Here is a 121,896-nt window from a genome sequence, read left to right as displayed (position 1 = left end):
GGACCGGTGACAGAACGCGATTCGAACAACTGATAGAGGAAACCAACAGTAGACCCTCCACTATCAAATACACGTACAATATAAGCAGTGAATCGGTGAACTACCTGGACGTTAGGATAACAATCGATGAAGGTACTTTAAGCACCAGCCTGTTTACAAAACCTACAGATAAGAATGTTCTACTAAGGGCCAATAGTCACCATCCTAGACCACTGAAGGAGGGGTTACCTAGGTCTCAGATGATCAGGGCCTCCAGGATCATTAGTGACCGCTCTACTTTGGACCGTGAGCTGGATGCCCTGATTGACAAATTCATCCAACGGGGTTACAATTATCAAAAGCTCCAGGCACAGAAGACCGAGATAATGGCGATACCGAGGGAAGCATTATTAAAACCCACTGAACGCAAGAATCAGGCTGTTATACCGTTCGTGAATCAGTTCAGCACTGCCAGCCCAGTCATTCAGAGGGCGGCCAGAGCACTGTGGCCCATAGTAGCCTCTGATGCGAAACTCCCCACGTTTAAAGAGAGACGCCCGATGTTATGCTTCACCAGAGGCAAAAGCATTAGAGACATCATTGTGCATTCAGACATCACGGGGTTCCAAAGAGAACTACAACGACCTTCCACTTTATTCTTAAAGGCCCCAGGGTGTTATAAGTGCCCTAAATGCACCACTTGCAACAATATGATCACAGGGTCTTCGTTCAAGCATCCGCACAAAGAGAAGTCCTATCAGATCAGACACGTGGTAACATGCACCACGACACATATAGTGTATATTCTCACATGCCCGTGTCACCTAATGTATGTGGGCAAATCCATCAGGACGCTCAGGGAGAGGATGGCCCTCCATAGGTCCGCGATCAAGCAGGCCCTATTAGGCAAACCATCTGAACAACCCGTCGCAAGGCACTTCGCCCTAAAGGGCCACTCCCTGAATGACTTGAGACATCTGATCATAGATCACGTACCCCGAAGCATCAGAGGAGGAGACAGGGATCGGAGACTGTTGCACGTTGAATCCAAATGGATTTTCGAACTGGGCACTATTAGCCCAGGAGGGCTGAATGAAAAATTCTCATGGAACATTTTCATATAACTCAGACCGAGACCCCAGGTCTGCCCAGTGGGTCGGATTCATCCCACATTACGGATATCAACTGACAGCTCCGTTTTAGGGTCATTTCACCCACACATTTGTAGCTGACAGCACCTGGTGGAAGCATTTTTCTATTTAAGGCATCCAAACCCACATCCCTTCTGTGATTGGTATTTTGGGTCAGTACAACAGACAGGAGACATTTGTTGCCATTCTCTACAGTCTGTATTAAATCATAATTGCACGGGCTGACACATATAGAGCATCCCGGCATCCACCAGGTCCTGACAGATTTATCTATCCCTCTGCACCTGATACCCATCGAGCCCCATGGTAGAGTAGTGGTCCCCAGGTAAACAGACAGTACACTATGCGCACTTATAATTTTTCTTCCTTTCTAACAGCACGGTGGGCAAATGAGGCACTGGTCTGAACACCGAGGCACAAGCGTCTTGGTTGTCATAGCAACGCGGCCCTTCACTCACTCACTGCACAGGGATAGCTGTAGCTACTGGCGTCACGGTCACCATAGAAACCGGCACTATACGATTGACGTCACACAGCCGCGACCGGAAGTACGATTGCTCCGTTCTCACACCTGCACCGCGATTAACTCCACGGGGATATAAGGTAAGCTCATCCACACACTCACGTTATACACCTTGACAAAGGGGCATGTAAGCCCCGAAACGTTGGCTACTTGTAATTTCTTTTGAAATATAACTTCATTTACTGCACGAAAAAATCCTCGAGTGCCGCTGTGTCATTTTGGACTTCTATATATATATATATATATATATATTTCTCTAACGTCCTAAGTGGATGCTGGGGACTCCGTAAGGACCATGGGGAATAGCGGCTCCGCAGGAGACTGGGCACATCTAAAGAAAGCTTTAGGACTATCTGGTGTGCACTGGCTCCTCCCCCTATGACCCTCCTCCAAGCCTCAGTTAGATCTCTGTGCCCGAACGAGAAGGGTGCACACTAGGGGCTCTCCTGAGCTGCTTAGTGAAAGTTTTAGTTTAGGTTTTTTATTTTCAGTGAGACCTGCTGGCAACAGGCTCACTGCATCGAGGGACTAAGGGGAGAAGAAGCGAACTCACCTGCGTGCAGAGTGGATTGGGCTTCTTAGGCTACTGGACATTAGCTCCAGAGGGACGATCACAGGCCCAGCCATGGATGGGTCCCAGAGCCGCGCCGCCGGCCCCCTTACAGAGCCAGAAGACAGAAGAGGTCCGGAAAATCGGCGGCAGAAGACATCCTGTCTTCACCAAGGTAGCGCACAGCACTGCAGCTGTGCGCCATTGCTCCTCAGCACACTAAACACTTCGGTCACTGAGGGTGCAGGGCGCTAGGGGGGGGCGCCCTGAGCAGCAATAAAAACACCTTGGCTGGCGAAAATACATCACATATAGCCCCCAGGGCTATATGGATGAATTTTAACCCCTGCCAGAATCCATAAAAAAGCAGGAGAAAAGTCCGCGAAAAAGGGGCGGAGCCTATCTCCTCAGCACACTGGCGCCATTTTCCCTCACAGCTCAGTTGGAGGGAAGCTCCCCTGGCTCTCCCCTGCAGTCACTACACTACAGAAAGGGTTAAAAAAGAGAGGGGGGCACTAATTAGGCGCAGTATTAACAATACAGCAGCTATAAGGGGAAAAACACTTATATAAGGTTATCCCTGTATATATATAGCGCTTTGGTGTGTGCTGGCAAACTCTCCCTCTGTCTCCCCAAAGGGCTAGTGGGGTCCTGTCCTCTATCAGAGCATTCCCTGTGTGTGTGCTGTATGTCGGTACGTTTGTGTCGACATGTATGAGGAGAAAAATGATGTGGAGACGGAGCAGATTGCCTGTAATAGTGATGTCACCCCCTAGGGGGTCGACACCTGAGTGGATGAACTGTTGGAAGGAATTACGTGACAGTGTCAGCTCTGTAAAAAAGACAGTGGTTGACATGAGACAGCCGGCTACTCAGCTTGTGCCTGTCCAGACGTCTCATAGGCCGTCAGGGGCTCTAAAGCGGCCGTTACTTCAGATGGCAGATATAGACGCCGACACGGATACTGACTCCAGTGTCGACGGTGAAGAGACAAATGTGACTTCCAGTAGGGCCACACGTTACATGATTGAGGCAATGAAAAATGTTTTACACATTTCTGATAATACGAGTACCACCAAAAAGGGGTATTATGTTCGGTGAGGAAAAACTACCTGTAGTTTTCCTGAATCTGAGAAATTAAATGAGGTGTGTGATGATGCGTGGTTTTCCCCCGATAACAACTGATCATTTCTAAAATGTTATTGGCATTATATCCTTTCCCGCCAGAGGTTAGGGTGCGTTGGGAAACACCCCCTAGGGTGGATAAAGCGCTCACACGCTTGTAAGGGCTCTACCCTCTCCTGAGATGGCCGCCCTTAAGGATCCTGCTGATAGAAAGCAGGAGGGTATCCTAAAATGTATTTACACACATACTGGTGTTATACTGCGACCAGCAATCGCCTCAGCCTGGATGTGCAGTGCTGGGTTGGCGTGGTCGGATTCCCTGACTGAAAATATTGATACCCTAGATAGGGACAGTATATTTTTGCCTATAGAGCATTTAAAAGATGCATTTCTATATATGCGTGATGCACAGCGGAATATTTGCCGACTGGCATCAAGTCTAAGTGCGTTGTCCATTTCTACCAGTAGAGGGTTATGGACACGTCAGTGGTCAGGTGATGCGTATTCCAAACGGCATTTGGCATAAGGGGAGGAGTTATTTGGGGTCGGTCTTTCAGACCTGGTGGCCACGGCAACAGCTGGGAAATCCACGTTTGTACCCCAGGTCGCCTCTCAACATGAGAAGACGCCGTATTATCAGGCGCAGTCTTTTCGTGGACAAGCGGGCAAAATGTTCCTCATTTCTGCCCCGTGACAGAGGGAGAGGAAAAAGGCTGCAGAAATCAGCCAGTTCCCAGGAACAGAAACCCTCTCCCGCCTCTGCCAAGCCCTCAGTATGACGCTGGGGCTTTACAAGCAGAATCAGGCACGGTGGGGGGCCCGTCTCAATGAATTTCAGCGAGCAGTGGGCTCACTCGCAAGTAGACCCCTGGATCCTTCAGGTGATATCTCAGGGGTACAAATTAGAATTCGAGACGTCTCCCCCTCGCCGTTTTCCTAAAGTCGGCTTTACCGATGTCTCCTTCTGACAGGGAGACAGTTTTGGAAGCCATTCACAAGCTGTATTCCCAGCAGGTGATAATCAAGGTACCCCTCCTGCAACAGGGAACGGGGTATTATTCCACACTGTTGTGGTACCGAAGCCGGACGGCTCGGTGAGACCGATTCTAAATCTAAAATCTTTGAACACTTACATACAGAGGTTCAAATTCAAGATTGAGTCACTCAGAGCAGTGATTGCGAACCTGGAAGAAGGGGACTACATGATGTCTCGGGACATCAAGGATGCTTACCTTCATGTCAAAATTTACCCTTCTCACCAAGGGTACCTCAGGTTTATGGTACAGAACTGTCACTATCAGTTCAGACGCTGCCGTATGGATGGTCCACGGCACCCCGGGTCTTTACCAAGGTAATGGCCGAAATGATGATATTCTTTCGAAGGAAGGGAATTTTAGTTATCCCTTACTTGGACGATTCCCTGATAAGGGTAAGATCCAGGGAACAGTTGGAGGTCGGTGTAGCACTATCTCAGGTAGTGTTGCGGCAGCACGATTGGATTCTCGATATTCCAAAATCGCAGCTGGTTCCGACGACTTGTCTTCTGTTCCTAGGGATGATCCTGGACACAGTCCAGAAAAAGGTGTTTCTCCCGGAGGGGAAAGACAGGGAGTTATCCGAGCTAGTCAGGAACCGCCTAAAACCGAGCCAAGTCTCAGTGCATCAATGCACAAGGGTTCTGGGTAAAATGGTGGCTTCCTACGAAGCAATCACATTCGGCAGATTCCACGCAAGAACTTTCCAGTGGGACCTGCTGGACAAATGGTCCGGGTCGCATCTTCAGATGCATCAGCGGATAACCCTGTCACCAAGGACAAGGGTGTCCCTCCTTTGGTGGTTGCAGAGTGCTCATCTTCTAGAGGGCCGCAGATTCGGCATTCAGGACTGGGTCCTGGTGACCACTGATGCCAGCCTGCGAGGCTGGGGAGCAGTCACACAGGGAAGGAATATCCAGGGCTTATGATCAAGCCTGGAGACATCACTTCACATAAATATCCTGAAGCTAAGGGCCATTTACAATGCTCTAAGCTTAGCAAGACCTCTGCTTCAAGGTCAGCTGGTGTTGATCCAGTCGGACAACATCACGGCAGTCACCCACGTAAACAGACAGGGTGGCACAAGAAGCAGGAGGGCAATGGCAGAAGCTGCAAGGATTCTTCGCTGGGCGGAAAATCATGTGATAGCACTGTCAGCAGTATTCATTCCGGGAGTGGACAACTGGGAAGCAGACTTCCTCAGCACGACCTCCACCCGGGAGAGTGGGGACTTCACCCAGAAGTCTTCCACATGATTATAAACCGTTGGGAAAAACTCGACAGGTATTGCGCCAGGTCCAGGGACCCTCAGGCAATAGCTGTAGACGCTCTGGTAACACCGTGGGTGTACCAGTCAGGGTATGTGTTCCCTCCTCTGCCTCTCATACCCAAGGTACTGAGATTGATAAGATGGAGAGGAGTAAGCACTATATTCGTGGCTCCGGATTGGCCAAGAAGGATTTGGTAACCGGAACTTCAAGAGATGCTCACGGAGGATCCGTGGCCTCTACCTCTAAGAAGGGACCTGCTCCAGCAAGGACCCTGTCTGTTCCAAGACTTACCGCGGCTGCGTTTGACGGCATGGCGGTTGAACGCCGGATCCTGAAGGAAAAAAGGCATTCCGGATGAAGTCATCCCTATCCTGATCAAAGCCAGGAAGGATGTAACCGCAAAAACATTATCACCGCAATTGGCGAAAATATGGTGCGTGGTGCGAGGCCAGTAAGGCCCGACGGTGGAAATTCAACTGGGTCGATTCCTACATTTCCTGCAAACAGGAGTGTCTATGGGCCTGAAATTGGGGTCCATTAAGGTTCAAATTTCGGCCCTGTCAATTTTCTTCCAAAAAGAACTAGCTTCAGTCCCTGAAGTTCAGACGTTTGTAAAAGGGGTACTGCATATACAGCCTCCTTTTGTGCCTCCAGTGGCACTTTGGGATCTCAATGTAGTTTTTTGGGTTCCAAAAGTCACATTGGTTTGAACCACTTAAATCTGTGGAGTTAAAATATCTCACATGGAAAGTGGTCATGCTGTTGGCCCTGGCCTGGGCCAGGCGCGTGTCAGAATTGGCGGCTTTATCCTGTAAAAGCCCTTATCTGATTTTCCATTCGGACAGGGCGGAATTGAGGACTCGTCCTCAGTTTCTCCCTAAGGTGGTTTCAGCGTTTCACCTGAACCAACCTATTGTGGTGCCTGCGGCTACTAGGGACTTGGAGGACTCCAAGTTGCTAGACGTTGTCAGGGCCCTGAAAATATATGTTTCCAGGACGGCTGGAGTCAGAAAATCTGACTCGCTGTTTATCCTGAATGCACCCAACAAGCTGGGTGCTCCTGCTTCTAAGCAGACTATTGCTCGTTGGATTTGTAGTACAATTCAGCTTGCACATTCTGTGGCAGGCCTGCCACAGCCAAAAATCTGTAAATGCCCACTCCACAAGGAAGGTGGGCTCATCTTGGGCGGCTGCCCGAGGGGTCTCGGCTTTACAACTTTGCCGAGCAGCTACTTGGTCAGGAGCAAATACGTTTGTAAAATTCTACAAAATTGATACCCTGGCTGAGGAGGACCTGGAGTTCTCTCAATTGGTGCTGCAGAGTCATCCGCACTCTCCCGCCCGTTTGGGAGCTTTGGTATAATCCCCATGGTCCTTACGGAGTCCCCAGCATCCACTTAGGACGTTAGAGAAAATAAGAATTTACTTACCGATAATTCTATTTCTCGTAGTCCGTAGTGGATGCTGGGCGCCCATCCCAAGTGCGGATTGTCTGCAATACTGGTACATAGTTATTGTTACCAAAAAATCGGGTTATTGCTGTAGTGAGCCATCTTTTCTAGAGGCTCCTCTGTTATCATGCTGTTAACTGGGTTCAGATCACAAGTTGTACAGTGTGATTGGTGTGGCTGGTATGAGTCTTACCCGGGATTCAAAATCCTTCCTTATTGTGTACGCTCGTCCGGGCACAGTATCCTAACTGAGGCTTGGAGGAGGGTCATAGGGGGAGGAGCCAGTGCACACCAGATAGTCCTAAAGCTTTCTTTAGATGTGCCCAGTCTCCTGCGGAGCCGCTATTCCCCATGGTCCTTACGGAGTCCCCAGCATCCACTACGGACTACGAGAAATAGAATTATCGGTAAGTAAATTCTTATTTTATATATATATATATATATATATATATATATATATATATATATATACTGCTCAAAAAAATAAAGGGAACACTTAAACAACACAATGTAACTCCAAGTCAATCACACTTCTGTGAAATCAAACTGTCCACTTAGGAAGCAACACTGATTGACAATCAATTTCACATGCTGTTGTGCAAATGGAATAGACAACAGGTGGAAATTATAGGCAATTAGCAAGACACCCCCAATACAGGCGTTGTTCTGCAGGTGGTGACCACAGACCACTTCTCAGCTCCTATGCTTTCTGGCTGATATTTTGGTCACTTTTGAAAGCTGGCGGTGCTTTCACTCTAGTGGTAGCATGACACAGAGTCTACAACCCACACAAGTGGCTCAGGTAGTACAGCTCATCTAGGATGGCACATCAATGCGAGCTGTGGCAAGAAGGTTTGGTGTGTCTGTCAGCGTAGTGGCCAGAGCATGGAGGCGCTACCAGGAGACAGGCCAGTACATCAGGAGACGTGGAAAAGGCCGTAGGAGGGCAACAACCCAGCAGCAGGACTGCTACCTCCGCCTTTGGGCAAGGAGGAACAGGAGAAGCACTGCCAGAGCCCTGCAAAATGACCTCCAGCAAGCCACAAATGTGCATGTGTCAACTGAAACGATCAGAAACAGACTCCATGAGGGTGGTATGAGGGCCCGACGTCCACAGGTGGAGCTTGTGCTTACAGCCCAATACCGTGCAGGATGTTTGGCATTTGCCAGAGAACACCAAAATTGGCAAATTCGCCACTGGCGCCCTGTGCTCTTCACAGATAAAAGCAGGTTCTCACTGAGCACATGTGACAGACGTGACAGAGTCTGGAGACGCCAAGGAGAACGTTCTTCTGCCTGCAACATCCTCCAGCATGACCGGTTTGGCAGTGGGTCAGTAATGGTGTGGGGTGGCATTTATTTCTCTGACGTCCTAAGTGGATGCTGGGACTCCGTAAGGACCATGGGGATTAGCGGCTCCGCAGAGAATTGGGCACAACTAAAGAAAGCTTTAGGACTACCTGGTGTGCACTGGCTCCTCCCACTAAGACCCTCCTCCAGACCTCAGTTAGATTCTTGTGCCCGGCTGAGCTGGATGCACACTAGGGGCTCTCCTGAGCTCCTAGAAAGAAAGTATATTTAGGTTTTTTATTTTACAGTGAGATCTGCAGGCAACAGACTCACTGCAGCGAGGGACTAAGGGGAGAAGAAGCGAACCTACCTAACAGGTGGTAGTTTGGGCTTCTTAGGCTACTGGACACCATTAGCTCCAGAGGGATCGACCGCAGGACCCGACCTTGGTGTTCGTTCCCGGAGCCGCGCCGCCGTCCCCCTTACAGAGCCAGAAGCATGAAGAGTCCGGAAAATCGGCAGCAGAAGACTTCGGTCTGCAGCTGTGCGCCATTGCTCCTCATGTACACCTCACACTCCGGTCACTGATGGGTGCAGGGCGCTGGGGGGGGCGCCCTGAGGGCAATATATGACACCTTGGCTGGCAAATCTACATCATATATAGTCCTAGAGGCTATATAGATGTAAAATTACCCCTGCCAGTATTCCAGAAAAAGCGGGAGAAAGTCAGTTGGAAAAGGGGCGGGGCTTCTCCCTCAGCACACTGGCGCCATTTTCTCTTCACAGTGCAGCTGGAAGACAGCTCCCCAGGCTCTCCCCTGTAGTTTTCAGGCTCAAAGGGTTAAAAAGAGAGGGGGGGCACTAAATTTAGGCGCAATATATGTATACAAGCAGCTATTTGGGGAAAAATCAATCAGTTATAGTGTTAATCCCTGCATTATATAGCGCTCTGGTGTGTGCTGGCATACTCTCTCTCTGTCTCCCCAAAGGACTTTGTGGGGTCCTGTCCTCAGTCAGAGCATTCCCTGTGTGTGTGCGGTGTGTCGGTACGGCTGTGTCGACATGTTGGATGAAGGTTACGTGGAAGCGGAGCAGAGGCCGATAAATGGGATGTCGCCCCCTGTGGGGCCGACACCAGAGTGGATGGATAGGTGGAAGGTATTAACCGACAGTGTCAACTCCTTACATAAAAGGCTGGATGACGTAACAGCTGTGGGACAGCCGGCTTCTCAGCCCGCGCCTGCCCAGGCGTCTCAAAGGCCATCAGGGGCTCAAAAAACGCCCGTTACCTCAGATGGCAGACACAGATGTCGACACGGAGTCTGACTCCAGTGGCGACGAGGTTGAGACATATACACAATCCACTAGGAACATCCGTTACATGATCTCGGCAATGAAAAATGTGTTACGCATTTTCTGACATGAACCCAAGTACCACATAAAAGGGGTTTTATTTTTGGGGAGAAAAAGCAGCCAGTGTTTTGTTCCCCCATCAGATGAATGAATGAAGTGTGTAAAGAAGCGTGGTTTCCCCCGATAAGAAACTGGTAATTTCTAAAAAGTTACTTATGGCGTACCCTTTCCCGCCAGAGGATAGGTCACGTTGGGAGATATCCCTTAGGGTGGATAAGGCGCTCACACGTTTGTCAAAAGGTGGCACTGCCGTCTTAGGATACGGCCACCTTGAAGGAACCTGCTGATAAAAAGCAGGAGGCGATCCTGAAGTCTGTATTTACACACTCAGGTTATATACTGAGACCTGCAATTGCCTCAGCATAAATAGGGCTGCTGCAGCGTGGTCTGATGCCCTGTCAGATAATATTAATACGCTAAGACAAGGATGATATTTTGCTAACATTGAGCATATTTAAGACGTTGTCTTATATATAAAGGATGCACAGAGGGATATTTGCCGGCTGGCATCCAGAATTAATGCAATGTCCATTCTGCCAGGAGGGTATTAGAAACCCGGCAGTGGACAGGTGATGCTGCCTGTAAAAGGCACATGGAGATTCTGCCTTATAAGGGTGAGGAATTGTTTGGGGATGGTCTCTGGGACCTCGTATCCACAGCAACAGCTGGGAAGAAAATTTTTTACCTCGGGTTTCCTCACAGCCTAAGAAAGCACCGTATTTTCAGGTACAGTCCTTTCGGCTTCAGAAAAGCAAGCGGGTCAAAGGCGCTTCCTTTCTGCACAGAGACAAGGGAAGAAGGAAAAAAGCTGCACCAGCAGCCAGTTCCCAGGATCAAAAATCTTCCCCCGCTTCCTCTGAGTCCACCGCATGACGCTGGGGCTCCACAGGTGGAGACAGGTGCGGTAGGGGCGCGTCTCGGGAACTTCAGGGACCAGTGGGCTTGCCCACAGGTGGATCTCTAGGTTCTGCAAATAGTATCACAGGGATACAGGCTGGAGTTCGAGGCGACTCCCCATCGCCGTTACCTCACATCAGCCTTGCCGGCTGCCCTCGGAGAAAGGTAGTACTGGCGGCAATTCACAAGCTGTACTTCCAGCAGGTGAAAGCAAGGTACCCCTCCTTCAACAAGGCCGGGGTTACTATTCCAAAATGTTGTGGTACCGAAACCAGACGGTTCGGTGAGACCCATTCTAAAATTGAAAGCCTTGAACACTTATATACGAAGGTTCAAGTTCAAAATGGAATCGCTCAGGGCGATTATTGCATGCCTGGAGAATTTCATGGTATCACTGGACATCAAGGATGATTACCTGCATGTCCCTATTTACCCTCTTCACCAGGAGTACCTCAATATTGTGGTACAGGATTGTCATTACTAATTCCAGACGTTGCCGTTGGTCTGTCCCCGGCACCGAGGTATTTACCAAGGTAATGGCCGAAATAATTATCCCGTACTTGGACGATCTCCTTATAAAGGCGAGGTCCAGGGAGCAGTTGTTCGTCGGAGTAGCACTATCTCGGGAAGTGCTACAACAGCACGGCTGGATTCTGAATATTCCAAAGTCGCAGCTGGTTCCTACGACGCGTTTACTGTTCCTGGGTATGGTTCTGGACACAGAACAGGATAAAAAGGGTTTCTCCCGGAGGAGAACTCCAAGGAGTTGTTGTCTCTGGACAGAGACCTCCTAATACGTATACAGGTGTCGGTGCACCAATGCACGCGAGCCCTGGGAAAGATGGTAGCTTCTTACGAAGAAATTCCATTCGCCAGGTCCCATGCAAGGATTTTCCAGTGGGATCTGTTGGACAAGTGGTCCGGGTCGCATCTTCAGATGCATCGGCGGATAACCCTGTCTCCAAGGGTCAGGGTGTCGCTGTTGTGGTGGCTGCAGAGTGCTCATCTTCTAGGGGGCCGCAGATTCGGCATACAGGACTGGGTCCTGGTGACCACGGATGCCAGCCTTCGAGGCTGGGGGGCAGTCACACAGGGAAGGAACTTCCAAGGCTATGGAAAAGTCAGGAGACTTCCCTACACATAAATATTCTGGAACTGAGGGCCATTTACAATGCCCTAAGTCAGGCTAGACCCCTGCTTCAACACCGGCCGGTGCTGATCCAGTCAGACAACATCACGGCGGTCGCTCATGTAAACCCGACAGGGCGGCACAAGAAGCAGGATGGCGATGGCAGAAGCCACAAGGATTCTCCGATGGACGGAAAATCATGTGTTAGCACTGTCAGCAGTGTTCATTCCCGGAGTGGACAACTAAGAAACCTCCACCCGGGAGAGTGGGGACTTCATCCAGAAGTCTTCCAAATGATTGTACACCGTTGGGAAAGGCCACAGGTGGACATGATGGCGTCCCGCCTCAACTAAAAGTTACAAAGATATTGCGCCAGGTCAAGGACTCTCAGGCGATAGCTGTGGACGCTCTGGTAACACCGTGGATGTACCAGTCGGTGTATGTGTTCCCTTCTCTGCCTCTCTTACCCAGGGTAATGAGAATAATAAGAAGGAGAGGAGTAAGAACTATATTCATTGTTCCGGGTTGGCCAAGAAGAGCTTGGTAACCAGAACTCCAAGAAATGATCTCAGAGGACCCATGGCCTCTGCCGCTCAGACAGGACCTGCTGCAGCAGGGGGCCTGTCTGTTCCAAGACGTACCGCGGCTGCGTTGACGGCATGGCGGTTGAACGCCGGATCCTGAAGGAAAAGGGAATTCCGGAGGAAGTTATCCCTACGCTATTTGAAGCTAGGAAAGAAGTGAACGCAAACCATTATCACCGCATATGGCGGAAATATGTTGCGTACTGTGAGGCCAGGAAGGCCCCAAAGGAGAAATTTCAGCTAGGTCGATTTCTGCACTTCCTACAGTCAGATGTGACTATGGGCCTAAAATTGGGTTCCATTAAGGTCCAGATTTCGGCTCTATCGATTTTCTTCCAAAATTGAACTGGCTTCACTGCCTGAAGTTCAGACTTTTGTTAAGGGAGTGCTGCATAGTCAGCCCCCGTTTGTGCCTCCAGTGGCACCGTGGGATCTCAACGTGGTGTTGGATTTCCTGAAGTCGCATTGGGTTGAGCCACTTAAATCCGTGGAGCTATAATACCTCACGTGGAAAGTGGTCATTCTGTGGGCCTTGGCGTCGGCCAGGCGTGTATCAGAATTGGCGGCTTTGTCATACAAAAGCCCTTATCTGTATTTTATATGGATAAGGCGGAATTGAGGACTCGTTCCCAATTCCTTCCTAAGGTGGTATAATTTTTTAATGTGAACCAACCTATTGTGGTGCCTGCGGCTACTTGGGACTTGGAGGATTCCAAGTTACTGGATGTAGTCAGGGCCCTGAAAAGTATATGTTTCCAGGACAGCTGGAGTCAGGAAAACTGACTCGCTATTTCTCCTGTATGCACCCAACAAGCTGTGTGCTCCTGCTTCTAAGCAGACGATTGCTCGCTGGATCTGTAGCACGATTCAACTTGCACATTCTGCGGCTGGACTGCCGCACCCTAATTCTGTAAAAGCCCATTCCACGAGAAAAGTGGGCTCTTCTTGGGCGGCTGCCCGAGGGGTCTCGGCTTTACAACTTTGCCGAGCTGTTACTTGGTCGGGTTAAAACATTTTTGTAAGAGTCTACAAGTTTGATACCCTGGCTGAGGAGGACCTAGAGTTTGCTCATTCGGTGCTGCAGAGTCATCCGCACTCTCCCGCCCGTTTGGGAGCTTTGGTATAATCCCCATGGTCCTTACGGAGTCCCAGCATCCACTTAGGACGTCAAAGAAAATAAGATTTTACTCACCGGTAAATCTATTTCTCGTAGTCCGTAGTGGATGCTGGGCGCCCATCCCAAGTGCGGATTGTCTGCAATACTTGTTTATAGTTATTGCCTAACTAAAGGGTTATTGTTGAGCCATCTGTTGAGAGGCTCAGTTATATTTCATACTGTTAACTGGGTATAGTATCACGAGTTATACGGTGTGATTGGTGTGGCTGGTATGAGTCTTACCCGGGATTCAAAATCCTTCCTTATTGTGTCAGCTCTTCCGGGCACAGTGTCCTAACTGAGGTCTGGAGGAGGGTCTTAGTGGGAGGAGCCAGTGCACACCTGGTAGTCCTAAAGCTTTCTTTAGTTGTGCCCAGTCTCCTGCGGAGCCGCTAATCCCCATGGTCCTTACGGAGTCCCAGCATCCACTACGGACTACGAGAAATAGATTTACCGGTGAGTAAAATCTTATTTTTGGGGGCCGTACAGCCCTCCATGTGCTCGCCAGAGGTAGCCGGACTGCCATTAGGTACCAAGATGAGACCCTCAGACCCCTTGTGAGACCATATGCTGGTGCGGTTGGCACTGGGTTCCTCCTAATGCAAGACAATGCTAGACCTCATGTGGCTGGAATGTGTCAGCAGTTCCTGCAAGACGAAGGCATTGATGCTATGGACTGGCCCGCCCGTTCCCCAGACCTGAATCCAATTGAGCACATCTGGGACATCATGTCTCGCTCCATCCACCACAGATTGTCCAGGATTTGGCGGATGCTTTAGTCCAGGTCTGGGAGGAGATCCCTCAGGAGACCAACCGCCATCAGGAGCATGCCCAGGCATTGTAGGGAGGTCATACAGGCACGTGGAGGCCACACACACTACTGAGCCTCATTTTGACTTGTTTTAAGGACATTACATCAACGTTGGATCAGCCTGTAGTGTGTTTTTCCACTTTAATTTTGAGTGTGACTCCAAATCCAGACCTCCATGGGTTAATAAATTTGATTTCCATTGATTAATTTTTGTGTGATTTTGTTGTCGGCACATTGAACTATGTAAAGAACAAAGTATTTATTTATTTATTATTTTCATTCAGTCATATCTAGGATGTGTTATTTTAGTGTTCTCTTTATTTTTTTGAGCGGTGTGTGTATGTAATATATATATATATATATATATATTTCTCTAACGTCCTAAGTGGATGCTGGGGACTCCGTAAGGACCATGGGGATTAGCGGCTCCGCAGGAGACTGGGCACAACTATAAAGAAAGCTTTTAGACTACTGGTGTGCACTGGCTCCTCCCACTAAGACCCTCCTCCAGACTGCCCGGCTGAGCTGGATGCACACTAGGGGCTCTCCTGAGCACCTAGAAAGAAAGTATATTTAGGTTTTTTATTTTACAGTGAGATCTGCTGGCAACAGACTCACTGCATCGAGGGACTAAGGGGAGAAGAAGCGAACCTACCTAACAGGTGGTAGTTTGGGCTTCTTAGGCTACTGGACACCATTAGCTCCAGAGGGATCGACCGCAGGACCCGACCTTGGTGTTCGTTCCCGGAGCCGCGCCGCCGTCCCCTTTACAGAGCCAGAAGCAACGAAGAGGTCCGGAAAATCGGCGGCAGAAGACTTCGGTCTTCACCAAGGTAGCGCACAGCACTGCAGCTGTGCGCCATTGCTCCTCATGTACACCTCACACTCCGGTCACTGATGGGTGCAGGGCGCTGGGGGGGGGCGCCCTGAGGGCAATATATGACACCTTGGCTGGCAAATATACATCATATATAGTCCTAGAGGCTATATAGATGTAAAATTACCCCTGCCAGTATTCCAGAAAAAGCGGGAGAAAGTCCGCCGAAAAGGGGGCGGGGCTTCTCCCTCAGCACACTGGCGCCATTTTTCCCTCTCAGTTCCGCTGGAAGGAGGCTCCCTGGCTCTCCCCTGCAGTCTGAACACTAAAGAAGGGTAAAAAAGAGAGGGGGGGCACTAAATTTAAGCGCAGTATAGATAATATATATATATGATATATATAAAAAAGCAGCTATAAGGGAAAACACTCATTGATAGTGGGATCCCTGTGTTATATAGCGCTCTGGTGTGTGCTGGCATACTCTCTCTCTGTCTCCCCAAAGGGCTTTGTGGGGTCCTGTCCTCTGTCAGAGCATTCCCTGTGTGTTTGCGGTGTGTCGGTACGGCTGTGTCGACATGTTTGATGAGGAGGCTTATGTGGAGGCGAAGCAAATGCCTGTAAACGTGATGTCACCCCCTGCGGGGTCGACACCTAAGTGGATGGTGCTGTGGAAGGACTTACGCGACAGTGTCGACTCCTTGCATAAAAGGTTTGACGACATACCTATTGTGGGACAGCCGGCTTATCAGCCTGTGTCTGCCCAGGCGTCTCAAAAGCCATCAGGGGCTCTAAAACGCCCGCTACCTCAGATGGCTGACACAGATGTCGACACGGATACTGACTCCAGTGTCGACGACGATGAGACTAATGTAACTTCCAGTAGGGCCACACGTTACATGATTGAGGCAATGAAAAATGTGTTGCACATTTCTGATGTTACCCCCGGTACCACAAAAAAGGGTATAATGTTTGGAGAGAAAAAACTACCAGTAGCTTTTCCTCCATCTGAAGAGTTAAATGAAGTGTGTGAAGAAGCGTGGGCTTCCCCTGATAAAAAGCTGGTAATTTATAAGAGGTTACTAATGGCGTACCCTTTCCCGCCAGAGGATAGGTCACGCTGGGAAACATCCCCTAGGGTGGATAAAGTGCTCACATGCTTGTCAAAGAAGGTGGCACTACCGTCTCCGGATACGGCCGCCCTGAAGGAATCTGCTGATAGAAAGCAGGAGGCTATCCTGAAATCTATATATACACACACAGGTGTTATACTGAGACCGGCTATTGCTTCAGCCTGGATGTGCAGTGCTGCTGCTGCGTGGTTAGATTCCCTGTCAGAAAATATAGATACCCTAGACAGGGACACTATATTGCTAAGCGTAGAGCATATAAAAGACGCACTTTTATACATGAGGGATGCACAGAGGGATATTTGCCGGCTGGCATCCAAAATTAGTGCAATGTCCATTTCTGCCAGGAGAGGGTTATGGACTCGGCAGTGGACAGGAGATGCAGATTCCAAACGACACATGGAAGTTCTGCCTTATAAGGGTGAGGAGTTGTTCGGGGATGGTCTCTCGGACCTCGTTTCCACAGCAACAGCTGGGAAGGCTACATTTTTACCCCATGTTCCCTCACAACCAAAGAAAGCACCGTATTATCAGGTACAGTCCTTTCGGCCCAATAGGGGCAAGCGGGTTAAAGGCGCGTCCTTTCTGCCCAGAGGCAGAGGTAGGAGAAAGAAGCTGCAGCATACAGCCAGTTCCCAGGAGCAAAAGTCCTCCCCCGCTTCCTCTAAGTCCACAGCATGACGCTGGGGCTTCACAGGCGGAGCCAGGTACGGTGGGGGCCCGTCTCAAAAACTTCAGCAATCAGTGGGCTCGCTCACGGGTGGATCCCTGGATCCTTCAAGTAGTATCTCAGGGGTACAAGCTGGAATTCGAGACGTCTCCCCCCCGCCGTTTCCTCAAATCTGCCTTGCCAACCACTCCCTCAGGCAGGGAGGCAGTGTTACAGGCAATTCACAAGCTGTATTCACAACAAGTGATAGTAAAGGTGCCCCTACTTCAACAAGGAAGGGGTTACTATTCCACAATGTTTGTGGTACCGAAACCGGACGGTTCGGTGAGACCCATTTTAAATTTGAAATCCTTGAACACATATATAAAAAAATTCAAGTTCAAGATGGAATCGCTCAGGGCGGTTATTGCAAGCCTGGACGAGGGGGATTACATGGTATCACTGGACATCAAGGATGCTTACCTACATGTCCCCATTTACCATCCTCACCAGGAGTACCTCAGATTTGTGGTACAAGATTGTCATTACCAATTCCAGACGTTGCCGTTCGGTCTATCCACGGCTCCGAGGGTCTTTACCAAGGTAATGGCCGAAATGATGATACTCCTTCGAAAGAAGGGAGTTTTAATTATCCCGTACTTGGACGATCTCCTGATAAAGGCGAGGTCCAGAGAGCAGTTGTTGGTAGGGGTAGCACTATCTCGGGAAGTGCTACAACAGCACGGCTGGATTCTAAACATTCCAAAGTCACAGCTGGTCCCTACGACACGTCTGCTGTTCCTAGGGATGGTTCTGGACACAGAACAGAGAAAAGTGTTTCTCCCGGAGGAGAAGGCCAAGGAGCTGTCATCTCTAGTCAGAGGCCTCCTAAAGCCAAAACAGGTGTCGGTGCATCACTGCACGCGGATCCTGGGAAAAATGGTAGCTTCCTACGAAGCGATTCCATTCGGCAGGTTTCATGCAAGAACCTTTCAGTGGGACCTGTTGGACAAGTGGTCCGGATCGCATCTTCAGATGCATCGTCTGATAACCCTGTCTCCGAGGACAAGGGTGTCTCTGCTGTGGTGGCTGCAGAGTGCTCATCTTCAAGAGGGCCGCAGATTCGGCATACAGGACTGGGTCCTGGTGACCACGGATGCCAGCCTTCGAGGCTGGGGAGCAGTCACACAGGGAAGAAACGTCCAAGGACTATGGTCAAGTCAGGAGACTTCCCTGCACATAAATATTCTGGAACTGAGGGCCATTTACAATGCCCTAAGTCAGGCAAAACCCCTGCTTCAAAACCAGCCGGTACTGATCCAGTCAGACAACATCACGGCGGTCGCCCATGTAAATCGTCAGGGCGGCACGAGAAGCAGGACGGCAATGGCAGAAGCCACAAGGATTCTCCGATGGGCGGAAAATCACGTGTTAGCACTGTCAGCAGTGTTCATTCCGGGAGTGGACAACTGGGAAGCAGACTTCCTCAGCAGGCACGACCTCCACCCGGGAGAGTGGGGTCTTCATCCAGAAGTCTTTCAAATGATTGTAAACCGGTGGAAAAAGCCACAGGTGGACATGATGGCGTCCCACCTAAACAAAAAGCTAGAAAAATATTGCGCCAGGTCGAGAGACCCGCAGGCGATAGCTGTGGACGCTCTAGTAACACCGTGGGTGTACCGATCGGTTTATGTGTTCCCTCCTCTTCCTCTCATACCAAAGGTACTGAGGATAATAAGGAGAAGAGGAGTAAGAACTATACTCATTGTTCCGGATTCGCCAAGAAGAGCTTGGTACCCGGAACTTCAAGAAATGATGTCAGAGGACCCATGGCCTCTACCGCTCAGACAAGACCTGCTGCAGCAGGGGCCCTGTCTGTTCCAAGACTTACCGTGGCTGCGTTTGACGGCATGGCGGTTGAACACCGGATCCTGAAGGAAAAGGGCATTCCGGAGGATGTCATTCCTACGCTGATTAAAGCTAGGAAAGAAGTAACCGCAAACCATTATCACCGCATATGGCGAAAATATGTTGCGTGGTGTGAGGCCAGGAAGGCCCCAACGGAGGAATTTTGGCTGGGCCGTTTCCTGCACTTCCTACAGTCAGGGGTGACTATGGGCCTTAAATTGGGTTCCATTAAGGTCCAGATTTCGGCTCTATCGATTTTCTTCATGAGAGAACTGGCTTCACTACTTGAAGTTCAGACTTTTGTTAAGGGAGTGCTGCATATTCAGCCCCCTTTTGTGCCTCCAGTGGCACCTTGGGATCTCAACGTGGTGTTGGATTTCCTAAAGTCACATTGGTTTGAGCCACTGAAAACCGTGGATTTGAAATATCTCACGTGGAAAGTGGTCATGTTGTTGGCCTTGGCTTCGGCCAGGCGTGTATCAGAATTGGCGGCTTTGTCATGTAAAAGCCCTTATCTGATTTTCCATATGGATAGGGCAGAATTGAGGACTCGTCCCCAGTTTCTCCCCAAAGTGGTATCAGCTTTTCATCTGAACCAACCTATCGTGGTGCCTGCGGCTACAAATGACTTGGAGGCTTCCAAGTTGTTGGATGTAGTCAGGGCCCTAAAAATCTATGTATCCAGGACAGCTGGAGTCAGAAAGACTGACTCGCTCTTTATCCTGTATGCGCCCAACAAGTTGGGTGCACCTGCTTCAAAGCAGACTATTGCTCGCTGGATCTGTAGTACGATTCATCTTGCACATTCTGCGGCTGGACTGCCGCATCCTAAATCAGTAAAAGCCCATTCCACGAGGAAGGTGGGCTCTTCTTGGGCGGCTGCCCGAGGGGTCTCGGCTCTTCAACTTTGCCGAGCAGCTACTTGGTCGGGGTCAAACACGTTTGCTAAATTCTACAAGTTTGATACCCTGGCTGAGGAGGACCTTGAGTTTGCTCATTCGGTGCTGCAGAGTCATCCGCACTCTCCCGCCCGTTTGGGAGCTTTGGTATAATCCCCATGGTCCTTACGGAGTCCCCAGCATCCACTTAGGACGTTAGAGAAAATAAGAATTTACTCACCGGTAATTCTATTTCTCATAGTCCGTAGTGGATGCTGGGCGCCCATCCCAAGTGCGGATTGTCTGCAATACTTGTATATAGTTATTGCTTAACTAAAGGGTTATTGTTGAGCCATCTGTTGAGAGGCTCAGTTGTTATCATACTGTTAACTGGGTATTGTATCACGAGTTATACGGTGTGATTGGTGTGGCTGGTATGAGTCTTACCCGGGATTCAAAATCCTTCCTTATTGTGTCAGCTCTTCCGGGCACAGTATCCTAACTGATGTCTGGAGGAGAGTCTTAGTGGGAGGAGCCAGTGCACACCAGTAGTCTAAAAGCTTTCTTTATAGTTGTGCCCAGTCTCCTGCGGAGCCGCTAATCCCCATGGTCCTTACGGAGTCCCCAGCATCCACTACGGACTATGAGAAATAGAATTACCGGTGAGTAAATTCTTATTATATATATATATATATATATATATATATATATATATATATATATATATATATACATACAGGTTGAGTATCCCATATCCAAATATCCGAAATACGGACTTTTTTGAGCGAGATTGAGATTGTGAAACTTTTGTTTTCTGATGGCTCAATGTACACAAACTTTGTTTAATACACACAGTTATTAAAAATATTGTATTAAATGACCTTCAGACTGTGTATATAAGGTGTATATGAAACATAAATGAATTGTGTGAATGTAGACACACTTTGTTTAATGCACAAAGTTATAAAAATATTGGCTAAAATGACCTTCAGGCTGTGTGTATAAGGTGTATATAAAACATAAATGCATTATGTGCTTAGATTTAGGTCCCATTGCCATGATATCTCATTATGGTATGCAATTATTCCAAAATACGGAAAAATCCGATATCCAAAATACCTCTGGTCCCAAGCATTTTGGATAAGGGATACTCAACCTGTATATAATGTGTTCATGAAATAATCCAATGCAATTTTATTGTCATGAAAATAATTATCTGCATTGCAAACGTGACTGTGTGCCTGTATCTGCTATGTGATTTCACTGCTGTGTATTCCAGATATATATATCACTGTATACTGTACCCTAGGGGTCTAGGTGCGTCTGGGTCAATATATAGTGTGTCACAGTATTTACCTATTACGTGTAATCTATTGTGTACTCAGTCACATAATACTGGATTTATTTGCAGGTGTGTACTGGGTACTCGGTCACATGCTAACGGTTTTATTCGCAGATATTGTACCCTGTCTGGCTTCATTGTACTAAACCGCTCTCTGTTGCATTTGTGTATAATGTTTAACATGTAGGACAGTAAATCTGGGGATGCTCCTGCATCCTGCAGGGCATGCGCAACGGATTTACCCGAGTGGGAAGTTTTGTATGATGGTCTGTGTACTATGTTTCATACATCTCCCAGTCAGTCCGCAGGTCCTGTAATCAATCTGGAGCCAACCTGGGCTGCGTTCCAAACCTACTGGGTACTCTAGTTGAACGCTTTATGCCCCCTATGGGACCACCTGTAACATTACAGTTACTGATGTCCCCATGGTTACTCCGATTTGGGCGGGAAAATTTTACCTCACGGTTTGTAGCGTATGACTCATTCCTTGGTCAGGCAAACCCTGTTCTAGGTCACTCTTGTCTCTGGGTCATTTAAGCGGGCTGCTCCCTCCTCCCTATCCAATAATCTGATATTTTATCTGAAGAGGGGAGGATCATGCTGTCCTGTCTGTCCCTATATTAGGTGTTTCTGACAAGAATTTTTCATTGCTAAATGATACCACGGCCCTTGTGGTTACTGGGAAACAAATCCTACAAATCACTGATAAGAGGATTCCCCTACAGTGGTTAAACAAACTGATATGTTCACACGTCAGAGGGTAATTAAAACTCTGTTACCACAATCTGACCATTAAGTGTACATCAGATGAGACCCCTGGTCTAATCCAGGGAAGACGTTCCCCTGTCTACAACGGGCATTAGCTCGATATCCTCCCCCTGCAGAGTTATATAACAAGTGGGCAATTCACTGCTAGTGAACTTATGTGTCACCCATCGGGTATTGTCCACTCTGCCTCTCACCACTGTCCCCTCACTGTAGGAACCGACAGATAAGTGTATGGAGGGATGCTTGAAGTCTATTACTCCCTTACGGGTGTTGTACATAGACCACGATTGCGTCCTCTTAGGGCTGCAATATAGATTGATGACTGGATCAGGCATGAGAGGAAGAGCTCCCCGAGGATATATCTGACAAAGCCAGACATTCCATGTCTCACAATACCACCACCACCTCTTTCTACACCAGGAGGCGTCCCCTGAGGCTGGTGTGTTTGCTGCCAAAGCGTCGAATACGTCTGTCCTGGCTCGCCGTATTCTGTGGTTGAGGTCATGGAAGGTGGATCTAGACTCCAAAAGTCCTTGGAGGTATTCCAATTTACTGGGGACATCTTATTTGGGGAAGACTTAATTAAAAATTGGGTATGAATTGTCGGCCACTATGACTGTCTTTCTCCCAAATGCTACTCCTTCTGCACAGAAGGCATAAGGTACCACTTTTCTTTTACGTCCTAGAGGATACTGGGGACCATTTAGTACCATGGGGTATAAACGGGTCCACTAGAAGTCATGGGCACTTTAAGAATTTGATAGTGTGGGCTGGCTCTTTCCTCTATGTCCCTCCTACCAGACTCAGTTTAGAAAATGTGCCCGGAGGAGCCGGTCACGCTGAATGAAGCTCCTGACGAGTTTTCTGCATTTATTTTATATGTTTGTTATTTTCAGGCAGGGCTGGATGGCACCAGCCTGCATGCTTCGTGGTACTTAGGGGGGGAAACGGCCCAACCTATTGAAGGGATAATGGTCCCATTCCCCACTGACAGGACACTGAGCTCCTGAGGGACCTATTCGCAAGCCCATCAGGGCGAGCGTACAGTCCCGCAGCATGCTGCCACCCCTAACAGCCAGAAGAATGAAGAGTGGTGAGTACTGAGCCGGCGTCCTGGCTAGCGGAAACGCACAGCTTCTAAATGGGGCGGAATGCGTTTCCGGACACGGTACACAACTGCTTCCCAGTACACTGTACACAGTACCCATACTGGCACAACAGCCTTAGAACAGTTCTCTCCATTTTAAGCACAAAAATTACCTCAGCCAGTATAAAAAAAGCGGGAAGACCGTGTGCCATTGAAGGGGTGGGCCTTCACTATGAGAGGATCCAGCAACTCACCAGCGCCATTTTCCCTCTGCAGTGGACACAGACGTTGACTGACAGGGACGCGCAGCTCCTCCAGTGTGACTCCAGATTACCTCAGCAGTACCAGGGGGTCATAGCGGGGGGGAGCAATTATTAGTGTACTAAGTCCCCTACCAGTGTACTTAGTCTGCGACCCGGCTAACTTGGAATTAGCGATAAGGGCACAGTGGGGTCTGGCTCCAAACATCTCTGTGTCTCCCTGAAGGGTTCTTTGTGGGTTAATTGTGCTTAACCTTTCCACTGTGTGTGTGTGCTGTCACTTACATTATGTCAGGCAAAGAGTATGTTTCTTGTACCGCATAGTGTACCTCTTCACCAGGGGGCTCACTACTGGGTACTCGGGGTTCATAGACTAGCGGGGCTGAACCGGAATGGGTTAATTCTCTTAAGGGAATAATGTCCGCAATGAGAAAGAGACGCAATACTTAAAACAGACTGTGGATGAGTTTATAAACAGAGACTCAGTCCCCAAGACAGCATCTCAATCCCCTCCCATTTGTCCGCAAAAGCGATCTCTGGCCGATATCCTACAGTCTGACGCTGACAGGTCAGACATGGAGGAGGGGGAAGTGGACTCAGCGGACGGGGAATCTGCTCTGTCACAGGGAATAGAGGCTCTTATAGAGGCTATCAGAGATGTTCTGCATATTCCTGATAAGGTGTCAGAGGAGTGTGAGGGACATTATTATACATTTTTTTTTAAAATATTTTTATTTATTCAAGATTTTGTTAGATACATACAGATACAGAAAATACAAAGTGTATCACAGTCAATAAAATATCCATGAACATAAGGGTTACACAGCAAATCCATGTGAGTAGAAGCAAGTACTGTAAAAGCCATTCCGATTTGCTGATATTATCCTGTGTACACAACATTAAACATATCAAACAGGTAAGTATAACAGTTATACTGACATATATTGAAATTAAATAATATATGATTGTGGCTATAAGGGAAGTTTTGGAAGTTACTGAAGCCCCTCCTGTACCTCAGGAGAAAGCCTATTTCTATAAAGAAAATAAATCCTTCCCACAAGCTAAATACTCTCTTTGAAGGGGTGTGGGTGAATCCTGAAAATAAATTTGGCATTCCCAAAAGGATTCAGATGGCTTATCCCTTTCCTTTAGAGGACAGAAAAAAATGTGAGTCACCCCCGGTGTTAGACAGTGCCCTGTCTAGATTGACAAAGAAGGTGATTCTCCCTGCACCTGGGACGGCTTCGCTAAAGGAGCCGGCAGACCGCAAAATGGAGACTACATTAAAATCCATTTATGTTGCCAATGGTACGCTGCTCAGGTCCACAATTGCTTGTGCATGGGTGAGATGTGCTATTGAAAAATGGTCAGACAACTTGTCATCAGAAATTGACACGATTGATAAAGATGAGATACTCCTAAAGTTAGGTAATATCAAAGACGCGGCCGCATACATGCTAGAAGCGATGAAGGATATTGGACTCTTGGGTTCAACAGCCGCTACTATGGCAGTATCGGCTAGGCGGGCAGTGTGGATCCGCCAGTGGAATGCGGATGCAGATTCCAAAAAGAATATGGAGGCTCTCCCATATAAAGGTGAGGCCTTATTTGGTGATGGGCTGTATGCGTTCGTCTCGGCGGCTACCGCAGGTAAGTCGACATTTTTGCCTTATGCTCCTGCACCGGCAAAAAAGACACATCTCTCTCACATGCAGTCCTTTCGGCCCAACAAATACAAAAAGGCCAATGGTTCCCCCTTTTTTGCAGGTAGGGGAAGGGGAAAAGGAAAGAAGTCCGCAGCATCTCCAGGATCCCAGGAGCAGAAGTCAACCCCTTCTGCCAAATCTACCACATGACGCTGGGGCTCCCTTGCGGGAGGCCGCTCGGGTGGGAGCACGTCTGAAATTGTTCAGTCAAGGTTGGATTCAATCTGTCCTGGACCCATGGGTTTTACAAATAGTATCCCAGGGGTACAAGCTGGAGTTTCAAGACGTCCCCCCATGCCGATTTTTTTTAAATTGACCTTGCCAGCTTCTCTTCCAGAAAGAGAGGCAGTAACAACGGCAATTCAAAAGTTATGTCAGGATCAGGTCATAGTCCTGGTACCCTTGTCACAACAAGGAGAGGGGTTTTATTGAAGCCTCTATGTAGTTCCGAAGCCGGACGGCTCGGGCAGACCAATTTTAAAGCTAAAAGATCTGAATCTCTACTTAAAAAGGTTCAAGTTCAAAATGGAATCACTGAGGGCAGTGATTTCCAGTCTGGAGGAAGGGAACTTCATGGTGTCAGTAGACATAAAGGATGCTTACCTGCATGTTCCTATTTATCCTCCTCACCAGGCTTATCTGAGATTAGCGGTTCAGGACTGCCATTATGAGTTCCAGACGTTGCCTTTCGGAAACTCCACGGCGCCGAGGGTATTCACCAAGTTGATGGCGGAGATGATGGTCCTCCTTCGTCAAAAAGTAGTCAATATAATTCCTTATCTGGACGATCTCCTGATAAGGTCAAACAGATACTGAAACCAACCAGTGTGTCGATCCATCAGTGCATTCGGTTGTTGGGGAAGATGGTGGCGGCCTACGAAGCCATACAGTTTGGCAGATTCCGTGCCAGAGTATTCCAATGGGACGTGTTGGACAAGTGGTTCGGATCCCACGTACACATGCATCCGGAAGATAATCCTGTCGTCAAAAACCAGGATTTCGCTCCTGTGGTGGCTACACAGTTCTCACCTATTGGAGGGACGCAGGTTCGGGATTCAGGACTGGGTCCTGGTAACCATGGATGCAAGTCTCAGAAGCTGGGGAGCTGTCACTCAGGGGGAAAGCTTCCAAGGAAAATGGTCAAGTCAGGAAGCCTGCCTTCACATAAACGTTCTGGAATTGAGAGCCATCTACAATGGCCTTCTACAAGCAGTACATCTTCTTCAAGATCTTCCCGTGCAGATCCAGTCGGACAATGTAACAGCAGTCGAGTACATAAACAGGCAAGGCGGAACGAAAAGCAGAGCAGCAATGGAAGAGGTGTCAAGGATTCTCCTCTGGGCAGAAAGATATGTCAGAGCTCTGTCGGTGATTTTCATTCCGGGAGTGGACAACTGGGAAGCAGACTTCCTCAGCAGACACGATCTCCATCCAGGAAAGTGGGGCCAACACCAAGAAGTCTTCGCAGAGGTGACAAGTCTCTTGGGTGTTCCTCAATTAGACATGATGGCATATCATCTCAACAAGAAGCTTCAGAGATATTGTTCCAGGTCGAGAGACCCTCAAGCAATAGCAGTGGATGCACTGGTGGCCCAGTGGATATTCCGGTCGGTGTATTATGTCTTCCCTCCACTTCCACTGATCCCAAAAGTTCTCCGGATAATAAGAAGAACAAGAGTTCGCGCAATCTTCATTGCCCCAGACTGGCCAAGGAGGGCTTGGTACCCAGATCTTCAGGAGTTGCTCATAGAAGATCCTCAGCCTCTTTCTCTTCGCGAGGACCTTCTACAGCAGGGGCCGTGCGTGTATCAAGACTTACCGCGGCTACGTTTGACGGCATGGCTGTTGAGCGCCGGATCCTAGCCCGAAAGGGTATTCCCAAGGAAGTCATTCCCACTCTTATTCAGGCCAGGAAGGGAGTAACGTCTAAACATTACCACCATATTTGGAGAAAATACATTTCTTGGTGTGAATCCAAGAAGGCTCCTACGGAAGAGTTTGAGTTGGGACGTTTTCTCCATTTTCTGCAGGCTGGTGTGGATGCGGGTTAGATTGGGGTCAATCAAGGTCCAGATTTCGTCCTTATCAGTTTTCTTTCAAAGACAATTGGCTTCTCTTCCAGAAGTACAGACCTTCGTGAAAGGGGTTCTACACATCCAACCTCCATTTGTGCCTCCAGTAGCACCATGGGACCTTAATGTGGTGTTGCAGTTCCTTCAATCGAGTTGGTTTTAACCTCTCCAGGAGATAGAGTGGAAGTTTCTCACTTGGAAAGTGGTGATGCTTTTGACCTTAGCATCCGCAAGGCGGGTGTCTGAGTTGGGGGCCTTGTCTCACAAGCGCCCTTACCTGATCTTCCATAAGGATAGGGCGAAGTTGAGAACTCGCCAACATTTTCTTCCAAAGGTGGTTTCATCTTTCCACATAAACCAACCAATTGTGGTGCCAGTGGCTACTGACACGTTCACTGAGTCAAAGTCTCTACATGTGGTTAGGGCTTTGAAGATTTATGTCGCTAGAACAGCTCGGATACGGAAAACAGAGGCTCTGTTTGTCCTGTATGCTCCCAACAAGATTGGGTGTCCTGCTTCCACGCAGACTATTGCGTGCTGGATCAGAGGTACGATTCAGCACGCTCATTCCATGGCTGGATTGCCGTTACCGAAGTCGGTGAAGGCCCATTCTACCAGGAAGGTGGGCTCGTCCTGGGCGGCTGCCCGGGGGGTTTCGGCTTTACAACTTTGCCGAGCAGCTACTTGGTCAGGGTCAAACACTTTTGCTAAATTTTATAAGTTTGACACTTTGGCCGATGAGGACCTAAAGTTTGGTCAATCGGTGCTGCAGGGTCATCCGCACTCTCCCACCCGTACTGGAGCTTTGGTATAAACCCCATGGTCATGAAATGGACCCCAGCATCCTCTAGGACGTATGAGAAAACAGGATTTTAATACATTCCAGTAAATCCTTTTCTCCTAATCCGTAGAGAATGCTGGGCGCCCGACCCAGTGCGTACTTTACCTGCAGTTTTGTTTATTAGAGTTACACAAGTTGTGTTATATTAGTTTTCAGCATGTTGCTGTAATTGGTTCATGCCTGTTGGCGTGTGTTCTGTCGAATGCCATGTTGTGCGGCAGGTCTGGAGGAGGGGCATAGAGGGAGGAGCCAGTTCAAACTCTTTGAAAAGTCTTAAAGTGCCCATGGCTCCTGCGGAACCGTCTATACCCCCATGGTCATGAAGTGGACCCCAGCATCCTCTACGGACTAGGAGAAAAGGATTTACCGGTAGGTATTAAAATCCTGTTTTAGCAGAGAGATTGGTCTATACGAACCCGGTAAAGTTAAATCATGGCCCGGTTTTTGTAACACACTAATGAAAGCATCTGAAAAATACAAGGGAAGGGAACCTTAATTAATAATAGTATTATAACAGTCCATTAACGATTTTTCGATATGTGGGCCCAATAAATTATAAAATTTGTTTGAGAAACCGTCTGGACCCGGTGCTTTAGCTAATTTTAGTTTCCCAATAGCCCAAGACACTTCCTTAATGGAGATAGGTTCAATCAATCGTTGATCTAACGAGTCAGGAAGTTGAGGTAGAGACAGTGAATCCCAATAAGTGTGAGAAGAGATAGTAGAAGAAAGAGGTGAAGAAGTAGAGGTATCATCTCAAATTGACTCATTCTGGACCAACCTCGAAGATGAATAAAGATTTTCAAAGAAATTTCTCATCACATCAACAATTTGAACATCAGATTCAGTCAGCAAACAGTCTGGTTTGAAAAGAGGGTGAACAACCATTTCTGGCCTAGACCCTTGCAATACGGTGGTGAGGAGTCTTCCTATCTAATACCCAAATTTATAAAATTTAGAATGTACATGAAGAGATATTTGTCCCCATTAACCTGAAGAAACTCGTTATAATGCAGTTTGGCATCCTGATACTTAAATTTATTCTCAGAAAAAGGGTGTAATTTAAACAATTGGAAGGCGCTAGACAACCTATTTTGTAATTCCAGGTAAGTATGTTTCTGCTGTTTTCTATTATTTGCAATAAATGCTATTACCTCTCCACGAATTACTGCCTTTGCAGATTGCCAAAAAATAGGGGGATTAGAGAGCCATTTCAGCATTCAAAGAACTATAATCAGTCCATACTGACAAGAGTTTATCACGTAGGCTTTGAGACTGATACAAATGAGACAGAAATTTCCACATGGGTTTGGAAACAGTAGACTTACCAACACTTAATACCATACTAACTAGGCCATGATCAGACAAAAGTGGGGGATCAATCGTAATAGATATAACCTTCGGAAAAATATGCATCGCTATCAATATGTAATCAATCCTTGACCATGTGTTATGTGTTAGCGAAAGACAAATAAAATCCTTTTCTGCGGGGTTAAGAGCCCGCCACGTGTCAACCAGATTAAAGGTTTTACTAAGAAAAGGAACTCCTATCTTCGGTAATGAAAGTAATCTGTTTGGTGGAGGGGATCTATCCAAAAATTGAGAAGACACTAAATTTAGATCACCACATAGTATTAATTTGGATTGATCATAATTGTGCAACTTTGTTATGAGTTCAATAAAAAAAGCTTTTTTATACTGGGTAGGTGCATAAACATTACAAATAGTAAACGCAAGATCAGCCACAGTTATTCCTAAAATAATATATCTACCCTGAGGATCAACATAATGATCCACTAAAACATTCAAAATCTCTTCACTAGGATTGCCACACCACATGATTTAGTATTAAATGATGCAGATCCTAATAGACACCAGGGGGTAAATTTACTAAAGTGGGAGATTTTTAGAACTGGTGATGTTGCCCATAGCAACCAATCAGATTATATCTATTATCTGCTAGAAGCATCTAGATAAATGGTAAGTGGAATCTGATTGGTTGCCATGGGCAACATCACCAATTCTAAAAATCTCCCACCTTAGTAAATTTACCCCCAGTTCAACATTTGTAATTTTTTTCACTTCGTTTGGCATTAAATGTGTTTCCTGTAAACATATAATATTGACTTCTTTTTTTTAAGGTACGTCATTAGTCTTTTACGCTTAGCTGGGGTATGGATGCTCCTTACATTAAGTGAACTTATTTTAAGAGACATCAGTAAAGAACAATAATTGATAAATAATTGAAGACTGACGGAAAAATAAAGAAAAAGGAGGGAAGGGGATAGGCAAAAACATAAGGGGGGGATTAGACAAAAGACAAAAACCCAAAACATAAAAGACGAGCAGAAAATAGAAAAATCAACGAAGACTTCCCGAAAGAACCTGGAATTTGCATCACCAGGACAGCAAATAACAGGCGATATATCAAAACAGTCATGAGCCTGAAAGACGGCATGGCCCCCGGAACCCCTGCCAAGCTCACTAAATTTAGTAACACCAAGAAAAATACAAATAAAATACAACTAGCTAGTTAAGTATAGTATGAAGAAAAATGGTACTTAAAGTAAAGTAGAAAAGTCAGCTATGAACTCTCACTCTAATATACTGATTATTAACTGTAATGCACATCTATGAACAGTTATTACTCAGAACATCTTGCACATAGAAATACTGCAAAAAAGCAAACAATGTAAACAGAAGGCAACAATAGAATATCCTAATTAAAGGATAAACACATGTATATTCAGACCATAGGTGGGTCTGTAGTGTCTCTCGACCCAGTCTCCTCAGCTTCTTCTGTCATATATGCTTCAGCACCTGCAGCATTAGTAAAATCCAGGAATCCCAATTCTGTAAAGATTCTGAGTCGTGCAGGAAACATCATATAAATTTATGGTTTGCTTGAACCAAGGCTGTACACACAGGTGAAAACGACCGACGAGCCCTAGAAAGTTCCACGGAGAAGTCTTGAAACAAACGTAGGGAATTGCCATCCCAGATAAAGGGGTTAACTTTTCGAGATGCAGTCCATAAAGCTTGCTTGTGTATATAGGCCCTCATTCCGAGTTGTTCGCTCGGTATTTTTCATCGCATCGCAGTGAAAATCCGCTTAGTACGCATGCGCAATGTTCGCACTGCGACTGCGCCAAGTAACTTTACTATGAAGAAAGTATTTTTACTCACGGCTTTTTCTTCGCTCCGGCGATCGTAATGTGATTGACAGGAAATGGGTGTTACTGGGCGGAAACACGGCGTTTCAGGGGCGTGTGGCTGAAAACGCTACCGTTTCCGGAAAAAACGCAGGAGTGGCCAGGGAAACGGTGGGAGTGCCTGGGCGAACGCTGGGTGTGTTTGTGACGTCAACCAGGAACGACAAGCACTGAAATGATCGCACAGGCAGAGTAAGTCTGGAGCTACTCAGAAACTGCTAAGTAGTTAGTAATCGCAATATTGCGAATACATCGGTCGCAATTTTAAGAAGCTAAGATTCACTCCCAGTAGGCGGCGGCTTAGCGTGTGTAACTCTGCTAAAATCGCCTTGCGACCGATCAACTCGGAATGAGGGCCATAATTCAACGTTTTGAATATGACCACTCTAGGTTTCTGTGGGGTTTGCTGTTTCAATTCACCAAGTCTGTGGACTCTCTCTATTACCATGACTGCGCAGGCTGAATCAGTATTAAGCAATTTAGGGAGCATGTTACGAATAAAATGCTCTAATTGCTGTCCCTTAACGGATTCAGGCAAGCCAGTGATCCTCAGATTGTTTCGCCTGGTCCTATTTTCAATATTATCTAGCTTCTCAGAAAGGCGTCTGTTATCAAGTTCCAGTGTACGCACCGTTTTCTCCATGTTATGGATATCATCCATGTTTCTCCCTATATGCATCTCAGCTACTGCCATGCGTTCAGTGAGATGGCCAAGTTGTGCAGTAATGTCTGTGACAGCTTTCTGGAGTAAAGGTGCCATAGTAGTTTGTATAGCAGTGACTAAGTCAGAATAAGAGAGAGAAGAAATATCTTTAAGGTCAGCGCTGCTGTTAAGATCACTTTCTGGATCTGAAATCGGTTTCTTTGCCGCTGGCGTCCCCTGGGGGGTGTCCGGGCCTGGCGCCATATCAGGTTTCCCAGTTTCACAAGAGGCAAGTATAGCTTTACAACATGCCATCCAAAAACTGGTACAGACTCATGTCATTGTTCCAGTTCCACCCCATCAGCTAAACAAGGGATACTATTCCAACTTGTTTGGAGTACTGAAACCAGACGGTTTGGTAAGACCAATTTTGAACCTCAAGTCGTTGAACCCGTACTTACAAGTGTTGAAATTCAAGATGGAGTCTCTGAGAGCGGTGATCTCAGGTCTGGAGGAGGGGGAATTCCTAGTGTCTTTGGATATCAAGGATGCGTACCTTCACATTCCAATCTGGCCGTCTCATCAGGCTTACCTATGGTTTGCACTGCAGGACTGACACTACCAGTTCCAGGCCCTGCTATTTGGTCTCTCCACAGCACCAAGGGTGTTCACCAAAGTGATGTCAGAGATTATGTGTCTACTCTGCAAGCAGGGAGTGAACATAATTCCATACCTGGACGATCTCCTGATAAAAGCACTGTCCAGGGAAAGGTTGCAGGACAGCATTGCTATCTCAACCAAACTTCTCCAGGATCATGGGTGGATTCTGAACCTTCCGAAATCTCACCTAGAGCCAACACGGAGGCTCCCATTCCTGGAAATAATACTGGATACGGACTAGCAGAAGGTGTTACTTCCATTGGAAAAGGCATTAGTGATCCAGTCGATGGTTCGGGATGTCCTGAAGCCAACCCGGATATCTGTGCATCTATGCATTCGCCTTCTGGGGAAAATGGTGGCCTCTTACGAGGCTCTTCAATACAGAAGGTTTCACGCAAGACCCTTCCAGCTCGATCTGTTGGACAAATGGTCCGGATCGCATCTTCACATGCACCAGAGGACTCGTCTGTCGCCAAAAACCAGGATCTCCCTTCTGTGGTGGTTACAGACTTCTCACCTCGTCGAGGATCAGAGGTTTGGAATTCAGAATTGGATTCTATTAACCATAGACACAAGCCTCAGAGATTGGGGAGCAGTCACTCGGGGTGCAGTTTCAAGGAAGATGGTCCAGTCAGGAAGTCGTCCTTCCAATCAACATTCCTGAACTCAGGGCCATATACAACGCCCTTCTGCAGGCCTCACATCTTCTTCAAGATCATGCCATTCAGGTCCAGTCGGACAATGTGACTGCAATAACGTACATAAACCGACAGAGCAGAACGAAAAGCAGAGCAGCAATGTCAGAGGTGTCAAGAATTCTCCTCTGGGCAGAGAGAAACGCTGTGGCGTTGTCAGCGGTCTTTATTCCGGGAGTAGAAAACTGGGAAGCAGACTTCCTCAGCGGACACGAACTGCACCTGGGGGAGTGGGGCCTTCACTCGGAAGTGATCAGGTGCTTGACAAATCGATGGGGATATCCACAGATCGACATTATGGCCTCTCGTCTCAACAAGAAGCTCAAGCAGTATTGTTCCAGGTCGAGAGACCCACAGGCAGTGGCGGTAGATGCCCTGATGACTCCATGGGTCTATCAGATGGTGTATGTGTTTCTTCCACTTCCTCTGATCCCAAGAATTCTAAAGAGAAAAAAAAGGGAAAGGTTCAAGCAGTTCTAATTGTTCCAAACTGGCCAAGAAAGGCCTGGTACACGGACCTTCTGGAGATGCTCCTCGAAGATCCATGGCCTCTTCCTCTTCGCAAGGATCTTCTGTAACAGGGCCCGTTCGTCTATGAGGACTTATCGCTGCTACGTTTGATGGCATGGAAGTTGAACAGCTGATTCTAGCCAGGAGAGGGATCCCTAACAAGGTTATCCCGACTATGATCCAAGCCAGGAAGGGGGTAATGTCTAAGCATTACCATCGTATTTGGAAGAAATACGTCTCTTGGTGTGAGAGCAGAAAAATTTCTGCAGTGTAATTCCATCTAGGACGTTTCCTGCTTTTTCTACAAGCAGGAGTGGATGTAGGCCTACGTCTGGACTCTCTAACAGTCCAGATTTCGGCCTTGTCCATTTTCTTTCAGAAACAATTGGTTTCTACCCTGAGTTCCAGACGTTCTTGAAAGGTGTTCTGCACATCCATCCTCCCTTTGTGCCTCCCATAGCTCCTTGGGATCTTGATGTGGTGCTGCATTTCCTCCAATCAGACTGGTTTGAGCCGTTACAGGAGGTGGACGTAAAATATCTTACGTGGAAGACCGTCACACTTCTGGCCTTGGCTTCAGCAAGACGTGTGTCGGAGCTGGGGGCTTTGTCTCACAAAAGTCCCTATTTAATTTTCAATGACAACAGAGCTGAACTCAGAACTCGTCAGCAATTACTTCCTAAGGTGCTGCCTGCGTTTAACATCAACCAACCTATTGAGGTTCCGGTTGTCACCGACACCTCTGCTACTTCAAAGTCTTTGGATGTCGTGAGGGCTTTGAAGGTGTATGTGAAAAGAACAGCTCGTCACAGAAAGACGGACTCGCTGTTTGTTCTTTATGATCCCAATAAGATTGGGTGTCCTGCTTCAAAGCAGACAATTGCATGCTTGATCAGACTTACTATCCAGCATGCTTATTCCACGGCAAGTTTGCCATGTTCAAAATCTGTACAGGCCCACTCTACTAAGTCGGTGGGTTCTTCCTGGGCTAAGGGGTGTCTTGGCTTTACAGCTCTGCCAAGCAGCTACTTGGTCAGGTTCGAACACGTTTGCAAAGTTCTACAAGTTCGATACTTTGACCTCTCAGGACCTTCAGTTTGGGCAATCAGTTCTGCAGGAACCTCAGCACTCTCCCAACCGGTTTGGGAGCTTTGGTACATCCCCATGGTACTAAATGGACCCCAGTATCCTCTAGGACGTAAGATAAAATAGGATTTTAATTACCTACTGGTAAATCCATTTCTCATAGTCCGTAAAGGATACTGGGCGCCCGCCCAGTGATTCGTTCTTCCTGCACTGTTACTTGGTTAAGTAATGATGCTTCAGCTGTTGCTGTTCCTGTTTCAAGTTGGTTAGCTTGGCTTTCCTCTTGTTGTGTGTGCTGGTCCGGAATCTCACCACTATCCTTATCTATCTTCGCAAAGTATGTCCGTCTCCTTGGGCACAGTTTCCTAGAGTCTGGTAGGAGGTGCATAGAGGGAGGAGCCATCCCACACTATCAAATTCTTAAAGTGCCCATGGCTCCTAGTGGACCAGTCTATACCCCATGTTACTAAATGGACCCCAGTATCCTCTACGGACTACGAGAAAAAGATTTACCGGTAGGTAATTAAAACCCTATTTTTCCTGCTTTCGGCCGTAAGGGAAAGCGAAGGTCAGGCATACCAGAGATTCTCTCGTGCTCCAACAACCACTAAGCCCAAGGCCTAACTATCCTGGGCTGCTCATCAGCCTGCTTCTCATGACAAGCCTGCTGCATGATGGGACAGGCCTCCCCCTGGGGGATCCCAGGGTGGGGGGCCAACTTCTACAATTCATCCAGGTCTGGTTAATGACCACTTAAGACGCATGGGTGCAAGAAGTTACCTCTCACGGGTACGCAATCTCTTTCAAGAGACGTCCCCCTCGCCAGTTCTGCACAACGGTTATCCCTTCACATCCGTTAAAGGCGCAAGCTTAACAGATGGTTGTGCATTCCCTCCTGGATACAGGAGTAGTAGTGCCGGTACCTCTGTCCCAGAGTGGCAGAGGATACTACTCGACCCTGTTTCTAGTCCCGAAACCTGATGGGTCTTTCTGGCCTATTCTCAACCTTGAATCACTGAACAAGTTTGTGAGAGTAATATACAATATTAACAGCTGTGCGCACCCTCTTAGATGCGGGAAAGATTAAGAAAAATATACATCACAATGTCCAAAATGTCTGTTTTATATCTGGAGGACCAATTAATTACTTCAAAATTCCTTGTTTAATCCACCACGAAATGGAATCGACATCCATATCCTGCTTTGTTTATTGACCCAATCTCTCGCCTAATGGGATAATAGCTCCGTATTTAACCCAAAATTAAAAGAAAACCTTGTATCACCTTGATAAAGGCTCCCAAGGGAGCAGAAACGCGTTGGTGAGCTGATCGGGGAGACTGTAGCAGACCAGGATACCGAGCGTTTGGACACTGCAGGTCCAGACACAGACACGACACCCAAGGGATTTGGGAGGTATCGGTGTCATATAACTATGCTTGTTTGGGTGGGCATTTATTGACACCCCTGTAAATCTGGTACGCTTCTCTGCCTGATTAATGGTGGATTTCTATATGTATTTTTAACTTTTTCTTGAATAAAACTTGTTCTTCACTATATATACCCTTTTTCTGGGTTAAATACGGAGCTATTATCCCATTAGGCGAGAGATTGGGTCGATAAACAAAGCAGGATACGGATGTCGATTCCATTTTGTTGCGGATGAAACGAGGAATTTGGAACTAATTAATTTGGTCCTTCAGATATAAAACAGAGACATTTTGGACATTGTGACAAATATTTTTCTTAATCTTTCCCGCATCTAAGAGGGTGCGCACAGCTGTTAATATTGTATATTACATTATTGAACTTTAAAGGTGGTGGGGACCATCTTAACATCTGTAGCTGCACTGTTGAGTTGGGGCGCTGGTTTAAACTTGTTGTGTTAAGTTTGTGAGAGTGTCCAAGTTCCGTATGGAAACAATGCACTCAATTGTACTGGCCATGGAACCCGGAAGCTATATGGTATCCTTGGATATACAAGATGCTTACCTGCATATGCCTATTGCCATATTGCATCAGCAATATATGCGGTTTGCTATTAGCAACCTTCACTATCAATTCCAGGCTCAGCCATTTGGACTGGCCACGGTCCCTCGGATCTTCACCAAGGTTATGGTCGGAATGGCGGCTCATCTCCGTCGCCAGGGAGTCAGGATCCTGCTGTATCTGGACGATTTGCTGATTCTGGCAAACTCCCACGATGTCCTCCTCAGTCATCTACAACTGACGGTAAACTTCCTACAAGTCCACGGGTGGCTCATCAACTGGAAGAAGTTCTCACTGGTCCCTGCTCGGAGCATGGTGCACCTGGGGGCACTACCGGACACACACAGTCAATGGCTGTTGCTGTCTCCAGAGAAGGTCCTGAAACTTCAGGACAGAAATAGATACTTCCTTTCTCGCCCAAGAGTATCGATACACTCGGCGATGCAAGTACTAGGCTTCTTGGTGTCGGCTTTCGACATGGTAGAGTACGCTCAATTCCATTCCCGCCCTCTAAAGAGTTTAATCCTTTCCAAGTGGGATGGCCTGCCTCATCGGATCAGGCCTCACATGATCTCCTTGACTCCTGAGATTCGTCTGTCACTGACCTGGTGGCTACAGTACCAGCAGTGGAGCAGGGGCCATCCCTTCTGGATCCCCAGCTGGGTCCTACTGACTACAGACGCCAGTCTGAGGGGTTGGGGCGCGTGTTGGAGCAACACTCTTTCCAGGGTAGATGGACCATGGAAAAATCACTCCTCCCGATAAACATTCTGGAATTGCGGGCAGTATTCAATGCTTTGTCTCTCGCCCTGCCTCTGATACAGAACTAGTGAACAAGTGGGGCCTACCAGATGTAGACCTGAAGGCGTCTCTAAACAATCACAAAGTTCCGGTCTTCGGATCAAGAACCAGGGATCCTCATGCAGCGTTCGTGGATGCACTGGCAATTCCATGTAACTTTCAGCTGCCCTACGTGTTCCCTCCAGTGTCACTCCTGCCCAGGGCACTACGGAAATTCAAACAAGTAGGAGGAATACTACTTCTATTCGCTCCAGTATGGCCCAGACGGCATTGGTTCTCAGACCTGCAAGGTCTATCGATAGGGAGTCCTCTTCTACTTCCTAAATGCCCAGACCTCCTCGTTCAGGGCCCTTGTGTCTATCCAGACCTGGCCAGACTGGCTTTGATTGCATTGCTCTTGAAGCTTCACTCTTGAGGGCCAAAGGATTCTCCGAGGCGGTCATCCAACGTATGCTGAAGGCCCGCAAACTGGCATCTGCGCGGATTTATTATAGGGTCTGGAATTCTTACTTCACATGTTGTGCTGCTAAGAATTATGAGGCTTATGAATTCAGTACTTCCAGACTTCTGGCTTTTCTACAACAAGGCCTGGACTTAGGCCTTCATCTAACCTCCCTCAAGGTTCATATCCCTGCCTTGTTGGTATGGTTTCAGAGAAAAATTGTCTATTCCCAGTAGCTCACGCAGGGGGGGTTTCTGAGTACCCAGAAACCTCCCCTGATCAGTGCTGGCCGGCAGACACTCTATTTGCATTTGTGACCCGAGGACAGCTGTTATGAGCTGGCCGGACGCTGACAAGAGAGCAACAGTATCAGTGTCACTGCCGAGTGCAGTTCTTCCGGGTGCCTCTAGATGCCCCCATCTCCATTTGTGCTGTCCACAGTGCAAGAAGTCATCCCTGAGAGCATAAACTGAATACTGAGCTGACGTCAGGCATGCAGCTCAGAGGCAGGAGCACGAAGCGCGGGGGAGAGACCCGACACAGGGAATTCCAGAGGGCACACTCAGGAGCTTGGATCCTACAGAGGAAGAGTAAGTTTGGCTTTGTGTATGATCTATCTACAGTTTCTCGCTCCATCTCTCTCTCTCTCTCTCTGTCCCCCCCCCCTCTCTCTCTGTCCACCTCTCTCCATCTATCCCCCCCCCCCTCTCTCTCTGTCCATCTCTCTCTCTCGATCTATCCACCCCCCTCTCTCTTGGTTTCTGTCTGTCTATCTATAGTCTCTATCTCTCTCTAGGGGGTTTCTATCTATCTATAGTGTCTCTTTCTTACTCTCTAGGGGATTTTATATATATATATATATATATATATATATATATATATAAAATATGTGTGTGTGTTGGTGTGTATGTATATATATATATATATATATATATATATATCTGCATGTGCCAAATGTATGGTACTTCCTCTTAAAAACCTTCACCTAGCTGGGCGCTGTCACATAGGGTTCATAGTACAAGTCACTCAAATGGTGCTGCAGTACTAGCATACAAACAACATCCACTGCAGTACTGTTGTATAAGTCAGTGTTTCAATGCCATTTATAAAAGGAGTACTGCACCATTTGAGTGACATACGTATACATATATAATACATACATATATATCTATATACTGTATATAGATGTGTCCTGCTATGGTCTTGCCACATTGCGTCATTCATAAAGTGGGACGCATGTTCCTGCTATCCATTAACTGCGAATGAGCGTGGCATACCGTGATGCATAGGTATCGCTGTGTGCTAGTAAATGCTGCTATATGCAGCAACAACATAGCAACACACACACGGAAACCTCCCCTTATAAATCCTGCGTTTGCCCCTGATTCCTGACATACATACTTTCACTCAGGGTCTTTTACGAATTCAACCTTCTTAAATCCCTCCTGTGACTCCATGGGATCTGTCTGTTCTGAATGCCCTGCAAGAGTCTCCATTTGAACCTCTTGAGTCAGTGGACCTTAAATGGCTCACGGTCAAGGTGCTGTTCCTACTGGCTATTGCCTCTGCTAGGAGGGTGTCGGACCGAGGCGCTTTGTCCTGTCGTCCACCCTTTCTGATATTTCACCGTGAATGGGCAGTTCGGTTCCGGCCTTCATCTCTTCTGGTTTGTCCTACAAAGAGCAGTATTTTGATGTTGTACTGGCTCTCCGTATATACGTTGAGAGGACTGCCTCTATCAGGATGTCAGAGTCCCTTTTTGTTCTTTTTGGTTTTTACAAACGTACCTGGCCTGCGACTAAGCAAACCATGGCCAGATGGATTAGAATAGTGATTGCACAAGCTTATGCACAGGCTGGACCTCCAGCTCCTGCTGCTATTAAAGCCCATTCCACTCGGTCTGTTGGACTCTCTTGGGTGGCCAGCCGTGGCACATCCGCAGAACACTTGTGAAAGGCGGCTACGTGGTCCTCAGTGAACACGTTCATTAGGTTCTATGCCTTTGATACTTCTGCCTACCAGGATGCTTCCTTTGGACGCCGGGTTCTCATACCCGCTAAGGAACCACTTTGGGACATCCCCAATGTATTTCCTGTGGAACACAGTGTACTCTGCTGCAGAAAAGGAGATTTATGGTAGCCTTACCATTGTTAAATCTCTTTCTGTAAGGTACACTGGGTTCCACAGGGCACCTGCCCTGACGCACCTAGGTTCTATGGGTTTGTATGGCATTAGTCGCTGGTCCCTTCTCCTGTCGTGAGAATGTGGTTGTACGTGACTAACATCTGCCTTCTCTTTTACCTGCTCCTGCATTGGACTGGTTAACGAAACTGAGCTCACAGTGCCTGGAGGTGGGGGGTTTTAGAGGAGGCCCCAATGCATCTTGGGACAGCTAAAGCTTAAACCTTTTGGTGCCTGGATCAAGATCCATCTCTACACCCCCAATGTATTCCCTGTGGAACCCAGTGTACCTTGCAGAAAGAGATTTAACAATGGTAAGTCTACCGTAAAGCTGCTTTTTTGGATTAAAGAATCACAATTCTGTTTTGGGGTTAAGTGACCACAATAATATAGTGCAGGTTTTATGCACATTTATTTTCTTCAGAATTTACCCTTTTCATGAGAGGTCTTAAATCACCAAACCTAGGTGTCTATTTATTAAGCCTTGGCTGGAGATAAAAGTACCAGCCAGTCAACTCTTAACTGTCATTTTTCAAACTCAGCCTGTGACATGGCATTTAGGAGCTGATTGGCTAGTACCTTATCTCTGTCCACTTTATCAACTTCCAAGGCTTATTAAATAAAATGCCTATATTATTACAGCGGTGTGAGTTCCCTGGGTTCTTTGGGGTCAATAAAATTCAGCAAATTGAATAGCAACGGGAGGAAGCTCCCAGAGTTATTTAAAGACAGCACATTGTGATGTCCGATGAAAGTATTTCTACTCGCACCCCAGAAATCCCACAAAAGTACTGGCACAATGCTGTTTTCTGCCCTTAGCGCGGTGGAAACAGCATTGGGCCGGGCACTTAATTTAGAGAATTACTGTTCTCGCAACTAAACACCCAGTTTAGTCCGCGAGAACCGGCCTTCTCCGTCATAACAGCGCACTGAATTGAATAGCACCGGGAGCTCCTTCCTGGTGCTATTCAAACCGTGCTGAATTGAATGGACCTCATTGTGTGATAATTATTTATTTATTAACAGTTATTTATATAGCGCACACATATTCCGCAGCGCTTTACAGAGAATAATTGTCCATTCACATCAGTCCCTGCCCAAGTGGAGCTTACAATCTATATTCCCTACCACATGTACACGCACACACATTCATGCTAAGGTTAATTTTGTTGGGAGCCAATTAACCTACCAGTATATTTTTGGATTGTGGGAGGAAACTGGAGTACCCGGAGGAAACCCACACAAGTATGGGGAAAATATACAAACTCTACAAAGTTAGGGCCATGGTGGGAATTGAACCCATGACTTCGGTGCTGTGAGTCAGTATTGCTATACCAGCCGTACTGCCATGTGATAATGTGATCCTAGTACATGAGACTTCTGCAGGAGTGGCTTGGATTGTTACACCAATAAACCGATTAGTGAGGGCACTGATTCAGTCTTAAGAGGGCTGTTATTTTACTTTAGCTGATAGCTGGTCTGCAGGTATCCCTATGAATGTAAGTAAGGTCCACACAAAGAGTGTGGCATAAAACCCATCAGCCTTCTTTGTTTAAAAGTGAAATATATTGAATCTGTAATTATATATATATATATATATATATATATATATATATATATATATATATATATAATTAACCAATAGATCCAGGGGCGCACAAGTAACTTTTAGGTGAGCAATATAAGTGCACGTGATTATGTGAAAAGGTGTATATAAAAAAAAAAGGTAAAAATAACACTAATCTAGTTAGTGGATGGCAGCAACCTTAAACAATGTGATATGTGCTTGGATGGCACATATACAAGGTGAAAATAGAAATAGCGGAGATAAGGGCGCCTATTTAGTGTTTAAATATTAATATAAAGTGAATTAAGTGGTAATGTATGGACATCACTTATCTGGTACACACATTGTCTTCGGTCACATGACCAATGTGCATATGTGGAAACAAAAATAGAACAGAAATAACATAGCGCATACAGTTTTTTCAAAACATGTTTCACCATAAATAGTAGTTGTATCTAAAAAACCTTAAGGATAAGCAGATCCTCAAGTAAAAAATCCACCAGCAGGGATTATCTAAAGGTTTTTCACATAATTTAATACAACATATAAGAACAAAATAAAAACAAATGGTGAAAATTCAAGCGTACAGAATAGAACAAAAATTCAAGCTTATCAAGCCGTGTATAGCAACGGACACATCCTGTTTTTGACCGAAGACAATGTGTGTACCAGATAAGTGATGTCCATACATTACCACTTGGTTCACTTTATATTAATATTTAAACACTAAATAGGCGCCCTTATCTCCGCTAGTTCTATATATATATATATATATATATATATATATATATAAAACACACTATTGGGTCTGGCACTCCTCGTTCCCGCAGGGTATCCGCTCCGGTGCCCTCCCTGAGCAAAGTGGCTCTGTATATGGTGAGTAGAAGGCGGCACTCAGGAGGCTTTCACAAACGTAGAAAACGTGCTTTAATGTGCGTCAACGTTTCGGGAGTCACACTCCCTTCCTCAGGACACAGCAAAACAAGTGACAAATAGTGCAAAAACGTTACTTAAATACCTTACCATCCCCTGGCTCGTCCACCTCCGTCACGGCCAGCGGCATCCCGGTCCACGGAGCCCGCACTTCCGGATTCGGCTATGCCCGCCCCTTCTGAGTGACGTCACTCCGTTGCCGGGCGACGCGGCCGCGGGGAGGGCCCACACGAGCAGGAAACACGCGTTGTCATGGGGATATATCACTATAGAAATGAGACATAACAAAATAAACATAAACAAAGGTACCAATACACCCACTAACGTGGATATTCATATAATAAAACATCAGATTCTTAAAACCCATGGTGCCTAAGACACACACTGCTTTCGCCATGTGTGAAATGAATGAAAATACACATCATTAATAAATATACAGATAGAGAAAAACGAAATGTTAAAAACATCAAAACACATGCTGCTGTCATTAGTGTAATCAACTCGCTATTAGGCTAACATATGGAAAAGCAAACCTCAGGCCACCGGTCCTATACCCTTAATGTACGGCCTAAATAGGGGAGAGTCTCTCACGGATACACAGGCCACTGTAAATAGACCCCAAAGGGTACTGTCTAGCAAAGAGATATATTGTAACTTCTCCTACAAAAGATGTTTTAGTGCAGTATTTTGATGTACTGCAAATGACTCGTTACATATTGAAGCTCAGGGAGTACGAGTACTCCCCTTCATCCAGTTTAACACAAATATGTCTCCTGTCTCATAGAAAGCAGCTCAAGTTTAAATATTCATTTAGACCGCGAGGATGTATCGTATCCAACTTATGGATCCATCTCGCCTCCAATTGCAGCAGTTTTTTAGCTCGATTGCCCCCTCGTAATGAATCAGGGACCTGGTCCACTATTTTATAGCCAACAGAGGCAAGACTGTGGCGCATCTGTGCAAAATGGCGCGCCACAGGTTGTTCACTGCTCCCTGATGCCAATGCTGCCCTGATCGCAGACCTGTGTTTAAAGAACGGATGGCCCAACACAGGTCTGCGATCAGGGCAGCATTGGCATCAGGGAGCAGTGAACAACCTGTGGCGCGCCATTTTGCACAGATGCGCCACAGTCTTGCCTCTGTTAGCTATAAAATAGTGGACCAGGTCCCAGATTCATTACAAGGGGGCAATCGAGCTAAAAAACTACTGCAATTGGAGGCGAGATGGATCCATAAGTTGGATACGATCCATCCTCGCGGTCTAAATGAATATTTAAGCTTGAGCTGCTTTCTATGAGACAGGAGACATATTTGTGTTAAACTGGATGAAGGGGAGTACTCGTACTCCCTGAGCTTCAATATGTAATGAGTCATTTGCAGTACATCAAAATACTGCACTAAAACATCTTTTGTAGGAGAAGTTACAATATATCTCTTTGCTCGACAGTACCCTTTGGGGTCTATTTACAGTGGCCTGTGTATCCGTGAGAGACTCTCCCCTATTTAGGCCGTACATTAAGGGTATAGGACCGGTGGCCTGAGGTTTGCTTTTCCATATGTTAGCCTAATAGCGAGTTGATTACACTAATGACAGCAGCATGTGTTTTGATGTTTTTAACATTTCGTTTTTCCCTATCTGTATATTTATTAATGATGTGTATTTTCATTCATTTCACACATGGCGAAAGCAGTGTGTGTCTTAGGCACCATGGGTTTTAAGAATCTGATGTTTTATTATATGAATATCCACGTTCGTGGGTGTATTGGCACTTTTGTTTATGTTTATTTTGTTATGTCTCGTTTCTATAGTGATATATCCCCATGACAACGCGCGTTTCCTGCTCGTGTGTGCCCTCCCCGCTGCCGCGCCGCCCGGCAACGGAGTGACATCACTCGGAAGGGGCGGGCATAGCCGAATCCGGAAGTGCGGGCTCCGTGGACCGGGACGCCGCTGGCCGTGACGGAGGTGGACGAGCCAGGGGATGGTAAGGTATTTAAGTAACGTTTTTGCACTATTTGTCACTTGTTTTGCTGTGTCCTGAGGAAGGGAGTGTGACTCCCGAAACGTTGACGCACATTAAAGCACGTTTTCTACGTTTGTGAAAGCCTCCTGAGTGCCGCCTTCTACTCACCATATATATATATATATATATAAAACACACAGATGTGTCCTCATATATCGTTGCTGCGTACTGCGTAGCTGGCACCATACAATTCGTGCCAGCTCTTTGCGTTATAAGTCCCATTATAAGTTGCATTATAAATGTAACGTCATGTTATAATTGTAATGTGCTTTCTACTTTCTGTCCACCGGATGTTGCTTTTCCTAAACTGTACAGCGCATGCCTCAAATAGCCAACGGACCCTTCCTAGCGCCGCCTGCTGATTGGCTGACATTTCTTGTGACAATAAAGAACCATTAATCACTTCCCTTTATTAAAAAAAAATCCCTTTCTACTAAATACAATGCCACGCTGCCACCCTGTTCACTCAATTAATTTTGTTGTTACATTGTGTACTAAATCCTGGATTTTATAAACAGCATTATTATCTCGGAAAGAATCTGAGGTTTAGTTGCTATCAAACGGTGAGAAATATGTAATGCACTGTGCCACTGGGTCTCTATCTCATTAATTTGACCTCCAGATGGTGTCCATTGCTGTGCCGCCACGCTTGGCAGGTTCAAACCAACATTTTTTTTAAACGCAAATCAGACAAAACACATCACATATACACCAGGGGTGCTTACTGTAACCACGGTTGGCTGTGGCCTAACGAATACAGTGTCTGCCTGCAATGCATGCACCCCCGGGTTCGATACCCAGCAGGGTGCGCAATTATTATTTTTTTATGTACTTATTTATTATTTTTTAATTCAATAAAGTTATTTGGTGTGTCGCTTCTTCCCTTTACATCTGAATTTTTTTTCTCTTCTACAGTATTCTATGTCATGGTATGATGAGGTGCTATTTACACTGTATTGTTCACAGTCTATGCAGCTCCCTACACTACAGTATGCAACTCAATGCAGGCTTATGCACCTCCCCCATTGATCTCTCATTAGTATTCATTCCCGCTGAGGTCACTGTATGCCTGTACCAAAGCACCTCCCCCAGATGTGCTGCCGCCCGTTCACACTAGCTATTCATTTTGTTGTTACATTGTGTACTAAATCCTGGATTTTATTAGCATAAACAGCATTATTATCTCAGAAAGAATCTGAGGTTTAGTTGCTATCAAACGGAGAGAAATATGTAATGCACTGTGCCACTTTGACCCTTTCATGTGTCAATCTGTCATGTGTCATCCATGTTGACCAAGGCATGGTCAGTCAATAGTGGTCTTAACATGGTCGACCATCCAAACGGATACCTGTTGGGAGGTATGCAGTATTTTTTTAACCAATGTCGCTTTCCTGAGGCCCCACTTTTGCTGTTGGATGGAAAACACACTGCAATACCTTTTTATTAAATACACTTTTCTCTTCCGCAGGTTTCTCTGGAATGTTCTTGAATACCTGAACACATCTCCAGCTGAATGTTGCGCTGACTGTCCCCCCTTCTTCCCTGATGGCACACAGATGTGTCCCCCCCTCACTGCGGTATGACCAGGAGTACCCTTCAGGTGAGATGCTGCACCTTAACCCACCAATGTTGTGATACTTATGATTTTTAAATTTACCAATTCTGCGTTCCTGGACCCTTCTTTGGAAAGTGGAATGAAACACACTGTTATACCTTGTCATTAAACATTTTTCTATTCCGTAGGTTTCCGCTGGATGTTCTAGAAGACCCTAAACCCCTCTACAGTGGAAAGTGGCGCTGACTCCCCCCTTCTACCATGATGGCTTACTAGCAATGTGGCCCTCCCCCCCGTGTAGTGCTGTGTCCTAACCCTACTTGTAACACTGTCCACCCCAAAATCAATTTAGTTTTACAATAAAGACACACCATTTTTTTAATTTTTTTTTAAAGTTTATTATTGATAATAGAAATTTTCACAATCTGTTTTGAATTTAATAAAACTTGAAAACTTAATTCTTTTGGTGTGATCCTTGTACTTGATAGACAGTTGTTTGTAATTTTGTAGGATACCTGAAACAAACAAAAAAAACCCTAAGTTCCTTGAATGATAAAATCACGATTCACAAAACATTTCACACCAGCTGTTGTGGAACTACACAGCCCAGCACTCCCTGCCATTTGGTGGCAGAGAATGCTGGAAGGTGAAGTCCTACAAGAGCTTTGAGCAGGGATGGGGATCCTAAGGCCCTCTAACTGCTGTGGAACTACACAGCCCAGCATGCCTTTGCAACAGTTTTGCTTCCTGAACATGGTAAAACTGTTGCTGGGCATGCTGGTATGTGTAATTCCACAACAGCTAGTGGGCTGAGGGTTCCCCTTTCCTAAACTATGCCATGGGATTGTTACCTGCGGCTCTCCTGCTGCTGTGGAATTGCACATCCCAGCATGCCCTGCCACAGTTTTGATATTAAGACACGCGAAAACTGAGGAAGGGCGTGCTGGGATGTGCAGTTCCACAGCAGCAGGAGAGCCGCAGGTAGCAGTCCCATGGCCTAGTGCAGTGGTTCCTCCCCTCAGTCCACAAGTACCCCCAACAGTTCATGTTTTCCAGGTCTCCTCCCAAGTTTGCAAGTAATATATTTTTTTCTTCCCGTGGGTGTTTTACAATGTAGCAGTGCTTAAAGTTTAGACCTGTCCATCTGTTAGGGGACCTGTAAAACATGAAATGTTGGGGATACTTGTGAACTGATGTTGGGAACCACTGGCCTACTGGGACTAGGTTTGTGTGGTTGGGTGTTGTATGAGACATGTTACTCACCATTGTTACCTCTCCACGGTCTTTGATTTCCTGAGGCCGAATTTTGGACCATCCCTTTTGGAAAACACAACAGGTGAATAATCCTCTAACACATCATGGGACAAACTCAAATCATGAAAAAATAAAATAAAAAATAAATGTGGGATCAGAATTTGCTCTCTTTGGCCCATTTGAGTAAACCATAGCCAAAATATAAAGGAGCTGTCATACTTTCACCACATTTATACACGCACGCGCATGTATAACTAGGATCGTACGCCCAACTCCTTTGTAATTTAAAACCTACTCAGGGGAAAATTACAAGTTAAAACATTGCAAAGAAAAAAATAAACTAATGGGAGGGAGAAAAGGGGAACACAAAAATTATACAACAGTGTTTTTAGTCTCCAGTATCCTCTTCTTCATCCGGATCCAGAATTGGTGATGCGTTTGGTGGTGGTGGCCGTCTTCTTGGAGGTCTTGTTGGTGCAGCTGCTCGCGTCTGCCTGTAGATGGGGTACATACCTTGATTCCCTTGGTACTGTTGTGATTGTCCATACCAGGGTGCTGGTGAAGCAAGGACATATGGTGGGGGTCTCTGTGCAGCTGGTGACGGTTGTGGTGGTCTTGGTGTTGGTTGCAGTGCTCCAGGAAGTTTTTCTGAGATGAGCTGCATGGAAGTTGCGATGAGGCTGAGACTTGCTGCAGATTGCTGGTGGCTGGCTGCCATGCTCTCCGGTGCGGTGCTTTGACACACCAAGTTCTCCACCAATTTGCAGACAGCTGTTGTGAGAATCCGGAGACTGTCCAAGATGGTGTGTCGATCCTGTTGCTGTGTCTTCTAAATTTCTTGGAGAGTGTTGGCCATACTCTCCATTGTCCTCCTCATGCCCTCCATTTGGGTGTTGACTGTGTTTCTGAAGGAGTCCAGATGCTGATGCATCTCTGCAGCCAGGGTGTTGACTCTCTTCACTCATGAAGGTGGTTTTCCTCGTTGAAGATCCGCCACCAATGGAATTGGTGAAGCTGAAATTTAAAAACAAAAAATTAGTTACAGCACATATTAGATTTGAAAGGGATTTAGCACAACTTTTTAATGCTAAAAACATTATACATATCTATATACTAATTACTCACCAACAGGCGTGGAAACAGGTGGCTGTGGATCCACATCCTCCTCTTCCGATTCTTCCTGTAGTAAGTCCAGCCTGAAGTATGGTCCAATTTCTGAGGCCATTCTAGAGCTGGTTTGTGGCATGTCTTCTGTTTGAAAAATAGATAAGAAAAATACACCAAAAATTACGTACTTTCAAGTTTAGCATTACCCAAAAAAAAAACAAAGCAAACTAATTTCTACCTTCTTGGGTCTGAGGTCCCGCCGGTCCTGGGACATCCCTGACTCTTCATTCACAGTTCTTCAATATCCGTTTCATCCAGAAAAACCGGCAGTTTACAAGTATCATTCATTCTGCAGTACGCTCAGCCTCTGTATTACATCTGCTGGCCAGTTCCAGCTTTCATCTATTCTACAGCACCGAGGTGTTGGTAAGGACTGTCCATCTCCTAATCTCCCAAGCTAGCCTTGTGCGGATACCACACCTAAGGGAATATTACAACTGCTACTGTTTGTGGAACTATGTACTGTTTTTAATAATTTCTCATATCATACTGTGCAACTGCCGGTGTACCACCAGAACTGTGTTTAATAAACAAACATTCATTTTATCTTTGTTGTCACGGTCACATCTTCGGGCATTGGTGGTAGAAGTCCTCTGTGTCTAAAAGTCCTATTCAGCCACCTAGATTCACCTTTACACCAGCCCCTACAACTGAGGCTGCCTCAAACCAAGACCAACACCAGCCCTCAGTTGTGACAGTAAGCACTGAACTAATGAATCTGACCGGAGACCATGATCAAGCGGCCAGGCCAAAGCAAGAACTCGCAGCCCGACTTGAACATCAGGAGGCTGCACAAGGTCATGTTATCCGCTGTCTTCAGGATCTCTTCTCTCAGCTGGATGGAATCCAAACGACCCTTTGTGGTTCTGGGGCGTCTGGTGTATCGATGGCAGTACCTACAGTGGTAACCCCACCCACCATACCCACTTCTGCTCCACGTCTTCATTTACCTACTCCAGCAAAATTCGATGGGTCCCCAAAAGCCTGCAGGGGATTTCTCAATCAGTGCGAAATTCATTTTGAGTTACAGCCTGTCAGTTTTCCAACTGATCGCACAAAGGTTGCCTACATTATTTCCCTCCTTAGTGGCTCTGCTCTGGATTGGGCATCACCGTTGTGGGAGAGATCTGATACTTTGCTGTCTTCATATACTGATTTTCTGGCAACATTCAGGCGTACCTTCGACGAGCCAGGCCGAGTAACTTCAGCTTCTTCTGAGATTCTCCGTATCCGCCAGGGGACACGAACTGTTGGACAGTATCTAATACAGTTCCAGATATTAGCATCAGAACTGGCATGGAATGATGAAGCTTTACGTGCAGCCTTCTGGCATGGCCTATCTGAGCGTATCATGGACGAATTGGCTACCAGGGATTTGCCTTCAAAGTTGGATGAACTTATATCTCTGTGTACCAAAGTCGATCTATGGTTTCGAGAAAGGGCAATCGAGTGAGGAAGATCATCATTCTCCAAGTCTACTCCTCCTCCTCGTCAGCCATCTCCACCCAAGGACGAACCCATGCAGAGAGGTCATTCTCGTCTATCTCTGGCAGAGCGTAGGAGACGTCTCTCTGAGCATCTCTGTCTCTATTGTGCTGCACTAGCTCACGTTGTTAATGCCTGTCCCAAGCGTCCAGGAAACTCCAAGTCCTAGCCCGCCAAGGAGAGGGTCGGCTAGGAGCAATGCATTCCTCCCCACCTTCTAATGATTGTAATCTCCCAGTTTCGCTCCAAGTGGCTCAGTGTACTATGAACATTATTGCTCTATTAGATTCAGGAGCAGATGGGAATTTTATGACTGAGAAATACGTCAAGCGGTGGTCTCTACTCACGAGAGACTTTCGTCTTCCATATCTTTGACTACTGTGGATGGCAGCAAGATGTCTGATGCAGTCATTTCTTCCAGGACTCTACCAGTTCGTCTGAAAGTAGGAGTTCTTCATTCAGAATTAATTTCCTTTTTGGTGATTCCAAAGGCAACCCATCCGGTGGTTCTGGGCCTTCCATGGCTTCGTTTGCATATCCCTCTGATTGCCTGGAGGACGACCCATATCCTGGCATGGGGTCCGTCCTGTTTCCGGGACTTGTCTTTCCAAAGTACTTCCTGTATGTTCTTCATCCTCCAAGTCTTCTGATGTTTCACCTCCTCAGTACCAAGACTATACAGATGTGTTCAGTATAGCTTCAGCTGACGTCCTGCCCCCACATAGGGAGTGGGATTGTCCTATCGACCTCATCCCAGGGAAGGTTCCACCTCGAGGCCGAACGTATCCATTGTCTGTACCAGAGACTCATTCCATGGAGGAGTACATTAAAGAAAATTTGGCAAAGGGTTTTATCCAACCTTCTTCTCCAGCTGGCGCAGGTTTCTTCTTCGTTAAGAAGAAAGACGGTGGCCTGCGGCCATGCATCGGCTATAGAGGTTTGAACATCACAGTAAAAAAACGGTATCCTCTGCCTCTGATTACCGAACTCTTTGACCGGGTTAGCGGAGCAACCATCTTCACGAAATTAGATTTGAGGGGTGCCTATAACCTCATTCGGATCCGGAAGGGTGACGAGTGGAAGACCGCGTTTAACACCCGTGACGGACATTATGAGTACCTCGTCATGCCTTTTGGACTTAGTAACGCTCCAGCTGTTTTCCAACATTTCGTGAACGAGATCTTTAGAGCTATCCTCTATTGTAATGTCATGGTATACCTTGATGACATCCTCATCTTTGCCAACGATCTGGAGGAACATCGTTTTTGGGTGAAGGAAGTCCTGTCCCGTCTTCGTGTCAATTATCTCTATTGCAAGTTGGAAAATGCGTCTTTGAAGTCAAATCTATTCCGTTTCTAGGCTACATTGTGTCCGGTTCCGGACTAGGGATGGATCCTGAGAAAATCCAAGCTATTCAGGATTAGCCAATACCTACCACCCTCAAGGGTGTCCAGAGATTTTTAGGATTCGCCAACTATTACAGAAAATTTATTCGAGACTTTTCCACCATTGTGGCGCCTATTACCGCCTTTACCAAGAAGGGTGCTAATCCCTCAAAGTGGTCCAAAGAAGCCGTGCAAGCCTTCCATCTGTTAAAGCAAAGATTTACCTCAGCCCCGGTGTTGAAACAGCCAGATACCAACTTGCCGTTCACCCTTGAGGTGGATGCCTCCTCCGTTGGAGTGGGCGCGGTCCTGTCTCAAAGAGCCAAAGATGGTAATTTGCATCCTTGCGGCTTCTTTTCCCGGAAGTTTTCCCCTGCTGAGCACAATTAATGTCAAGAATTGTTGGGTATCAAGCTTGCTCTGGAAGAGTGGAGGTATTTGCTAGAAGGTGCTACCCATACCATCACGATTCTTACAGACCACAAAAATCTCCTGTATTTGAAGAGTGCACAATGTCTCAACCCCCGTCAAGCCAGATGGGCACTTTTTTTTCTAGGTTCAACTTTAAACTCCAGTTCTGTCCAGGGTCACAGAATCGCAAGGCTGATGCCCTTTCCCGCTCCTGGGAGCAAGAAAATGAGTCTGAGTCTACGGACAAGCATCCTATTATCAATCCAGTGGCATTCTCCACGGTAAGGATGGACTCTATGCCTCCATCAGGGAAAAGTTTTGTAAGGCCAGCTCTAAGGAAGAAGCTCATGCATTGGGCACATGCTTCCCGTTTTACCGGACATGCGGGCATCCAGAAAACCCTTGAATTCATCTCCAGATCATACTGGTGGCCGACCCTGAAAAAGATGTCACGGAGTTTATTGCTTCCTGCCCAAAATGTGCCCAACACAAAGTACCTCGCCAGTCACCCGCTGGACAACTGGTTCCTCTAGCTGTTCCTCATCGTCCATGGACCCATCTGTCAATGGACTTCATTACGGATCTTCCTATGTGTAACAAGTTTAATACCATCTGGGTGGTAGTTGACCGGTTCACCAAGATGGCTCATTTCATTCCCCTCACCAGTCTTCTGTCAGCTTCTAAGTTGGCTCAAGTGTTTATTCAAGAGATCTTCAGACTACATGGCCTCCCTGAGGAGATAATTTCTGACAGAGGAGTACAGTTCGTAGCCAAGTTTTGGCGAAGTTTATGTCTGGCCCTCCAAGTCAAATTAAAATTCTCCACAGCGTATCACCCCTAAACTAGTGGTCAAACTGAGAGGGTGAATAAGGACTTGGAGGCCTTCCTCCGAATTTATGTATTCTCATCCCAAGATGACTGGGTTCAACTTCTTCCTTGGGCCGAGTTCTGTCATAACAACCAATATCACTCGTCATCCTCTTCTACGCCATTCTTCACTAACTATGGATTTCACCCTAAAATTCCAGAATTACAACCGCTTCCAGCAACTTCAGTGCCAGCAGCTGATATCACTCTTTGTCAGTTTTCAAATAACTGGAAGAACGTTCGAGCGGCTCTACTCAGGGCATCTTTTAGATATAAGAAGTTTGCAGATAGTAGGCGTAGGGCAATTCCTGCCCTTAAAGTGGGTGATCGTGTTTGGCTATCTATGAAGAATCTGAGGTTAAGAGTTCCAAGCATGAAATTTGCTCCTCAATATATCGGTCCTTTTCGAATTGAACAAGTCATCAATCCAGTAGCCTTCAAACTTCAGCTTCCTCCATTCTTAAAAATTCCCAGGACATTTCATGTTTCCCTTCTGAAACCGCTGATCCTGAATCGGTTCCATTCAGCACTTCCTTCGGCTCCCAAGGTCCAGACTCAACGGGGTGTTGAGTATGAAGTCGCCAAGATTTTGGATTCATGCTTCTGTTATGGTCAACTTCAATACCTGATCGATTGGAAGGGCTATGGCCCTGAGGAACATTCCTGGACCAATGCTTCCGATGTCCATGCTCCTACATTGGTTCGGAATTTCCATTCTAAGTTTCCTCTGAAGCCAAAGAAGTGTCCTGGGGCCACTCCTAAAGGGGGGGGGGGGGGTGCTGTGACGATCCGGACTACTGGACATAATTTTTTACCTTTCAGGTGTCTTCTGAGGCTGGCTCAGCGTTCCAGGGCCGGGTCTCAATCATATGTCCTTACTTCATATTTCCTCCCTACTAGTCTGCAGGTGCTGTCACAAGGAACTCTTAAATTGAATGGCGTTTCTAGCTCATCGCGGCCTCTGCCGCCATTACTGAACTCTCAGCACTTGGACGGCTCTGCATAGCATCTCCTGTCAGTTGCGGCCTCCGCCGCCATTGCTGCGCTTTCAGGATGTGGACGGATCTGTGTGGCGTCTCCTATCAGCTGCGGCCTTTGCCGCGATTACATAGTAAAGCACTGCAGGTCTGTGCGGTGTCTCTCACCCACTGTAGCTTCTGCCGCTGGCGTTGGGAGGCTGCTGTGCAGTTTTGACATTCTCTGGGTCCTGCGCCCACTGCCGCCATTACTGTGAAAACTCCACATAGAATTACAAGCCAGGTTTCCCTCCAAGAATCAGTATGGGCGCAGCCATGTTGGTTCTGATCATGTGATGCTGTTTCCACCAGTCTACAGTCCTGCTGAGCTCAGCCTGATTGCTGATCCAATCCCTGCACTGCTGAGGGTATAAAGGGACTGACTCTAACAATTAACCTCTTGCGCTATAAAATAAGATATGGCTGATATTCAAATAACCAAACTGTGTATTCAGTAAATTTCATACGTTTTAATACATATAAAAAAAATCTAGACCGGTCTATAATATATAACAATATATGATCATAATAAATAATACAAAATGCATATGTATATTAATAAAAAATTCTCAAGGAGGTGGATCCAAGTTATTCTGTGCACAGTCATATACGAACAAACAAAAATCCGTGTCTCAGTCCGTATATTTATATTAATTATAACGTATAGCAGCTTTCATTAGAATCCGTATATATATTGTTGCTCCTTAATGGAATTTAGATGACAAAGTTCCTTATAATATTGCCCATCAGCAAGGACAAAAACGTTACATGGGAAACTTGCTCCCAGCTGGAACCTTACGTGTGGCTTCCGTCATCGATGTTTGACACAAGGGGGAGTCCCAATGGTGAACACAGTGGCCCCGGAATGAGGGATCCTGCGCCTGCACTGGCGTCCGCTTGCAGCGATGATGTCCAGTCACGGGGCTCAACGAGACCGCACCACTTTAGTGTTGCTTGCAAGCACCCAGGTCGCGGTCTCTCTCCTCCCAATCAGTGTCCGGCTTGTCAAAGTCGAAAAATATTGTAATGCATACATCATGTACTAACCACACACACATGCCCGCTGCGCGTGCACTTATTCCGCCGTGCGTGCACATATCCGCAATTTGCGTATGATCGCTCACGCGACCCTGCGCGTGGTATGGGTATTTACGGCGGAGTTTGTGAGCGCATAGAGGGTTATCAGAACATTACATATTTAACCCAAATAGTGCACTTTGTACACATAGCTCCCCTACACCACATCAGCAAGTATCAACAGTTTAAATGATTCCAGGACTAAGGGATTCACCTTTGGATGATAGGAAGGGACAGACACAGGTTATAGGGTGATGTCTAGTATCCAGCTGTAGGGTATTTTAAGGGTAACATTCCGGTGTTGGTTAGAGAAAGATCACATGTTCCTGCGTATAGTTATGTGCAGAAGTAGAATATAGATATGAACTGTATTTACTGTATATTATGTATGCGGCGGGAATCCAGAGGATACCACCCACAAGAGCAGTTGGGGAAAGACATCGCCCACCTTTTCAAATCAACCTATGACCTCTCCTGTAATGTAAAGATGCATCTCTGTGTCCAATGAACAAAGGGATTACAGTAACCATTGTATTGTATATGGAAGTTGTGTATAAAAAGCCTGTTGTTGCCTGGCCGGTCAGAAGACTCTGAACGCTATCTACCTGATGAGCGGAGGACTTGTCCAGGTTGCGCAAGCGAACATTCTCACGTATGTACATTGACTGTAGCCATTATTCTGTTGTAGATTTATCTTGTTAGCCTTGTAGTGTATAACTTGTAACTGTTATTCCCTTTCAAATAATCCACTGTGGCCTTAGAACCCAGCGGTTAACTACATATCGGTGTTGTGTCCTCATTTCCCTGCTAGGGTTTAAAGTGTTTAACTGTATAAGGTTTATGAGTGTATTGATAAGGTGTGTACGCACAGCAAGTACTTTATACCGTCAGCGCTGCGTAAGGTTTAAGGTGTAACATCATTTCAGTGCTTTGCGGCACATGGTTTAGAGTGTAAGAATAACATTGCATTGCATCACTAATAAGGTTTAAAGTTTATCAAGAGTGTGTGCGTGCGCTGTGTGTACTTTGTACACCCAGCGTGGCATGTGTACGCTAAGTACGTACAACGTACGGGACTCTGTACGCAAATAGCGTACAAAGTGCGTAGCGTGTATATGAAGTCTAGCGGCCGCAGCAGCTCCATGGTAAAACTGTGATTAAAGGTATAGCTTTATGGTTTAAGATAATATTGACATTATCAGGCTGATGACAGTACAAATTTCGGTAATGGAGACGGGTTCAGATGACAATATGAGGGTCCAATATCACACTTCTGACGCGTTTCGCTCCTTTAGCATAAGCTTTATCCAAGAATAATCTCCAGAAATTCTAGGACCCTTTTTATAGGACTAATCGCTATCCCTATTGGTGCAAATAATGGTGAATAATGATTACCTGTTGTTGCACCTGCTTGGCTACACCTCATGAAATCAGGCCTCCTTATAATCAGTTGTAGTACATATAAAAAACTTTATATTCCTATTGTTCCTTAACAGATCCTATACATATCTATACACAAAGTAATAAAAAGTATAAATATATAAATAAACAAAAAATATATATACAACATGTATATCCATACACACATAAACAAACCCGCTTGTCCATAAATTGCACTTCTCACTTTAAAAATCCAAAACATATTCCAAACAGATTACCCTTTAAATATATTCCTATATAGTACTATCTTCCTAATTGTGAATCAAACTCATTAACTCATCTCTCGTATACCATTTCTCTACCATCCCTCCATCCTCCGTCCATTATAACCATATGTTCTAACTAATCTTATCTAATTACCAATTGACCCAATGTTAGATTTTATTCCTCCCATCAAAGAGTTATCTAGATCACCATATATACATCACCCTATATTTCATATTATTTCAATGAGATAATCAAGTTAACCCTCATGTAAATCATGATGTTATGACCTCCACTCATAAAATAAAAATAAGCATAAACACTAATAACTAAAATATTATTTCAATTAATGTTAATAAGTGTCTTCCCCCTCCGTGATTCAAACACACAACTTCACACTTCCCAATCCTTTTCTCTACCGTTCCTCCACCACTGAACTCATACCCAGCATATGTTTATATTCTTTAATACATGAACTACGGACCTGATCCCTGATCCTCTCACTCTTTAGAGAAACGTGGCCTTTCGCAGCCCTTGACATGGTATTATTGTGTGGTCATCTGAACTATTAGGAAGAATACACTGTTGTCCTGCATGCAATTTTAATTGCATTATGTTATATATGTTTTGTTACAATATCACTAAGGGACTTCTAGAGTCTAATAAACACAAAAATGGATTAGCATTCTGGTCAATAATATGCATTAATATGTTATGCTGGCTAAATGCATGACATTCAATGCACAAACAGTTTTAGGCAGTAGACCTAAACATGCATGACCTGCTGTAAACTTCACCACAAAAGCAACTCCACTGCACACTTGTATGCTCAAGGTGTGTCACACGCCATAGGCGGCATTCACCGCGCTTACCCCTGCGTGCCTGCTGGTCTGTGTTGCGGCCTCCGCCTTCGATGGTCCACGGGCTCCGGCGTCTGGCTGGCGCGGCTCCCGGCGGTTCCCCGGGGCAGGGGCGCCGCCATGACACCCGGCATCACGTGGGCGGGGAGCGGGTGACGTCATCAGACTGTTCCGCCAATCCAGCGGAGGCAGGAGATTCAAAGGCAGACGCCGGGCAGAGCCTCGGCGCCTGAGTATCGTCTTTTCCCCTGAAGTGGATGCCAGTGCTCTTGTTCCCGGCGAATCTCTCTGCTGTCGTACCCCAGTGTCTCCGGCACTTCCAGGTGCCAGTTGCTGCACAGTTCCAGCATATACAGCGGCTGGAGTGTTCCTCTGCAATCCAGTCACCAGTGCTTCTTGGAGTCAGCGTGGGCTGCGGGCTAAACGCCGCTCTCAAGTTCTACAAGTCATCAGTGTCTTTAAACACCGCTTTCAAGTTCTACAAGTCATCAGTGTCTTTAAACACCGCTCTCAAGTTCTACAAGTCATCAGTGTCTTTAAACACCGCTCTCAAGTTCTACAAGTCATCAGTGTCTTTAAACACCGCTCTCAAGTTCTACAAGTCATCAGTGTCTTTAAACACCGTTCTCAAATTCTACAAGTCATCAGTGTCTTTAACCACCGCTCCCAGGTTTTGCAAGTTACCAGTGTCTTTAACCACCGCTCCCAAGTTTTGCAAGTTACCAGTGTCTTTAACCACCGCTCTCAAGTCATACAAATCATTAGTGACTTTAACCACCGTTCTCAAGTTCTACAGTGTCTTTAATCAACGCTCTCAAGTCATGCAAATCATCAGTGTCTTTAACCACCGCTCTCAAGTTCTATAAATCATCAGTATCTTTGGTCACCGCTCTCAAGTCATACAAATCATTAGTGTCTTTAACCACCGCTCACAAGTATTTCAAATCATCAGAGTCTTTAACCACCATTCACCAGTTCTTCAAATCATCAGTATCTTTAAAAACATCACTCACAAGTTCTTCAGTCACTATTATCTTGTACCAACACTCACAAGTACTTCTTTTCCTGGAATCTTTAACATTGCTTACAAGTTCTCCTATAAGCCTGGACATTCCCCTCATACGTTCCTTCTCTGCTATGTGACATTGTGTTGCTCCCTTCCTGCAATAAAGTTCTTTAATATTTTCACCAGGCTTTACTGTCAGAGTCCTATATGAGGAAGACCTATATCAAGCCATCCCTGTTCCGACCCAACTGTGGTTCCTCTCCCCTACCATCGGGAGAACCCCCGAGTTCACAACACCCCCAACCTAGGTCAGTGACAGTATACTCAGGCCTCATGGACCCGGGCGATCGGAGCCCAGAGGCAAGTACCATCCAGGACTTGATTTCTCAAGTACAAAGTCAGGAAGCAGCACAGGGCCAGGTGATGCATTATCTCCAGGAATTATCTGGCCGGCTGGATCAAATTCAGACTTCTCTGGCTTCAGTAGTACCGGCTCCGGCTCCAGTACCCGCTCCAGTGGTTGTCTCTAGTAATGTTCCATCCTCCTCTGGAACCAGGTCACGCCTTCAGCTCCCTACTCCTTCTCGCTATAATGGGAATCCAAAGAATTGCCGTGGTTTTCTCAATCAGTGCGTGGTAGATTTTGAACTTCTTTCACATAACTTCCCTACTGATCGGTCCAAGGTGGCATACATTATTTCTTTGCTCGAGGGTTCAGCGTTGGACTGGGTGTCTCCGTTATGGGAGCGATCTGATCCATTGGTTTCTAGTTACACCAATTTCATTCCGTCATTCCGTAGGATCTTTGATGAGCCCGGCAGGACGACCGCTGCCTCTGCAGACTTGCTTCGTGTCCGACAAGGCTCTCGTTCAGTGGGACAGTATGTGATTAATTTTCAGACCATAGCCTCAGAACTGCGCTGGAATAATGATGCCCTTCGGGCTGCCTTTTGGAACGGGCTCTCCGATCATCTAAAGGACGAGTTGGTCACTAGAGATTTGCCGGATTCTTTAGAACAGTTGATCTCGCTCTGTGTAAAGGTGGATCTTTGCATGCAGGAACGAGGTGGCGAACGTAGTCGGTCAGATCGATCAAGGGTCCGATCTCTTCCGTCTAAGCAAACGGTTATTCCAAGTCCTGATGAATCCATGCAGATTAATCGATCTCGGCTGTCCCCAGAAGAACATCAGCGTCGTCGTGAGGGTAGACTCTGCTTCTACTGTGGAGCCGCGGATCACTTTCTCAAGTTTTGCAAGTCTCGCCCGGGAAACGGGCAGTCCTAGCTTGTTCCGGAGGAGTCGAGCTAGGGGTTTCTTCTAAACCTTCTTCGCCAGTGGACTGTTTACTCTCCGTGTCTCTGTTCTCCGAGTCAATAGCCAAACCCGTTAAGGCTCTGCTGGACTCAGGGGCTGCAGGGAATTTTATTTCCCTTTCCTGTGCCCAGGATCTGGGTCTTCAGCTACGGTCGGTCGAACGACCTATTACGTTGACTGCTATCAATGGTACCCAAATTTCTAACGGTCTGATTTCAAGTTGTACAGTACCAATCAAATTGCAAGTGGGAGCTCTGCATCAAGAACACCTGGAGTTCCTAGTGATTCGGGAGATGCCCTACGATCTGGTTCTTGGCCTTCCTTGGCTTAAACTTCACAACCCTCACGTCGACTGGAGTTCGACACAAATAACATCTTGGAGTTCTTTTTGTCATTCAAATTGTCTCACCCCTGTCTATCCGCTCCGTGTATCTTCCAAGTCAGATGAAGGGCTCATTCCGGAGGCCTATCGGGAGTTTTCTGACGTGTTCTCGGAGCAAGCGGCCGATCAGCTACCACCGCATAGACCAGGGGTGGGGAACCTCCGGCCCGCGGGCCGTATAAGGCCCGCGAAGCCGTTTGTTCCGGCCCACCCGCTCCTCTCAGTGAGACACGCAGCCGCACAGTCCGGCGGCAGCGTGTGTCTGCTGTCACCACACGGAGGAGAGCGCGGCCATTGTCGGGCGGCGGCAGCGTGTAGGACTTGAAACCAGCCGCCGGTTCGTGAGCCAATCAGAGCTCGTGGACCGGCAGCCAATCAGGTGCCGCGGCTGCCGGTCCGCGAGCTCTGATTGGCTCTCGAACCGGCGGCTGGTTTCAAGTCTTACACGCCGCCGCCCAACATAGCCGCGCTCTCCTCCGTGTCCCTGCCGAAAGGAGCGGTAAGCGGAACGGGGGGGAAGGGGGGGGGGGGGGCATCTGTATACCTGGCACTGTGGGGGTCAACTGTATACCTGGCACTGTTGGGGGCATCTGTATACCTGGCACTCTGGGGGCATCTGTATACCTGGAACTGTGGGGGCATCTGTATACCTGGCACTGTGGGGGCATCTGTATACCTGGCACTGTGGGGGCATCTGTATACCTGGCACTGTGGGGACATCTGTATACCTGGCACTGAGGGGCATTTGTATACCTGGCACTGTGGGGACATCTGTATACCTGGCACTGTGGAGGCATTTGTATACCTGGCACTGTGGGGGCATCTGTATACCTGGCACTGTGGGGGTATCTGTATACCTGGCACTGTGGGGGCATTTGTATACCTGGCACTGTGGGGGCATTTGTATACCTGGCACTGTGGGGGCATCTGAATACCTGGCACTGTGGGGGCATCTGTATAACTGGCACTGTGAGGGGCATTTGTATACCTGGCACTGTGGGGGCATTTGTATGCCTGGCACTGTGGGGGCATCTGTATGCCTGGCACTGTGAGGGGCATTTGTATACCTGGCACTGTGAGGGCATTTGTATACCTGGCACTGTGGGGGCATCTGTATACCTGGCACTGTGAGGGGCACTGTGGGGGCAAAAGTGGATCTGGCACTGCACTATTGGGGGCATATGTGTATCACGTCCCATTTTAACTGGCCACACCCATTTTTTGGGCGCGCGCGGGGGCAAACTTGTATGGCCCCCGAAGGATTTTATAAATATCAAAATGGCCCTCGGTAGAAAAAAGGTTCCCCACCCCTGGCATAGACCCTGGGACTGCCCCATTGAGCTCATTCCAGGGAAAATGCCACCTCGGGGTCGAATTTATCCCTTATCATTGCCCGAGACCCAAGCTATGTCGGACTATATCAAGTTTAATCTGCAGAAAGGATTCATCCGCCCCTCTACCTCCCCGGCGGGGGCGGGTTTCTTTTTTGTAAAGAAGAAGGACGGAGGGCTGAGACCATGTATTGACTATCGTGGTCTAAATGATGTCACCATTAAGAATAAGTATTCTTTGCCGCTCATTACGGAGCTTTTTGATAGAGTTCACAGAGCCCGAGTTTTCACCAAGCTTGATTTAAGGGGAGCTTATAATTTGATACGTATCCGACAGGGGGACGAATGGAAGACGGCCTTCAATACCAGGGACGGGCGTTACGAGTATCTCGTAATGCCGTTTGCCCTCAGCAACGCCCCTGCCGTCTTCCAGGGATTCATTAACGAAGTCTTTCGGGATATGCTATACCTAAGTGTAGTGGTATATTTGGATGACATTCTGATATTTTCTAAAAATCTCACAGACCAGAGAATACAGGTCAAAGAGGTACTTCTTCGATTGTGATAGAATCATCTTTATGGCAAGATTTCCAAATGTACTTTTGAGGTTCCTTCTATTCCATTTCTTGGTTACATCATTTCGGGCACGGAGCTTCGTATGGATCCAGAGAAACTTACTGCCATCCGGGTCTGGACTCAGCCTCTTTCCTTGAAAGCGGTACAACGATTTCTGGGTTTTGCAAATTACTACCGGAAATTTATAAAGAGATTCTCTACCATCGTGGCACCTATTACTGCCCTAACCAAGAAGGGTTCTGACCCAAGTCATTGGTCCTCCGAAGCTGTAGCAGCGTTCGCTCAGTTAAAGGCAGCCTTTATGTCCGCTCCAGTACTTCAACAACCAAATTTTTCAAAACAATTCTTTTTGGAGGTTGATGCTTCCACGGTAGGCATAGGTGCCGTGCTTTCGCAGTACACTCCAGATGGGAAGTTACATTCATGTGGTTTCCATTCTCGCAAATTCTCTCCTGCGGAACAGAATTACACCATTGGAGACAAAGAGCTTTTGGCAATAAAATCTGCCTTGGAGGAATGGAGATATCTTTTGGAAGGTGCTAAACACCTAATTACAATTTTCACTGATCATAAGAATTTGCTGTACCTCAAGACGGCCCAGTGTTTGAATCCCAGTCAAGCTAGATGGGCGCTCTTCTTTACTCGGTTTTCGTTTGTTATTAAGTACCGGGCTGGGACTTTTAACACCAAGGCTGATGCTTTATCCCATTCCTTAACAGCTTTGGATGAGGAGATTTCCATTGAGAAGGCTTTGATTCTCAGTCCAGTTTCTATGTCAGCGGCTCCCACCGCTCTGGGTCCTCCTCCTGGGATAATGTCTGTGCCAGCTAAATTTTGACCAAGGTTGTTGCAGTGGGCTCATATTTCCAAGTTTTCCGGTCATCCTGGAGTTCAAAAGATGTGGGAGTTTCTACGAAGGTCTTACTGGTGGGACACTGTGAAGAAGGATATTCAAGATTATGTCAACTCATGTCCTCAGTGTGCTCAGCACAAAATTCTTCGTTTGCCTCCTGCGGGGTTGTTGCATCCATTGTCCATTCCTCAGAGGCCTTGGACCCATATCTCTATGGACTTTGTCACCGAATTGCCCCTCTCCAAGGGTCACAATACTGTCTGGGTAATTATCGACCTTTTCTCTAAGATGGCACATTTTGTACCTTTGACCGGGTTACCATCAGCTCCCAAGTTGGCTTTGTTATTTATCTGAGAACATTTCCGCCTGCACGGCTTACCTCAGGAAATCGTCTCTGACCGGGGGGTACAATTCACTGCAAGATTCTGGAGAGCTCTCTGTACGGCCTTACAAATAAAACTCAAGTTTTCATCCGCTTACCATCCACAAACCAATGGGCAAACTGAACGCGTCAATCAAGATTTAGAGACTTTTCTCCGTGTTTATCTTTCTCCCTCGCAAGATAATTGGGTGGAACTGTTGCCATGGGCTGAGTTTGCCCATAATCATCTGTACCACTCTTCGACTGGTGAGTCCCCATTTTTCATTAATTATGGGTTCCATCCTCAAGTTCCTGAATTACCCATTTGTCCTCCGGAGGATGTTCCTGCTGCAGCCTCTACTCTTCGGCACTTCAGCCAAATTTGGAGTCGAGTTCATGCTAATCTCAAGAGAGTCTCCGGCCGCTATAAGTTCTTTGCGGATAGGAAGCGACGAGCAGCTCCCCAATACAAGGTTGGTGACAGGGTATGGCTTTCCACCCGCTACCTCCGGTTAAGGGTGCCCACTATGAAGTTTGCCCCAAAGTTTATTGATCCTTACCCCGTGTTACAGGTCCTGAACCCGGTTGTCTGCAAATTGGGGTTGCCTTCCCACGTTGTTTTAAACCGTTTCCATTTAAAGTCCCAGAGGCCAACCTCTGCAGAGTCTGAAGCTGGAATGGACTTTGAAATCAAAGCTATTCTTGACTCTCGTTATCTTCACAAGAATCTACAGTATTTGGTGGAGTGGAAAGGTTTTGGCCCCGAGGAGAGGAGCTGGGTTAAGGCTACTGAAGTTATGGCTCCCAGACTGGTGCGGATTTTCCATTCCAGACATCCAACATAACCTGGAAAGTGTCCTTGGGCCACTCCTGGAGGAGGGGGTACTGTCACATGCCATAGGCGGCGTTCACCGCGCTTACCCCTGCGTGCCTGCTGGTCTGTGTTGCGGCCTCCACCTTCGATGGTCCACGGGCTCCGGCGTCTGGCTGGCGCGGCTCTCGGCGGTTCCCCAGGGCAGGGGCGCCGCCATGACACCTGGCATCACGTGGGCGGGGAGCGGGTGACGTCATCAGACTTTTCCGCCAATCCAGCGGAGGCGGGAGATTCAAAGGCAGACGCCGGGCAGAGCCTCGGCGCCTGAGTATCGTCTTTTCCCCTGAAGTGGATGCCAGTGCTCTTGTTCCCGGCGAATCTCTCTGCAGTCGTACCCCAGTGTCTCCGGCACTTCCAGGTGCCAGTTGCTGCACAGTTCCAGCGTATACAGCGGCTGGAGTGTTCCTCTGCAATCCAGTCACCAGTGCTTCTTGGAGTCAGCGTGGGCTGCGGGCTAAACACCGCTCTCAAGTTCTACAAGTCATCTGTGACTTTAAACACCGCTTTCAAGTTCTACAAGTCATCAGTGTCTTTAAACACCGCTCTCAAGTTCTACAAGTCATCAGTGTCTTTAAACACCGCTCTCAAGTTCTACAAGTCATCAGTGTCTTTAAACACCGCTCTCAAGTTCTACAAGTCATCAGTGTCTTTAAACACCGTTCTCAAATTCTACAAGTCATCAGTGTCTTTAACCACCGCTCCCAAGTTTTGCAAGTTACCAGTGTCTTTAACCACCGCTCCCAAGTTTTGCAAGTTACCAGTGTCTTTAACCACCGCTCTCAAGTCATACAAATCATCAGTGTCTTTAACCACCGTTCTCAAGTTCTACAGTGTCTTTATTCAACGCTCTCAAGTCATGCAAATCATCAGTGTCTTTAACCACCGCTCTCAAGTTCTATAAATCATCAGTATCTTTGGTCACCGCTCTCAAGTCATACAAATCATTAGTGTCTTTAACCACCGCTCACAAGTGTTTCAAATCATCAGAGTCTTTAACCACCGTTCACCAGTTCTTCAAATCATCAGTATCTTTAAAAACATCACTCACAAGTTCTTCAGTCACTATTATCTTGTACCAACACTCACAAGTACTTCTTTTGCTGGAATCTTTAACATTGCTTACAAGTTCTCCTATAAGCCTGGACATTCCCCTCATACGTTCCTTCTCTGCTATGTGACATTGTGTTGCTCCTTTCCTGCAATAAAGTTCTTTAATATTTTCACCAAGCTTTACTGTCAGAGTCCTGTATGAGGAAGACCTATATCAAACCATCCCTGTTCCGACCCAACTGTGGTTCCTCTCCCCTACCATCGGGAGAACCCCCGAGTTCACAACACCCCCAACCTAGGTCAGTGACAAGGTGAAAATACTAGCTATTGATGTGTAATCAAATTTTAAAAGATTGTTTTTTCACTTTAGTTTTAATTATTATTATTATTATTATTATTATTATTATGATTAGACTTGTGTCTTTGTAGATACTACTGTGTGATTGTTACTTTGCTTAACCTGAAGCATACACTCCCATTCCAAATTTGCCTCTGCTCTATAAATAACATCCTTTTAAACATTCGTGATACATAGCAAATGACTGTAACTAGTACCCTATGCGGTTTCAGGTAGATAGAAACTTTCTATGTGCTATTAGGCAATTTACTGTGCAGTGCGCACAGTAAATTGCCTAATAGCACATAGAAAGTTTCCATTGCTTAGTTATTGATGTGAAGTTATTGTTTTGCTTGGTAGCAGCAGGGTTGTCTTCTAATACCATATCTACATAAAAATCCACTATTAAAGACACTGCTTTTTGTAATTTACACAGTAAGCCCATGCTAATAAATGTACCTAAAATGTATTCTGGTAAACCACCCTCCCACGAGTGTAGGTATACTACATATATGCTGTCAGCTGTACGTGTGTGTGTGTGTGTGTGTGTGTGTGTGTGTGTGTGTGTGTGTGTGTGTGTCTAAATATAGAAACAGGATCTCTAGTTTCCTTCATACATTTTGCCTTTTCTAGCACTGAAGCATTCACTAAACTGCATTAAGATAGAGCTAGCATATGCGTAGTTGCAGAGTTGGACTTGCCCACAGGGGCATCCCCCCAGTGGGCCTCACTGCCTGTGGGCCCACCACCTCCTCCCCTAGGGATCAAGATTCCAGACTGTACACTTGAATTGTACATTATACATACAGTATGGTACATTATACTGAACAGGATTATGGTGTATTTTCTACAGTGCATTCTTTTTATTAATCTGGTACATTATCATGCATGCACTAGCAGTATTTACTATATATATTTGTCATGGGCCCAGACCATGCACGAATGGTTAGGCAAACCAATGTGGTGGTTGGCCACACCCCTAAACATGGGCCCCTGCCACTGCATTTCCCCCGATGGACACTTCATGCCCCAGTCCGACATTGCGTAGCTGTACCTGTTACTTGCACTTTCTGCAGCTGATTACATTGGTTTCCACATGGAAACATCAGGGTGTAGAGTGGATCTTGATCCAGAGGCACCAAAAGGATAAAGGTTTAGGCTGTCCCAGGATGCATTGGGGCCTCCTCTATAACCCCGCCTCCAGGCACTGTGAGCTCAGCTTCAGCTGGTGTTTGCAGCAGCAGGTCACTTAACAGGTGGGCTGCACTGGGCAGCCCTGAAAAAGCTTTTTCTGACAGAAAAATTATTCAAAACTGGGCTGTCAGCGCTGTATGTCATGGTGACAATTCAGTACTGCAGCTATATCACCTCCCAAGCGGCGTTGCATACTCCCGTGGCCTGTTCCCGGGTACTTGCAGCAGAGACGCTCTGGATTTAGGCACATGGTCACAGTCGCTCTCCTGGTTCATGTGGCTGCTACGGGGAGCAGGTAAGAGGGTCACCCAGGCGGGACCCGCCATTAAATCTCGTTCCGTCTGTGACCTAGGGAGACCGGTCGCGGCGCTGCCGTGGACACTGTCACCAAGCAGGGACCCCACTAGACCACCAGGTCATAAGAGCACAGGTCGGGTGTACTAACGCCCCATTTAATAAGGCTTACTAGTACCTGGGGTGGAAGTCCAGCATAGGTGGAGCTGGCGCTTGACCTGTAGTTTCTTCAACAGCCCAGGGCGGCATCTACTGCAGATGTTCCCGCCCTGGAGCTGCCTCACACTCTCCTGCACTCCCTGACTGAGACGCTTGGCGCCATCTTATAAGCATCGTTGCGGCTAGTCTCTGGGACTACAGGGCTAGGTCTCCCTTATAAAGCCGCCTGTATACAGTGCTATGAAACACTTGAGTATTATACATGTCTTTATACAGACAGCGTTAGTTAAGAAATAGTGTACCTATTACAGGATATATTGTATGAGTATTCTGATATATACCTCTGGTCTAGGAATGTGCTGTGTTATATATATTTCTCCGGCAGGCTCCACAGGTTATCCACAGGATAACATTGGGATATGATGATGAGACAGCGGATTTGCATCAAAAGGTCAAAGCTTTCAGCCTCCCTGCATGCAACGGGCCCGTCCATATATCCCCGCCTCCTGGCTCAGGCAAATCAGTTTTTTGTTTGGTGTGGCAGGAGCTGGACCATGGTCAAGAGAACTTCTGTTTTTTAGCAGTCATAAGCTTTTTTATTTTATTTTTATAGTCTTACTATTCTTCTTGAGTTATCTTTCTAAAAAGCTTCTTATACGTACCTTAGAAAGAGTCACTCCAACATCTCCCCACCGGGTCGCGACAATGCTTACACATGAGTACAGCGCTGTTTCAGCGGGCATCTGTGTCAGATGTACTAGCAAGTCCAGCAGATGTTACCAGGCTGTGGCCGGAGCATGCGGAGAAGGTAAGGCATCAGTATCGCTTAGAGGGGGAACACGGACAAAGCCGCACTGTTTTGGGAGGAGACTACCAAACAGTCGGAGATGTGGCTGCCACCTAGGGTGCACCAGCACTAGGCCTTAGGGATCATAGGCTCCAGGGGTAGTATGAGGACGCGATCCCTAGGGTTGATGTCAGCAGTGGGGAGTCAGATGCTCCCCTGGTCGCTCCTCCCCCCGATTCATGACCAGTTTCCTCTGAGTCTCCCTCCATGAACTGTTTTCCAACTTCTGTCTGAGACTCTGTGTATCTAAAAGGACCCAGTCACAGCATAGGCGGCTGTGTGGCTGGTGCGTCAGTATTCACTTGGGCCTCTGTGTTCACTGTAGGTTCACGGGGCGATTATGTACACTATTAGCGTCTGGATCCACTCAGCGTTCGATAAAGTACTGATTGGTCCTGGAAGCGGGTTGAGTCTCCCTGTATCCCACTATACTGAGCCTCTATCTACTGTTTGAGTACGAATAGTTGGATAAGTGCCTGATGCATATGAGTCTGATAACTATTGCTGCTGTTTTCTTTTACTGTGCGACTGAATACGTTTCAACTCCTATAAAAGGTAATGCAGTAATATGTTCTCCTACATACTTGGAATGTATTTGTAGTTGATTATGTGCTCATATTGCATATTATACTAATGTATAACCTGTGACTGATTGTTAGTGTGATTGCTGACTTTACTATAATTCTGTCAGTTTTCTGTGTATTCCGATCCTCAATGCTGGTGCAAAGCAGGATAGGGTCAGATTGTATGACACTTTAATAAAATATAAAATGATTACAGTCACAAATTGTGTAGTACACTGTGCAAGTGTGTGTTTATTTATCATGTCTAAGAGCGGCAAGAGTGATGAAAATACACTCACAACAGCACCAACACTCATGTCATGTTTGTCTTGCAAGGCTGGGTTAACCTCTCAGGATCTGGTTCAGAATGTGTTTTTTGTAAATTGTTTTAGCTTTCTTTCACCAAAGTCTCTTGAAAAATCCAAGGCAGACGCAGGCGCAAGTTGAACCCCCATGGCCTATGTTTGCACAGACGTTATCCAGCATAGCTGAGCGGATAATTACAGCTTCTGTACCAGGGAGGCACTATTAACTATTCTGTACCAGGGTTACACTATTAACCCTTACATGCAGCATTCCACCTGGAGTTTATCACATCCAGCAGGGGAAGCAACAGCCTCTCAACAAAAACAGGCTGAAAGGCCAGTGGTAAGTAAATCACATAGACATGAAACAACATCTTCATAGTCTATACATGTTTCAGATGAGGATTCATCTGAGGATGAAGACTCATTACACTCCGGTTCTGCATATGGAGATGAGGAGGAAGGTCTGAGCTCAGTGGACATATCTGAGTTAATTAATGTGATCTGAGTTAATTAATCCTTAGAAGCATCAGCAGAGCCTGTGTTAAACCTAAGACACCTGTGTTTAAATGTCCCAAAACAGTTAGGACTGAGTTTCCTGGGTCAGAACAGCTGATGGAAATTATGCAAGAGGCTTGGATTACGCCCAGTAAGAAGTTTAGAATTCCAAGGAAATGGAATTCCAATTATCCTCTTCCAGCTGGTGACTGTTTAAAGAGGGAGGTGGCTCCCAAAGTAGATAAACATGTCATTCGATTAGTGCGAAAATCTACATTTACTCTGCCTTCAACATGATTAAATGATGTCACGGATAGGAGAGTTGATGGTTTTCTAAAAAAACATCTTTTTCCTTTCTGGGGCAATCATAAGACCAGCCATTGCTTCACCCTGGATGGCAAAAGCAGTGGCTGCCTGGGCTGATGCATTGGAAGGGGATCTTTCAATGCATCTAGAGAGCAAAAATCCCATGTTGCACATATCAAAAAGGCTGCAATGTTTTTGGAAGAAGCAGCAGTAGCCGGTCGCAGAGCAGTTTGACTATGTACATGGAAAGCTGAATAAGAATCCAAAAAGGTTTTGGAGTCTTTACCTTTTACTGGAGATATTCTTTTTGGTAAAGAATTATCCAGTATTTTGGAGTCAGAAGCAGACTACAAGAAAGTGAAATTTCCTTCCACATACAAATTCAAACCTAAATTTCCAACTTTTTCGGCCCTTTTGGTCTCAAGGGAAAGCAAAAGGAAAAGGTGATGGCAAACAGTCCCAATACAATAAGTCTGGTAAGACTAAAAAGCATTGGGCTACCAGAGGACCGGCTTCTAAATCAGAAGATAAGCCATCAGCCTGATGGTGCGGGCCTCCATCTGTGGGATCCCAGGGTGGGAGGCCGACTTCTTCAATTTGCACAGATCTGGCAGCAGTCTACCACAGATGCCTGGGTGCAAGAAGCGGTATCTCTCGGGTATGCATTTGCTTTCAAGAAACACCCTCCTTTATTTTGTACCAGCCTGTCTTCAGTGGAAACGAAGGGGGTCATTCCGAGTTGATCACTAGCTGCATTTGTTCGCAGCGCAGCGATCATGCTAAAAAAACGTCAGTTCTGCGCATGCGTATGTGGCGCAATGCGCTTGCGTGACGTACGGGCATAATGAACGATGTCGTTTTGCACAGGGTCTAGCGATGCATTTCAGTCGCACTGCTTGCCGCAGAGTGATTGACATGAAGTGGGCGTTTCGGGGAGGCAAATGACCGTTTTCAGGGAGTGTGCAGAAAAACACAGGCGTGCCAGGAAAAATGCAGGCGTGGCTGGGCGAACACTGGGCGGGTTTGTGACGTGAAATCCGGAACGGAATAGTCTGAAGTGATCGCAAACGCTGAGTAGGTTATGAACTACTCTGAAACTACACAAAAAAATGTTGTAGCCGCTCTACGATACAACCGTTTGCACTTCTGCTAAGCTAAAATACACTCCCAGTGGGCGGCAACATAGCGTTTGCACGGCTGCTAAAAACTGCTAGCGAGCGAACAACTCAGAATGACCCCCGAAGGCCATGGCAAGACGCAGTTCAGAAATTGCTTCAGTCAGGAGTAATCATTCCAGTTCCTCCTGCACAACGAGGACAGGGTTTTTTACTCCAACATGTTTCTAGTCCAGAAGCCAAATGGGTCGTTCCATCCCATACTCAATCTCAAAGTATATTTGGGTGCCTCGGTTTCATATGGAGACTTTGCATTCCATCAATTTGGCAACAGAGCCAGGGGATTTTATGGTATCCCTGGGTATCCAGTATGCTTACCTAGATGTTCCTATAGCACTGTCCCATCAGCACTATCTCAGGTTTGCTATCCTCCAACAGCATTTTCAGTTCCAGGTCCTTCCATTTGGATTGGTCACTGCCCCCAGAGCATTTACCAAGATTATGGTGGTAATGGCAGCTTATCTCCGCCAGCAGGGGATAAGAATTTTTCCATACCTCAACGATCTTTTAATCCTGGCACAGTCTCAGGAAAGGCTTCTGTGTCATTTGCAACAGACAATAGCTTGTCTGCAGAAGCACAGTTGGCTCATAAACTGGGCAAAATCGTCACTGGTTCTGTCACAGCAGATGACTCACTTCGGGGCTATATTGGATTCGAGCCTTCAGAGAGTAACTTTTCCTCTGAACAAAATATCCAAAGTTCAGTCAAAGATTCAGGAGCTGCTACACAGTCAAAAGGTATCCATTCACACAGCAATGTGTGTGATGGGATTAATGGTGTCAACATTCGACATGGTAGAATATGCTCAGTTTCATTCGAGGCCTATGCAACATCAGACAATAAAAACGCAGACTATGGTCCTTACTCTGGAAGTAAGGCGTTCATTAGCCTGATGGCTACAGACATCCCATCTGGACAAAGGGAGACCCTTTTGGATATCAGATTGGGAAATTCTGACAATGGATACCAGCCTTCAGGGCTGGGGAGCTGTATCAGGAAGGATTTGTTTCCAGGGGCAGTGGACCAAGGAAGAAAGTTGCCTGACAATAAATATATTGGAACTCCGGGCCATATACATGGCACTGATTCAGGCAAAGGACATCCTTCAGGGGAAATCAGTTCAGATCCGCAGTAGCGTACCTCAACCATCAGGGAGGAACTCACAGCCAGAAAGCAATTAAGGAGGTAAGTCACACGTTAAAATGGGCAGAACTTCATCATCCAGCCTTGTCCGCAGTGTTTGTTTCGGGAGTCCTAAACTGGAAAGTGGATTTTCTTAGCCGACACGCCATTCATGCAAATGAATGGGCTTTACACCCCGAGGTCTTCCAGATCCTGGTCGACAGATGGGGGTTGCTGGAGATAGATCTCATGGCGTCCCGTCAGAACAACAAAGTCCCCGCATACAGGTCAAGAACAAAGGATCCCAAAGCGATCTTTGTGGATGCCCTGTCAGTGAGATGGGACTTTCATCTAGTCTATGTTTCCACCAATCGCTCTATTACCCAGGGTGATGAGAAAGGCAAAACAAGGAAGGGCGCCGTGATACTAATAGCTCTGGCTTGGCCCAGAAGACATTGGCACCCAGATCTGCAGAGGCTGATTGATGGATGTTCCATTCTTACTCCCTCAACGTCCAGATCTACTTTCTCAAGGTCCTTGTTATCACAGATACCTGGATCGACTGTCTTTGACGACGTGGCTCTTGAGTCTTCCATCCTGAAGTCACGAGGATTCTCACAACAGGTAATTCAACAATGCTCAGAGCAAGGATACCTTCCTCAGCTCTCATTTATCACAGAATATAGCAAGCCTATATTCAGTGGTGCAGTGATCGGATATTTGACCCTAAGTCTTTCACAGTTTCCATGTCTTAGCATTCCTTCAGTCAGGAATGGATAAAGATTTAAGGGTGGCTTCCTTGAAAGTGCAAGTGTCAGCATTGACTGTATGGTTCCAAAGGAAAATTGCTAACCTACAGGATGTGCACACTTTTTTTTTCCAGGGAATGCTGCGCATTCAGCCTCCTTTTGTTCCTCCTACAGTGCCTTGGGATTTAGGTTTAGTCCTAAAGGCCCTTCAGGTTGCACCATTTGAACCACTTAAAAGAGTGGATCTTAAATGGTTGACAGCTAAAGTTCTCTTTTTACTGGCCATTGTTTCAGTTAGAAGAGTTTCAGATTTAGGGGCATTGTTATGTCGTCCTCCATTTCTGATTTTTTATCGAGATAGAGCAGTTCTCAGAACTAAATCTGGGTATCTTCCTAAGGTGGTGTCTAAATTCCACCTTAACAAAGAAATTGTAGTCCCGGCCTTTCAGGGGCCGGACCTTTCTGTGGGTGATGCATTGTTGGACGTAGTCCGTGCCTTAAGGATCTACGTGGATCGTACCAGTGCCATCAGGAAGACAAATTCTCTCTTCGTTCTCTACAGATTTCACAAGAGAGGATGGCCTGCTGATAAGCAAATACTGGCGAGGTGGCTTCGGATGTCAATTTCAGAAGCATATTCTTAAGCTGATCTCCCTGTTCCGGCTAATGTCTCTGCTTACTCTACTCGTAAGGTAGGTCCATCATGGGCAGCACAACGTGGTGCTTCAGCAGAACAGATATGTAAGGCAGCCACATGGTCTTCAATTAACACACTCATTAGACATTATGCCGTTGATACCTTTGCCTTTCAGGATGCTGAATTCGGGCAAAGGATTCTCCTGTCCAATCAGGAGCATCCCCACCACTAAATTGCTTTGGGACATCCCAATGTTATCCTGTGGATAACCTGTGGACCCTGCCGGAGTAATATACATTATGGTAAGAACTTACCGTTGATAATGGTATTTCTCCTAAGTCCACAGGATCCACAGGGATCCCACCCTGATGCACCTGATTTCAGGATCCTTTTACTCAATAACCTCTTCCTTCTTGTACGGAAGGGTGTGCGTGTGTTCTTCTCACCTGAATAGGGCTCTCTATGATGCTCCTGCCTTGAGCTGTGGAAAAACAACTGATTAGCTTGAGCCAGGAGGCGGGGATATATGGACAGGCCTGTTGCATGCTGAGAGGCCGAAAACTTTGACCATTTGGTGCAAATCCGCTGTCGCGTCATCATATCCCAATGTGATCCTGTGGATCCTGTGGACTTAGGAGAAATACCGTTATCAACGGTAAGTTCTTACGATAACGTATATATCTGTATATATACTAGTCCAGTGCAATTTTATTGTCATAATAATTATCTGCATTGCCTGTGACTGAGTGTGCCTGTATGTGCTGTGGGGTTTCACTTTCAGTGTTTCTTAGATATATCTATCACTATATTCTGTACCCTAGGGGACTAGGTGAGTCAGGGTCATATATATAGTGCGTCACAGTATTTACCTCTTACATGTATTCTACTGTGTACTCAGTCACATAGTACCAGATTTATTCGCTGGTGCTGTGTACTGTGTCTACAGTCACATACTAACGGATTTATTCGCAGGTATTGTACTCTGTCTGGCTTTATCGTACTAATTCGCTCTGTTGTTGGATTTGTGTACAATGTCTAACAAGCAGGGCAGTAAGTCTGTGGATGCTCCTGCATCATGCAGAGTATGCGCCAAAAATTTACCAGAGGGGGAAGCTGTGTATGATGGTCTGTGTACTATGTATCATACATCTCCCAGTCAGTCCGCAGCTCCTGTAACCAATCAGGAGCCACCCGGGGCTGCATTCACAAACCTACTGGGTACTCTGGTTGAACGCCTATGGGACCACTTGTGCCATTACAGCCACAAGTTGTCCCTATGGTTAATCCGCCTTGGGCAGAAAATTTGTCTAACCAGTTGCAGCAATTAAATCATTCCTTGGTCAGACAAAAATCTGCTCCAGGTCACTCTAGTGTTTCTGGGTCATCTAAGTGGGCTGCTTCCTTCTCACAATCCATGAATCTATCAGATGTTTCATCTGAAGAGGAGGGGGAGTATACTGTCCTGTCAGACACTGAATCAGGTGTTTCTGATGAAGATTCTCAATTGCAAATTGATGTCCCTGCCCTTGTGGTTGCTATTTAGCAAATCCTACAAATCACTGATGATGAGAATTCCACTACTGTGGCTAAGAAAACTGATATGTTTAAATGTCAGAAGGTGGTTAAAAATCTACTACCCCATTCTGACATTTTAGTGGACATCAGGCAGGAGCCCTGGTCTAATCCAGGGAAGAAATTCCCTCTGTCTAAGCAGGCTTTGGCTTGCTATCCTCTCCCTGCAGAGTTATGTAACAAGTGGGAAAATTCACCACTGGTGGATTCTCATGTCACCCACCTAGTCGTGTTGTCCAATCTGTCTGTCACCACTGTCACTTCACTGAAGGAACCGACAGATAAGCGTGTGGAGGGATGCCTGAAATCTATTTACTCCCTTACAGGTGCTGTACATAGACCCACTATTGTGGGTCTATGTACAGCTTGAGCTGCAAAAGGAATTGAAGCATGGGTTCAGCCATTAGAGGAAGAGCTGCCCGAGGATATATATGACAACGCCAGACAATACCTGTCTCACATTACCACTGCCGCCTATTACATTCAGGAGGCATCCTCTGAGGTGGGTGTGTTGGCAGCCAAGGCGTCGACTACGTCTGTCCTGGCTCGCTGTATTCTGTGGTTGAGGTCATGAAAGGTGGACCTAGACTCCAAAAAGCCATTTTGTTTGGGAAAGGCCTAAATAAAATTGTGTCTAAATTGGCAGCTGCTAAGACTGCCTTTCTCCCAAATACTAATCCTTCTGCACAGAAGGCTAAAGGTACCACTTTTCAGCCTCATGGGAAAGCAAAAGGTCAGGCATACCAAAACCACTAAGCCCAAGGCAAAGCAGTCTTGGGCGGCCCATCAGCCTGGTTCTAAGCAAGACAAGCCTACCGCATGATGGGGCAGGCCTCCCCCTGGGGGACCCCAGGGTGGGAGGCCGACTTCTGCAGTTCACATAGGTCTGGTTAATGACCACTTAAAATGCATGAATGCGAGAAGTCTGTCACGGGTACACAGTCTCCTTTAAGAGACGCCCCCCTTGCCAGTTTTGCAGCATGGTTATCCCTTCAGATCCGTTGAAGGCACAAGCTTTGCAAAAGGTTGTGAGTTCTCTCCTGAATACAGGACTGGTAGTGCTGGTTCCTCTGGCCCAGAGAGGCAGAGGTTACTACTCGAGCCAAACCCAGTGGGTCTTTTCTGCCTATACTCAACCTCAAATCACTGAACAAGTTTGTGAGCATGTTGAAGTTCCATATTGAAACACTGCACTTAATTATACTGGCTTTAGAACCCGGAGACTATATGGTATCCATGGATATACAGGACATGTACAGTACCTGCATATACCTATGTCGCATCAGCAATATCTGCGGTTTGCTATTGGCAACCTCCACTATCAATTCCAGGCTCTGCCATTTGGACTGGCTTCGGCTCCTCAGATCTTCGCAAAGGTCATGGCCATAATGACAGCCCATCTCCATTGCCAGGGAGTCAGGATCCTCCCGTATCTGGACAACTTGCTGATTCTGGCAAACTCCCACAATGTCCTCCTCAGTCATCTACAACTGATGGTAAGCTTCCTACAAGCCCACGAGTGGCTCATCAATTGGAAGAAATCCTTGCTGGTCCCAGCTCAGAGCATGGTGCACCTGGACACACACAGTCAATGACTGTTTCTGTCTCCAAAAAAAGTCCTGAAACTTCAAGACAGGATAAGATGCTTCCTTTGTCACTCCAGAGTGTCAATACACTCGGCGATGCAAGTACTTGGCCTGATGGTGTCGGCATTCGACATGGTAGAGTACGCTCAATTTCATTCTCATCCTCTGCAGAGGTTAATCCTTTCCAAGTGGGACGGCCTACCTCATCGGATCAGATCTCACATGATCACTTTGACTCCAGAGGTTCGTCTGTTGCTGACTTGGTTGCTACAGGGATTTAGAAATAGAAACACTACCACACCAGGAAAATTATTTCTGAAAAGTATATTAGGAATGTATATCACGTAATATTTTATGTTTACAATAAGGAATATTGTGACATGAAATACGTGTAGATGGTCATGTTAGTTGATTCAAATGCATACAAAACTTCCAGAAGAGAGAAAAAGAAATCAACTTTCTACCAGTAGCACTCTTTCCCATTCCACAAGCAGAAATATAGTTTTTCTTGTAGAATATAGCATAAATACTTTATTGATAAACCTTATAAAAATCTTAGAATTTTTTTCTTTTTTTTATCCAATACCCACATGTGATATATATTTATTTGATATTATTACATATGATGTATTATATGTCCCCCTAAAGTCTGGGGTCATGCAAGGTGAAATATAAAAATTGATAGAGATAGAATAAAGTGTAGAAAGTACATAAAAAAAACTTTGTTTAGTGTGAAAAAATAAAAATGTGATTTAAAAGAAAATGCTTGTGCACTGTCTTTATTCCGTATGATGATTTTTTCCTGTAATGTTTTTTAAATTACTTTTCTGTTTATAAATAACAGCTAGATTATTTCTAGCAGTGATGTCTGATGGTGGCAACAACTGTAACAATATTATGTCTGATATTTAGGGATTCCTATTTCAGTGGTTAGAAGTTGTTACATTTGTTGCTTTCCTGTAGCTAAGTAGAGGTATTTATAACAGCATTACAGTGTTCAGCATGTTCCCGGCATCCCCATACAATACAATTGGGTATATGCCTGACTTACAAACACTGAATGAAATAGCTATTAATACAATTAGTAGATATGCTAAATAATTGGCTGAATAATAACAGCTTTATTTAAAATACAGATAATACCTGGAGCTGTGCAAACTTATATGCCTATATTGTCCTTGTGTATAAAGCAAAATAAATTCCTGCTATAATGATGCGTCTTACTGTATCAAGTGATTTCTATTGCATGTTCCTACATATTCCCCATGCTCATATAATGTTAAATGACATGGGCATATGTTGTGATACCTACTGTATTTGATATTAACATTACAACTGTAATATTTATTCACCAAAGTTTTAATTGGTTATATGACTAACCGATCCATGTGGCTGTATTCCTTAGCAAAACTATATGGTACCTCAATCTCCTCTCATTTAATCAATCATAAAACTATATGTGAGAATAATAAATATATTTATTAATATTACTACTTTAGAGGGATATATAATAATTATTAATACTTTAGGGGGACATATAATACATCATATGTGATAATATATAAATATATATCAAATATGAGTGCTGTATAAAAAAAGGAAAAAAAATCTTAGATTTTTATAAGGTTTATCAATAAAGTATTTATGCTATATTGTACAAGAAAAACGATTTTTTCTGTTTGTGGAATAGGAAAGAGTCAGAGGGCACCGGAGCTGATTATAATTATTCATGGGAGTGCCGGTCTGATACTATCTGATATATATATATATATATATATATATATATGATAAACCAAAAAAAAAATTCCACTTTTGGATCCCTATGCATGCAGATACATAGTAGAGCTGCTGGGAAATAAAAGAGGCTTGACAATATTCAGTCCACTTTCGGATCCTTATTCTTATAGACATATGATAGTGTTGCTGGAAAATTAAAACGTTTTGATAGACCACCTACAAGTCATTATTTGGAAGAATAATATAAATTATCAGGCGGTCTTAAATAGGGAATTCCCTTTAATACTGACAAATCGTGGAAGTTAATTAATTTTTTACAATAACTTTCAGCACATTTATTGGTAAAATTATGGATCACATCTTAATGAAAATACAGCTTTTTCAAATTAAATAAAGATTTGTTATTCAAAAAGAACACCCCTGAAGAAGTCGCTATAAGACGAAATGCGTTGGGTGAAAGCATATCAATATTTTGTTTTGAAAAGTTGATACTCAATATTGTATTTCTAATGAGCAACAACACATTGTAAAAATGTTTACCAATTCTTTTTAATGTAAATGAGAATTTGAATTGTTTTGTTTTAGTAATAAAAAGAAGCAAGTGTTTTATAAAAAGGGTGTTTTTGTAAGGTCATCCTCTCTTTATTGTAATCAGATACAAATATATCATTATATTTTAATTAGTGCGCTCCACAGGGATATATATATATATATATATATATATATATAAAATCATTGCTATCCCGCACTCTATATACAAGGATAACTTGCCCCGTTACCTTCCGGTTTGTGCTGTGTGAGCATCACAGAGCTGGACGGCGGCACTCAGGAAAATAAAACCACAAGAAGCAGGTTTTTTTTACCACATCTCTCTCTCTCTCTCTCTCTCTGTATATATATAAAACACCAAACTCCTTTCCATACACCTGGGTGTAAATTTACGGATTCTACTTAACATTTATCTAGCTGATTCTAGAAGATAATAGATAGACTCTGATTGGTTGCTATGGGCAACATCACTAGTTCTAATAAACTCCCACCTTAGTAAATTTACCCCCTGGTTTGTAACTAAATAGGTTTGTGCTTGTTTAAAGTGATACAATGCCTGAACAAGCTGTCTGATGAAATATAATATTGTTTCTATAGACACCTGGAATATACACTGATATAGCTAGTATAACTGTAAAGCAAAGTTGTGTTTTTGTCTTTTTACTATTTGGATTTATTTTTCTTGGTGTAGTTCTCAGTCACAAATATTAGAATAAAACCCACTAGCCTTTATACATTCCATATGCTTTTGCACCTTACATCCTCATATTTTTCTTACTGATTCCAGAGTGACTTTTTTTTTTCACACCTGGATTTTCTTGTGATGGTATCCCATTGTTATGTGGTGGTGTAACATACTGTATACTTGAAGGAACCATAGTGTTAGGTCAGATATTTGTGATACATCTAATACGTATGTAATGCCACAGCTTTCCTTGCCTTCAGTTTGGTGCTTGAAGTGGATTCTGCCAAAAAGAACTCTTTGAAAAAGGCAATATTCAGCCAGAACACAAAACTAAGTCCAGGATTTGGTACATTCCTGATGTATAAAGTACATTTTTTTTTTATAATTAAACTCGTATTTTCATAACAAATGTTGAAGTGATGACATAACTCACTGTTTATACAGATATTACAGGAGTTTATATACATACCCACTTAATGTGTATATCTTTATATTGAGTTATGCAACTTGGCTTATTCTTTGGAATACTGGAATACAGGAATACAGGACCCAGGCTTATATATGTAAGAAAATCCACATTCAATAGCACTCAGTGCAAATAAAAGCAAACAAGCAGCTATTAAAGCCATTGTTTGGTAGGCACTTGTGTTAATAACATGCACATACTACTGTGTGATTAGAGCACCTGTTCCAGAACAGATAAATTGAATGTAGTTTATAATACCTTACATGTGAGACTGCAGCTCCAGTGGCTCTTTGTTCACCTTTGCAGCCTTGATAAATAGAATAATCAAGCAGATTTATTAAAGGGAAGTGGGGGGGAGGGGGGGGGGAGGAATGTAGGTCCAGAGCATGTTACTGTATTCCAAAAATAATGATCCCCATACATATGACAGGAAATAGAATAAAAGGAATATAGCAGTCTCAACACACTACAGGGTGATTCAAAAGTCGCAGTTGGGAAAGTCACCTTTATGTTCTTCAGTTATAGTCGCCATTTTGTAACACTAGCAGACATTTTCTTATACTGTATGTTATTAATGAACCCTTCTGCTTCAACTACATGACTGGCAAGGATAAGACAAGGAATGTGCAATTCAGAGAAAAAAAACTTCTGTCACCTTTCCCTTGAAACAGTTTCATGGATGATATGTTGACATTCTTGTACCAATCTGCACCAAAACAAGGAACAGCTAACAGATGCAGTTTCTTATCTTAGTACTAGGCAGAATATCCAATGGGAGCGCTTGTTGAGAGATGTAATGGAACCAATGTAATTCAATGTAACTCAAAGCCTATATAACTGTAACTGAAACAGATGCACGAAAGAGAATCATATGAAACCACTCCATATTCCCAACAGAGATATCCTAGAGCAGGCCTGGCCAACCTGTGGCTCTCCAGATGTAGTGAAACTACACATCCCAGCATGCCCTGCCACAGTTTTAGCATTCCCTAATAGCAAAACTGTGGCAAGGCATGATGGGACTTGTAGTTTCACAACAGCTGGAGAGCCACAGGTTGGCCAGGCCTGTCCTAGAGGCTGAGCTGAGGACGGAAAACCCTGTACTGACCCAGATGACCAGACGTCTACCATACCCGGGTGAGTAGTTTTATACTCAGGTTGACCTCTTGTTTTTGGTTCAGTTACTGTCTGTCTAAAGTGTCAGGTACTACGCGTAACTATACTGTATGTCTCAGGAGTACAGTTAAAATTGTATGTTTTGTATTGTATGGTATGGATCCATCTCGTAGAAACTGCTGAGTTTTATATGGTTCTACATGTACATGTGTCATTATATTACAACATAGTACCCAGGAACAAGTGCATAGTCCTACCTTACGTGGCGTAATTGCAGAAAAGACTGAATGCTGGGTATATCAGAGACAAAATCTAAATTGGATAAAGAAAGGCAGAAGTGATTATTTACTCACAGTAGGCTGTCACATTAACAAAGACTACCTACAGAGCCGAATTGGAGAAACTTGGTCTCAGATAAAAGACACTCTGCTTAAAAATATACATGGCAAACTGTCCCCACATATCTGCCCAACCTTAAGAAGGGCTTATCACTCATTACTCACAGATTTTGTCAAGAGAGACGTATTAAAGGGCACTGAATTTACTATTGTATACGTAGTAAAAACAGACACCTGATACCCTTTTAAAAATACAAAGAAGGACCTTAAGTCCAAGAAGGTGTCAGTATGGGAAATTCTGACAGCAAACATAAACTTGACAACAATTCCCCTATGGAAATAATGCGCATGATTTTAGGAACAGGCAGAATAGAGGGAATGGGGGGCCTATTTAAAATGGCCAGAATAGAAGAAAGGCAAAGAAGGCATGTTAAAACCCTTAAAATTGCAGCAAATCCTGTTCCTCACCACATAACGGAGTCTAACGATGACATATAACACACAATTTACTTAACGGTTTTCTGAGTTTCACTGTAAGCAACTTTTGTCCTAGTGATGCCGTAAAATTTTTGGGATACTCTAGGGTGCAGTGATTCAAAAAAAGTTTGGGAACCAATGTACTATACTTTAGACACACAAGAACATTTACAAACACAGTTATAAGATAATACTGTAGCGAAATATGGATTATTGTCAGGATTAGCCAAAACCTAGAAACTAATCAGTAGGGCGATTCTCCTGGTGATGCACGGGACAGCTACACCAATTCAAGCGCCATACTTCTCCAAAATACTAAGATTTTAGTGGGTCTAGGGTAAGGCATTGCTACTAAGCAATTACATTTACATATAACAACAATTTCTTAACAGAACAGTTTAAAAGGAATACAAATTTAAAAGCATGTGATGCACGGGACTCATAGAAAACAATATTTCTCCTGCAGGGTCCCCAGGGTATCCACAGGATACATTGGGATATAGTGGAGCGACAGCGGATTTGCACCAAACGGTCAAAGCTTTTCGGCCTCCCAGCATGCAACGGGTCCATCCATATATCCCCGCCTCCTGGCTCAGGCAAATCAGTTTTTTGTTTGGTGTGGCAGGAGCCGGACCATGGTTTAAGGGCTGCTGTTTTTTTTAGCAGCCATAAACTTTTTTTATTTTATTTTTATAGTCTCACTATTTTTTATGAGTGATCTTTCTAAACAGCGTCTTATACATACCTTAGAAAGAGTCGCTCCAACATCTCTCCACCAGGTCACAACAACGCTTACTCATGAATACGGTGTTTTTTGGCGGGCGTCTGTGTCGGATAAAACTAGCAGGTCCAGCAGACGTTACCAGGCTGTGGCCGGAGCACAGGGAGAAGGTAAGGCAACGCTTCCACATAGAGGGGGAACACGGACACAGACGCACTGTTTTGGGAGGAGACTACCAAACAGTCGTTGATGCGGCTGCCACCGAGAGTGCACCAGCGCTAGACCTTAGGGATCATAGGATCCAGAGGTAGTATGAGGCCGCGATCCCTAGGGTTTATGTTAGCAGAGGGGAGTCAGACGCTTCACTGGTCGCCACTCCCCCCAGTTCATGACCAGTTTCCTCTGAGTCTCCTGCCATGAACTGTTTTCCCGCTTCCATCTGAGAAACTGTGTACTGAGGGGACCCAGTCAAAGCTTAGGCGGCTGTGTGACTGGTGTGTCAGTGTTCACTTGGGCGTCTGTGTTCACTATAGGTTCACGGAGCAATTGTGTACACTATTAGCGTCTGGATCCACTCAGCGTTCGCAAACATATTGGCCCTCATTCCGAGTTGATCGGTCGGTATTTTTCATCGCATCGCAATGAAAATCCGCTTAGTACGCATGCGCAATATTCGCACTGCGACTGCGCCAAGTAATTTAACAATGAAGATAGTATTTTTACTCACGGCTTTTTCATCGCTCCGGCGATCGTAATGTGATTGACAGGAAATGGGTGTTACTGGGCGGAAACACTGCGTTTTATGGGCGTGTGGATGAAAACGCTACCGTTTCCGGAAAAAACGCAGGAGTGGCTGGGCGAACGCTGGGTGTGTTTGTGACGTCAAACCAGGAACGACAAGCACTGAACTGATCGCACAGGCAGAGTAAGGTTGAAGTTACTCAGAAACTGCAAAGTAGTTTGTAATCGCAATATTGCGAATACATCGGTCGCAATTTTAAGAAGCTAAGATACACTCCCAGTAGGCGTAGGCTTAGCGTGTGTAACTCTGCTAAATTCGCCTTGCGACCGATCAACTCGGAATGAGGGCCATTGATCGGTCCTGGAAACGGGGTGAGTTTCCCTGTATCCCATTCTACTGAGCCGGGTAATACAGCATTAAGTCTCTATCTACCTTTGAGTACCAATAGTTAGATAAAGAGCCTGATGCATATGAGTCTGATAACTATTGCTGTGGTTTTCTTATGCTGTGCAACTGAATATGTTTAAAACTCCTATATAAGGTAATGCAGTAATATGTTTCTCCTACATGTAATGTATTTGTAGTTGATTATGTGCTCATATTGCTTATTATACTAATGTATTACTTGTGACTGCTAGTGTGATTGCTGACTTTACAATAATAAACTGTCAGTTTTTCTGTGTATTCTGATCCTCAATGCTGGTGCAAAGAAGGGTAGGGTCAGATTGTATGTCACTTTAACAAATTTTAAAGTGATTACAGTCACAAATTGTGTACTAACACTGTAAAGGTGTGTGATTTATTTATTATGTCTAAGAGTGGCAGGGGTGAGGAAAATACACTTTCCACAGCAGCTCCAACACTCTTTTCATGTTGTCTTGCAGAGCTAGGTTAACCTTTCAGGACTGGTTCAATGGGATTATGTGCAAAATGGTTTAGTTGTCTCCAAAGCCTCTTAAGGAACAGAGGCATGCACAGGTTCTGGTGAACCTTCATGGGCTACTTTGCACAGACATTATCCAATGTAGCTGAGCAGATAATACCAGCTCCTATACCAGTGATAGGTTATCCCATTAACCCTTACATGCAACTTTCATTCTGAGGTGATCCACCTAGGGAATGGCAGCCTCTTAACAAAGGCAGGCTAAAATGCCGGTGGTAAATAAATCACATAAACATGATACAACATCTTCACAGTCTACACATGTTAAGCTGAAGACTAATTGCACTTCGGAAGGTCTCAGTTCAGTGGACATACCTGAGCTAATTAGTGCTAGGTAAACCATTCTATCCTCAGAAGCAGCAGAGCCTGTGTTAGAAACTAAGGCAGCTGATGGAAATTATGTTGGGTTACGCCCAATAGAAAGTCAGAATTTCAGGAAATGGAATTCCAAGTATCCTCGTCCAGCTGGGGACTGTTTAAAAAATAATGATGGCTCCCAAAGTAGATTTGCAGATCTGACATTGCTGTGAAAATCTACATTATTTTTGTTTTCAACATAAATAAATTATGTCACAGATAGAAGACTCAATAGTTTTCTAAAGACCATTTTTTCTTTTTGTCTGGGACAATCATTAGACCACCCTTGGACTCAGCTCTGATAGCGTAAGCAGTGCCAGCCTGGGCTGATGTATTGATAGGAGATCTTTCAATGGCATCTAGAAAGCAAAAAATTCCATAATGCATATCAAACAGGCAGCAATTAGCGGACCTGGATATAGGTACAATTGCCTCTCGGACAGCAGCTGCAGCAGCAGCTCGCAGAGAAGGTTGGCTATGTACATGGTAAGCTCACTCAGAATCCAGGAAGGTTCTGGAGTCTTATCTTTGTTACTGGAAATATTCTTTTTTGATAGAATAACAGTATTTGGAATCAGACTCCAAGAAAGTGAAGTTTCTTTTCATGCAAAAATCAGGCCTAATTTCCGGTCCTTTCGGAATCAAGGAAAAGCAAAAGGAAAGGGTAAAAGGTAAACAGTCCAATCCAACAATTCTGGTAGGACTAAAAGGTATTGGGCTACCAGAGGAACGGTTTTCAAATCTGAAGATAAGCCATGAGCCTGATGGTGAGGGCCTCCACCAGGGGCGACCCAGGGTGTGAGGCTGATTTCTTCAGTTTGCACAGAGCTGGCAGCAGTCTACTACAGATGTCTGCGTGCAAAAAAGCGGTATATCATGGTATGATCTACAGCCATAACACACTGGACATGCCCAATATTTTCTGATCTTGGAAGCTAAGCAGTGTTGGTCCTGGTTAGTACTTGGATGGTTAAACCTCCTGGTAATACCAAGTGCTGTAGGTGTTTTCAAGAAACATCCTCAATAAAAATTGTACCAGCCCATCTTCAGTGGAAACGAAGATTAGGGCTTTGCAAGAGGCAGTTCAGGTGCTTCAGTCAGGAGTGATAATTCAGTTCCTCCTGCACATTAAGGACAAGGTTTGATTCCAACCTGTTTCTAGTCCAGAAACCAAATGGGTCATTCCGGCCCTTACTCAATTGCAAAGCACTGAACAAGTACTTTTGGGTACCTCAGGTTTCACATGGTGACTTTATGTTCCATTATTTCTGCCATAGAGCAGGAAGATTTAGGGCATTCCAGAATATTCAGGATGCCTATCCACATGTTCCTATAGCACTGGTCCATCAACGCTATGTTAGGTGCTATCCTCCAGCCTCAATTTCAGGCCCTACCATTGGTCTGACCACAGCTCCCAGAGTATTCACCAAAATTATGGTAGTGATGGCATCTTATCGCTGTTAGCAGGAGATAACTATTTTATAAAAACCCATACCTTGATGACTTAATAATCCTGGCACAGTCTCAGCGATTGTTCACGTTCATCTGTAACAGACAACAGCTTGTTACTGAGATATGGTTGGCTCATAAAGTGAGCAAAGTAGCCTCTGGTTCCGTCACATCGGATGACTCACTTGGGGGCTGTGTTGGAATTGGGTATTCAGAAAGTAATTTACCTCTGAATAAAATATCCAAAATTCACTTGAGGATTCAGGAATTGCTACACAGTCAAACAGTATCCATTTACGCGGTAATGCGTGTCATGGGTTTGATGGTGTACACATTGGACATGATGGAGTACACTTAGTTCCATTAGATATATCTGCAATGTCTAATCATTTCAAAGTAGAAATGTTTTTCATCAAACAATAAAAGCGCAGATTGTGATCTTCCTCTGGAAGTTAGGAGGTCAATAGCTTGATGGTTATTGGACATCCTATCCTGGGCAAAGGAAGGCTCCTTTGAATATCAGATGGCAACTCTGACAATGGATGTCAGCCTGTGGGGCTGGGGTGAAGTGTCAGGAAGGAGTTGCTTCCAGGGGAAGTGGACCACGGAAGAAATGTTGCCTGCCAATAAATATATTGCATACCTCCCAACTTGACCCTCACAGGAGGGACAGAATGCTCTGCTACTGGAATTCCCTCTTAATTTCTGATTGCCATCACCTGTGGTAAAACACCTTTCTTATCCAGGTGTTGGTCACATGACCACTGGCATCCTCTCCATCAGGATGCTAAACGCATCCCCCTTTTTATATGATCCTGCTATCTCATTTGGCACTTTTTTGTGGTCCAGGATGGTTTTCTCACTTTTTTCATGCACTTCTCCCAAGTCATATTTTGTAGAAAAGTCGTGAAACTTGCTTTTGCAAAATTGCACCAAATTGAGTTGACCCCTCCGTCTTGAAAACAGATAGCCTTTTAACTTACTTTCTATATGGCAGTATACTAGAGGGCAGGGATGGACTGGGACAAGTGGATGGATGCGCGTGCATGAAAAGGGGGTGTGCCATGAATCAAGGGGACCTGGTCTTGCAGCACGTTCCTGGGTCTTTATGCATACAGGCGGCCAAGCAGATCGCCGGGAGGCTGCACTGTTCGGCCAGCCCAGGTTTCTTTGTGTTTGAGGCACCTGTATGCCGGCAGCCAAGCAGAGCGCCACAGTGTTCATTGCTCGAGTTGCGCACAGTGCTCACTAGAAGTATCCTCCCTAATTACTACCTTAAATGATGTTTGCATAAATTCTGTTTATAAGATGTGGATATATTTGTGCTGCCTGTATTATAGCGATTTTCCATACAGACTTTACAATCTTGGCTGGTCGTATACAAACTTTTCTACTTTTACCCGGTAGTCTCATTGGGTACAGACACTGCACTGGAGTTCAGGAAAGAAGATACCTTCATTCTTATTTGGAAGTTTTTTTGTAAAGGCTCCCTCACCCTATGTTCACTGCACACAATGAGCAGCAGCAGTGCCACCCTTTATGCTACAGGTGTACTTCTATTGCTTTCTCTTATTGGCTTAGGTATGAAATCCCGGCGGTTGGGATTCCTATAGTCGTAATCCCAACCCCGGAATCCTGATGGTGAGAATGCCAATGGATTCCCGTTGAGTAGTTTATCCAGGATCGGACTGGCCCACAAGGGTACAGGGGAAACCACCGGTGGGCCCCACTGCATGGGGCCCCACTCCTTCCTCTAGGGATCAGGTTCCAGACTGTGCACTTGTATTATACATGGCAGATATGTTGCATTATGCTGCACAAATCTATTGTGCATTTCAAGCCTCTGTGGAGGCTGGTCACACTCCCTCTGTAGGCTGGCCACACCCCCAAGTATGGGCCCCTATAACTGCATCCCCCCGGTGGGCCCTTCATGCCCCAGTCCGACACTGATTTTATCCCTACCCCTAACCCACCCCTCCTGCAGCCTAACCCTAACCATCCTCTCCCGCAGCATAACAACCAAATGGTTACTCTAGTAATTGATTATCGAAGGATCTGTGACTACAGTGTGGCTGCCAGATATGATACAAGTTCATTAATAATTTTGATCAATTGTTCAAGTGATAGGGTTAGTTTCCAAATATGCTGTGTCCTGTAATAAAACCAGTGATGTGTTGGTCAGAACAGTTATTGCTCCTGATCTTCACATCCTTTATTGTGCATAAAGTTAAGTGCAGATACTGCAGCTAGGTATGATTTATGTGCTTTATATATATATATATATATATATATATATATATATATATATATATATACATTATTATTATTATTATTTTTTTGTATGTGTTAATGAGAATGTGATATACAAAAAGATCTTCCAGCCTGGAAAATTTAAGGTAACAGCCCTAATGTGGGTATGGTCTGATGAGGGGGTGGGATCCCTCCTCATAGGGCCTAATTGTATGCAATTGCGACCTTCCTTGCATCTTTTGATTAAGTTGTATTTGAGTCCAGGGGCCGATTGGGAACTAAAAGTGGTCATGTAAAATTTTGTAGAGTTGGCCCGACATGGGCAGCACAAGAGGTATAACATACCGTGTAGCCATGGCAGCATCACTGGATGGCAGAGATACTGTACTGCAGAGATGGAATAACAGAATGAATGGGGACAATGCAGTGTACTGAGTGCGGTGGGCTGCCTGTCATGTGGGGGGTGTGGCCTCATGACAGCACACAAAACAGACCCCACAGACACATCGTCCTACCAGGAATCTTCCTGGTGAGCTCTATGGCCAATCCACCCCTGAGTAAGACTTATACCCCTTTCACACTGCACAAATAGCCTGGTATCGACCCGGCACGGGTTGCTGTGCGGTGTGAAAGGGCCCATGGCAAATCCTGGGTCGCCTGACCCGGTAATTCAACTTGGGAATAAAACAGTGTTATTCCCGGGTTGAATACCGGGTCAGTGGCAGTGTGACCGGGTTGACCCGTTAACTACATAGGGAGAGGCGGCACGGAGATGAGCTCATCTCCAGTGCCACCTCCGCCCCGCCCCCGATGATGCCGCAGTCCCGGTCCCTGGATATTGCAGAGTCGGGATGGCAGCGTGTAGGGTCAATGCCGGATCCCACCTGGTAAGGACCCATTTCCAATTACCGGGTGGGTCCCAGCATTTGTGATGTGAAAGGGGTATTACAAGATTCTAAACTGTATAATTTACTTTTGTCAGCGTCTTACCTGCATTGAAGTCACTTATGCCACAATTTGGTGGACCTCTAGCATCTGTCACAGAAGTGGATGCCGAAGTGCCGGGAGCCACCGGGGACCCACCAGGAGATGCATAAAACCCCTTGACAACAAGCAAAAAGGTACCAATTATGGTGGCAGGCCAGGGCATAACTGTGGGGCATAATAACTTATGCTGGTCAGTACTGTGTGAGGCATAATACATTTTCAGGGGCATTGCTGTGTATCATACACAGTAATGCCCCTGACACTTTATTATGCCCCACACGGTACTGCCCAGGATAATTTATTATGCCCCATAGCTACACTGTGTACAGATTATTAGGGGGCATTATTGTGTGGGACATATTATGGTGCAGGGGGCATTACTGTGTGGCGCATATTATGGTGCAGGGGCATTACTGTATGGAGCAATACTGTGTGATGCATATTATGGTGCAGGGGGCATTACTGTATGGAGCATTACTGTGTGATGCATATTATGGTGCAGGGGCATTACTGTATGGAGCATTACTGTGTGATGCATATTATGGTGCAGGGGCATTACTGTATGGAGCATTACTGTGTGATGCATATTATGGTGCAGGGGGCATTATTGTGTGGGGCATATTATGGGGCAGGGGCAGTGTCGGACTAGGGAATGAATGGCCCACTGGGGATATGAAATGGTGGGGGCCCATGCTTAGGGGTGTGGCAATTCCAGAGTGGGTGTGGCCAGCCAACACAGAGGCTTGGCTAACCATTAGAGCAGGGGTGGCCAACCAGTCAGAGGCAAAGAGCCAGAAAAGATCTGGAGTCAAGGGCAAGAGCCAGTATCATGCGCGTGCCTAAGGCGCGCGTGCAAAAATGGGGGCGTGGCCTAGTTTTCACAAAGCCACACCCCATTTTGTGCGCACACCTTTCGTTATGACGTTTGTAGGAGTATGACCTTGTGTCATAACTCCGTTTTTAGTCATGTTGTACAGTGCCAAATACATATAATGCCCCAGTACAGTGCCACATACATATAAAAATTTCAAAAAATGGGTGCCTCCACACTGCCAGAAACATATGTCCCCACAGTGCCACATACACATGTCCCCACAGTGCCAGATACATATATGCCCCACAGTGCCAGATACATATGTCCCTCCAGTGCCAGATATACATGTCCCCCCAGTGCCAGATATACATTTCCCCCAGTGCCAGCTATGCCCCCAGTGCCAGCTATGCCCCCAGTGCCAGATATATATGCCCCCACAGTGCCAGCTATGCCCCTAGTGCCAGATATATATGTCCCCAAAGTGCCAGCTATGCCCCCAATGCAGTGTCCCCACAGTGCCAGATATGCCCCCAGTGCCAGATATACATGTCCCCCAGTGCCAGATATACATGTCCCCCCAGTGCCAGCTATGCCCCTGTGCCAGATATGCCCCCAGTGCCAGATATATATGCCCTCACAGTGCCAGCTATGCCCCTAGTGCCAGATATATATGTCCCCACAGTGCCAGATATGCCCCCCCCCAGTGCCAGATATGCATGTCCCCCAAGTGCCAGATATATATGTCCCCACAGTACCAGATATATATGTCCCTACAGTGCGAGCTATGACCCCAGTGCTAGATATACATGTCTACCCAGTGCCAGCTATCACCCCAGTGCCAGGTATACATGTCCCCACAGTGCCAGCAATGCCCCCAGTGCCAGATATACCCCCCCTTCCCCCGTGCTGCTCACCGTGCTGCTGCTGTCTGTGAGGGGAGGAGAGCACAGCGTGTGCGTCTCCTGCCCCTCACTCCCTGGCGGCTGTGTCTTTCTTCAACTCAGCGCCGGTCCATGAGCCAATCAGAGCTCACGGACCGGCAGCTGCCGGACCGCGAGCTCTGATTGGCTCACGGACTGGTGCTGTGAGAAGCACGGGGGAAGGGGTGCCCAGGGCAGTGGTGGCCAGGAGCCGGCTGAGCAGCATGCGGCGGATGAAAGAGCCGCATGCGGCTCGAGAGCCGCGGGTTGGCCACCCCTGCATGAGAGAGTGCATGGTCTGAGCCCCTTGATAAATATACATAGTAAGTACTGCTAGTGCATGCATGATAATGTGCCAGATTAATAACAGCAATGCACTGTTGAAAATACACCATAGTCCTATGGAGAATAAGGTAACATACAGTATGTATAATTCAAGTGCACACTCTGGAACCTGATCCCTAGAGGAGGAGGAGGGGGCCCCAGACTGTGGGGCCCACCGGTGGTTTCCCCTGTACCCCTGTGGGCCAGTCCACCCCTTTGCAGGGGGGCATTACTGTGTGGGGGATATTATGGTGCAGGGGCCATTACTGTGTGATGCATATTATGGTGCCCCCTGCACCATATATATTATATTATATATTATAATATTATCATATATATTATATATTATATTATATTATATATTATACACCACACGGGCATTACCGTGTGGTGTATAATATAGTGCAAGGGGCTTTACTATGTGGTGTATAATATAGTGCAAGGGGCATTACTGTGTGGGGCATAACATGGTGTAATTTTTTTTCTTTCTTGTAAGGTAGTCTTTTCTTGCAAGATCATGCCTATTTTAGTGAGGCCACACCCACTTTACCAAGGTCACACACCCTCGAATGGGGGGTGCGTACAAAAACTTTGTATAATGTCTATGGGGGGAAGGGGGGCATTTTTTTACTGTTCGCACTGGGAGCAAAAATTTCTAAAAACGGCTCTGCTTTTGACCCTGATGACCTTTTGACTGTCAACCCTATAGAGTTGACCTACTGACTGTTGATCTTTTAACTGTTTATCAACCACCTCCCTGATCGCTCAGCTCAGTTGTGGTGGATGTCCAGCAGCTGCAGCCATTAAGAATCAGGTTGATTCTTATTGATTCACTGTGTAGAACTGAGAACTCTACTGATTGAAACCACAGCTACTGTCTCTGTTGGCTGTCACTGTTACAGTAATAGCCAATAAGCATCAGGCTGTTTCTTACTGGCCATCTCGTCTGCACAGTGTTTTGGAGTGAGGCTGCTGGTGGACTGCTGGTGCCACCCACAGCTGAGGTGGCACCAGCAGTCCACCAGGGAGAGACTGGAAACTAGGGATGGCCATCGGTGGGTTGTCCATCAATGGTACACAAACCATCTATTGTGATCCATTGATGGTTTGCACCATTCGATGGCCACCACTGAAAGGTGCTGGCTGGTTCGTGGACCAGTAAGAAACCAGGGGCGTGGCTTAGTGGATGTCAGGGGTGGATCTATGTGCCGTGTCCCTGCACCACATTAAAAAAAAAAAGTATTTGGTTATACCTTTTTATCGATGGCAAAAGTATTTTACATCGGCCAGGGCAGCCATCAGGGGCAGACTGCGGGGACTGGAGTCCCGGGCCCTTATAGAGAGGGGGGTCTACCCCTGGCTCCTACCACCAATACCTGGAGAGCCATACAGGCAGTGCAACAACAGCGGACTGATGCGCAGTGAGTACTTAAAACAAGCCTTCCCAAACCAATCAGCTCTGTGAATCATTCTTGCAGGTCTGCAATGCTCCACCTATATGTAACGTCATGATGTGTGACATCAAATAGGGGTGGAGCGGTGTGGCAGAATCTTTATTTCGGGTTTTTTTTTGCTGGGGGGGGGGGGACTATTTTGTCAGTCCTGGCCCGGGCCCCACAATTTCTTATGGCAGCCCTGACATCGGCCATAAACCATTGATGATTTTGAATCATCGATGGTCGATGGCCATCCCTACCGGAAACTCCTCTCTCTCAGACTCGGCAGGTCAGTCTTCTGACTGGGTGAGACAATTTAATGTATGTTTTATTTTACTATCAGGGATATTTTTTTTCCTGTAGGGCCCAATGTGTAGGTGTTTGGTTTCTTTCTGTGGGGGCCAATATGTGTTTTTTTCCTGTGGAGGTCAGTGCGTGATTTTGGCAGCACAGTCCCCACAACCCTTGGTATGAGGTCATGGCCTCTTTTTGTGACACTTAGCCCACTTTTTCGAGCATGCGCCATAGGCGCACAAAAACGTGCTTACTTGGTAGATCACTGATGATTTTCAGCTTTTAAAGTACAGTAGATCTTCAAGTCCAAAAGTCTGGCAGCGCTTGTTAGAAACTACACGTTGTACAGTAGCTGAAATTGTCTAAAAAAAATTTGCATTACAGTTACAATTTTATTTACTGTACGTGTTGATATAAATAAGTAAATAATTTGTATGTACTGTTATAAAGATGCAAGATCTCATTTTAGTGCATGTAGTCTAGCAAACTTAACGCAAGGAACAAGTTATTACACCCACAAGGCACCAACGTGAACATCATAACTGAAGGGCAACTAATTTATTATTATGTTGGAAATAGGAAACATGCACCGACCAGGCGCCGTATGCTGAATTATCCTCTTTATATCAGACAGGAGGATGGATGTGATGTCACCGGTGTGGAGGGGCTGGGGGAGGGGTGAGCTGGGAGCTGTCACTCCTCTATGGTCCTGATTAGCTGGGAGATAGAACATACACCTGTCTTTGTAGAAGCTCTCTCACACCCACCAATCCTCTCTTCATTAGCAGTCTCTGGTGTCTGGGGGATGGAAGGATACGAACTGGCCGAGAGCTAAGAGAGGAGGGGGAGGCTGACACAGGAGCGCCATGCTCGGGCCTTGGGCTGCTTCTTGCTGCCAGCCACAGCCAGCACTACTATCTTGTGTATGGGATGTCAGGCTCCCAGCCACCGGTCAGGACACTATGAGATTTGCAGCATTGTTCCTCCATTAGGGGTTAGGCTCAGTGAATTGCGACTCGCTCTTGGAAGTTGGAAGGCATCTCCTCTCCGGGCAGCATGATCTATCCCTTCCCAGCATCACATCACCCGGTCCTGGGTATCAGGCCTGTCATCTCCTGCCTCAGCATCCTGTCTCTGCTACTATATTTTGATAGCGGGACCTGCAGAAGGGCGTCCCCCGGCTCCCCTGCCCCACAGCTGACAGATCTGAGATCGCAGATTACCGGGGTGGAGGAGCTGCTGGAAGAATTCCGCAAACAGCTACAGCAGCAGCGACAGCAGCAGGAGCCGCAGAACAGAGAGCACACACTGCCTGCGCAGCAGGATCGATGGCAGGGCTCGCACAGGCAGCAGCACGGGGATGAAAGGGATGCTCAGCAAGATGCAGGGGTGGAGGAGGAGGAAACCATGCAGAAAGAGCTGCAAGAAGTGGGTGTTCGTCCTGCGGGGGATGTGGGGGAGGACCTGTGTAACTTTAACCAGATGGAGGACTATATCATCCGCACTAAGGACTCACTGGAGGCCGGTGCCACCTTCCTGAAGGCGCCGACCGAGGTGTACAGCATGAAGCAGTGCCTGGAGGCGTGCTGCTCGCAGCCCGGATGCTCTGCGGCTGTGGTGGAGACATCAAGCCGGGGTCTCAGCTGCTTCCTGTTCGCCTGTGCTTCACGGGGGCGCAGCGTCTGCCAGTTCTCCCCGCACAGAGACTACAACAGCTACACTCTGGCCGATCGCAATGCCTCCTCCGGATGGGCAGCCCTGCGCACCGTCACCGGTAACCTGAGTATTACAGCCAACCTGCAGCCTTTTGTTTATCCATAGCTTTATTATTTACTTTCCTGTTTTGTTTCACATGCCTGACGTTCCAAATAATGTTATCAGATAGAGTACTGTCTATTGTATCCAAACTTATATACTGTATCTACAAAACGAAATGGAGAAGATATGACAGAAATATGAAATAAGGACCCTATTCAGAAAGGATTGCAAATTCTGATTTGAAGCAGTTAGTCCCGCATGTTGTGGGCTGCCCAGCATGCTACCCAGCCCCCCCCTCCCCCCTCCCCGCAGGTGCTTGTGACCACGCACTAAGGCCCTCATTCCGAGTTGGTCGCTCGTTATTTTCCTTCGCATCGGTATGATTTTCCGCTAACTGCGCATGCGCAATGTTCGCACTGCGGCTGCGTCAAGTAAATTTGCTAAGAAGTTTGGTATTTTACTCACGACATTACGAGGTTTTTTTCTTCGTTCTGGTGATCGTTGTGTGATTGACAGGAAGTGGGTGTTTCTGGGCGGAAACTGACCGTTTTATGGGTGTGTGTGAAAAAACGCTGCCGTTTCTGGGAAAAACGCGGGAGTGGCTGGAGAAACGGGGGAGTGTCTGGGCGAACGCTGGGTGTGTTTGTGACGTCAAACCAGGAACGAAACTGACTAAACTGATCGCAATGGCAGAGTAAGTGTCGAGCTACTCAGAAACTGCTAAGAAATTTCTATTCGCAATTTTGAGAATCTTTCGTTCGCAATTCTGCTAAGCTAAGATTCACTCCCAGTAGGCGGCGGCTTAGCGTGTGCAATGCTGCTAAAAGCAGCTTGCGAGCGAACAACTCGGAATGGAGGGCCTAAATGCGATCTCACCATAATTAGTGCACGATCACAGAAAGTAAGGAAGGAGGGTGCCACCATCTTTTTAATCGGAGCGGCTGCCCCGATCATGCCCATGCCACGCCCCCCCCCCCCCCGTTCGGAAGCAGCCGCCCCTCTATCCTTGACGCCGCCACTGCAAAGCTCCTTCTCCGCCTAGGAAATGGAGCGTTGCCACCCCGTACCCGCCCCGCGAATGTCTCTGCCTGATTCACATTTACTGCAGGTCACCCGACGAACTCAAAAATTCCGGTTGGATTTGCACCACCGGGGAGGTTTAGGTTGAGGGTTAGGCTCCGGGGGGTAGGGGGAGGGTTAGGTTTAGGCTGCTAGAAGGGAGGGTTAGGGGGCCATTGGGGGGATGTAAGTACACTTATCTTCTCCCCGATTCTCAGCATCGGGATGCCGCGGTTGGTATGCTGAAGTAACCAGGTGCTGACAGAATACTGTGGTAGATGATATGATCTCTCATGCTCAAGCATTTTAGCATGTCAGATGTAGTTATCTAGTATAACTAGAAGGGGTCAGTTCATTTAGGGGCAATGTTCCCGCCTCCGTGAGTAATTGGGCCGATACATTTTTGAGGCGATTCCCTGCACCTGCTGGAAATGCTGATCCACCGATCGGCGCCAATAAATGATCGACAATTCTTCTGGGAACTGGGGAAATTAACCATCTTAAAATTGCCCGTTTTGCTGACCCTGGCTGTTTTCAGCCGGGATCGGGGAATCAGGATTTTTAAGCATGTTTAATATTCTTGATCCCTCGGTCCACTCTCTCAATTCTTTACAGTGTGGGATTGATGCACAGTGAGTAGCACGTCAGATTGCATAGTGTATGTTTTGTGATTCCGGAATCATATACTGATCCGAACGTTTTGTCCGCATATCAACCCATACTACTGCAGGGACTAAACTGTGTTGCTGAGATGCATTCTTCTCATGTAGATGAAGATTATGCAAATGTCCCTGCAGACAAGCCCATGCAGTCATGTAAGTAAGGTAATAGCTTTCTGCAGAGCCGGCCCTAACCAATATGATGCCCTAGGCAAGATTTTGGCTGGTGCCCCCCTAGCACCACCGCTAGTTCCGCCTCTGACCCTACACCCCTTTCCCAGCACCATCACCCCCCACCCATAGCAGTTCTTTTTATTTTTTCCTACCTACCCCCTGTAATTTAAATAAGAACAGTGTGCACATTTGGTGCACAGCCCAAAAAGGTATGTGTTTTTTCTGGCAAGGTGCATGGCCACACAATAGTACCCCCAATTCCAATTATGCCTCACAGTAGTGCAACTTTATTCACAATTTATCATGCGATAGTGTCCCTTATTCACATTACATCACACAGTAGTACCACTTTATTTTATATACGTTACTCCTCACAGTAGTGCCCCTCATTTACATAACATCATACTAAATTGTTCCTTATTCACATTACACCACACCATATTGCTCCTTATTCACATTATACCACACCATATTGCTCCTTATTCACATTACACCACACCATATTGCTCCTTATTCACATTATACCACACCATATTGCTCTTTATTCACGTTACACCACCCCATATTGTTCTTTATTCACATTAGACCACACAGTAGTGCCCTTTTTATACGTTACGCCACACAGCAGAGCACCTTATACACATAATGCCACACATTGGTAATGCATTTATACACAATACCTCACAGTAATGCCTCTTACACATATGACACCCATTATTAATGTCCTTATAAACATAATGCACCTTACACATTATGCCAACCTTTATTAATGCCCTTATAGACATAATTTCCCTTACACATATGCCGCACATTGTTAATGCCCTTCTAAACATAATGACACACATAATGTCCCTTACACATATGCCGCACATTATTAGTGCCCTTCTACACATAATGACACACATAGTGCCCCTTACACATATGTTACACATTATTAATGCCCTTATACACATACTGACACATATAGTTCCTGGCGTGAGTCAACTGGCAGTTCTGCTAATGTCGGATGCCTATTTTTTAAGAAAATGCATCTTATTTGCATTGCTATGTGGCTAGGGTGCACAAGCAGCTTCTGCTGATTAAAATTATATGTGGCATGCCTATATACTGTGTGCGACTGTGGCTGTATCTGCATACGAAATGCTACACACAGAATATAGGCATGCCGCATATCATTTTAATCAGCAGAAGCTGCTTGTGACCCTAGGCATACCAGATGCCCTAGGCAATTGCCTAGTTTGCCTATACCTAGGGCCGGCTCTGGCTTTCTGTTTGTAAGCGTGCCTTTTGCACTTGCTGTAGAGCAGGTGCTAGTGCACACTAATAATGATGATGATGATGATGATGATGGTGATGACTTGTAGTCAGTGGCGGACTAGGATGGAAAACCAGCCTGGGAAATTGATGGAAGCAGCCCTAATGGGGGTGGGGTTTGTTGAGGGGGTGGGTTCTGTCAAGGGTTGCGGAATCCCTCCTTATAGGGCCTGATTCTGAGCTGGACGCAGTTGCTGCCTTCCTTACATCTTTTTTGCTGCAGTTGCATCTGTGACTTTATACTAATACCGCTACAATGCACTTCCCTGGTGTATATCCGTGCATCTGAATATGCAAGGACCGAGACTCCCACTGTCAGTGTCTAGAGACGCTGCAATCGTGCTTTGTGAGTCGTTAGACACAACCATCGGTCGCACCATTCAACTTTCACCAGCAATGTGCTAGGTGCAGATCATCCGATTATGTACTCCAACATGAGCGATTCAGAGTTTCTGTACCCAACCATTATCAGCAACATGCCCAAACTACGTTACCTCTGCTTCTGGTTAGCCAAAACTCTGTAATCGCCTAGGGAAGCCCAACACATTTCTAATACACTTCTTGGTGCGTGCGTCTGAATCTGTACTGTAACTATGTATGAACAGGAAGCAAGCGCGATGCAATGCAGATGCATACACAGACTAAGAACACATTGACCCCCACAGAAAAAAGCCACACACGCACACATTAGCCCCACAGAAAACAATAAAACACGTTGGCCTCCATAGCTCGCCACACTTATTTATTACCCCTCGGGGTGTGGCATGGACCAGCCCCCCAAGTGTGGATTCGGGGCCCTGGTCGGGATTTCGACCTCCGGGATTCCCATGGATGTCGGGATTCTGGTGTCGGTATTATGATGAACTGCTTCCCCACACACTAACTGCTTCCCCCCTACACACACACGGGCACTACAGAAAAAAAAACAAATTGACCACCGACATGAAAAAACAACAACTGACCCCCGTATGAAATAAAAAAACACATTGTCCCCCACAGAAAAAAAACAAATTGGCCCCCACAGAACCCCCCCCCCCACAAAACATTGGCACCCACAGAAAAAACCCACATTGGCCCCCACATAAAACCACCTCATATATTGGCACCTATAAAAATCAGAAACTCATTTGAAACCTACAGAAAACAATAAAACACATTGGCCCCCACAGGAAAAAAACACATTGACCCCATCAGGAAAACGATTTTTTTTTATCCCCCACAGGAAAAAATAAAACACATTGGCCCCCTCAGGGAAAAAAATACATTGACCCCCAAATGGAGAGAAATAAAAACACATCAGCATCCACAATAAATAAATGCGGTGGATAGTGTATGTTCCTGGGTTGAAGTGGTGGAGGGGGGGGGGGGGGGGGGAGAGGTTACTGTGTCTAGGAGACTGACACACTGAAATACAGGCAGATGCTGACAAAATGATGCTGAAAAAATGACGCTGACACACAAACAGACGCTGATGCTGACACACTGACAGATGCTGACACACTGAAGCTGACACAAACAGATGCTGACATACTGAAGCTGACACAAATAGATGCTGACATATTGAAGCTGCTAAAAACAGATGCTGACATACTGAAGTTGGCAGGCAGATGTTGACACACTGATACACATACAGAGGCTGACACATAGATTTTGACACACTGACGCAGATGCTGACACACAAACAGATGCTGACACACAGACACTATCACACTGACACTTCTAGTTAAAGTGTCTTGTGAGACATAAAAAGGTAAAAGACCAGACATTGATGAACAACTTTGTTCACAGATCTTTAGCAAATGTGGTGTGCATTGGCGTGTACATAAGCATGGTTTACTAATAGTCACTAACAGAGCATCCACAGATGACTTTTACTAGGACAATCTATGATAAATAATTTTGTGATGAGTTCCTTTTTGTTGATGCTTACTGATTGTTTATTTTGCATTCCATGAGTGATTGACATTATTTGTGAATTTGTGGTGAATTGGGATTGATTTGCAAATAAGTTTACCCATCGTTGGGTTTTTGAATATTGAATTAATGTTCACGTCTCCATTCTACTAACTGTTGCCTTTTGATGTAGCTGTGTACAGTACATCATGTTTTATGGAAAATCATCTTGATCTAATGTCTTGTTACATATGGGTCCTCATCCACCCATTCTTTTTGTGCTATAGTATATATGTATATATAGTATAGCTTTTTTGTTGCAGTGCATTTAGTATAAAGTTGCAGATTAAGAACAACAGTTGCATGGAATTGATTGAGTCTGTCCTCAATCTTTTGGCTTTTTACCCAGGTTTGCCCACCTCTGCTGCATGCAATGCCAGTGGTAGTGTCTAGGGAACTTGTGCGTTGCACATTTGTCGCTTTAGTGATGCAACAAAGACTGCTTATATATATACATTTGGTGTGGAATAGCTCAGTCACAAAGTCTGTTGCATGCTAACCTGCGCTATTTGGTGTGGTTTGAGGAAAGGTGTATGTGAACACATACGTAGTTGTAATACAATAGTCTTTGCTGTCTACTCTGGAAAAAAATGATACCAAAAATAATTTCCAGTAGAGCATACTATTTAGTAACACCAGAAAAAATGCTGCTTATTTGGGTACTGATCACACAAGCTGTAATCTGTGTGTATATTGCTTCTTGTCATAAATGACTCTTTCAATCCTTATAAAGGCCCATACACACTGGGCGATTTTGAGCTGAAAGCAGGTCACTTCTGGTGTTTTGAGCTGCTCTCAGCTCAAAGCCGCCCAGTGTGTATGCCCCGGCGATGAGAGCTGATGCGCGCTCGCGCTTCATCGCCGGTGGCAGCCGTTTATCTGCTGGTATCACCAGTAGATGAACGGCGGGGTGAGCGGCTTTCCATAGCGTCCTGCTGTGGAAAGCCGCTCACCCCCGCTGACATCGCTGGGCAGGGGGGTATGCACTGAGCGATTTTCAGCCCAGCGATCTCAACTATCATCGCTGTGCATACACGCTGGGCAAAAACGCCCAGTGTGTATGCACCTTAACAATGATGAGAGACAACAAAAGTAAACTGGATGTGCCCGACTGGTGTGCCTTCTTTATCTGGAAAGGGCAGCTAATTATTCATACCATATTGTTTCTCTTGGTACAGTTGCTGTTTATAAAGAACTTTTAACTATCTCTAATTACAAAGGACATGTCAGCTATTGTATTTCTCCACTTCCAGAATATGTGGTCTTGAAAGAACAGCAATATCTTCAGCCATAAGTAATTCATCAAATATACAGCATACATTTAGTGCTATCAATTAACAATTTGATGGAAAAAACCATCTAATTGCTGAAATTCACCAGATGGCTTAGCAGATGGTGCTATACCACTACACAGTACAGTGTAGTGTAATATATAAACACTGATGTACAGTACAAAATATGTTTTCAATATGTTTCTAGAATTGAACTCTGCTTGTTATTGAAAATGTACAAAATTGTGTGATATTGGATACAGTTGCATCAGGGGGTAACAAATAAAGTATGCCTAAGTTTTATAATAATGTGTAGTCTGCAAGTTTTTTATTTGGTAATTTTTAGTCTTTTTATTAAAAAGTGTTTATGATACTAAACATATAAAATCTTATTATCTCCTCTGCAGAGACTGACAAGCCACCCCACAGCAATGCGGGGCAAGATGTGGTACTACAGCTGCCTGATGACTGGGTAATCTTGGATGGACGTGAAAGTAATGATGACCATGGCATTATTCTTTATGAATGGACTCTGCTTCGTGGAGACAGATTTGTTGATATGAAGGTATTTTGCATGAACTCCTTTTAAACCTTTAAGGGGAATACGGCTTGGTATGTGTGACATCACTGTCAGTGTGTAGCTCGGCCATCCAGGCGTGTCACTGTGCACACCCCATCACCAAGATACCTACCTTATTAGTATCACGTATATGCTTGTTATATTCTCCAGTGCTTCCTGTATTGGTCTAGTTACCTTGGTGATGGGGGTGTGCCTCCACACAGTCACATGTCTGGATAGCCGAGCTACGCACTGACCGTGATGATATCATACACACCAAGCTGCCGGGTGGGTGGGAGGTTTCCTGGCACCGGCAATTGGTATTCACATTGTGGGGACACTTTTATAAGGAATGTTACTTGTTCATTTGTGTAATCCTGCCGAAAGTGCCACATTAAATAGGCCATCTACTGTGTGATTAAGAGCCAGTAGTGCCACCCCTCTATGGATTTTATATATATATATATATATATATATATATATATATATATCACACACACACACACACACACTCTCTCTCTCTCTCTCTCTCTCTCTCTCTCTCTCTCTCTCTCTCTCTCTCTCTCTCTCTCTCTCTCTCTCGACAAAAGTATTCGGACGCCTGACCATTACACCAACAGGAACTGTAATGACATTGTATTCAAATACCTATACTTTAATATGGAGTTGGTCCCCATTTGCAGCTATAACTGCTTCTACTTTTCTTGGAAGGCTTTCCACCAGATCTTGGAGTGTTTCTGTGGGAATTTGTGCCCATTCATTCTGTAGAGCATTTATGAAGGCAGGGACTGATGTTGGATGAGTAGGCCTGGCTCGCATTCTCCGTTCCAGTCATCCCAAATCTGCTCGATGGGGTTGAGGTCAGGGCTCTGTGTGGACCAGTCAAGTACTTACACACCAAACTCATCAAACCCTGTCTTTATAGTCCTTGCTTTGCGCACTGGGGCACAGTCATGTTGGAATAGAAAAGGGTCTTCCCCAAACTGTTACTACAAAGTTGGAAGCATAGTATTGTCCAACATGTCTTGGTATGCTGAAGCATTAAGATTGCCCTTCACTAGAGATAAGGGGCCTAGCTCAAACCCTGAAAAACAGCCCCATACCATTATCCCTCCTCTATCAAACTTCACAGGTGGCATAATGCAGTCAGGTAGGTAACGTTCTCCCGGCATCCGCCAAACGCAGAATTGCCTTTCTGACTGCCAAAGAGAGAAGCGTGAATATGTTTCCACTGCTCCACAGTCCAGTGTTGGTGTGCTATACACCACTCCATGACTTGGTGATGTGATGCTTGCATGCATCTGCTCAGTAATGGAAACCCATTCCATTAAGCTGCCGCTGCACAGTTTTTGTGCTTACATTAATGCCATTGGAAGTTTGGAACTCTTCAGATACTTCTATGCATCATGCGCTTTAGCAGTCGTTGACCCTGCTCTGTGATTTTACGTGGTCTTCCGATTCGTGGCTGAGTTACTGTTGTTCTTAAACCCTTCCACTTTCTAATAATATCACTTACAGTTGACCATGGAATATACAGCAGGGATGACATTCACAAACCGTCTTATTGCAAAGGTGGCATCTTATCACAGTACCACGCTTGAAGTCAATGTTTGCAAATGGAGACTGCATGGCTAGGTGAATATATATATTATATATGTATATACATCATACTTGCCTACCTGACCCTCTCCATGAGGGAGAAAATGCTCTGTTCCTGGACTTTCCTGGTAATGTATGATTGACATCACCTGTGGTGAGCTAGTTAATTGATAAGAAAAGTGTTTCACCACAGGTGATGGCAATCATACATTACCAGGAAAGTCCAGGAACAAAGCATTTTCTCTCTCATGGAGAGGGTCAGGTAGGCAAGTTTGATATACATATATACATATATATACATCCCAACATGACCCTCTCCAGGAGGGACAGAATACTCTGCTCCTGGACTTCCCTCTTAATTTATGATTGCCATCACCTGTGCTGAAACACCTTTCTTACCCATTAACCTGTTCACAACGGGTACCGGCAATCACAAATTAAGAGAAAAGTCCAGAAGCAGAGCATTTTGTCCCTCCTGGAGAGGGTTATGTTGGGAGGTATGTGTACGTATATGTGTGTTAGTACTGTGCAAAAGTTTTATTATAAAATATAAATAATAATAAAAAATTAAAGTCCAGGTGCTAGAGTTCATTATTCTTAATACAGATTAGCCAAAATTAGATGCAAAGCAATGTGTTTATTGTGCAAACAGCAACTTTTCGAATCAGTGTGATTCTTATTCAAACTCAACCACATATGATGCTGAAGGCCGAGTGTGTTCAACCACCCAAGGCGTGCGCGTTTCAGAATGCGTCTGCAAGAGTGGTTTCTATCTTATAAAATTGTCCCTGATGTTACGAAATAGTTCTATGGGAGATGATGTTAGCTAAAACAGATACAGAATAACAGGAAAAAACTGTCCTGTTCATGTTCTTTCAACAGATCATCATTGCACCAGTCATCTTTGGTGAGGACTGATGTCAGGTCCTATGAGTTATGTAGTAATTTTGAATTTTTTTAAGAACTGTGTATGTCTGTCAGTGAGGTGGTGATGTACTGCTGTCAGCAATGCAGGGATGTGGTTCTGTTAGTGATCAGTGAGGCAGCGATGTCAGCGAAACAGTGATGTGCTGTTGTCAGTGAGGGAGTGATGTGCTTCTGTCAGTGAGGGAGTGATGTGCTTCTGTCAGTGAGGGAGTGATGTGCTTCTGTCAGTGAGGGAGTGATGTGCTTCTGTCAGTGAGGGAGTGATGTGCTTCTGTCAGTGAGGGAGTGATGTGCTTCTGTCAATGATGCAAGGATGTGTCTCTTTTCTGTGAGTAGTGTCTCTGAGAATGATGCTAGTGTTTGCAGTTATCGAGTGATATAACTGTGGCTCTGCTATGAGGTTTGGTGAAAGTTGGAAGTAGTTCAAGTGTGCAGTCATTGAGACGTAATGTACAGTCATGGGTTCTAGTGTGTCCAATCATGTTTGTGGGATTGCTGTCATTATAACACACCTATATATATATATATATATATATATATATATATATATATATATATATATATATATATATATATACACACACACTGCTCAAAAAAATAAAGGGAACACTAAAATAACACATCCTAGATCTGAATGAATTAAATATTCTTATTAAATACTTTGGCCCTCATTCCGAGTTGTTCGCTCGGTATTTTTCATCGCATCGCAATGAAAATCCGCTTAGTACGCATGCGCAATGTTCGCACTGCGACTGCGCCAAGTAACTTTGCTATGTAGAAAGTAATTTTACTCACGGCTTTTTCATCGCTCCGGCGATCGTAATGTGATTGACAGGAAATGGGTGTTACTGGGCGGAAACACGGCGTTTCAGGGGCGTGTGGCTGAAAACGCTACCGTTTCCGGAAAAAACGCAGGAGTGGCCGGAGAAACGGTGGGAGTGCCTGGGCGAACGCTGGGTGTGTTTGTGACGTCAAACAGGAACGACAAGCACTGAACTGATCGCACAGGCAGAGTAAGTCTGAAGCTACTCTGAAACTGCTAAGTAGTTAGTAATCGCAATATTGCGAATACATCGGTCGCAATTTTAAGAAGCTAAGATTCACTCCCAGTAGGCGGCGGCTTAGCGTGTGTAACTCTGCTAAATTCGCCTTGCGACCGATCAACTCGGAATGAGGGCCCTTGTTCTTTACATAGTTGAATGTGCTGACAACAAAATCACGCAAAAATGATCAATGGAAATCAAATGTATTAACCCATGGAGGTCTGGATTTGGAGTCGCCCTCAAAATTAAAGTGGAAAAACACGCTACAGGCTGATCCAACTTTGATGTAATGTCCTTAAAACAAGTCAAAATGAGGCTCAGTAGTGTGTGTGGCCTCCACGTGCCTGTATGACCTCCCTACAACCCACACAAGTGGCTCAGATAGTGCAGTTCATCCAGGATAGCACATCAATGCGAGCTGTGGCAAGAAAGTTTGCTGTGTCTGTCAGCGTAGTGTCCAGAGCATGGAGGCGCTACCAGGAGACAGGCCAGTACATCAAGAGACGTGGAGGAGGCCGTAGGAGGGCAACAACCCAGCAGCAGGACCGCTACCTCTGCCTTTGTGCAAGGAGGAACAGGAGGAGCACTGCCAGAGCCCTGCAAAATGACCTCCAGCAAGCTACAAATGTGCATGTGTCTACTCAAACGATCAGAAACAGACTCCATGAGGGTGGTATGAGGGCCCAAAGCCCACAGGTGGGGGTTGTGCTTACAGCCCAACACCGTGCAGGACGTTTAGCATTTGCCAGAGAACACCAAGATTGGCAAATTCGCCACTGGCACCCTGTGCTCTTCACAGATGAAAGCAGGTTCTCACTGAGCACATGTGACAGACGTGACAGAGTCTGGAGACGCCAAGGAGAACGTTCTGCTGCCTGCAACATCCTCCAGCATGACCAGTTTGGCAGTGGGTCAGTAATGGTGTGGGGTGGCATTTCTTTGGGGGGCCGCACAGCCCTCCATGTGCTCGCCAGAGGTAGCCTGACTGCCATTAGGTACCGAGATGAGATCCTCAGACCCCTTGTGAGACCATATGCTGGTGCGGTTGGCCCTGGGTTCCTCCTAATGCAAGACAATGCTAGACCTCATGTGGCTGTAGTGTGTCAGCAGTTCCTGCAAGACGAAGGCATTGATGCTATGGACTGGCCCGCCCGTTCCCCAGACCTGAATCCAATTGAGCACATCTGGGACATCATGTCTCGCTCCATCCACCAATGCCACGTTGCTCCACAGACTGTCCAGGAGTTGGCGGATGCTTTAGTCCAGGTCTGAGAGGAGATCCCTCAGGAGACCATCCGCCACCTCATCAGGAGCATGCCCAGGCATTGTAGGGAGGTCATACAGGCACGAGGAGGCCACAGACCCTACTGAGCCTCATTTTGACTTGTTTTAAGAACATTACATCAAAGTTGGATCAGCCTGTAATGTGTTTTTCCACTTTAATTTTGAGGGTGACTCCAAATCCAGACCTCCATGGGTTAATAAATTTGATTTCCATTGATAATTTTTGTGTGATTTTGTTGTTGTCAGCACATTCAACTATGTAAAGAACAAAGTATTTAATAAGAATATTTAATTCATTCAGGTCTAGGATGTGTTATTTTAGTGTTCCCTTTATTTTTTTGAGCAGTGTGTATATATATATACATATATATATATATATATATATATACAGGTTGAGTATCCCATATCCATATATTCCGAAATACGGAATATTCCGAAATACGGACTTTTTTGAGTGAGAGTGAGATAGTGAAACCTTTGTTTTTTGATGGCTCAATGTACACAAACTTTGTTTAATACACAAAGTTATTAAAAATATTGTATTAAATGACCTTCAGGCTGTGTGTATAAGGTGTATATGAAACATAAATGAATTGTGTGAATGTAGACACACTTTGTTTAATGCACAAAGTTATAAAAAATATTGGCTTAAATGACCTTCAGGCTGTGTGTATAAGGTGTATATGTAACATAAATGCATTCTGTGCTTAGATTTAGGTCCCATCACCATGATATCTCACTATGGTATGCAATTATTCCAAAATACGGAAAAATCCGATATCCAAAATACCTCTGGTCCCAAGCATTTTGGATAAGGGAGACTCAACCTGTATATATATACAGTTGTGCTCATAAGTTTACATACCCTAGCAGAATTTGTTATTTTCTAGCCATTTGTCAGAGAATATGAATGATAACTCACAAACTTTTCTTTCACTCATGGTTAGTGGTTGGGTGAAGCCATTTATTGTCAAACAACTGTGTTTACTCTTTTTAAATCATAGTGACAACAGAAACTACCCAAATGACCCTGATCACAAGTTTACATACCCCCGTTAATACCGTGTATTGCCCCCTTTAACATCAATGACAGCTTGAAGTCTTTTGTGGTAGTTGTGGATGAGGCTCTTTATTTTCTCAAATGGTAAAGCTGCCCATTCTTCTTGGCAATAAGCCTCCAGTTCCTGTAAATTCTTGGGCTATCTTGCATGAACTGCACGTTTGAGATCTCCCCAGAGTGGCTCAATGATATTGAGGTCAGGAGACTGAGATGGCCACTCCAGAACCTTCACTTTATTCTGCTGTAGCCAATGACAGGTCGACTTGGCCTTGTGTTTTGGATCATTGTCATGTTGGAACGTCCAAGTACGTCCCATGCACAGCTTCCGGGCTGATGAGTGCAAATTTTCCTCCAGTATTTTCTGATAACATGCTGCATTCATCTTGCCATCAATTTTGACCAAGTTTCCAGTGCCTTTGTAGCTCACACATCCCCAAAACATCAGCGATCCACCTCCGTGTTTCACAGTAGGAATGGTGTACCTTTCATCATGGGCCTTGTTGACTCCTCTCCAAATGTAACGTTTATGGTTGTGGCCAAAAAGTGAAATTTTGGTTTTATCACTCCAAATGACTTTATTCCAGAAGTTTTGAGGCTTGTGTCTGTGCTGTTTGGAGTATTGTAAGTGGGATTATTTGTGGCATTTGCATAGTAATGGCTTTCTTCTGGCGACTTGACCATGCAGCCCATTTTTCTTCAAATGCCTCCTTATTGTGCATCTTGAAACAACCAGAACAGAGAGTCCTGTATTTCAGCTGAAGTTATTTGTGGATTTTTCTTTGCATCCCGAACAATTTTCCTGTCAGTTGTGGCTGAAATGTTTTTTGGTCTACCTGACCGTGATTTGGTTTACACAGAATCCCTAATTTTCCACTTCTTAATTAGAGTTTGAACACTGCTGATTGGCATTCACAATTGCTTGGATATCTTTTTATATCCCTTTCCTGTTTTATACAGTTCAATTACCCTTTCCCGCAGATCCTTTGACAATTCTTTTGCTTTCCCCATGACTCAGAATCCAGACACGTCCGTGCAGCACTGAATGAAAGATGCAATGGTCTTTCAGGAGTCCAGAAACTCACTGACCTTTTATACACACACACACTGATTACAAGCAAACAGATCACAGGTGAGGATGGTTACCTTTAGTAGCCATTCAAACCCATTTGTGTCAACTTGTGTGCATGTTATCAGGCCAAAATCTCCAGGGTATGTAAACTTTTGATCAGGGTCATTTGGGTAGTTTCTGTTGTCATTATGATTTTAAAAGAGTAAACACAGTTGTTTGACAATAAATGGCTTCACCCAACCACTAACCATGAGTGAAAGAAAAGTTTGTGAGTTATCATTCATGTTCTCTGACAAATGGCCAGAAAATCACAAAATCTTCTAGGGTATGTAAACTTATGAGCACAACTGTGTATGTGTGTGTGTGTGTGTGTGTGTGTGTGTGTGTGTGTGTGTGTATATATATACATATATATATATATATATATATATCTCATACGTCCTAGAGGATGCTGGGGTCACTATTAGAACCATGGGGTATAGACGGGATCCGCAGGAGACATGGGCACTTTAAGACTTTCAAAGGGTGTGAACTGGCTCCTCCCTCTATGCCCCTCCTCCAGACTTCAGTTTTAGAATTGTGCCCAGTGAGACTGGACGCACTACAGGGGAGCTCTACTGAGTTTCTCTGAAAAATACTTTTTTTTAGCTTTTTTATGTTCAGGCAGGCTGCTGGCAACAGTCTCCCTGCTTCTTGGGACTTAGGGGAGAGAAGTATGACCCACTTCTAGTGAGTTCAGGGGCTCTGCTTCTGGCTACAGGACACCATTAGCTCCTGAGGGTGCTGATCGCTGGGTACGCCTAGATGCTCACTCCCGCAGCCGGCCGTCACCCCCTTACAGAGCCAGAAGTCAGAAGACAGGTGAGTAACAGAAGAAAAGAAGACTTCTTCTTTAGTGACGGCATTGTCTGAGGTACCGCACAGCGAACAGACGATACGCGCCAAGCTCCCACACACAGCACTACAGGGTGCACGGCGGGGGGTGGGGGGCGCCCTTGGCAGCTAAAAACATCCTCAATCTTACACTGGCAAGTATAAATAATAGAAAAAGCGGGGCAGAAGCGCGCCATTAAGGGGGCGGGGCTTCTTCCCCACAGCTCACGGCGCCATTTCCTCTCCGCAAGCTGTAGAGACGCTGGTCCTCCTCACACTGACAAGTATCAGGGGTGCAAAACGGGGGGTGAGGCATGTAAATTGGTGCAATATAAGTGATAGTTAAAGCGCTATAGGTCTGAGGCAATTTCTTGGTGGTTTCAGACCTGTTGATTTTGCGCTGGGTTGTGAGCTGGCAAATCCCCTCTGTGTCTCTCTGACAGACTTTACTGTTGGTCTGTCCCCTATATGCCCGGTGTGTCTGTGAGTGTTTGGTGCACGTGTGTCGACATGTCTAAGGCTGAAGGCTCTTCCCAGGAGGAGGCTGTATTAGGGACACAAACGGCTGCAGGGGTGACCCTGTCGGCACCGCCGACGCCTGATTGGGTAAATGTGTTGAACGCCTTGAATGCTAATGGGGCTCTTATTAGTAAGAGGCTAGATAAGTCTGAGTCTCAGACCCAGGCATGGAAGAAATCTGTGGAAGATATGTTATTGCAAAGTCAGGTCCCCTCAGGGTCACAAAAATGTACGTTGGCCCAGTTGGCAGACACTGACACCGACATGGACTCTGATTCCAATGTCGACTATAGCGATTCCAGATTAGATCCAAAATTGGCAAAAAGCATTCAGTACATGATTGTGGTGGTTAAAGAGGTATTACATATCACTGAGGACCCGGCTGTCCCTGATAAAAGGGTCTGTATATATAAGGAAAGGAAACCTGAGATAACGTTTCCTCCCTCTCATGAACTGAACACGCTATTTGAAAAAGTCTGGGAAAGTCCTGACAGAAAGTTTCAGATTCCCAAAAGAATTACGGTAGCTTATCCGTTTCCCTCGGCGGATAGGGAAAAGTGGTAGTCACCCCCCTACTGTGGATAAGGCCCTGTCACGTTTGTCTAAAAAGGTGGCTCTCCCGTCACCTGACACGGCAGCCTTTAAGGATCCTGTGGATCTTAAACAAGAAACTACATTAAAGTCCATTTATGCGACCACAGGTACGCTACTCAGACCTGTCATTGCATCTGCGTGGGTAAGTAGTGCTATCAAAAAGTGGGCAGACAACTTGTCTTCTGAAGTAGATACCCTAGATAGGGATAGCATCCTCTTAACGCTGGGTTATATCAAGGATGCTGCAACATACCTTAAGGAAGCTGCGAGAGATATTGGTCTTTTGGGATCAAAGGCCAATGGCATGGCAGTCTCAGCTAGGCAAGCATTGTGGATTCACCAATGGAATGCTGATGCTGATTTCAAGAAAAGTATGGAATCTCTACCATATAAAGGTAAGGCCTTATTCGGTGACGGCCTTGATGATTTGGTATCTACAGCTACCGCGGGTAAGTCATCTTTTTTGCCTTATGTTCCTCCACAACAAAAGAAAACGCACCACTATCAGATGCAGGTTTTTATTCGAGCCTATTTGTGGTTCCGAAGCCGGTCAGACCAATCCTAAACCTGAAATCCCTAAATTTCTACCAAAAGAGATTCAAATTCAAGATGGAATCTCTCCGAGCAGTGTTCTCCAGTCTGGAGGAAGGGGATTTTATGGTGTCGGTGGACATAAAGGATGCTACTTACATGTTCCTATTTATTCTCCGCATCAGGCTTACCTGAGATTTGCAATTCAGAAATGTCATTACCAATTTCAAACGTTGCCGTTTGGTCTGTCCACGGCTCAGAGGATTTTCACCAAAGTGATGGAGGAGATGATGGTTCTCCTTCAAAAGCAAGGAGTCACGATTATACCATACTTGGACGATCTCCTGATAAAGGCGAGATCCAGGGACCAGTTGGTGCAAAACGTAGCACTCTCCCTGACAGTTCTTCCGCAACATGGTTGGCTCCTAAACTTGCCAAAATCACAGTTGATTCCGACAACGCGGTTGTCGTTTTTGGGAATGATATTGGACACAGAACTACAGAGAGTCTTTCTTCCAGTGGAAAAGGTTCTGGAACTCCAGAGGCTGGTCAAACAAATTCTGAAACCAGCAAGAGTGTCAACCCATCAATGCATTCGGTTGCTGGGGAAGATGGTTGCGGCCTACGAGGCCATTCAATTTGGCAGGTTCCATGCCAGAGTGTTCCCGTGGGACCTGTTGGACAAGTGGTCCGGGTCCCACCTACAGATGCACCGGAGGATAATCCTGTCTTCCAAGACCAGGGTCTCACTCCTGTGGTGGCTGCACAGCTCTCACCTCCTAGAGGGGCTCAGGTTCGGGATGCAGGACTGGATCCTAGTGACCACGAATGTAAGCCTCCGAGGCTGGGGGGCAGTCACACTGGGAGAAAACTTCCAAGGAAAATGGTCAAGTCAGGAAACTTGTCTCCACATAAATGTTCTGGAGTTAAGGGCCATTTACAACGGCCTTCTGCAAGCGGAACATCTTCTTCAAGATCTGCCTGTACTGATCCAGTCGGACAATGTAACAGCAGTAGCGTACATAAACTGTCAGGGCGGAACGAAAAGCAGAGCCGCCATGGCAGAAGCCACAAAGATTTTCCGCTGGGCGGAAAAGCATACAAGCGCTCTGTCAGCGATCTTCATTCCAGGAGTGGACAACTGGGAAGCAGACTTCCTCAGCAGACACGATCTCCATCCAGGAGAGTGGGGCCTCCACCAAGAAGTCTTCGCAGAGGTGACAAGTCGTTGGGGAGTTCCTCAAGTAGACATGATGGCATCTCGTCTCAACAAGAAGCTTCAGAGATATTGTTCCAGGTCAAGGGACCCTCAAGCAATTGCAGTGGATGCACTGGTGACACCGTGGGTGTTTCAGTCGGTGTATGTATTCCCTCCACTTCCTCTCATTCCAAAAGTTCTAAAGATCATAAGAAGAACAAAGCTCCGGGCGATCCTCATTGTCCCAGACTGGCCAAGGAGGGCTTGGTATCCAGATCTTCAGGGATTACTCATAGGAGATCCCTGGCCTCTTCCTCTGCGCGAGAACCTGTTACAACAGGGGCCGTGCGTGTATCAGGACTTACCGCGACTACGTTTGATGGCATGGCAGTTGAGCGCAAAATCCTAGCCCATAAGGGTATTCCCAGTGAAGTCATTCCCACACTTATTCAGGCCAGAAAAGGGGTAACGTCTAAACATTACCACCGTATTTGGAGAAAATATGTTTCTTGGTGTGAATCCAAGGGGGCTCCTACGGAAGAGTTTCGGCTAGGGCGTTTTCTTCATTTTCTACAAGCAGGTGTGGATACGGGCCTAAAATTGGGCTCAATTAAGGTACAGATTTCAGCCTTATCGGTTTTCTTTCAGAAACAATTGGACTCCCTTCCAGAAGTTCAGACTTTCATGAAAGGTGTCTTGCACATACAACCTCCATTTGTGCCTCCAGTGGCACCATGGGATCTTGCAGTTCCTTCAATCACATTGGTTTGAACCTTTACGGAAGGTAGAGTTGAAATTCCTCACTTGGAAAGTGGTCATCCTGTTGGCCTTGGCATCTGCAAGGCGGGTGTCTGAGTTAGCGGCCTTGTCTCACAAGAGCCCTTATTTGATCTTCCATGAGGATAGAGCTGAATTGAGGACACGTCAGCAATTTCTACCGAAGGTGGTTTCCTCTTTCCACATGAACCAACCTATTGTGGTGCCTGTGGCTACTGACGCCTTCGCTGAGTCAAAATCTCTGGATGTGGTCAGAGCTTTGAAGATTTATGACGCTAGAACGGCTCAGATTAGGAAAACAGAGGCTCTGTTTGTCCTGTATGCTCCCAACAAGGTTCGGTGTCCTGCTTCCAAGCAGACCATTGCATGCTGGATCTGTAATACGATTCAACATGCTCATTCCACGGCTGGATTGCCGTTACCGGAATCGGTGAAGGCCCATTCTACTAGAAAGGTGGGCTCGTCTTGGGCGGCTGCCCGGGGGGTCTCGGCATTGCAACTTTGCCGAGCAGCTATTTGGTCGGGGTCAAATACATTTGCAAATTTCTACAAGTTTGACACCTTGGCCGATGAAGACCTTAAGTTTGGTCAATCGGTGCTGCAGAGTCATCCGTACTCTCTCGCCCGTTCTAGAGATTTGGTATAACCCCATGGTTATAATGGTGACCCCAGCATCCTCTAAGACAGGGGTGGGCAATTACTTCAGCTGAGGGGCCACTTGACACTTTCCTGTCAGTATTCGAGGGCCGCACACAAAATAGCAGCCCCCCCCCCCTCCATGCGCCAAAAATATAGGGACGTGGCTTGTGTGGAAGGGGCGTGGCCAAAAAATCATACAGATTCATATTAGGCTGCACAATAGTCTCCATTATTTAAATGATGCCACACAGTAGCGTCACTTACACACATTACAGCAGGTAGAGCTCTCTTTTACACACTGTGGGTGGGGGTGGGGGGAGGGTTTGGGTTAGGCTGCGATGAGTGGAGGTTAGGGTTGGGCACCGCCCTCGGAGGGTTAGGGTTAGGCTACTCGGGGAAGGGCCCTAGGTTTAGGCAGCCATGGGGGGTGGTTAGGGTTAGGCACCAAGGGAGGAGGTTAGGGTTAGGTTGCGGGGAGGGAGGGTTAGGGCGTTGGGAAGAAGGGAGAACACCCCTTACTCACCCCTGTCAGTTTCGAGATATCGGGATCCCAGCGTCGGTATTTTGAACGACGGGATCCCAAGTGGCGGTGAATCATACTGATCCAACACATACACAGAGCTACATATACAGAGTTACACAGACACATATACAGAGTTACATATACATAGTTACACAGACACATATACAGAGTTACACAGACACATATACAGAGTTACAGACATACAGTATACATAGAGTTACACAGACACATATAGAGCTACAGACACATATACAGAGCTACAGACACATATAGAGCTACAGACACATATACAGAGCTATAGACACATATAGAGTTACACAGAGACATATACATATACAGACACATACACAGAGTTGCAGGCACATTATCATTTACAGTTACACAGACATAATATAATTTATGGTCCCTCATACCTTAAATGAAAGACTGTCACTGCATGAAAACTTTGACTTCTTTGGAAGCCCATCATCCTACCTGCCATTCATAATAAAGTGCAGGAGCATCAGGGCTGTGCTCCATGCTGGATAGCCCCGCCCCCTGCAGGGACACTACTTCCTCCTTTCTTCTTTCTGATAATCAGGGATTTCCCATTAAAGGAGGGGGGCCCAGGACACATGCCCCGAGAGACCCCTGCTACTGAGAGCCCACCATTCTCCGCACGGCAAAGCAGTTCTTCCCCCTGTCTCAGAGGCGGAGCTTCGCCTGGCTGGCTGGGTGAGTGAGAATAGCAGGGGGAGGAGGAGCTGCGCTGACGGAGAAGGGGGAGAGATCACATAGTGCCGGCTGCGGCCACAGAGCCGCGCTGCCGCAGGCATCAGCTCGCAGCCGCTGCTGGTGACCTGGGCTGGAAGCTGGCCGGGACAATGACAAGCGGCCCTGTCGGGCCGCTTGTCATTGCATGCAGGTGGGAGGCAGCGGGCCGGGCAGGATCGGTTCGCGGGCGGCATCCGGCCCGCGGGCCGTATTTTGCCCACCCCTACTCTAGGACATATGAGAAAATAGGATTTTAATACCTACCGGTAAATCCTTTTCTCTTAGTCCGTAGGGGATGCTGGGCGCCCGTCCCAGTGCGTACTGTATCTGCAGTTATTAGTTGTGGTTACACACATGTTGTATTACTGTTTGATCAGCCTGTTGCTGAAATTGTTCATGCCATTGTCTAGCGTTCTGTTGAATGCCACGCGGTGCGGCATGCTTGTGGTGTGAGCTGGTATGCATCTCACCTTAGTTTAACAATAAGTCCTGTCCTCGTAATGTCTGTCTCCCTGGGCACAGTTCCTATAACTGGAGTCTGGAGGAGGGGCATAGAGGGAGGAGCCAGTTCACACCCTTTGAAAGTTTTAAAGTGCCCATGTCTCCTGCGGATCCCGTCTATACCCCCTGGTTCTAATGGGGACCCCAGCATCCTCTACGGACTAAGAGAAAAGGATTTACCGGTAGGTATTAAAATCCTATTTTATACACACACACACACACACACACACACACACACACACACACACACACACACACACACACACACACACACACACACACACACACACACACACACACACACACACACACACACACACACTCACACTATATACATATATATGGCCAGCCTAGAGCCCCCTGACAACCGATTCTTATGATACTTAGCCTTACACCTGCCTTTGAAAATGATCTACACAATGGTGAAAACCATATCGCAATGGGTTTAGTGGTTTTGAAGTTTATCGCAATCAGACAAACAAACAAACAAACTTTCTAATTTATAAGATGTATAGATATATAGATATATATGTTTAGAGAGAGAAACATGTTTGCTGTTCATATCCCACAGCTGGTGTTTCCTACACACCCAGAAAACATTTGATTGAGTTGGATTTCGGTATTCACTTATTCTGATGCAATGAGCCCGAGTACATAATTGTGCTTTGTGCAGTGATACAAGCCTGAATCCTGTTGTACCACACCATGCCGTCATAGTTTCGGTATGGCATTCACAATGTATGTATACTAAGATCCAGTATAAAAACGTGTAAGTTCAATCTTTAACAGTGTGCCAAAAGAGTTAGATAGAGCTTATTGCCTTTATGTTGGACTGCAGAATATAAGAAAGCTTTTCAGTGGTACCTGTGGGAGTGACCACTCACATTACAGATTTATACCATATTGAAGCATATGTGGCAGGTGCCACAATCCAAGTGTCTGCACCATCACTGCACCAGTAGCACCTTTCCATAGCTTTTGGGGTGCCTGGAATAGCACCTTGCAGCGAGGAACAGCCCTTAACAGCAGACCCTGAAGATGCGCCTTGAGCCCAGCTACCTGGCTGCTCCCGACCAGACCACCTGTTTGTGGCTTTGCATGTGCTAGTGGGGTTGTGAGAACGGGATCCGGTCTGAAGATCGACAGTGTCTAGGTCGACAATGTTTAGGTCGACCACTATAGGTCGATAGTCACTAGGTTGACAGGGATTGAAGGTCGACATTTTCTAGGTTGACATGTCAAAAGGTCGACATGAGTTTTTTCACATTTTTTTCCGAACTTTTTCATACTTAACGATCCACGCGGACGATTGGAAATAGTAAACTGTGCCGAGGGGACACGGTGCACTAATTGGGCTTCCCGGTCACTGTACGGAGAGAAAACGACACCAAAAAACCATGAAAAACTCATGTCGACCTTTTAACCTGTCAACCTAGAACATGTCGACCTATAAACCCTGTCGATCTAGTGACTGTCGACCTATAGTGGTCGACCTAGACACTGTCTAATGATCCACATCCGTGAGAACAGGCAGATGGCATGAAAGAGCCCTGCTGTGGCCCTGGATTCACAGTAACTTTAGTCCTTATCTTATTGGCAACTGTGTATACACACACACACTTGAGAAATACTTCAACATTTTCAAGTGGTATAAATATGGGCTACATCTAGAAAAAAATGCACAAAGATAAAGGAATTAGTGCCCTATCAAAAGAAAAAGAAAAAAAATGCTGTCAGGAGACCGCTTATAGGGATGTCCATCCCCTTACCATACCTCCCAACATGACCCTCTCCAGGAGGGACAGAATGCTCTGCTCCTGGACTTCCCTCTTAAGTTATGATTGCCCTCACCTGTGCTGAAACACCGGGGGTAATTCCAAGTTGATCGCAGCTGGATTTTTTTTAGCAGTTTGGCAAAACCATGTGCACTGCAGGGGAGGCAGATTTAACACGTGCAGAGAGAGTTAGATTTGGGTGTGGTGTGTTCAATCTGCAATCTAATTTGCAGTGTAAAATTAAAGCAGCCAGTATTTACCCCGCACAGAAATAAAATAACCCACCCAAATCTAACTCTTTCGCACATGTTATATCTGCCTCCCCTGCAATGCACATGGTTTTGCCCAACTGCTAAAAAAAATCCTGCTGCAATCAACTTGGAATTACCCCCACCTTTCTTATCCATTAACCTGTTCAAAAACAGGTGCCGGCAATAATAAATTAAGAGACAAGTCCAGGAACAGAGCATTGTGTCCCTCCTGGAGAGGGTCATGTTGGGAGGTATGCCTTACAGGCAAGTCAATGAATTTATAGTGGGAGACTGGAGCAAGTGTTGGGGATAAAGAAAGACAAGGAAATCAAGTGTGTGCGTGTGCGTGCGTGCGTGCATGCGCGCGGGGGGGGGGGGGGGGGGTGTTAACTAATAAAATGTTGATTGGACAATGGGGTGTAGAGTAGGATCTTGATCCGAGGCACCAACAGGCTCAAAGCTTTGACTGTTCCCAGAATGCACAGCGCCGCCTCCTATATCACTCCGCCTCCAGCACAGGAGCTCAGTTTTGTAAGTTGGTGCTGCAGTAAGCAGGCACTGAACAGAGGGGCTGCTCCAAGCAGCCCTAAGAAAAGCTTTTTATGAGGTAAAAAGTGAAGACTTCAAGGGCAGCAGCAGTGGTAAATGTCTTGTGACATTCACTGCTGCAGCTCCAGCTCTCCCCAGCAGCGCTGTACACTCCCGAGCCCGGGTTGCCGGGTACCTACAGCGGAGGCTCCAGTTTTCTTCACATTAGACACACACGGCTGGGGCTCTCCAGGATCGTGTGGCCGCGCTTCGGGAGGTGGTAAGTGGGTCCCGCTTGCGGGACCCGGTCTTTATCGCAATCCGGCGCGGTCAGTGGGAGGCGGGCCGCGCGCGCTGGCGGTGGACATTGTGGCAGTACAGGCAGTGGCGTAAGTTCGTCACAGTTGCCCGGAGGCAAGTCATACCCAGGATTAGAACCCACTGACAGCAGACACTTTACTGATTGAGCTATTTGCTCCAGTACAGGAAGCAGGAGAATTGTAACTATATGAAGTTATGTGTAATTGTCAGAGAAAAAACTTCATATAGTGAAAAGATAGCGGCAGCCATCAATTAACTTACTTCAATGGTGTCACAGAATGGGGGGAGAAGAGCCCCCCTTCAGAGCAGGAGCCCGGCGGCAGATGACTCCGTTGCCTCCCAGAGTTCTGCCTCTGAGTACAGGCGATTCCACTAGATCACCAGGGCATGGGCGCAGGTCAGGTTTTCTCTCTAAGCCAATTCTTATATCGCCCACAGTACCCAGTGGTTTTGCCAGCAGAGGGGATAAGGCTTAGACCTGAAGCCCCTCCCCCAGCCCCAGGACGCCATTTCTAGCAAGTGTTCCCGCCTTGAAGCTGCATATCTGTCTTTTCCTCCCTCCCTGTCAGTGTCTGCGGCGTCATTATCCCTCAGCTCACTGTTCCTGGGACTGCTTGGGCAAATCCTCCTATGTAAAGCCGCCTGGTTGTCAGCGCTGTGCCTTTACATGACACTTAAGTATTCTACCTGCCTTTTTAGACAGTGATAGTTAAGAAAGAGTGCACTTAGTCAGGGTTTTATAGTACAATTACCCTGTGATATACATCCAGTTCTTACTGTGTAGTGTTATATCTATTGACAGGGCCGGTTCTAAGAGTTGTGGCGCCCCGGGCAAAATATGGGGGCGTGGCTTCAATTGGGGGCGTGGTCACGACGCTGCAAGAAAATAAATAAATAAATAAATAAAAAGAATACTTACCATCCCCGTTCCTGATCCAGACCCCCTCCGCCGGCGGCACCGCTCTTCTCCCCTCTCTCTTCTCTTCGATCTATGGGAGAGACGTTATTACGTCTCTCCCATAGAACAGCATAGACACTAGAGGTCAATTATGACCCCTAGTGTCTGTGCCACTATGCTGTGCGGTGCGCGATGACGTCATCGCGCACCGCACAGCAAAGGTCCTCTACACGAAGGGAAACTAGACTGTAGCGTCTAGTTTCCCTTCATGGAGAGGACCTTTGCTGTGCGGTGCGCGATGACGTCATCGCGCACCGCACAACTAAGGTCCTCTCCATGAAGGGAAACTAGACGCTACGCGTCTGGTTCCCTTCAAAGCGGGGGGGGGGGGGCACAGCAGGGCACTGCGGGGGGCACAGTGGCGGATCTTGCCCTGGTGCGGCGCCCTCCGGATGGCGCCGGCGCCCTCCGGAAGGCGGCGCCCCGGGCAAAAGTACCGCTTGCCCGTGGCAAGAACCGCCACTGTCTATTGACTATATAGCTGTGTAAGCTAGTCCAGTGCAGTATTATTGTCCGTAATAACCTCTGCATTGTACAAACTGTGACTATTTGTGTGTGCATTTGATAGCTGAGTGGTGTCCATTTCGTGTCTTTCACTCAACCTGCTATCCCTTTATTCTATAACCTGAGGGGGCCTGGTGCGTCAGGTGTTATCTAATATAGGATTTTCACAAAGATATACTGTATTACGTATTTTTCTCTGTGATTTAGTCACCATATCTCTCCTTTATCTCTGCTAGTGCTGACTACACTGCGCAGGGGTTTGGGTTTAGAGGTATAGTCCTGCTGATAATTGTACTGTGTTACCTGATACTGCAAGTTATATCATGTCTGCTTCTGAGGGTAACGGTTCTGGGGCTGAACACACTGCCGGTGTTGCTGACGCCACTGAGCCATATGAGGAGAATATAGCAGCTGTGGGCTCTGGTTCTGGGGGCTCCTTGCCCCCCAGTGGGACTGTGGCAACGGAGGCACATACTGACCCACCGTGGGCCGCTTTTTCCACGCTTCTGCATACGCTAGTTCATAAACTAACTCCCCCTCTGGGACCCCCAATGCCGGTACAACCGTATGTGGTCCCTGCAGGTAACCCGCCGTAGGCGGACGATTTATCTGCTCAATTAAAGAAGTCGAACCAGTCCTTGACTACTAAAAAGTCTGACCAACGCTCGCCTAAGTCCAAGAGGTCCTCTAAGCGAGCGCTTATCTCCTCACAATCCACTGCTGTCACTGACACCTCGTGTGATGAAGACGGCACATATACTGACCCCTCAGGTTCCGACTCAGATACGGCTGATGGGGAGGGTAGTGCACATGTGGATGTTCCTGATCTTGTGGAGGCTATTAAGTTAATTCTGCAGATTACAGATGATCCCGAGCCATCCTTCCCTCCTAAGAAACCAGATAGGTTCAAGCATCAGAAGGTGGTTAAGCAAGTTTTACCTCACTCTGACCACCTGGTGGATATACGTCAGGAACCCTGGGAAAACCCGGGTACGAAGTTTGTGCCTCAAAAGAAGATGCTGGCTCGCTATCCCCTCGTGCCAGAGCTGTCTAAAAATTGGGAAACGCCTCCTCCAGTGGACTCACATGTGGCTAGGATGGTGGTTTCCTCGGCTCTACCTGTCACTACCGTCACGTCTCTAAAAGAGCCTACGGATAAACGTGTGGAGGGTTGTCTGAAAGCGATTTACACCCTCACGGGTGCTGCACAAAGGCCCACTATTGCAGCGACATGGGCTGCAGAGGCTATTGAAGCATGGGCCTTGGAGTTAGATGCTGAAATCTCTTCTGACCATGCTAGACAATGCTTGTCATATATTGTCACAGCTTCTCGATATATTAAAGAGGCGGCTTCTGATGCCGGTATCCTAACAGCCAAGGCCTCTACTACGTCAGTCCTGGCTCGCCGGATATTGTGGCTGAGATCCTGGTCTGTGGATCTGGACTCTAGAAAAACCCTGGAGGTACTCCCTTTCAAGGGAGATTTTCTGTTTGGGGAGGACTTAAATAAGATTGTGGCTGACTTGGCTACTGCCAAAACTGCCTTTCTGCCTAATACCGCTCCTTCTGTGTCGAAGACTAAAGGTACGTCCTTTCACCCCTTTCATCCTTCAGGTAAAGCAAAAGGTCAGGCGTACCATAAGCAGGCCTGCACTTCCAAGCCTGGTAAGCCGAAGCCCAAAAGAGCCTGGGCTGCTCGTCAGCCAGCTGCCAAGACCGATAAGCCTGCCGCATGACGGGGCGGGCCTCCCCCTGGGGGATCCCAGGGTGTGGGGCCGGCTTCTAGGGTATACCCAGGAATGGTCAAATACCACTTCAGATGCCTGGGTACGGGAAGTCGTCACTCGAGGTTACACCATAGCCTTCAAAAACCGACCCCCTCGTCGATTTTGTCAGACAGACGTCCCTTTGGACCAGACAAAGGCAAAAACTCTACACTCGGTGG

General features: G+C 46.0%; 1 protein-coding gene and 1 long non-coding RNA gene across 2 annotated transcripts in view; both read left to right on the top strand.

Moving 5' to 3' along the window:
- Window positions 1-1,456: 1,456 nt before the first annotated feature.
- On the top strand, window positions 1,457-46,481 carry LOC134911617 (uncharacterized). Its single transcript, XR_010176714.1, has 3 exons — window positions 1,457-1,733; window positions 46,028-46,159; window positions 46,303-46,481. It is a non-coding gene; the product is annotated as an uncharacterized LOC134911617 (long non-coding RNA).
- Window positions 46,482-93,664: 47,183 nt separating this feature from the next.
- The window catches only part of LRP11 (LDL receptor related protein 11), a 76,479-nt gene continuing 48,247 nt past the window's right edge, over window positions 93,665-121,896 (top strand). Inside the window, exons 1-2 of the mRNA XM_063917457.1 lie at window positions 93,665-94,751; window positions 101,573-101,730. Coding sequence (XP_063773527.1) covers window positions 94,034-94,751; window positions 101,573-101,730 — 876 coding nt within the window. The 5' untranslated portion in view covers window positions 93,665-94,033. The remainder of the gene's footprint in view (window positions 94,752-101,572; window positions 101,731-121,896) is intronic.

Source organism: Pseudophryne corroboree, chromosome 4 (genome assembly GCF_028390025.1).
Source record: "Pseudophryne corroboree isolate aPseCor3 chromosome 4, aPseCor3.hap2, whole genome shotgun sequence".
Taxonomy (NCBI): domain Eukaryota; kingdom Metazoa; phylum Chordata; class Amphibia; order Anura; family Myobatrachidae; genus Pseudophryne; species Pseudophryne corroboree.
Note: the sequence above shows the minus strand (reverse complement) of the source record. Positions and strands in the feature narration are given on the sequence as shown.